This window comes from Chaetodon auriga, chromosome 3, assembly GCF_051107435.1.
Source record: "Chaetodon auriga isolate fChaAug3 chromosome 3, fChaAug3.hap1, whole genome shotgun sequence".
Classification (NCBI taxonomy): domain Eukaryota; kingdom Metazoa; phylum Chordata; class Actinopteri; order Chaetodontiformes; family Chaetodontidae; genus Chaetodon; species Chaetodon auriga.
This window is the reverse complement of record NC_135076.1, coordinates 16,304,549-16,448,727: the sequence shown is the minus strand read 5'-3', so window position 1 is coordinate 16,448,727 and position 144,179 is coordinate 16,304,549. Positions and strand designations below refer to the sequence as shown.

The window sequence follows — 144,179 nt, the reverse complement described above, 5'->3', positions numbered from 1 at the left end:
AACCCTGGTTAGATGCAATTAGAATAAACAAAATAGTAAAGCAATCCGCCATGTAAACTTATTTTTGTGTTGTAGTGTAATTGTGATATTGTGCGAATCAGCTCCATAATGCCAAAATAAAATATCACCATCTACTAGATACATAATGTCCACCGAGCCAGTAAGAACAACACAGTAACAGCAACAACTAGATAAAATAAGCTCAACAATTAAGCCCATAACATTGATAAACCCGCGCATAAAATTCAAATTTCACCACGACAGAAATCAACAGAATGAGAGAATAAAAAGGCACCTGCCAAACAACAACCAAAAGTAAAATAAACTCAGAAATTCCAAGAAAGAAGCAAATATTTAACTAAGCTAGCTAGCTACATAACAGCCAAGTTAGCCACTAGCACAATCCACAGCCAAACTGACAAACTGACAAAACACAGCAGAACAGTACCGAGAAATCCACAGGTGTATTTGCTCGAACAGAAAATAATGTACTCACCTGGGTGAGATGAAGCAGTAGCCAGCAGTACCTCAGTGGTGAGGAAATCCTGAAAATGTCGCCCCCCAACGTGAGGAAAACGCCATCTTCAGTGTCAGGACGACTGTTAGGAAGAACGTTACGCACTGACTGCTGGCAGCAAACGCATCACGGAGCCAAAGACAAAGACAAATATTCCTCTTCAAAGCTTCTCTAACGCTTCATTATCCGACTTTGGGTCCCTAAAGTTGAATTTTAATCCTGATAACGTCCATGGGTACCACGCAGTAAGCGTTTAACACAGCTTTTACGGTAAAGCTAGCAAAGACACCAACCTGAAGAGGAGGCCTACTGTCAACTTAACCCGCATCTCGCTAAGGGTGCGTTTGATATGTGTACCATTGGACTCGAGCGTGTCATGTGTAGGTGCACCTACCTGAGCTGTAGGTCACAAGCCCCAATAATACTGCAAAGAATTGAACTGTCAACAGAAATTATAATTTTAAAGCACAATCTTAGGTATATCTACAACCTGACAACACAGATTATTTACTTTGACACCAAAAGTGCTTGTTGGTCACAGGAGGCTGCGCATAGTGTAAATAGTTCAATAGTGAATATTAGTAAAGTTTTGTTTTTTTGTTTTTTTTCCAGAAATCACTGTTTTGCAGTTTGCTTTGGGATGACTACATTAAAAAAAAAAAAAAAAACAGAAAAAACAGAAAAAAACACCTATCCTAGGAGAAAAGTCATTGTATGATATGCCCTCAATGTATCTTCATATTATTTCTTTTCATTGCTAGTTATTGATTTGCTACTGTGATGAATGAAGACTTCCATTCATCAGTACCTTCACTGTCATCCTTTTTTCTCATTTTACTGCCCAGTATGTGTTGATGTCTCAATGTCTTGAAGGTAAGAATGAAAACCAACCCACGGTGACTGCATACAGAGGACACAGATGAGGTCATGTGACACAATGCCCGTCTCATGTGTGATTCTCATTCTCTGAATGGGGAAGATATGTAGGCCACATGAAGGAGGGGTGAGGGAGGTGAATGGTGGATGAATAGATGGGACGAGGCCTTGAAAGTGCAACTCACAAATACACTTCTATGAGCTTCCACTGTTACTGTGCTGAACAACACCCATAAACACACAGAGATGTTCAAGAGTAATGACTTTTCTCTGCTCCTCTTTAGTTACATGTCTTTGTGTGTTTGTGTGTCCTCCAAGCATATAAGAAGTAATTCAACTACCATTAAAGAGTAGATTACAATGATAAACAAGTGCCACCAACCACCAAATGTTGCAGGTGCAGGTGATGCATTGACAACTATGTGGCAACACTCGTTCAGATTTTCTCACAAGGTATGCATTCTAACTTTGCTTGAGTTAATCTGTAAATCCATGTTTACGTTCATCCTATGAAACATAATTTAAAATAAACGAGTCACAGATGTCATCAGAAGTCCAGTTTTTTATTTTAAATGAAATGATACATCACCCTGCAACTGTTTTGCAGAATTGAACACGTTATGTTGCAGTAAACATCATTCCCGAAAGCCTTTGTCCTGTGCATTGATTTGTGTAGGGTCCACCATAAATCAGATTTCTGGAGAGATACTGCAGAAAGCAAACAATACTTCCATTCTCCAACACTGACCTACATCTGCTGTGCCGCTCATGACATTCATCAACCTGATGGAAAAATGATTGATGAAATGTCTGGTCAAATTATGTGTCACCATTATCATTTATCTTCCTAAATCACCTGAACGGCCGTGATGGCAGGTGCCCACTTGATAACCCTGGTAACATACTTCCTCGTCTTTGTTGACCCACAATAGCAAACAGTGGGATTATTTGTACAGTACATTACCACCTCTAACAAAGGCTATTATGTTGTGGTGTAAAAAGGCAGTGAAGCTGTGACTGTACACCAAACTATACTTTTAATGTTAAATGTGACTCTGCTATTATTTCCTGCACCTACAGCTCTTTGTATTGAGACTGGGATGTTCACCTGATCTAAACCCTCAATAATTTGGTTGGTCCTCTATTTGCTATAAATTCAATAACATTTAACCAGTCGCAGTGACGTTAAAAACACAGTGCTGGCAACTGGGGAAAGCAGACTTTAATTCAGCAGACGTAGTAGTTGACCAAAGGTTGACCTGTCTGTTGACGTCTGTCTTCTGGCTCACACTGGGGGTCACTTCAACACAGTCAAAAAAAAAAAAAAAAAAAGTAATAAGTCTGATGTTTAGTAGCAAAAGACCTCAGCATTGCAGCTTCAATCATGAACAGCTGCTTTGCTGCTACTTTCCCTACTTTTCGACTATTATTTCCCGTGTTGTTAAGGCAAGTGAAACAATAACACACAGCAGTACTTGGATCCAGATAATTGATTAGTGACATTTATTTGTGTCTACTGTGTAGATGCCACTTGAACACATAAAGTAAAGTCCAATGAATGTGTTGTTATTCCTCAGACACCAAGCAGCTTTTCAGTTCTACAGTGCTATCCTGCTGCTTTGTAAAGCTCACTTCTGATTTATGATCAGCATATGAACAAATTTTATCTGTTGGCTGTAAATTACCCATTAAAGCAGCATATCCTCGTTTATCCATGGTTCGAATTTAATTGGCTATTCTGGCGAATCTACACCTTTTTTTTATTAATAAATAAAGTTTGATCAGTATTGTGATATTATGCTTGTGAGGTCAAGTGTTGGGACATTCACTATGAACACAATGTACCAACATTATTTTTAGAAAGCTGTTCAGGGTCAGAATGAATGAATGAACGGCTTCTGAAGGTGTTTGGCGGTCGTCTTAAAGAACATAGAAAAACTGTGTTAAAATATCACTTTTAAGGATTCACTCCACTGGATTTTAACTCTTTAAGTTGGGGAAATAACTGATTTAATGAGTCATCCTGCATGGGCGGAAATTCCACTATGTGCTGCTGACCCTCTCTGCAGATGTTTCCTCTCTCTGTTGTTGTTGTTCTCCCTCAGCACCCTGGGGTCTCTCCCACTCAGCTTGTGGCCAGCTAGCATATTAGTTATCTTCATAAACAAGGTTTTTTTTTTTTGTTTTTTTTTAAAGGAACACAGGTGGTTCTGACTAAGAAAGTGTATTTAAGTTTTTCCCAAATCTGTTGCTATTTTCCCCAAACTGGTACAGGACGTTACTGTCCCAATACTGGCTGGTGGTTTCCTGAAATTTAAGAGGCACTTTTACTGTTTTACCATGCAGGAAGTCACATTTTAGAAACAGAAGGCCACTCACCTGCCAAAGCAGATAAAGCTTAAGGCTGGTTACAGTCCTTTTCTGCTTCTGCTGGGTGTAAGCAGTAGAATGTAACAGAGGTACTTCGAGACAGGAAACCAACAAATCAGTATTTTTCTTAACATGTATTAAGCATTGGTTGTTAACTGCATCTAAAGGTCAAAGTCACTTTTTCACCAGTGTTCATAAGCCTCTTTTGCACTTTGTTAAGCATGAATAGAAACACATTTTAATGCTTCAGGTACGGTATAATCAATCATAGCAGATCAGTTCTTTTCAGTGCTGCCATTATTTGTCAATGATGTTGTTAAATAAAACGCATTATTGTGAGTAATGGCTTTAGTCAATGGGAAAATCTGCAATATTCAGAAAATGCCTGAGCTTCTTCCCTTCATCTCCTTGTCGTCATTCACCTATCACGTGATGTGTGTGCCTGTGCGCACATGTGCAGTATATGAATGTGTGTGTGCGCATGTGTGTGTGCGTGTGCGTGTTCCCATAGAGACAGAGGACATGCTGCCCTTTTCTTGCCTCACCTTTCTCTTACTCTTAAATATCACGTGAATGGAGCACACACAGGGAAGGCGGTCTCGTGACAAACTGGGCTATGGTAACAAGGATATGAATTCAAACCACCAATCCTCACCTGTCTCTGCGGAGGTAAATAGACTAGCTTGTGGTATTTATAGCACTTATAAATGGTTTTCCCATGCAGCTCATGGGAGCATGTATGTCTAATGCTACCATACCCTGACCGCGTTTGACTAACGAGATGCTCTGATTTACATGCAGAATAGAAACGAGGACACGCTAAGTGATTCCACCGCTGTTGAAAGACCGCAATTTCTAAGTGGAGACCGGGGGATGTTCTCCAATCACATTTTCCTGGTTTTCAAATAGGTTTTCTGTTTCACATCAATTACAGGCATTTGAAAACTGGCATTTCATTACTCTCATCTGAAAAAGAAGAGTAGTTTTTATCTTCAAATCTCAAATACCAAGCACAGAAGCCAGCTGTCTCCAAACCAACAGATTCTTCTTCATCTTCTTCATAAAAGGATGTTTTCTGCAGCATAACCCAAGTGCTCCAACATCACATGATTGAACGGTGTGTTCAGAAGTCCAATATTCACCTTTTAACCAACACATTTTGCACTATTCACCATCTATGTGTTGAGTGACCTATCAGAAGGCAGGACGGTAACAATAGAGCCTTCTCTGAATGTAGTTTAAAGAGCAAAAGCTATTCAGACACAATTCATAAGTTCTTCTTCACAACTAAGACTAACTTCTGAGTATCACTGACACTGTATAACATACCGAGGTTGACTTTAATACTTTGAGTCTCTAAAATCCAAATTTAAAAAGCATTATTGTGACAGGTAATTAACTTTAGAGGGTATGGTATTTTTGGTCTTTTTGGTCTTTTTGGTCTTTTTGGCCTTGGTGAGTGTGGCTTATTTTTGACCATCTTCAAGGAGGTGCTGGCCGTGGGCGCAGCAGGGTTTCATTGGATGTGTTTTTGGACACAGCGGGAAATGAACAGATCAATAAAATGTCATCACAAGATTTCTAGGCTGCCTCACACGTGTGCTAACCCACCTCTGCAAGATGAAATATTCCTGGAAAAGCTCTGAAAGAGATTACATCCTGGATTAGACCTTGTTCATGCTCCTACAAATTACGCAGCAGTTTGCATTGGTGAAATATATTTTGGGGAAATATAATTTGGCCGGGTATCAACAAATCAGACTAGTTCAATTAGTATAGAACATATCAGCGAAATGTGTAGTGTTTTTGACTTGGATATTCCCTAAATGTGGAGCCATGGCAACTAAAATATGTTTAGGAAATCAAGTGCACTTGGTTAGGACTGAGGAAAGATCATGGTTAAAAATATCAATGCGGGCTGTTACTGTGAGATGTGATGAGACACAGGAGATTCTAGTCATGTCTGCTTGCAGTGACTGTCAGCCTGTGTGTCCGTCTGTGTGTGCGTGATGTTTGTTTCTGTGTAAAATAACAGCTTCGGCTCGAGGCAATGGGAGATAAAAGTGGTGAAAACTTTATGGATCGTGTCCCTGTTTCTCTAATGTTATGTGCCGAAGCAGATACAAACCAGATCCTCAGACGGACTTCAGCACACACATTTTCCTTTCCTTTTCCTTTCTCTTTGTTTTAAACAGGTTTTAAGCAGATTTGTGTTCCCAATGACTATTTCGTGTCATGTTACTGACGTTTAAGCAAAAGTGAATGGGAGACAGACTATGCTGAACTATACTTGGCATTCTTTTTGGAGTCTTATGATTTATTTAAAACTGTATGAAATGCCAATAAACTGCAGATCTGAAGCTAAGGTGAGACACCTGTCAATGAAATAAACACATCCACATAGCCTTAATATGTCCTCTGTGAAAGAATATGTTTTTAATACACCAGTAGACTAGAAGTCCTGTCAGATATCAAGAAATTAACATTGTCTGAAAAAAGAATTGACTTTTTCTTTCAAGAGAGAAGTTGGGCTATAATGACAGTGCGGTATATGTTCTGACTGAGCATTTACATGTATTCAGCATAGGAGGAACTACAGTTTAAAGTACTTCGCCAGTGGCTTCAGTACTTAGCCCTGGAGGTTGCTGTTTAGAATAAACAGGAAAAATTGGGTATTTAGCATGAAAACCCACCTGCAGAAATCAAAACATCATAATTAAAAAAATGAAATAAAGAAACGGACAGCTAATAATGAACCCTCTGCTACTCATGTAGTAAATGTAGACTAATGTTAGCCGCAGAGACATCAGGCTAGTCAGTTTGTTTTACCATAATGTATACAGGTCAATGCAGCAATGTAACATATGACAGGACGAATGAGCATTAAAAAACATGTGCTGCTTTCATCTCTGCACACACACATGCAGATAAATATGAGTGTTCATGCCAGGCAATATGTTTCTGTATGTATAATCTCAGATTTGTGATAGGATAAACACTCTGTATAAGGCTTTTGGTCTGAGCATCTGTGCATCTGTGTGTGTGTGAGTGTGTGTGTGTGTGTGTGTGTGTGTGTGTGTGTGTGTGTGTATGTGTGTGCTTAGTTATGTATTACTCACTTTGTGGGGCCTTCCCTTTTGCCTTTCCCTTTGGGACAAAAAGCAAATCCCCATAATGTAAAGTGAAGACTTGTGTTAAGATTAGGTTTAGGCCAGTGGTGGTTATGGTTAGGGTAAGTCTCCAGGAACTGAATGTAAATTTAGATAATGTCTCCAAAAGTGATGGAGGCACGTGTGTGTGTGTGTGTGTGTGTGTGTGTGTGTGTGTGTGTGTGTGTGCATTATGTAACTATGATATTTAGCAGAACATGGCTTCAGGCCACATTGTTGCAACCCCAGCTGAAGACACACTGAGAGTAACCAGCACATTGTGCTACTCTCTGAGCTCTCCCAGTGCACAGCTGTGACAGTTTGCATTTGACAGAGACATGTTCATGTCGCGACACTTCCACCAACCTCAACCTAACCTGCCCCCCGGAGGGAGGAAGTAACTGAAAGTTTAGAGAAGTGGCTTGTTTACAATTGAAGTTCCTCAACCAACGGTGAAAAACTGGAAGATGAATGATTTATACTCTCTCTCCTTTCTACGTCTACTCTACAGCAGCTATTCATTCTGACCCACAAAGATAGAAAGAAACCATATATGCAGAGCATAAATCTGTGTGTAAAAAGCATACAGAAATAACTGAACTTAACCTATCTGACCTTTTCACACAGGGCTTTCTGACATGTCACAGTAGGAAAAGCAAAGGTGTAAATAATAAAATGAATGATGGCTGATTTAGCTGCTTCATTTCCAGGGTCCTGGTATTGTTCATGCTGGGCCACTGTCACACTATCGTGACTTACTGGGACACTCAAATAGGATGGAGCTATTGTTAATGTTACTGCTAACACCAGTGTTTTTTCTACTGTAACAAGTCAAAATGACTGCTCTGATAACATCAATTAATTAAGCCAAAAAGCTCGAATTGCCTTATTTAATTGCCATGTCATTTCCAAGCCAAACTCAAGTCAAGTCAAGGCAATTTTTATTTATATAGCCCTAAGTCACATTTTGCCTCAGGGAGCTTTGCAATCTATACAACACTCTCACTCCAATTTGAGGAAGGAAAGCTCCCCCAAAAAACCATTGAAACAGGGGGAAAAATGGAACAAACCTCAGGAAGAGCCACAGAGGAAGGAGACATGCAACAGATGTCCTGTGTACAGAACAGACCAACAAATTCACATCTCATACTGCATTTATTCACATAAATTTCAAGTAGTGCTATTTGATATGTTGCTAGTGCTATAATGTGCACCATATTTTGCATAAGCTACTAAAGCAACATGATAAACTGAAGCGACATTAGTCTTTGGTCATCAGTGTGACCTCATTGAAAGCCTTCACAATTTAATCTCAATTATGTTTTGTACTGTTTTATTCTTCATACTCTCCTCTTCATTTACATTTTTTGATCCTGCCTATGAGCAAGGCATCCACAGCAAATGGAGCTGCTTAGTAGGAAAAGGAAGCGTTTGTGTTGAGTGATTTTTATATATGAATGAATGTGTTATTTTTGGTCTCAATGATGGAAAGATTTCTTTTCAAGCTGCGTCAGCGAGTCTGTTTAGACATATATTGATACTGAGTTTTTGATGTTGAGGTCATACAAAATGTGGTATTGGAAGCTTTAGAGATCAACAAAATCCTGGAAAGGCAAGGCGTCCTAGTGGTTCAGTGGTCTGAGACATCTGCCATTTAAGCATGACGTCTGGTTTGGATCCAAACTCAAGGTCTGCTCATTTACAACGAAGTGGTTTGACACACAACAAGACACGGAGATGATTCTCCATCTTTGTGTTTTGCTGAGTTGTGCACAGTTAGAGTTCTGGCAAGCCGTAAGACTTCCTGCAGAGTCCTCGCTATTCATCCTCTCTTTGTGTTTCCATTGTTTATCTGTGGGTTTGATTTCATACGGCTCCATGTTTGGACGTAAAGTCACCAAACTGCTGAACTCAGAGCAGAGAGGTGACCACACTCGTAATAGCTGAACACACAAACGCCATCGGGGGATTTGAGTGTAGTTAAAGTGCTCAGCAGATGTTTTCATAAGAGATCTTGATCTGAGCTCAGCTTGTAACACAGTATCCCCACACACATGCAGGTTGTGACATTTCCTACTGTACTGAAAGTTAAAATCAAGCTCTGTTGCTTCCCAGTGAACTGTAGCTGTTTGATCTGTGTGTTAAGAAGGACTCACATCGCAGGAGTTTTAAAATCCCTGCTAACTGTGAAATTGGAACAACGATAAAAGTAGTTTAATAGTTTTTTCTTTTCTTTCACTCTTTTTTTTTTTCTGAGATAGGACTTTTAATTTTATCACCAGATCTTTTGTGCCAGTCCAGATCCTTCAATTTGTAGGCACTGCTGGCACAAGTTAGTGATAAATTAACCTGAATCTGTCTGTAAGAGAGGAAAATTGATTTCACAGATTCTGATGTTCTGTCATCAATCATCTTCTGAAACTTGCTGTTCTTTTTTGTTCGTTTTGACTCCGGTTTACATCTTGAATTGTGTGTTTCATGCCTGCAAAAACAGTTACTGGATTCACTTCCTTTTGTATTTTTGTCCTTGTATCATACAATCTATACCTTGCATCTCTTTGTTTTCACATTTTACCTTACTATATTTTATCACAGTCTACACGCTGTAAACTACAAGCACTGCAAAGTTGAATAGTTCAGGAGTGGAGATGCAAAGTCTCCTCACTACAACTTTTGAAACTTTTATGTCCCTCAGCAAAGCAGAACAACTCAATTCTTAATCTGATACTCCAAATAAATATTTCATTAACAATGCGCCCACTTCCTCCAAAATACAGCTGTTCCACCTTTTTGTTCCTGGATCCTGACCTGCTGGGGTTCCTCAGGTGAAATGTGAAGCGAGCTGATTTCAGCAGATTGCATCAGGCAGGCAGTGTGTGAGAGAGTGGATTTGTATGTGCAGAGTGTTGTGTGGATGGCAGATACCGTCCTGGTGGGTTTTCCAGGTCCGCTGCAAAGACACAGTATAATAGTGTGAGACAGTCTGCTAAACGGATCGGGGTGTTTCAGATTTAATTTGAAAATAAGATTTCAGTTAAATACCAGCATGAAAGTATAGTAGTTTTTACATATCATTTATATACGATTATATACTATACACACAGAGAGACAGTCTGGGCAGTGTGTGCAGATTTTACTGTATCACCATGTGCAGCCACTGAGGCTACAAACCGTCTGATAGTAATCTGATTACATGTTATGGATTAATTGCATTGTGAGTTTATTTGAGCTATTTCATTGATGTAGTTGTAACATTTACGTTTTTCACAATGACACAAAGGATTGTGTACCAAGGTGTGCCACAAGGCTCTGTTCTCTGCCCATTATTTTTCTCCATTTACATCATCCTTTATAACCTTTACATGCATTTATTGGCGGGGGTATGGGCAGGAGAAATGAAACTTTGTCTTACTAGTTCTTAATTACCTGCGTTGATGACCCTCACAATCTATTCATGTTGTATTTTTTTCATCTAAGCCGATGTCTCCCTCCCGTGGGCAACATAACAAGGAAATGTCTGCTAACTGTTCATCATGTCAGGGAAATAGGTTGAGCTCTGGCTGTAGGTAGGTGAGATGAACAAAGCCTTGTTACTGCACCTGCTTGGTCCACACCATGTTTACCTGGAATATGAGCTTTCCTCTGAAGGGCTCAGTGGACAGAGCAGCAGAGCAGTCATTAGTGTGAGTAGCCTTTACAATATGACCCCTCTCTCACTATGTGAAAAGCTCATGGTACATTATTCTCCAAACAAAGTCAAATGTAATGTGTGCATGCAGCTCCTTCTTTTGACCATCATTCACTTCACTGTAGACTTGAAAGGGGCTACTTGCTTCTTTGCAGAGGAGAGCAGCTCTGTCCGTTTGGTTTCAGTTACAATGGAGTGACCCTCGTTCATGGAAAAAAGACATCAAAAGAGCTTCTCCTGCACTGCATGTAACCTCTCGAGGTTGCAGTGCTCATGTTGGCTGAATACAAAGCATTCATTTAGATTTTTTTCTGCACTTTGCTGCATATTAGCCTCAGTGCTAAGTGGATTTAAATGTAGTCACAGCCGCTAGTGTTTTATTTCTACAATAATTATCTTATTTTTCATTTCAAATTAGACCTAATAAGGAATTATTTGGTCGATTTTCCATATCTGTTGGTTAGTGCTCATTCCAAACACAGACATCCAACCACACGCTGGTAGACACACATGACAAATCAATCATTGAAAGGTCTTTACTTCCACAGAGAGATGACACCATCTCCTGTTGCGCAATCCTCGTTGTATGCCTCATTTTCACCTGTAAGTGACACCAGTTCTTTGTAAAGCCTAAAGATAAATGGTGGCAAATCATCATTAAATCTCTCCTCAAACAATTACAACATGGGCGCTTCTGTAAAAGTCAATTGAAGAGACTGTCTGTGTTGTTTCCACCTGCTGTTACATAATCCCACTAAACAGATGTAGCGCTGAATGGATGCTGGCAGGGAGACCATGTAATGCCTTGCTTTGCTGATTTCTACATCCAATTTGGACAAAAGAAGATTTTTGTTTCCAGGAAACCATGACACAGTCTCACAGGTGGACTGTTTCAAAAAGCAAAGAAAGTAATTATGTCACATAATTTTGGTACATTATTTGAAATATATTAATCACCTGACGTCAGAGAAATGTGTTCGCATGGACAACTTTCCTCTATGACGAGCATACTGGTTCATGATAAACGCAAGCAGCAATTCAGTGACCCAAGCAAATCACTCCAGAGCACCCTGGCGTCTACCCTCTGACCATGTGAGGTAGTTGGAGAAACCATTGTGGAAATATGGGTCACTTCCTGTTTGTGTCTTTGTTGCATACTTTTTGAAGTCGTCACATTGTTCACAATTCACTCACTGCTGGAACTGAGTCGTTCGGCTGTTTGGAAATGTGAGTCGTGATGAATTCAACTATTATCAATTCATTTGTACACTGATTAAGAGAGCGTGGTTTTAGTTAAAGATTTCATACCTGTTTATGTGAACATGTGATCCACAGATGATAAGGTGGTTAAGTTAAGTGGTTAAGTAAGTGAGAGTTTTGTAAAATGATAATAAATTGGACTGAAAACGTATGTATTACTGGTACGGTATGTTCCCATGTGCAGTGATTTTAACAGTACTCTCATTGTATGGACAGAAATGTGATTACACACAAGTCCCCATAACGTAAGTCATTAAAATTTAAGGGTGAACACTTGGGCTAAGATTAAGGTAAGTGAATGTAATGAATGTAGAAATGAATGTAAGTCTCTGTAATGTCAAAACTTTTCCATAACCTGAGAGTTTTTTGTGTGTCTGCATGACATTTCTGGATGCTGCTGAAGTCTCAACCACCTGTTCTTGCTAGTTTGGTGGTTACAGGGACTGAATGTGTCCTCTTCTTTGATGGGTTTCTCCAAAATAGTGCGTGAATCATAGCATTTTAAAAGACCAAGAAAGGTATATGGCTGTGGACTTAAAACCAATAATGTCACCAACAATGTGACTGCTTCCAACAGTCACATTGTTTAATTATCAACACTCTATGTGGTGTAAAAGCATTTCATAAGTTTTCATCCATCATGCAAATGCTTATTTATTCATGTATGAACTTGCTGAGATCCTTACAACTTTTACAATGTGTCTACAGTCTATAGTCTTCTTATTTTCTTCTATCTGAACATCTCAACTCACAAAAATGAGGCACAACTGCTAATGTGAGAAGAAAAATGATCAAATATTCCAACATAAATAATATTTTGAAATGTAAGTTTTTAAGTATCTAGTAAGAGGATATTGACAAATTGCCAGCTATCCACCAACATGTTATGCTTGAATGTGATTTACCAAGAATATCAGGATGAGTAAATCTGTTGTGTGTTTCATGATTTATGACTCAGGGGCAGGAATCATGTGTCATGAAATTTCACTCACCGCTGCCCTTTGCACAGTTACAGAAACATAGGGAAGCAGAATTAGAGTAAATCAGGCGTGTTGCTGATTCTGTAGAAAGTACGTCAAAACTCCTTCCTCACTTCTTCAAGACTTACAGTACAGAACATTGAGCGGGGCTTTGCACAAGGTCTGAAGAAACAAAGAGAAACAAACAGGCTATGTCAACATCAAAACGCAACAAGAAGTCAACCAAAGATTACAGTCAGTGTGAAGGGAGGAGCACTGATGCAAGGGGGCACCGAGTTACAAGTACAAGGATCAAGCTGTTTCAAGGTTACAGAGAGCAAAGTCCTAAAGACACCATGGTCTACAGATAAACAGGTGAATGTATAGAGTCATGGCTCAGCACTTTCTCTGTGGGGGAGAGATCATCATGAGCGCAGTGCAACAAAAACACATGCTATATGTTAAAATTCTGTTCCCGTGTTTGTCACCTGATGTGTTACCATACTGGGGTTACTGTACATCCTTCAATCATCAGAGACTTGCAGCTGAGCAAAAATGACTCATTAATTTCATCTGAAAGTCACAGCATGTTTTCCAGGAAGTTGCTGAGTGGACCTGCTTATTGCCACAAGGCAGTGACTTATGGATTTACACAGAAGTGAGGAAAAAGATTTCACTATCAATCCGAGAAATCGGTGAGACACACACACTCGCTTCTCTTGTTGTGTTTGTCAGCCTATGTGTCATCCATTTCACTGGGGCCATGCGCTCAAAAACTAGGAATGAGTGTGTGTTGTGAGGAATGCATACAGCTTCCACTGTCATTGTGCTGCCACCAGGGTGTTGCAGTGCAGCAAACACGCGGCGCCCTGCGAGTCAGCTGGCTCACAATCAAGCTGGTCACACTGATTACAGATTCCAAAGGTTTTCTTACAGTCAGCAGAACGTCCTGGTTCCCAGCGGGAGGGCGAACACTGAAAACTAACACACGAAAAGCGTTTGGTTTGGGCCAGAAATTCTATTTCTTAGAACCCTTAGACTAAAACCAACAGTACTAACAAGGTGCTCCGTCACTGAAGCCTGATTTCATTTATTCCTCTGTGCCATAGACCACCATTATTGTACAAAAAGTGTTAAAATCTATGAGCACACTCTTGCACACACGAACACTATAGGTCATTTTGAGTCAATCCAACATTTACTGTCCTGCTGTATATACTCACTAGTGTTCCTGTTGTAGTCATGTTTGTTAAAAGCTGCACTGCCCGGGGGGGTTAATAGGGACCCAGAGGCTTATTCTTTGCAGCCAGGGGCACCCAAGAAGGTTAATCCAGCAATGCTTACACAAACAACAGGCTGTATTGGTGATATTTACCGCGTCATTCATATGTATTCACTGCATTCAGTACAGTATGTGCATGTGACAGCAGGCACGCATGAGTGCAAATGCCTTTCAGCAGCATTGTACTGTATATACAGTATACAGTACTGTACCACTATGTTGTGTACAGCACTGATGTGTTTCTTGCTGTGCTGTTAATTTCACATGTTTAAACTGTTGCACACCTCAGAGGATCAAGAATAAAGAGAAAAAAAAAACATTTGAAGTTATAAAATATGTATTTGTGTAATGAAATAGTGATGCAGCCTGTACTCAGTTGAGGAAAGTGTTTAAATTCGCTCATCTCAGACAATAACACTGTGTCTGCTGCTGCGCTTCTTTCCCAGAAAAATTCAAACTGTCGTGATTTGTGTTTCATCTATTTGGATTAGATGGTAAGTTTGCATGGGTGGGGGCAGACAAAGAACAGAGCTTCACTTACAAAAACTCAAACACTGTGAGCATAAATTCATATGAAAAGTTCTGTCTAGTCAGCCATTAAGTGACACAGTGTCATGCGAGAAGTAGACACATCAGAGGCTCTTATCTCCACCGGTGGTTAGGCTGATAACAGCATCAGTCCCTAAAATATGTTTGTAAAATAGTGAAGTAGAAAAGAGATTATTTCTTTTTCCATGTGGCAGTTTCAGTCATATGTTTCAAAGCATCAGAAAACATTCAGTTCAAATCAGGTCACTGCCTTTCGGGCCTCGACTGCTTCTAACATGTCTAAAGGTTTATTCTTGGAGCTGTGGTTTAGAATAAGTAAAGTCAGGACCCCTGTGATTATCTTTCACTCTTAGTCTTCTACTTAAACCTGGGTGCTGGTAAAAATACCATGTGTACATGCCATACGTGCTACTTAGAGACACACCCCTCACTCACCACATGCACACATTTCCTTGGAATAAGAGCAGGTTCTGATAAACATGTTAGTTACTGTGAATGAGACCAGTAATGACAGCAGCAGAAATATGTCTGAATGACACAGACATAATGTAATCCGCCAAGGGCAGAGCACAGGGAATTAGGGGTTGCTGGTTTGGTTCTTCAGAAAAAATATGATTGGGCACGGTGAGGAAGAAACGGTCCTTGCTGGATTGTCCTTGTGACCTTGTGTGACTGTGAGAAAGTGTGTGAATGCGAAACAGAGCAGATTTACAAAAGACAATAACGCAAGGTCGCACAGTTTCAAATAAAATGGCAAAATACAGGGAGCAAGAGGTTAAATAGACCTCATCACAGCTACAAACTTTTCATTTAAGTTCAGCATAAAAGATGCTGAGTCAGCTGTAGTGCGAGCAGCATCACAATGCCCAGTATCCTGAAACATCAATGGACCTTTGTGTTGAATCTGATCAAAAAGAGCGATCCCTTATTTGTCCCGGTTCAGACAAAGCTCTGGGGTTCACGACCAGGTTGTTGTCTTCAGAGGCCGCACTGATTTAAACACCTCTGGAGGGCCTTTTTCCGGAGTCACTGAGGACACGAGCCAGAACCAGGAAAAGATGGGAGTTAGGGTCCTCTGCTTTCTTTCTTCTTGCTCCGGGCTGCATCCTGAGGCCAGGCGGCGGCTGGAAATAGCCCAGACATGCAGGCCAAGTCGGAGCAGAGCACTGTTGGTGTCGTCTCCTGTAAGACTTCCTCAGCCCTGCTGCTAATCAGCAGAGACAGATGAAGATGCAGGACAGGAGCCAGACACAGATCAGGCTCTGCTGGGTGGGGCAGGCGTCAGGAGTGTGTGTGTGTGTGTGTGTGTGTGTGTGTGTGTGTGTGTGTGTGTGTGTGTGTGTGGAAGAATGTGGGTGTATATCTGGGTGTGTATGCATGCTCACCTGCAGGCAAATGTGCATGAGTAACTTAGTGCTTACATGTACACAGGAGATGAGGGAGTGGCACAACTTCCATTCTCTCATCTTCCACCTTAATTCAGTGGTTTGAAGTAACTTGCATTTACTCAACTATTGTACTCAAGTACAGTTTTGAGGTATTTATTGAGTAATGCTATGCTCTGCTACTTTATACTTTTACTCCATTGCATTTTATATGGAAATATTGTACTTCTTACTGCAGTACAATTATTTCACAGCTGTTATTTTACTGAAAACCATACAGTAATCTTATAATATGCATTGTATTTTTAAAGATTAAATCAGTGATCCCAATCCTTTTGGCTTGTGACTGTACAAAAAACCAGTGTCTAGTTGGCACCTCTTGTCATGCTTCACGTGTCTATGAGTTGTTTGTAGTTCAGCCAAGGAGTGGCACATGGTTTCATTTAAATAATTGTCCGACACCCAAATTATTCAATATTTCAGATTAGAGAAAAGAAAAAATGGAATACAAATATATGTAGGAGAACCAGCGAAAGCCACTTCAGTAATCTACAGTGGTGACGGAAGTACGCAGAGGAAGTAACACATTGGTACATCAGTATTGTCACTCTAATAATGTAATATATGATGATATATCAATTGCAGGGGTCATCATTTCCTCAAAACTTTAAGTGCAACTGATAATAGTACTTTTACTTTATTAGAAATCTGTATGCAGGACATCTAGTTATAACAGAGTATTTTTACACTGTTGTGTTGGTACGTTTACTCAAGTAAAAGATCAGAATACTTTCACTAGTGCCTTAATTACTGCTGAAAAGCTGAAAAGCCATCACAGCACGGTGCAGCCAGAATGAGGTGACTCTGTGGAGTGGGTTCAATCACTCGTCCAATCAGTGTCATCATCAGTGCCACAGACATTACTAACACCTACAGGTACTCTTCCTCTGATATTCATGAACTGAAATGCGTGTTCAGATTAGACATGACTGTGTGTTTCCCCACCCATACAAATACAACAAACATTTCCATCAGCAAAGCAATCAAACTGATTATGGAAGAAAGGGGAGTATTTTATTGAAGTTCACTTCAGTTTCACTTCCTATTTCGACACCTGCAGCCACTAAATAAATCCAAAAAGTTTTAACACACAAACGCATCATGTATCTGCAGCCAGTTACAGTGCAGAGCTCAGATGTTCACACGTGCTTCATCTTTTTAAAGGTGACAGTAATTTTAGGTCTCCTTTCAGTGGGTGACTGAGCTGCGTGCTCGGTATTTTCACTGGTAGTTTTGCTCGAGCAGAAATATTTGCAACTATAAAGGCTCGGTGACAGCTCAATCAACACCTCCCAGAGACATCAGATGCTTTTGTCTTACTTCTCTGGTTTCTGATTTCAGGAGAGATTTGTTCATGCTGATGAATTTCTGGCAAGCTGAAGGTCTAATCCAAGCAGTTTGACACTTTTATGGTGTCCAGATTCCAAACACGTGTTTGCTTTTCAAGGCTTGTCGTAAATGTAAGCATTCACAGCAACGTAGAACAAAGGCTTCTTTCTTTTTTCACTTTTCAAACGGTGAATCATTTCAAAAGATTTTATCAGATTAGATTGTAAAAGACTCACAATATGAGAGTGCTTTGTGTATTTTTTTTTGTACTTGTGTTAATAACAGGATTTAAACACGTATAAAGAAGCACGTTGTGCTAATTGCAATCTGCTATTTTGACTGATGAAGACCATTAAGTTTCCCTGTGGATTTTTTGACTTCTAGTGGCACCAGAGCAGTTCTTTGTGGGTGAGCGGGTGCCTGTTGCAGGTACATGCATGTGCACGCTGGTGACGCTCTGCACATTCCTTCCACTGATGTGCAGGTGGAGGTGATGCAACAAGACACACAGCAATGAATGTGCCAGCAAATTTGTACAAATGTTTTATTACAAAGGAAATCAATTTAGTATGTTTGTTAGGATGCACACAGTTGGTGAGTAAAACTGAATGGACATGTAATTTTGGTTTGTTTACAAGAAAACTCCACAGGGCACCTTTAAGATAAAACGTCTGTGAGGTTTGAGGGATTTTAGGCCCCTTTCCTTCTCTTAGCCAGACCTTACCTCCATCTGATAAACCTAATTTTCCAGTGGCTATTTTCTGAGCGTCTGAGTCAAATGTTATTATCTTTATTACCTCCTACGTATGAAATGTAGTTAACTGGGTGATACAATCGGTCTTCTGTCTTTTTAGTTTGATGGGAGGGCTACAAGGCTTCCTCACTTTGTTTGTTTTAGTTCATGTCTCAGAGAAGATTCAGATTTGGGCTAAATTTGATGGATTACGGCATTTCAGCATTCCATTTTCAGAATATCACTGATTAGCCCAAGCTAGCTCAGAGGTCACACTGCATCATCTTTGCATGTGCCTGCATGTCAGATATGATAACAGAACCGGAGCGTACTCTGCTGCAGCAGTCTTTGTAAATCACTGTGGATAAGACTGTCAGCTAAGTGATTAAAAGTAAACAGGGGAGGCCTTCGCACTCCTTCACACTTCCCTACTGGCTGCTCTCCGGGATTCTCGACTCCTTATTTTTGCATTTGAGTAAATATTTTCAGAGGTGTTCCTTGTAATAATCTTGAAAATCAGTTAATTATCTCCCCAGAGCCATTGTCTCCTCTTGTTGACTGTACAATGTGTGAGCGGAAGTTCACTTTTTAAATTTCCGAAGAGTACGGCGCCACATCTAGCTGACACTGCAGTCCTGAGTGTGCGTGAGGTCAGCTGATCCAGTTGGAGAACGGGAGGTCATATACACACACACACACTGTCTCAGACACAGTCCAAAGGGGCTTCTTTATGTACACTCTGAGTGAGTGCAGCGAGTGTGGAAGACATGATGAAATGAACTGAGACAGAGTGGCAAAGACAGACAGAGGTGGCAGATGACAGGGCGGAGGAAGCTAAACACACACACACGCCGAAACCCCATGTCTTGTTTCCTGTTTACAACGTTGTGATGGCTATTTTTGTCCTCTCGATGGTTGAAGTGAGGCCTTCAGCTTTAACAATAGAGCATGGTGTAAAGTTAAGAGAGCTGCCATTTAGACTGACAACACACTTAACAAGAAAACAGTAATTTCTTATCTATTTCCTGTTTGTTGGTTTAAGTCAGTCTTTGTCCTCAAATGTGTCCCCTTTGTCCCATCATTGCATTTTATTCATCTCAAACAGTTTGTTAGCCTAAAGACTGTTAGCAGGGGAAAGTGCTTGCCCGGCTCTGTCCAAAGGTTTCTGCTCTGTCTGACGGCCGAACTCCAGGAAGTTACTGCAAAAGGCCAAGAAATAGGCTAGCAGTTTCCTCCTGATTCCAGTCGTTGTGCTAAGCTAAGCTAACTAACTGCTAGCTGTAGCTTCATATTTATCATACAAATATAAAAGTGGTTATGTGCCAGGACAGTCAATAATACCTCCCAAATAAATTCCTTTCAACAGACCCCTGTTACTTTTTCTAGACATTAGGGTTTTAGTGTGCAGGGATTGGCTAAGATTGTTTTCCCTCCCCTTTTTTTAGCGTCAGATCTTGAAAACAGCAGAAAGGTAAACGTCCTCAGTCTATATTTGGAGGAGGGTCAAAGGTGCTGTGGGAGGTATGAAGAGTGCAGGTCACTGAATCAAGGAAAACAGTTCAGTGCAACAGTCTGTTCTGGCCCCACTGCCTTCCGCCATGACGCCTGTTAATCTATCACACTTCCTTTGTGTGTGTATGCTGGACAGCTTGCGCATGTGTCTGTATGTGTGCGTGTGTGTGTTTGTGAGTGTGTGTGTGTGTTGTGAGCACATTTTTCTGTGTCTGTGTCCCCCTCTACGTCGATTTTCATGTCCCTGTTTGCCACACACACACACACACACACACACACACACACACACACACACACACAGCAAACACACATCCATTCCAACTGATAAATCACAGCTTTGTGAACGTGTCAGTTCAGACCTGGGAGGCTGCAGTGTGTGAAAATTTCCGTGGCATAAAGAGAAGAACAGAGAGGACAAACAAACATGGATGAGAAATAGAAACACACACACACACACACACACACACACACACACACACACACACAATCATATTAGGTCACAGTGTGCGTTTAAAGACACCTGACAAAAGACAAGAACAAACCCCACTAACCTGCTACCAGCTGAAGTGTAGAATACAAAACCAGGCACTCACATGTATAAATGCATCACTATACACACCCACACGCACGCGCACGCACACACACACCCACACACACACACAGTACACACATGATTGATGTCTGCATATATTCACACACAAAATAATGCAGCTATTAATAAAATTCCAAGTAAGATAATAATAGTTTGATTCATCAATTTACATGAATCTACACACAGATAACCTTTAAAATCCAGCAACTTATGATTATTGTTTCCTTGTGGATGTTCATCTGTGATATTTGTGGTATTTTTCACTGTTTGTATCATACATATATCTATACAGTGGATAATCACACACACAATGCCTAATATGAACATTTCCTCTTACAGTTTTCTACTCCTATTTGCTGCAAACTTGTTAATAAACACATTCAGAGTCTGATTCCATAAATGTGATTCATGGGTCCTGGTGGTACGCATCTCCAGCCGAATTCTGAGTGACAGATCTTTCTCCATCCAGCTTTCACAGAACTCATCCAGAACACGTTTCATCCAGACATTATGCAATATGTGACATGATCTTTATATAGCAAACTAAACCACAATAGCTGGCTGCTTTGCAACATTTTGCATTTTTGGCCTGGAGCCATTATTACATATCTGACCCTTGCTGAGTCTCTTATTAGATTTGTATTAAGCGCCGAATGAAAGCAAAACTTTCTTAATGAAAAAAAAAACAAACCTTTGCAGGTGCAGAATCGTAATCACGTTCATGTTAATGTGAACGCTGGCATTAAGGGTCAAAGTGTTAAACCTCATTCTCCACTGGAGTTCAGTGCTATGAAAGGGAGATGCATTTCTATACACTAACCACTGGATTACTATATATTTACTAAAGAATTATTATAGGATTACCAGAGCCTTATACTGTTGTAGCTCTCTCAACCATAAATCCTAATCTTTTCAATCTCAGAGACATGTGAAAATATGCAGGTGGTTCCTTCTACATAATAATGTCACCACAAAGAGAAAAGTCATTCCATAGACTTGTACTCTACCTCACCCTCCAACTGGCTGTCATTGTAAATCCCTTTTCTAAACAATGCAGCAGCCTCTTGGGGCTGTTGCTGAGGAGGCAGAGCTTTCCATTGATTGCAGGTGGTTTGAATGCCTGTCCTTGAGCAAGATGCTGAGCCTCAAGTTGTTCTTGTGGTTAGTGGTTCCCATGGCTCTCCATCCCAGCTATGTTTGCAATCTATTTGCCGCTGACTGACTGTTGACTGTTCTTTTTAGCAGTACACATTTGTATATTATGCTCTCATGGTTCAGCGGTGAAACCTGGGTCTGGACTGAGTGCAGCCATGAGCAGAGATAATGGGTGAGTCGGTGCATGTTTCCCCCGTGTCAAGCACTGGTGTTTTGGAGAGAAAGTGGAGACACAGACAGAGAAAACACCAAGGGGATCACCCTTACACCCACACAATCTGTATTAAGCTCCTCAAACCACATCCCCCACCCCCTCTTTCTTTTCCCACACAGCAGCCAAAAAGGCAGAGGCTCAGCGACAGCCCGCTTCAGATATCCTGTGCTGGGTACCTATTTTTAACTGCATGCTTGTGTATCAGGCAGAGTCAGCTTCGTGTGTTTCTTAACGCTGAGCTGTGGCTTTCGCAACACAAATGCTGTAAAACCCATGTTTCCCATCCAGCCTGCAGAGATAAGAGAGCTTCTGTTATTTGGGCAGACAGGCAGCCTCTGCACAACAACAATGAGCCCCACTGAAGACACACAGAGTTCAGACACATGCAAAACAAACACACACATTCTTTCTCTCTCTCTTTTAAACGTGTGTGTGTGTGTGTGTGTGTGTGTGTGTGTGTGCATGTGTGCATGTGTACATCTGTTTTTCTCTCCTACACGCACACACACATAAACAAATGAACACTCGTAGCAATGTGCATGCAAAGCTTCGGTTATTATTTTTAGACTGAAACTGCTGATATCAAGTATTTTTGAATATGACCACGTGCAGAAAAATGACTTTGATGATGAATGTCACGGTGGAAAATCACCTCAATTTAACTTTTACACAACCTCCTTCAATAATAATAATCACTGGATTCGTTCAACAACACAAACAGTTTAGGGATCTGTGATATGAGTATAATCAAAGCACAGGCGAGCACACAAGCGCGGATACACACGCGGAGCAGGCAAACACATGCCCACAGACAAACAAAACACACACAAAGCGCACACACACGCACGCTCGCACATGAGCACTCCATCTTTTTTTCACTTCACTCTTCAGATGCAAAAGTGTTTATGAAAGGTGCCAAAAGTGACACCAAACCAGCGACAGCAGCGACAACCTTGGTTCTCAGGAGACAACGCCCCTGTAGCTGAGCTGAGTGTCATCGCACCGGGTTGTTGTTGTTATTGTTGCTGCAGCTGTTTCTAATTGTGTTAATGCATATGCAACACCTGACACGGGAAGACTGCTCTGACCTACTTTCACCTTCAGTATTTTTTCATTTCATTCATCTCCTTCATCTGACTCTCTCTCTTTCAGGTTAGCTGGTGGGAGACAGGCGGCGACAACAGAATGTGAGGAATTTGGCAGGCGACTAAAACTGTGACTAACGATTAAGGACATTCCTTGAAAACTTTATCAAAGCCATGCTGTCTCCTGACAGCTTGTGATCTAATTTGCCAAACCGCTGGAAATGTTCTCATTTGAAAAAGTCACAACAGCATAGCGCTATTGTGGAGGGGATTCCACGGGGAATATCTACAGCACATTCTGCTTCCATTGTTTGATGCACCACAGGCTGTTTCAATTAAATGCCACTGTTGATAATATAGTTTGTCACGCAGGATGTCTTCAAACTTTATTTTCTGACTCACGTGCTGGTTCACCCCTTCACCAATTTGCTCATCAATTATAATTATCAGCCACATCACGGGAAATGGCTTGAGAAAGAGCAAGGATAATTTCTGATGGAATCCTCTTTGCTGTGCAATGTACAGATTATATATGCAGAGGATTATACAAACCCATTTCAATGATTTGATCAGTTTGATTTAAACTTGTCCCACATCTATCTGGTGCGTTTGCAATAATGGCTGCAACTTGCAAACACAGCACGTTAGATGGACTCACGTGGCCCATGCTGAGAGAGTCTCACTTTAACTGAAGGGATATTTTACTTTTCTCTGTTCGGCTCCACAGAAAGGTAAGAAGTCACGGCAGAGCAGCAGCGTCGGGCCTGGGAGGGATTCAGTAAACAGGGATTTATCAGAGAGTAAGTTACTGGCCAAGATATATAGACATACTATATTTGGCTGGTTTTTGGGTCACATGTTTCCATGCTTACAAAACCAATCAGGTCAGTTCATACAAAAGCAACGCAGAGAAGTGACACATTTCACACCATTTATCTTTGTCACATGTTGAAATCAGGCACGAAGCCCATCGTCATCACACTTTGTGAAGTGCTGCACTTGCAACTTTGGCAGTGGTCAATTCATATATTATATCTTATATAATAACCCAATCTTTGCTGTCGACTTGTCACTGCTGCAGAGGGTGACACCATGCAGGAAGCTGCAGCTTAAAGCAAATTAAGAAACCTCACATCTTCTCTGCTCTCTGTTCACTGTATACTGTTTAAACTTCAGGAATATGTTATGAAATATAAATTTATTTGGAAGCTCTACATGATTCTGTGGCTCCTGTTTTCCTCTGTTCATTTTGAAGGATTTCCCTTTGTGACCTGTCAGCATTATTTGTATGAACCCTGGGAATGTTTGCGCCCTTCTGTCATTCACCAACACTGCAACATAATGAGTGTATGGATGAAAGAGTCTGTAAACAGTATTTCATAGCTCCATTACAGTAAACTGTACACTCCACATCTGTATGGATTTCTGTGCCGATGAAGGGTAATTCCTGGACATTTACTGGACAACAGAATTAGAAAAAATAATTAAACCAAGACACACTGGAGAACAGATGAGGTTGCCCGATCCTTTAGCTTCCGGTATCAGCCCCTCTCACCTCCTCCAGTCTCTATCATGCTCCCTCTCTCCTCCCTCCCTTTGAACTCCTTTCCCATTTTTTTTCTTCTTTCATCTCCTTTTCTCTCTAGCTATTGGAGGACTGCCACAGTCTTCAGAGAGGCCAGATATGAGCGGCATTGCATTCCTGTCTGCTCTGCTGTGTCGTGATGGACAGGTTGGAAAGGCAGGCGGAGGCACGTGACTCCTCTGGTGACAGATGGGAACAAGGCAGAGAGGAATCCACCTCTGCCCCCATTCCCTCCACCGCGAGCCGCACCTTGTCTCACTGGAGGATTTCAATTTCTCATGCTCTCAGTTTTTTATGCCCTCTTAATACCTGGTTGCAGCCCGATTTAACCATGTTGTGGTGTCCCGAGCGTTTTAAGCCTTTATCATGCAGAGTAGAAAGATGACAAGAAATGAGGGAGAAAAATATCATATAAGTCCACCAGACTCAGATTTGGGACACTGTGGTTCATAGCCGCCGTCTTGACCCCTAAACCAGTGCTTTTTTGAAAATAGATCACTTTTAAATATTACAGAGAAAACTGATGTGAGACATGTCCATGTGCCTTCAGTTAGCGTTATTTTTAAAGAATATTTGACCAAATCAACAATATTTCTCGAACCTTAACCAAGTGCTTGGTTGATAGATATGACAAATCTCCATCTTTTAAGTGATAGATTTGTTTTGGGGGGGATCTGAGCTTTTGAATTTGTTGGAAAAAAAGTAAAAACATCCAAAAATCTGAACTCCTCTGCGACAGTTTTTTTTTTTTTTTTTTGGTTTCACAGAGTTAACACGTTTTAAGTTTGATTTGCACCAGATTATTTTGACAAAGCGAGATCAGAAACACGCACACACACAGTACACACACACACACACGCACACACCCACGCACACACACACACACGCACACGCACACACACACACACACGCACACACAATCCCTTTCATCCTTGGGTTGTGAAGTATGCACACACAGCACACAAAGTACAATCCCATTTAATCACAAGAATCCTGACTGGGAGCATTCCTGTCGCACAGAGTTGGTACAATTTGCTTATTAGAGCAAACAATGGTATCTGTCAATTTCATTTTCATAAGCTGAAAGATTACAGAGCAATGTGCTTATCCTCTGTATCCAGTCCAGCGCACTGCAATTCCTCTGCTTTCCCACGTCTGATAGGCACCATGTTGTAAGTGAGTTTAGCAAACTGACAATGAATCAGATGGATTCAAACCCTGCGGATCTTTCCCAACAAGCAGAGCTGGACACGTTTTATTGACTGCCTCGTAAACTCTTTCCCTACTCATATCACACGATGGTATGCGCCTGACGTTAGAGTAAAACCACAGAGGAGGGTTTGATAACACTTCACGTGCTTCAGCGTTCACAGTGAATCATCGTGCATTCATAATATTTCATGGCTACATTAATAATACACACATAATGCGTTCTCTTGCACTTAATCAAGAGTCATAAAACATTATAGATGTGATTACAATTTCAAGTGTCTTATGGATGTTCTTGACTAGTTACAGACTACAGGTTGACTGATGGGGCTTACAACACATTATGACTACCTATACTCAACTATATGCACACCTCAATCAGCTGTAATAAGTACTCATAGCATGCTATCATAGTCCATGCTGTGTCAGAGGTTACCACCGTGTGTGTTAAGTAAAGTGAAGTACATATTGATGCATGCTTCATCACAACACTTTGTGCATTGTCATGCATTTAAAAGCGTCTATGCTGCATCATAAGTGATTATTATGCAAGAAGGCAAAACGCAGAGAATCGCAAATAAATGTGTCTGTTTTAGGGATGGAAGTTTAAGGTATAAAACCTATGAAATTGTTACGTGCTGCCATGAAATTATTGCTGCTCACAAACACAGGAAGATAAAATAGCTTTTCTGTAGCAGCCCTCCGGTTGAAAACTACACACTAACATTAACACATGAACGACTAGCAACTCAGATTTTAAGGTTGAGTGGCAATGGGAAACATCAATCTTCTGTGTGTGTGTGTGTGTGTGTGTGTGTGTGTGTGTGTGTGTGTGTGTGTGTGAAGGAGAGACATATTACATTTTTATTTATTTTTATTTTATATTTGTAATTCACTGCATTTTAGCCTCATACATAATCATTATTTATGATGCAGCTGAGGTTCCACTTTCCGACCACCAACAATGAAACATGATGAATAAGCTGCATCAATATGCACTTCACTTTACTTAACACATACAATGATAACTAGTCCTTACAGTTGATTACTGATTACTGAGGGCTTTTTGTTAGCGTTTGAAGGTACCTTGCTGGCGCCATTATTCACATTAAAGAGCAACCTCTCAGATATTATTGATGTAGTATTACAGAGGTCTCTGTTCAGACCTGCTGACTCACAGTTTAATAACCTGCTGCACCTGAAAGTCTGCATTGCTGTGCCGTTCATAACTAAATGCTAATTAAGTGTAATAAACCCAATGACCGCACCTGAGAAATGATTAGTGACACACAAACTAAGCACTGTATAAGCGCTTACATACATAGAAACATGGACACACAAAAACGCTGAAGTGTACACAAGCTCACTGAATATTCTGTCCATGCATCCATCTATGCGCATGTATCGGGTAGAAACATGCATTATTTGCATGTAGAAATATAATCATATTATGTGAATATGAATGAACGTAAACTACGCTTATGAGAGGATGTTTGCAGCAGGGCTGGATTACTGTTGCTTTGTTTTTGTGAAAATCCTGTAGATGCACCTGCGTGGTATTTGCTCGCTTTTGTGTTTTCAAAAGTATGTGCATGAAAAGGATTTTGTGAGCTTGTTTGTTCGATGTGTCAGATTCTTTGTGTGTGTGTGTGTGTGTGTGTGTGTGTGTGTGTGTGTGTGTGTGTGTGTGTGTTTCCAGGTGGAGGAAAGAGGGGGCAGTGCGCAGCAGAGGACCGGAGAATGGAGTGAAGGAAACGGGAAGGAAATGACGAAGGCTTGCTCTCTCAAAACTGCCACTCTCCCTTTGTCGTCCTGTATGGAAACTTGGACACACACACACACACACACACACACACATGCACAACCTGTTGTTGTTGTGACTGTGATGAAAACTCGGGTACACAGGATCTGAGACACAGGATGGAAAACACTGAACTTGGAGAATAGAGCGAGAGAAAGAGAGACGAGGAAGAAAAAGTCAAACAGGAATAAGGAAAGACAAAGAAGGGATAAACATATTTTAAAAAGACAAACCAGTCTTACTTGCATTCACAAGAGTTATACAACTGTCTATTTAAGCAGAATCCTCATAACAGCTGTTAACTTCAGTAACTTTCCCTTCATTCAGCACTCGTTTTGTCAAAGTCAGCGTCCCATTTTTCAAACGCCTGTCATCCCTTTGTGGAATTAAGCTCTGGAGAGAGACACTTTGGAGCGGGAGCGGGTAAATCATGCACAAACAGATGATTATTGCACATTTGTCGGCTGAGCAGTGGCCAAATAAAGCGTTTATGCACACCAACTTGAGAGCGAGGCAGTGTAGGAAGCCAGTTCTTCCACTCTGATAACCCACAGGGCAGCGAGAGTAGGGTGGCGTCACAAACAGCTCTGTCACCGACACAACACGACGGGCCCGGCTCAGACAGGACCTGGGAGATGTTTCCTATTGTTTTAACCAGACAGATCAGCGGCACTGCAAAGTAAAATGTAAATCACAGAAAAAGCTGCACTGATTTGAGAATTTTTCTGTTTGACCTTGACATTCAGGTGCTCAGGAGCAAACATGACTCATCTGCAGAGGCCAACACAAAAACAAGAGAGGACTGTCAAAGGAAGGTCAAATGTCACGGCAAGAATGCCGCTGGTATGTTTGTTATCACATATTTTCACACAAATGTGCAGCGTATATGTGTGAGCGCACGCACACACACACACACACACACACACACACACACACACACACACACACGCACACAGACGGTTTTGATATTCTGAGGAAATGTGCGTTTTTTTGGAAAAATCTCATCTTTCAGTCCAACAATGTTGTTTTGATTTAGTTTGTCTTTTCTATGAAAAACGGCCTCCAGAATGGATTTTCTTCATTCCTGTAACAGAGAAAAACAACGTCCCTCTCTGATCCCATGAGCATTTCATACTTGACACAGAGGTGTTTGAGATTGTAAGTGGGTTAGGGGGAAATATGTGTGTGTGTATTTGTACTTGCTACATAGTGACGTGTTTAACTGACAGAATGGGGATATTTCTAGAAGAAGAAGACATTGTCGGATGGTCTTCACACTTTCACAGGTTTATTTGAAGGTTAAGACTTGGTTTTAGGTTAGAATTAGGATTAGGTTAGGGTTAGGCATTTAGTTGTGATGGTTAAGGTTAGGTTGAGGGGCCAGGGATGCATTATGTCAATGAGGACCCTCACAAGGACAGAAGTACATAAATCTGTTAACAAAGTCAAATTGTGGGGACTCTCCTGCCTGATGGGGACAAAACGCAAGCGCCCATAATGTGACTCATTAAACTTTAGGGTGAGGACTTGGGTAAAGGTAAGGTTATGGTTTGGGTAAGGTAAGTAGTAGTTATGGTTAAGCTAGGGTAAATCTCCAGGAAATGAATGGAAGTCTTGCTTGTACAGTGTGCATCTTTGCTTTCATGTGTCCTTGACTCAGCATATAATTATGCTTTTAATCATCTGGGTGTGACACAAATCAGGTACAGTACACAGCATTCTGTGGTATAATAGCAGTACATCTAGAGTCACTTGAATATTTGGCACCAAAGAAGCCAAGACTGATAGACTAAAGGCGTCTAACGGCATTTTGACTGAGCCCACAGACTGAAAGTGGCACACTGTGAGAGAGATTCCCAATGATAATTGCTGAGTTTGCTTTTTCATACACCAACGTAAGTCTCTTAATCAGTAATGTTTTTATAATGAGAAATCTGCCAGTTAATATAACACAAAGTCTGCCCTTTTCATGAAAACCTGCTGGTGTAAGCACACAGTGTAAGGTAGTTCTTTGATGGGAAAAATGCCCAGATGAACAGGAAGTGATGTGTTTTATGTTCCTGGCAGCAGCGACAGGGGGATAAAATGAAGAAAAACTCTGTAGTTGGCTTGACATACAACAACAAACCAGGCTAAACTCAAACTTCAGCAAAGAAACACAATCATCAGCAAAGAAAAAGCACATCAACACAGATCAAAAGATCACGCTCAGACGCTGCCACTTTAAGGTTTATCTCCAGGTGAGCCGGGCCACAAAGTGGCCATAGCAACAGCCAAGGGCACTGTGCATTTCCTAGACGGTGTGTGGCTCATGAGACCTGATAACATGCTAATTCCATGGAGACAGCATCGTGTGTGTGTGTGTGTGTGAGTGTGTGTGTTGGGCTGGAGGAGGGGGGGGGCAGCAAGGGATTACTGTCTGGCAGTGGAAGTCCAGCAAGGTTGCTCTGTAGTTTCCTGAAGCTCATGGCCTGTGTCTTAAGAGGCTTTAAGAGGCTTGAAGAGATGAACTGCCATCTGGCTAAATCCCCAAGAGCCAAACACACATGTTTGGGAAAATGTTGACACCGCTGATGTGGTGCGATGATGCAGCACCGGAGCTGCTGCTGACTGAAAGCCCGACTTCTCTCACCTGAGAAAAGACTGCGAAGGGACGGTGCAAGAAGATTTAAGGAATGTGGAATGTTTTCTTTTTAATGTTAAACCTTTTTTAATCTTAAATATGTCTGATGTGCAAATAAATGTTTCTTCTCTCTAATAGCTTCAATTTGTTGGCTTTATATTTGCACATTGCAACTAGCTTTTAACTATACTGTAAGTCTTTAAATAACTTACAGTGAGTGATCCTGATTGAAGAAGTAATTCAGTCTTGTCACCACTACAGTATTATTTTTGACCGATGCTGTTGTGCAGCCTCAGCTTGTGCCAATCATAATTCAGGTAACGTCATCTGAACTTCAAAATGTCTTATCCAGTGTGAGAGCCCATCACTCAGTGCTGAAACAGCTGAAAATGTTTACATGATGTAGAATACACTTCCATTCTCAGCCTTGTCTGCTGAGAAGTACATTCATGTCAAACTAATTTACCAAAGATATTATGTTTATATCAGCATAACAACTAAATGCTGTAAATCAATGTGGCTTCTCTGGCAGGTTGATACAAATGTAGTTTAACATGAAAAAAGTCCACAGCATATACATAAATGTAATTCTGGAGACAGGATTGCAGACTTTTCTGTGCTGTGGGATGTTTTGCAAACTGGATTTAAAAAAAAAAAAAAAAAAAAAAAAGCTAGATTGGTACGTATGAAGTGTTAGGTATGAGTAAATAATAAGCAGGAGCAGTTCGCTGGAGATGTTGCATCATCAGTTTTATGTGCCTCAGCAATGATTTGGTTTTGGTTGTGGGTGTTTACAGTTTCACACACCACATCTGTGTCAAGAACCTGCAGGGAAGGAGCAAACTGGCACACAGCCTTCACCCTACCAGTCTGCTCAGGTCTGTCAACGGCCGACGCAGTTCACAAACGCCTTTCTTTTCATCTTCCCTCAGATGTTTAATCTGTTCCAACCATGAAAATTGCACCTCTGTTGTGTTGAAAATGTGTATATGTTTAGGTATAATACCACCGCACCGTCGGATCAAGTAGCCTCTTCCTTGGATTCCCTGAGATTCAGTCTGATTACTTGATATCTTTCAAGTCGGAGCAGGGATGCCACAGTCTGACATCAGTCTTTAACACCAACATCAGAGGCCACACTACGCTTAAGTACAGTGTAAACAGTATCATCTGAGATTTATGCACCTATAGCGAGTTTTTACTCGTTCTTCTTGGTGTGTTTCTAAGGAGCGGTTCTCAGACAAAGCAACAACTGATAAACATTGCTGGGATTTCTGTGAACAAAAGACTCTGTTTTGTTTACATTCCCCTTGCAGAGAGGCACATGGTTTGAAGTGTCTGCCTGCAGCAGAGATGCTCAGCACTCAATGCAGCTTTGCTCTCCTCATGCGGTTTCTTCTGGTGTTCAGTTCTGCAACAGGCATCAAACTGTCAGGGAAAAGACTCTCATCTGGAAAGTGCCCATGAGCAAAGCACGTAGCCCGCAGTGGGGAAACTCTGTTGACCACCAAAACACAAGTGTTGGTGAGATGCTAAAATGACTCGACAGAGTACTGCTGACAAAGAGCAAAGCTCGTCTCAAACTCTGTCTAAATTTCAATAGTCTTAGGTTTTCAGAGGAGAATACGCAGAACCAAACCTAAAATACATTAAAATACAAATACATAACCTCCAGGATGTATTCCAGAACATACATAATACATAATACATAATACATAAGTGACAACTTGCCTAACTGACACAGTGAAAAGCCCTGAAGTGGTGGACTCTATTAATTTTTCTATGAAGATTTTAAAAAAAAAAGCAGAGGAGTTTTTTTGAAATCATTTGTGCTAAGCGTGCTCTGTACTGTAGATATTTTGGTTTAATACTACCTAAGGAAGAGCGGCAAGCTTTACACACGGAAACCCAGTGCAGCTGCCAGTCCAAGCTTTTGTGCGTCCTTTGAGCCATTAGTGCACATGTTTAGTCCTGCGCTGAATATAGAAAATTGAGGAAATGTAGAAATTTTCCTCCCACCTCTGACCCATTATGGGTCATTACTGAGCTGCATGGGGTCAGCCTTTTTTGTTTTTTGTACTTTTGGTGAGAGATTACATGATCTGATGCTTAAACTCTAAAGCTCTTGAAATCTCTACACTCCGAGTTTTCACCTAACGTGGATCACCATACTGTATGCTGTATGATATAAAAATGAAAATATGATGCTTATGAATCATAGCAGCAGTGACGTATTCTTTTCTGACACATTAGCTTTTCATCCAGTTTAACATACGTAAATGGATGGAAAGACTGTATTTTCTGTGAGTTTAAAGTTGACTGCACCCAGCCGACCGTGCCACCTGTTGATTACCTTTCAGCTGGGCTGTCAATAGGACGCCTATTCATGGCTGCTAACTGACGTGCTATTAAAATGCTAATGAATCGAACACCCGCCCAGCAACAGCGGAGACCCTGATCCATTCACAACCCTCCCAACAGTCTGTCAATACCAGGCGGCAGCATGCTTGTGCACAATGCCCTGCACAGAATTGATCTAAATACAGTGGTCGGGACAAATCTACCAGTGACAAGGTCTGACTGTTACAGGTCATGCCACCAATGGAAAATTGAAATTTGATTAATCTAATCAATGGCCCTGAGCTCTAGGAACCTCGCAGTGAATAAGTCATTGTGTTTGAAACTAGAGGACCTTCACTGATGTGTAAGGTAATGACATTTGAGAATAATCTATATTAGTCTCAAAAATGTCAGCACAAAGTGCAGCCTGCTTAGCTTTGGTAATAAAATGTTATGTGTAGAAACCCTTCATAAAAGCACAGCTAGATGCAAAGCAGATAAATACAATTAAGGAATTTTATAGTAGCTAAATCCTTTACCATTTTTGGTTTAAGGTTTTCTCAGGATGAGATATATTTGTATTTTATTCTTCAGGTCTGGCACTGGTGTCCCAAACTTTCCTGTCATCAGCTAAAAGCACCTCCAAACGCTCATTCACACACACAGAAACATGTGCATCCTATGGGACAAGCCTGAGAACTGAGGTGTTGGACATTGCATCTGTTTCCGGCCTGTATTTGAAAGAGGAAAATTACACATGTGGATTTCACTGTAGTTTCCTCATATTTGGACAAATCTGAAAAGTAGGCCACAGTATCTCGGGTACAAAGGTGCTCAAAAACCACTCTGACTTTTCTCTTGCCACCGAACAATAAAAGCAAAGAGAAGTGAGTGTTTTGGGGACATGTAACTCAAGTTTTGTCCTGCACAACGTGCTGACAGGTATCTCGTTAAAAACACTAAAAGGCCTCACAAAACCCATTTTGGATTCTGCTCAGATGGCAAGTCTGTCCGAGGGTCACCCGTGATTTTCTCTCTCCCCTCTGTTATTATTCCATTTCCTCCCCGTGAACGGAAAGACCGAAATAACCCTGCTGAAATCTATGGCTCTCCAGGGGCAAAGCTTTTGTGTTGGAACAAGTGGAAAACAAGAGCAGCAGTGGCTGAATGGGACAGTGCGAGATCTAGAGTTTCACGGCCTCATGGGGCTCAGCCCATAGACACAGACACGGCTCATTACATGAGCAGACTGTATGGAGACCAGCTGAAAAGTGTCGTGTGAGACACTCAGCATGTATGATTCACGGGGGAAAATTGTAGGCTGGACTGAAGCTGAATGATGGCTGAGTGCACAGTGATGAAATATTCTGTAAGTACCTGCAACTGTGTATGTGGTGAACTGAGGGAGGGGAGGTTATGATCCTAGCAGCTGAAGGAAACTAACACCAAATCCCAAAAAACCTATTCTGCCACGTTGTTTTCATTGTTGCTTTCTGCCTGACTTTTAGCCGCGTTGACCGTGTGGCTCTGTGGAGTACGGGGTCGCTTTGTCCATCACTTTGGTCCAGACTTAACTATCACAACAACTTTTGGATGGATTGCCATTAAACTCTGTGCAACACAGTGTCCAGAGGATGAATCCTGATGGTATCTGTGATCACCTGACTTTTGATTCAGTGCAACCAGCAGATCAAAGATTTCACTTGTCCTGTGAAATATCTCAACATCTGCTGAATGAGTTGGCACAAACTTTTGGACCCTCACACTCCCCAAAGGATGAATTCCTAAACTGACTTTGGTGACCCCCTGATCTTTCCTCTTGTGCTGCCATGAGATTCACTACTGCATGGATTGCCATTAAATGTGATACAGACATTCATATCCTCCTTTGTAGAATTAATATCTTTGCTCATTTCCTGACTTTTTGTCAGTGACATCATTGGGTCAAAAGCTTTTATTTGTTCAATACTTTATGACCAAAGGTCTGGAAAACAAATGACACCCGCATCAGCCTCAGCTGTACTTGCAAATGTTAGCATGCTAACACACTAAACCAACCAGGTTAACATGCTATGCTCATTTAACACCAGCGTGTTAGCACTGTCACTGTGAGCATATTAGCATGCTGATATTAGCATTTTGCTCCAAGCACCATTATGCCTTCTAGCATGGCTGTAGTCTGCCCTGGTTTTCCTTTTGAATGTTTTTTTTTCAGCCAGGTTGTTCATTTCAGATCCCATAAAGCAGCGCAACAGCCAGCGGTGCATCAAAACACTGACATCTATCTGAATGTTTTGCAGACACGGTTGCTTTTAATGGAAGCACTTTCTCAATAATTAATTAAAACATGTCTGTCTTTGCCTGTTGATGTATCTGCCCTTCACTTCAGCTGGAGCTGCACCTTAGAGGACGCAGCACATGAAATGTTTGAGAAAAGCTGAGCATGAAAATGACCCGTACCTACACACTTGCATGCATAGACACACAAATTTGCACAATTCCTGGAGGACAGCTGTCAGCTTCAAACTAATGAGAGTTGAGGCTGCTGCCAAAATTGATTTTTTTTTTCTCTCTTTTTGTCTCTTGCTGTCTGTCTGTCTCCATCTCTCTCACATTCACAGCGTCCTGGTAAAGTCAAAGGTGGACTGACACTGTCTGACACTGTCTGCCTGTGACGGGTCAAAATACATCTTCCTTTCCGAAGAAAAAAAGGCCAACAAAGTTCACCACAACTTTGCCTATAAGGACTGCTACACCTCTAATTCTATGTTTTGAATGAAATGACCCTCAACAGTGGTTTCTGAAGTGGAAGAGCATGTTAATTACACACCTTCATGCTGCAAATAGTAGTGTCGCATCCACCTCCTCCTCACCTGTCCCAAGTTCTGACGCACTGTCTATGTAAAGTGTCTAATTATGATTTCAAGGCATGCTGGGACATGTTGCTCTCTGCTGCTATTCCTAGATGATTCACCTATATGTTTCCACAGCCAAGAGAAGGTCACCGGCCCTCTGTGCTCTGATTCAACCCCTCTGACATCTTAGAACTGCTGGTGTAATCAGATCCAGGCACAGTAACTAACGGCTCCGGTGCTTTCCCAGCCATCCTCATGCATTATAAACAAACACATTTTCTAACATGGTTCAAAGTGAGGCTGTGTGTCTGCCCGACGCTGGTGACGATCTGGTACAGTTATGGCCCAGGGCGGCGCTCCACTGGCAGATAATTAGGAAAGTCTTCTGCTTCTGTGTCAGACCAGGCAGTGACCGCCAGATTCATTTAATGTGTGTTTGTGGATGACTAAGTGTACTTCAAATTGTAATCGGAGCAAATTCTCTCATGAATTTTAGTGTGATTCATTTTGAGGATGTTTCAAGGCATCATTGCAGAGAGCAGTAAGTGGCAGGTACCCAGAGAGTCCTCTATGCTTGTTGAACCCTGCAGTATACTTATGTATATACAGTGGTAGAGAGTACATTCACTCAAGTGCATACTCAAGTATGGTACAGTTTCAAGTTACCTGAGTTTAAAGTTAAATTTTACATACAAAACTAATGATCATCTGAAAATATGATACATTTTAATAGATTGAACTTCCCAACAGTTTAGAAAATAGTTACAGTGTCCACATTATCACAACAGTATTGATAAATAAGTGACATGATAGTATACACAACAATATAACATTCTGAAAGGGGCCATGCTGCATGATGAGTACTTTGACTTATGATACTTATGAAGTTGTTACTGTCACAGAGTACCTAAGAGCAGTAGCTCTGAAAAGATCAGTCCTTTAATTGATTAGCTGATTGACTAAATAATGATCTGCAACAATTTTTGATGACGGTTAATCATTCAGCTCCTTTTCAAATAACAAAAAAGTCCAACATTTCCTCATCTCAGTATTGAAGATTTGCTCTTTTTTGCCTTATGTGATAGTTAACTGAAGATCTTTGGGGATGTTCAAGCAAAACAAGCAGATTAAAGACGTCACCACAGACATTAGGAAATTGTGATAGCCATATTTCGCTAAATTCCAATATTTTATAGACCAGCCTGCAGCCTTAGACAGCAGTTTTGTTGTTTTTATTACTTTATATATGTATATATATATATATGTGTGTGTGTGTGTGTGTGTGTGTGTGTGTGTGTGTGTATTGTATTTTTAAAAGGTTAATTCACATGGTTATCATATTGATTACCTTTGAAGACTTGAAACTCTTAAAGGATACATAACATCTTTTGATTAGTGCATAATGACCTGTCACTGACACATATGGATTCTTCCTCTGGATAGCACGTTTAATAAGAGCATGAAAGAAGAGGAAGCATTAAAAGCAACTGCATCACACTTTATTGCTGTGACTGACAGACTATTTTCTTCCTGAATGTGCAGCCTTTTTCTGGGTGACTCACACATGCCAGACAGTGGGTAAAGCAATCACCTGAGCATTTGTTCAAAGCAGGAGTGAACATGACGTGAATATCAACAAGCATCTTTTTTTTATTCTCTCTTATCTGAGAAGAACTCCGCTCTCTCACTTGGCAGCTTGAAACGTGTTCTCCAGCCACTTGTTGTCAGCAAACACTTTGAAAACTTTAATTGTGCGGGGGGACTTGCTGCACGTGTGGCTGATATCCAGGTAACCTCGGAAAATTGCGAGACCATGATTGCTTTTGCAGAGGTGGGACACGAGAGAGGCCGTATGAGAATGTAGGTCAGGAAGAAATATCTGACTGTACATGCAGCTGTAGAAAGCCGCATTTCTACTTTCAAGTTGCTATTTAAACCCACATGCATGGTTACCATTCGACAAGCCACAAATACAGGAACAACAGTGTCAATTTAGAGTGAGTCTATGTGCCTCCTGAAAGCACATCAATTCATAATGAGCCACTGTGAAGCTTTATATAGGACTCACCACCTGCTGGCTGAAATACATTAACCCTGTGTCTCTGGATCTCTAAATCCATGGTGGGAGTGTTTTTGTTTTCAGTGAATACCTCTGCATGGCCAATGGGATTGTGTTAGCTGGTGAAACACTGTCTGTCCAGATAACAATCCCCATATCCACCTCCTCTGGGTAGCAGCAGACCTGCTTTCTCCCTCCTGCATGTCTCATTCAGCCCTGTTAGTGTGCAGCATCAGTGCTGCTGGTGTTAGAGAGAATATGCCTGGCTCTGCAGCAGCATCCCTGCATGCTGTGGGGGCTTTTGGATGAGGTCCTGGCAGACAGACACACAGCACTAATGGCTTACGTACATCAATACATCAGCATCTGCGTGTTCCAGTTGATGCTGTTACATCTGTCTGGGCCAAATAACTGGTGAAAACTGTGCAGCATGTGCGTGGGCCTGTTGCTGTGCGTGGAAAGGAAGTGACAGTGACAGCCCTTCCACATTTAGAGCAGCAAGAGAAGTGGTGTCACCGCTGCTAAGTCACATCCATTTCTGACTGCCGGTCACATGTGCTGTCATGAGAGGTGATTCTGTCTTTTTGCAACTGTAAGTATCAGATGTCAAACCTGATGTACTGACATGTAATAGAGGCAAGTAATCTAATCTTTTATTGGCATCATTTGTTTTTTAACTGCTATTTTGGACAGTACTAATGCAGCTATTCTGATTTCAGGAAGGGCAAATGTGAGTGAAATGTATATGCTGGCCCATGTAATACACACATTATTACAGTATGCAGATTTACAGGACTTGCTTTAACCCTCTAGAGATTCTTTGAAGTGTCTCACCAGAGGCGGACAGACGTAACAGCAAATACAAAACCCACAGCGTTGAAAGGCTTTGGGTGCTTCAGCTGCCTTGTCATTAAAGGACCCATGTGATGTTCTAACTGCTTGTGCTTGTGGTGTTGTCCTCCTGTGTGGCCTGGCTTCCCTGAGGCCGGTCAGAATGAATGAGCCTTCAGTACCTGAACTCAATAACTTGGACAGCTTGTTCCCTGAAAGCAATGCCATCAGAAAGGGTAAAGATCGAGCAAAGACTATACAGACACTCCGGTGGTGACTACATGAAACTATACAGGTGAGAGATGTTTTTCTGTGTCTGCGTGACTTTTAGTCAATGCTGCAAATCTGACCTAATTTGGGACTGTCACTGTAAATCCCCTCTCATCTCAAGATGCACTAAAGGAAATCACGACCTACTTGTTTTCCAACGCAAATATACACATAAATTTCAACAACTTTATATCATTTCCTTTTTTTATTGATAATTCTATGAGGTTCACATAACAAACCATAATTTTTATTCTTTAGAAAATAACAGATTTATACTTAAAACATCTTACTTTACATCTTAATACATAACAGTGTTTTTTCTTTTGCACAGCAAAGATATGACATTTATGTTTCAGACAACATACCGACAAACATTATGTACATGTAGTCAACATAATACTTGAATGAATTCTACAACAGTGCAAAATAAAAGAACATACTGTTACAAAAGCGCCCTGACAGGAAAGTTAAGGGTGTCTGTTTGCACCCACTGAACCACTTATGGGAGAAAAGAACGTGCTTTAAAAGCGTAATGTTTTTTGGATCTTGATGAGCATTTTTCAACAAAAAAAAATGCCATTTTCAAGAGAGGAAAAAAAAAAACTCAAGGTAAACAAGCTTGAGGCTACAACAAAATCCTCTTAAATAAAAGAGATGGAATTAGTGCCGTGCGTTCTAAGGCGCACTGGGATTTTGTCGGTTCAACCAGTCATTTCTCATATAGGCATGCACTTGTTCTTCCCATGTGTTTTCTGTGTTTATGCAATCTTAAAATATCATTCGGCAGCCTAATTTTGTGTCCATGTGCGGCAGCCGGCCCATAACCTGAGAGGATCTTTTCTGGATCATCCCACTCAGTCGTGGAGGCACAGATTAGACAAACAATCTCCAACAACAAGGTTGACGACAGAGGAAATGTTTCTTGTGGAGACAACAAAGCAATGCGTCAGAGGCGCACAGAAATACCTAAAATTATTCAGGCAATTTCCTGCACCTTTACCTCCTCAAACCCATTAGTGAGCAGAGGGGGCTCCTGGTTGCTCTCTATGGAGGACTCGCTCCCCGTGCTCTCTCCTGACAGGAGTCTGGTGACTCTGAGATCAGCTTTCAGTGTCTGCACGTCGTTTCCTATGCTCATCTCTCCCAAGTCATTAATAATCTGAGTCAACTCCTGTTTACCGTTGGCAACACAATCATCGTCCGTGTCCAGAATGTCCTCACACTCAAAGTGCATCGCTTTCTCCTCCTCCTCCTCCCCGACCAAGTCCTCCGTGATCGAGCCCAGCTTGGGCGCGCTCCGGCTGCGCTCCACCGGGGGTTTGTAGTAACACTGTCCGTTCAGAAGCTTCCTGAGAGGGACCAACGGTATGGTCTGTTCCCCTATGAGCTGCTGCTGCTGGTGCCTGGCATCGTCCCTCCGTTTCAGTCTTTTGAACTCAGCCAAGGCCGTGGCCGAGGTCTGGTACAGCAGCAGCGCCATGGCCTTTGCCTTCTCCGGCTTGGACACCAACACTGCGTGACAGCGCAGCATCACGGCTTTGTGCTTCATTTCGTGCCTGTAAATCCAGGCGAAAATCTTGGGTAGCCTCGGGTCCGCGACGCAGTAGGTTATCCGGTGCAGCAAGTACAAGTGTCCCGGCCTTCTGGCCTTGTCGTCCACATGGACCATCCGGATGCCCTGCGAGCTGATGGTCAGCCTCATCTTGGTGCCATTCTTGCCCATTTCGCTTTTGCCCCAGATCTTGCTCACCGCCACGTCCGTGCAGCCGTCCCCTTTGGACTGGATGGTGGTGGCATTCCCCAGGTAGAGCACCGTATATGTGGGGTCCTCGCTGGTGATCTTCACCTTTTTCCTCTTTGACTTGAACATGCTGCCCACCCTGTTGAGTGCGCTCTCTGGGCAGGACTTGGCGAAGGAGGTGAGCGCAGAGTAGTTGAGACTCACCGCATAGCCCTTCTGCTTGGACTGCTTGTCTTCCTCAATCAGGTCGAACTTATTCTTCTTCCAAGGCAGCATTTTCTTGCTGTTTCCAGTCAACAGCAACAAAGTCTACTGAGAGAGAAAGAAAAATAAAAAACGTTGTATTACTACTAAATCCTAGAAGTGTTTTTTGTCCTGTCAGGTCATTTATGAGCTACTCTATAAGAACTGAACGCAAAGACATCGTACTTCATCTGTTCATCCTCTGAAGTCCTCTGGTCCATTGTAATGTCCGCAGTCTTTTCCTAATGTAAGGCTGGATAAAGTCTACTGTAATGAGACGAGCTTCACGGCTTATATTCAGGAAGAAACCATTTGAGTGTGACTATAGGGGGGACTGAACCAAATGATAGGAGCTCTGTACTGGTTTGTATTGACTGCGTTCATTGATACAAAACTCTCACGTTTGCCTGCTTTTTCCAAATGCCTGCAGCACAATTTTGAACGCAGTTAATATTAATGATTTGAAAGTAAGGCATGAATAATAATATATAAACGATAATATTGACTTATTAGTTGAATGCACCAATTACACAATGCCATTTAGTAGCATAACCTTGTATCATTTATATATGCATATTATGTAGTTATATAGTTATATCACATTCATGATACATGTATATATTTACTAACAATCAGTGTAATTTTAATGTCTGTAGTATACCCATACTTAGTCTACCACATTGCCACCCCACCAAAATCAAGGCTTGTTTGTAAATGTGCTGGCATTGTCTCTCTTTTTTGTAAATTAAGCTTAAAATAAGTAATTTTACATTTTGTATATTTATTAAAAAATGAACTTAGAATTTTGAGTGTGTTTCTACTTCTGAGATGAAACCAACACAATCAACATAATATTTTGTGTCGCACTTAAATGCAATTTTAACTATAAAAATAGAAAGTTGTCTGAGTGAAACGCACAGATCTTACGTGAAATTGAGAAATCTAGAAATTCAGTATGAAGTAGGCAAATATTTACTATGTCAGTTGGTCACATTGGAGTATGTGGACGTAAGGTAGGAGAGTCCTGCTGATTTCGGCTCCTGCTGCTTTATGCTGCCATCTTTTGGTTCGCATCAGAAGTGCGTTTATTGTGTTTGTATGGCGATAGAGGAAGAGTTACTGGTTAATTTACGCAATACTAACTTTTAATTTGTGAATTTTAATCTATTTTAGAACTATATGCATTAAGACTTGATTTATGTTTATTTCATTGTCAAGCGCACTGCGGATTGGCATGGGGAACTGTGTTGGTACTGTCCCATTTTCTTCAGAGCCTTTTTGATAGCTGGACAGAAAAGTCGACCGTACCATAGTTGTGTCATTATAAACTGCTCTCGCTGCTTCCAATAAAGTAGATATTAATTCGAGTTTTGTAAAATTTTGAACTCTTTCGACATGATACTGAATCGTAACTACTTACATCGAATATTTTCATTAATGTATCCAAACAGTTGAAATCGTTTCGTCAGGATATGAATCTCTATTGGTTTGTCCCACTTCCTGTTCTTACGACAACAACGTAGTGCACATGGGGCACGGCGGCTAGTGACATATCTTTTTTGAGACGGTTCCGATATATTACACTATAGTGTTTTGTGTGAAGTGACAATATCAGAAGTTAGCATGGGAAAGAAGAAGGCAGGCGGAGGAGGCGGACTGGGCAGAGCTCTGATAAAGGAGAAACTCCAGGCAGGCCGACGAAACAAGAGGGGCGACTCATGGGTAAGACAGGCTAACAAGTGTCTTGCATAAAACATGCTTAAACAAACAGTAGAAGATATTTACTTGGCTGTCCGTAATATGCTATCAAGTTAAAGTTCACCGTTGACCCTGTCCCTCGCCACACATAGGGTTCAGCAGAACTGTGAGTAGGTCTGAGGAGTATGACTGAGTATGAACTCCCTAAAGAAAATGTTATTTTATCGCCGCTTTGCATATCGGGAACGTGACGTACATACATTAGTAACTGTTCCCAATAAACACGTTACTGTGGAAAATTCGGCATGAGGTGAATTATTCGTGAACATTATTTTTGCCATGAAGTCTCAAGATTGCGAGAACTGACTCACAGACCCTTCTTCTACTATTACACACAGTATGTTTTCATGTATGTTTTCATGGGAAAACAAACATACCATCGGTGCTATATGGCAGAACAAAGCAGAGTTATTGTATGTCCTCATGACAGTCAGTGTGTATTGTAGATACACCATTTTTTTTCTGTGGCACTCACTGTAACCTTATGGTTATGTGTAGTTCCTTATTGATGTAGGCCTCGTTTGAGCCGTTTGTCATATTTTCAGCTCCACACCAGTGAGCTGAATGATGGTTATGACTGGGGACGGCTGAACCTGCAGTCAGTGACAGAACAGAGTTCGATGGATGACTTTCTGGCCACTGCTGAATTGGCGGGAACAGAGTTTGTTGCAGGTAAGTAATTCTCAATCCCTGAACTTGTGTATAGTGCTTGAATTTCATGTTTGACATTTTTACTTACCAAGTATGGCAGGTTGCATTCATACTCCAGCACAAGCCATTCTCCGATGTCCTTATTGTATGTAAACACCATATCAAACACATACAGCAGTTAATTGTTGGCTCTTAAATCAAACTCACACTCGTTGCCACACAGCAAATTTGGGGTTAAATATGTTAGAACAGTGTTGGATGCTGCTGCATTGTGTCCATTCTGTTTCCTCTGTATTAAATGGACCGATTGCTGGCAGGGTCACAGCGTGTCTCACCCTCACTGCTTAAGGTGACTCAGAGTGATACTGCTGTGCTAATCAAAGCACCTGTATGTCCTTTGATTACACTGTTGTTTCTGACTGTTTCATGCTTTGTTTTCTCAGAGAAACTGAACATCAGGTTTGTACCAGCGGAATCTAGAGCAGGCTTAATAACAGCTGAGGAGAGAAACAGGCTGATGAAGCTGCATGAAGACAACAAACATTTCCTCAGAATTCCCCGACGGTAAGTAGAACAGATCGAGTGAATTTTATGAAGCTGCCGTACTGTATGTTTTACATTTTTAATTTGTGTTTCATCTCTCTCTCAATTTTAAGCCCCCACTGGGATGAAAGCACCAGTCCAGATGCACTTCAGCAAGCAGAGAAAGACAGTTTCTTAATGTGGAGACGAGAACTTGCACAGTATGTTATATTCTATAAACTCAGTCGCCTTTGTGTTATTGTGGCATGTGCATTACCTAAAAAGTTTTGTTCAAAATCAAGAACGGCATTTGTAATATGTGTTATATGTGTTACCTTCTAAAGGCTAGAAGAGGAACAGAAGTTGATTCTCACCCCATTTGAGAGGAACCTGGAGTTCTGGCGACAACTGTGGAGAGTGATCGAGAGGAGGTAAAACCTGAAGCTGTATGCTGCTCTCAGCTCATACCTGTCTCCAGTGAGGAACGTGTTCTCCTTGTGTAATACTTAAGGGAAAACTGATTTCGTGTTTTTCTGCAGTGACGTCGTCATTCAAATTGTTGATGCCAGAAATCCTTTGCTGTTCAGATGTCCTGACCTGGTACGTACATGATGCAGAGTTTTGGTTTCCTTTCCTCAAAGTTTTCTCAAACATTTCTACTAATTGTGAACAAGTGAACTGCCTATAACCAGGAGAGATGTTGTATTAATTATTCTGTGGGATTTTTCTCATGTGTGCTGCCAGGAGTTGTATGTAAAGGAAGTGTCCGAGCATAAGGTCAACATGCTGTTGGTGAATAAGGCAGACCTGCTGACCCGGGAGCAGCGGCGAGCCTGGGCCAGACACTTCGAGAAAGAGGGGCTCAGGGCAGTTTTCTGGTCTGCCCTGGCTGAGGGCAACAGACTGGATGCAGAGGAGAAGGTGAGGAGGTGGTGCTTTGAGGAGCTGAACTCTGAATGTCACCTGTGAACTTAAATATATTGTAAGAGACATTTCTTGGAGCAGAAAACCATGAGGATCCACATTCCCCAATCATGAGAAGGTGGCTATTATCAGTTTGTAATTTCTGATTATTTTGGTGAAATGCTTGTGAATAGTCTTCAGCGTGTTCAGACTTGACGCTGCCTTTAAACCAAGCATCAAAGTGTAAAACGTCTCTTCACACAGGGCATGGAAGTGGACGATCCAGAGCGAGACGAGAGTGACCCAGAAGACGAAGGACAGCCAGACAATGAAAACTTGGACCGAAAGGGGGCAGAGGGAGAGGAGGAGGTGACGGCGGAAGGTGAGGAGGATAAGGAGAGCGATGAAGAGGATGAGCATGAAGAAAATATACATGTAGAAGAGGAGGACTGGTACACCTGTTCAGAAGATGAGGGTGAAGAAGAGGAAGGGACTGCTGGTTCATCCAGTGAATCCTCCTTCCACAACTCCAGCCGTCTGCTGCATAAGGATGAGCTGCTGGACATGTTCAAGGCTGTTCACAATGGGCCCCGGTGTAAAGACGGACAGCTGACAGTGGGACTGGTGGGTAAAAAGTTAGCCCTGATCATCTACCACAAAAGAGAGTTTTCTGATTTACCTGCTCAACTGCATTTGGCATATACCGTGCAGAGTATTTAAGTTGGGCTGCTCGACAAGCACCACCAAGTGTTTTGAGTGATTGTAAACCAATTCCATTGTTATTGCCTGTGAATTCCACAGGTTGGGTATCCTAATGTGGGAAAGAGTTCCACCATCAACACTATTCTAAGGAACAAGAAGGTGTCTGTTTCAGCCACTCCTGGACACACGAAGCACTTTCAGGTACAGGGTTGTTCTTTAAACCTCTCAATATGAATTCAAGTCATTCGTTCTGTCAGCAGGAAGCTGAAGGGTGTGACGCTTTTTGCTGTCTTTCCTTCACATGTGTCTCAGACTCTGTATGTGGAGCCAGGCCTGTGCCTCTGTGACTGCCCCGGTCTGGTCATGCCTTCCTTTGTTTCCACCAAAGCTGAAATGATCTGCTGTGGGATCCTGCCCATTGATCAGATGAGAGATCACGTGCCTGCAGCCTCCCTTATATCCTTTGTGTGCTTTTTTGTCACAGCACCTGCAAAGATTTCTTTTTTTGAGGAAAGAAGTGTTGATGACCACTGAGTTTGCTATGTGAAGAGATGTGACTTTACCGAGTCATGATAATATGCTTTTTGAGAAGGTGAAAGTAGAATTCCTCACACTGGGATGTAGGACGTTAAAGGCCTGCACCTCCAGCTGTAAGACTTTCCTGACACTGATCTTAGTGCAGTCCTTAACACATTCGTCACGTATGTCAGACGATCCCTCGGCATGTGTTAGAAGGAACCTACGGCATCAACATCATCCGACCGCGAGAGGATGAAGACCCCGACAGGCACCCCACCTCTGAGGAGCTGCTGATGGCTTATGGATGTGAGACTACCAGACAGTTAGAGTGTTTCTCCAGAGAATAACTGTGTTTTAAAGCACTGTGTAATGTGCCTGAGCTTTATAATCTTTACTGTTGTGTTTCCCTCTGTTTCAGACATGAGAGGCTTTATGACAACTCACGGTCAGCCTGATCAGTCCAGATCCGCTCGGTACGTCCTGAAAGATTATGTCAACGTAAGTTATTTTATTTCAGTTTTTTAAGTTAGTTTAATTTACAAGTTGCCACAAGTCAGTTAAAGCTATAATATGTAACATTTCTGTATTAAAATGTCTAAACGCAACCACACTTATGTTACATATTTTGTTGTGGTGTGCCCTAACAATGTTCAAACCAAGAGAAATCCACAATTTTAATCAAGGTAACCTTTCTTTTGGTTGCCTGCCAATGATGTCATATCCTCTTTCCCCCCTCTAGTTGTTATAATATCTGGGGAATCAGAGTGTGTTGCTCACTCTTGATGGAACACAATTATTCATTTTCATTGGCAATGGTGGTTGTTTAACAGTGAAGACAGCAACTTCCATGATCCCATGCTTCATCACAGCGTCATCTAACCCGGTCTTTTATTACTGATTTGAGGGAGAGACCTCTCACCACAGAAATGATATATTCTGCGTGTTTTAGTTCACCTGCAGCATTAGCTCCAATAACTGTGAATCCACTGTGCCTCCGCTTTATATTTAAATGGACAGTGGGGACCTTTGGCCCTATAGCTACACATTATAGTAGCTGTTACAGGAATTGTGTGTGTACCACATAATTATTGACCAAGTATTTATTGGGCCAGTTGTTACTATACCATCCATACATGAACTTATAATCAATGCATCCTAAAGAGAACATCCTTGCCCTAACACACTCACTGCACACTAACAACATTGACTCCTTACAGGGCAAGCTTCTGTACTGCCATCCTCCTCCACATATCAATGCTGAAGACTTCCAGCCGCAGCACAAAAAGTTCCTGAATAGAGACTCAGACTGCTGTGACCTCTCTGCAACAACAAGCAAACAGAAAATCAAGAGAATTGAAAATGTGGTTGACAAGAACTTCTTCCATCAGGTACGACACACCTACGGTGTTCTTATGACAGCCTCGATTCCAAAAGAGTTGAATATATTTAGTGTTTTACCTCATCAGCTCAAGATGTGGAATGCTCCAAAAACACCAGTTTGGAACATTCCACAGGTAAACAGGTTCGTTGGTAACAGGTGATAGTATCATGACTGGGTATGTTGTTTTTGGAATTGTGGCTGTTGTAGCAAAATGCCTGAATAGTAGTTGATAGTTGTCAGAAAATCAAAAATATGGGGGTTTATTGTGAAATTCTGTGAGTATTGATGGGATCTCTGTCTTCAGGAGAATGTGCGGGCGCTCTCCAAGGGCGTTCAGTCCGTCATGGGCTACAAACCAGGCAGCGGACCCGTCGGTCCAGGAAAAGCTGGGTCAGAGGCGGTGGAGGGAAAACCCTGGAAAAAACATGGCAACAGGAACAAGAAGGAGAAAGTGCGGCGTCTTAACAAACATCTGGACGCCTGAGCATGATCAGAAATCAAAGCACTTTTTAATCACAGATCATTTCAGCGTGAAGTGCAGTGCACATGTGATTCTGAAGGACTTAATGCTGAGCAGTATCTGTAGGTAGATTCATCCCCTGAGTATGGAGCCATCAGGCTGTCTTGATATTAACAAATGAGGTGCATAATCTGTCATGTACTGCTCTGGTTAGAAGACTGTATTGGTGCAATGCATTCCTTCAGCTGGATCACCAGTTGTACACCAGGTCTCACCACAGTGTTCGGAAATGGACTCAACATCCAGAGGGTGTGAATTTTATAAGATGTTTAAAAGGACGTTTTCAATTTCTATTTTGAAGCTGCTTCAAAAGACACATTTAAAAGACTTCATTTAGCAGATCATGTATTGTATGTTGGATACTGCTTTTATCCACATACAGCTGTGATTGTTCTAACTCTGATTAGGAAATAAATTGAATGTTTTCATGTTTGGTGTTTCACTTTTGTACTCCATCCCCATGAGGTCAGCTTTGGTCAATGCTCCACAGTACAATTAAAATCACATCACATGGCAGCCCAAAAACATTTAGATTTTTAGTTGACTTTGTTGATTTATTTTCAGAAATATAAACAATTCCTTGAAATGTCTGGTGGTCACAGCTGTGTGTCCCTGAGGGGAGGATACCATCTGATATCCCAAGACACTTCAAGCCAGCTGCACGTCAAAAGAAATAACTAGGGCCACGTCTTAAAAAGGCCACAATAAATCAGTGGATGTCCATAGAACCCAGTCCTACCGGGACTAATGCCCGATCAAAGCATACGTAACCACTAACTGCAAACTCCCATTCAGAGACCTGGGAGCAAGGAGTCTCTTTCTCATCCACGACATGTAAAAACTAGAACAGCTGAGCATCCCTGTATCATCAGCACCACCCCTGAAGGCCTCATCCTTCTCAGGCTTCAGTGCCCGAAGTGACGCACAGCTCCTCGCTTGCAGGTAGGCGGCACCGCGCGTCTGAACATTGGACGCAAATATGACAGACTGATCTGATGATATCAGATGATAAAATATAACCTTTTGACTTAACTTTGCAGGAATAGATGTATTCGTTTCGAATTAGCTTCCAAACGCGAGATCTCTGTAACTTATTATTTCCCACAACGTACAGCGTGTCCTCAGGTGTAGCCTATCACAGGTGAGCTCCTCCCTGAAATATGCACGCCCTTCTAAACGCCTGTTGAGCGTCTGACGCGTGCGTGTGCGCGTCGGCTGCATGGATTCGTTTGTCGTCTGTAAATGTAGACATATGTGCAGTTAATATGGTGGGAAGAGGAAATCCAAACTCTTTTCTCTCCAGTCTCGTGGACTTTTGCGTGGATTCGTTCTATACCTGTTTCTCGTACGACGCAGACAAACTTTGCGTCCCCATCGGTCTCAGCTCTGTATCCGCGCTGCTGTTACTGCTCTCATGCTGTCTGTAAGTGGTTTTTGGATTCCGGCATTTCATCCAGTAATTCACTGAAAAGGTTCTGGCGTTAAACCCGTGTTAACTGTTAAAGGCTCGTGTGTCAGAGGTGCAGATGTCTGAGGGAGAATCCCGGAGAAACCCTGACTTTGTTCTACAGCCTCCTCGGTAACATGTGCAGCACAGTTGGAGCCGTTCTGTCCAGACAGCTCCATATTCAGGTAATTCATGTTAATCGTGGTGCTTTTCATTTTTTTTTTTTTTTGCAGGCAGTAGTAACTTCTTTCTGCGCCCTCCTCTGCAGATTTTAATGGGTGCAGTTGCTGTTGCCATGGATGCTGTTCACTTAATTTCTTCCTGCTTCTCTGAGCTCCTGTGCAGGAACTCAAAGGCAGGTAAGTTTTGAAAGATACCATATCTCAATAATGCAAAGCATGTCGTTCTCAGACAAGGTAAAGGTAAGCACGGGTGATGGCAGCCAACAGGCAAAACAGTAAGGAGACTTATCAGAGACGCTCCACAGATAACCAAACAAATGAAGCAGGGGAAGTGTGCAACTGTTTCCAACTGCAAAAATGTGTGTCTGTGTGTGTTTTCTTCATCAGAAAGGAAGCTGAGGATGATGAGGAAGCGAAGGAGGCAGCACCTCCTTGCAGTGTGTGTACTGATGGTGGTGGCAGGAGGTTTTCTGAATTCCAGGGTTGGCCCAGCAGACAGGCCCGTCAGCGGGAGGAGACTGCTGCATGCTGCCCTCCAAGTAAGCACACACCATCAGTGTGGCTAGTTGTAGTCCTTTAACGACTGAGTGGAGTTCCATAGATCGATATATTTATATTTCATGGACAGTGATAGGTGGAATGCACTAAAATATTCTGCCGGTGTGTTCAATCTGAGCTTGTGCATCTATACTTTACTCACACTGAACAATACTGACTTGCGCTCTTTATATATATTTCAATCAATATCTGCAGTGTGGATTGATATTCACGTTTTTCGCATCTATTTAGACTGACTGTCCTTACTTTGTGTTTTACCTGACTTCATAACAATTTAAAACTGTAAACTTTTCACAGGACAACATTGAAATCCTGGGTTACATACTCGGCCTACTGTCCCTTGTCATCGCCTGTACCTCCAGGCTCCCTGCAGTCCTCAGAGCAGTAAGTGACAAACAGCACATGAGTGTTTTGGGTGTCAGAACTGCTTCTTATTGCTTTAAATCACTCTGAAGGGAATGACATTTCATTTTTCCCTTTAGTACAGAGGACAGATGTTGACCCGGGCCTGCATGTTCTCTGGACTGCTGTGCTCACTGGCTGGTGTCCTCTATGCAGCTGCCATACTCCTCTACGACACTCAGTTTGGGTTCCTTCTGAAAGTCATGCCGTGGCTGCTGTCAGCAGTATGCTGTGTCACCCTGGACGTCCTTGTATCTTTACCTAGCACAGCGTGACTGTATCTTACTCAGTCCATCAGACTAAGGACTTCAAGCCTTTCATCAGTTCATTGGCTGCAGAGCTGGAAATGGTCACTGGTACCATCTGTAACACAATATTGATTCCACCTATGAAAGCTTCTTCATGATCTAAACTCTCTCTGGTAGTACATTTTTACATCTATAGAAGCAGCAGCAGCCATAGATACCACAGCTGAACAGAAAGAAAAAGAGCCAAATGTCAGTACTTTCCTTGGATGTATGTGGATTGTACAGACATTCATCCAGGTGTGTTGATCTGTTGACCTTTAATCCAGCATCGTCAGATTCTTGTCATCCATTGGTGCAAGAGAGGAACCAGACAGCAGCTTACAAGATGTTCTCCCGACACAGAGAGCCTTTTAGGTGGCTCGTGCAGTGAGGATAAAACTGTCATGAAGAGCCAGAGAAAACAACAAGTTCACTCATCAGCACAAACCAAAGCAAGTTCTCATGCTTTATGTTTAAACTGTAGGAATTGTACTTTTTCTGTTGCATGGACAAGATTACCATTTCCATTTCTTCGTGTTAACGAGATCTTGATGTCAGTGAGACTCACTGAGTAAATAAAGTACTAACTGCTTTATGCTTAACACTCAATGTAGGAATTTCGTCACTGTGCAGCTTCATTCAGTGATTAATCTCCATGTGTCTTACATGTGCATGAAAGTAAATAGACAACAGTATTCAGGTTTTCTGTGCAAGATCTTGTAAAATGAATACAAATAATGCATTTTACCAATGTCTTGATTTGAACATTATACTTTTCCACCTTTTCTTTCAAGACAAAGAATGCCCAGAAGATGACTGAGGTGGGCGGTTACATGGATGTCAGTGTCCATCCTGCAAGAAAAGTAAGTGAGGAATCTGTTGGAACAACAACACTCTTAATGTGAAATGAATCAGTGGACATCTTGCAGTGGAATGTGTATGGCTTTTATTTTTTGTTTTGTTTTTTTCTCCTCAGACTTGCCTTCAGGAGGTGATGTTCAGGGAGGAGGTGGAGGACCAGCCGTTCAACGGGAAGGTTCGAGTGATCAGAGTCGACAGTTTCTGCTCCTCGGATACGTCCTATGACTCTTCACTCATGAGTTCAGATCTGGAAGTGAGTTGAACTACTTCAGTAAAATAATTCAAGTAATCTTTGCTCATTACATCACAGGAACAATATTACACAAAATGAATGAGAGCAAGCTAACCAATCACAGTCAGTCACTGATAATGAAGTCAGCAGCTGCATGAGAAGTTATTTAATTTTGGGGTTTCGGCAATCCTATTAACCCCTCTGATTTAATAATCTGGAAGTAAAATTTCACTTTTATTTGATTTCAGTCAGCACTGTAGCAACATTAAATCATCTGAGAACCATAAAATATAGTTGCCATTATCTTGATATTACATAAAGAAGTATCAAATTTACAGTGTTTCAAAGACATTTATTCTACAATTATCACCATATTGTCAGGAATAGCTTTGCCTTTTTGCAGTTGGGAAATATGGAAAAGGTTATTGATCTCGCTCAATCTGAGCAATGAAGTGTACTTCTCATCGTGTGCCACTAGGTGGTGACAGCATGTTGACATAATGGGTCTGCAGGCAGAGGATTACTGTGAATTAATATGACAGTGCGTTGAACCGATGTTACCCTGTGTTACATCAGCTTGACTCTGTCCAGTTTATTGCCTTTTTATAATGGCCTGTGCAGCTGGTTTCCCCATGCACAGCACAGCACTGATGTTCATGAAGTGGTTAAAGTCGAGACTCGTACTGTCTGATGAATGTTTGACTAACTGTTGGGATATGTAGCTTTAACCAGATCACTGTTTCCCTAAGTGTGTGTGTGTAGGGGGGGCTAAGTTTCCCTGCAGTCTCACAGAGCCAGATGTGATTCTGTGCCTTAATGGTAAACTAAGAGTTTGGTTGAAATCATTGTTTTGGATATGTCCACAAACTTACATTTAAGTTACATTGCAGTTTCTTGAATTAATCACCGCCCCCATTTAAAGGGCTGAAACAGGACCATTTGTTCTTCTGTCCATCTTTGAGCCGAACCTACAAGAAGTATCGCTAAATGTTTTTACAACCTTAATTCCCCAAAAGTTGGGGTGCTGAATGTAATCATGTGTAAACTGTCTTTACTGACTCCTTTATACAATCATGTGTTCACAAAGTGGTGAACCTCGCTCCATCCTCGCTTGTGAACCACTGAGCCTTTCCAGGATGCCCCTTTCATACTTGTTGCTGCATCGAATTAAGAATAAGCAGATATTTAGAAAAAACAAAGAAGTTGATGAAGTAAAACATTGAATATATTGTCTTTGAATTTTTGTGTCTAGATGAGATTTTTGAGATTAGATGAGATTAAATGTGCTCAGAAGAACCCATAAGAAGAAGTAAAACTAAGGACAGTGAGTGGCTATAAACCTAGCTTTGTGCTTTTCACATGTGACTCTGAGGGAAGTAAGTCAGACAGCCGTCAGAGGATCGTCTTAGAAGAAAACAGTCAGCATATTCTGGGAGGGTTGATGAGTCAGACTCTGGAGAGACCCCTGTGTGTGCATGCAGTGTTGTGGGTAAATGTGTATGGAAGTGTGAGACAGCAGGGTTTAATTATAAGTAAAGTGGAATGTGCCTTCATTCAGCAGTGTACAATTGTGCCTAGAATTAAATATTGGCTACACAGCAAAGACTAGTCTCATTTTAGAGGACAGTTCACATTTAAAATAACAGTTTGAGTTTGCAGGGAGAATGAAATTACAAGCTTTTTCCTTTTCAGGCCCTGACGCTCACAGCCACAAGGAAAACTCCCTTTCTGTGCTGCTGTCGAACGCCAAGCTGCAGAGGATGTCATTTAATCACAAACAAAGGCAAATGGTGTGCGCACAAACAATTGCAGCTTGATACTGCTCACCTAACAGGAAAAAGCAAATGACGCGAATACCCCGAGCACAGTTGGTGTGTTGGAGAAGTCAGACGGCTTTAACAAAGTATTAAAAATGTACTGTGTGAACATGCTGTATGTGGTTTAGCATACGAGTTTATCTGGCCGTGTGAAAACTCCTCCTCTGCAACTTAATTCAGTCTCGACTCTCATTGGCTGGTGGAGCCCTGAATACTACAGGAGCTTCCAAATATTCAGTGTTTGGGGGGCAGCTCAGATTAGTCTGCGAGTCTGTAAAACCAAATCTCTAAACTCCTGATAATAACAGCTAATCTTTGCTGCTCAGTGCTCGACAAATCTCCAGTCTGTAGCCTTTCTAAACGAAGACAACAGCAGGTAGATAAATTCCTACATCTCTGGCACTTTTCCACTTGCTAGTTAGAATTAACAGAAGCTGTTTACTTAGTGATTTAATGGAAAGATGTTTTCCATACAAGCTGCCACAGTGTCTAATGTTTAATCTCCAGTACACAGAAGTACAGATGACTTTAAGACTGCTCATTTAAAACTGCCACTTTGTATTTGGTTGCAAAACTCTTCCAGTACATTAAACCCAGAGGTCACCCAACTGTAAAATGTTTCAAAGCAAGCTGAACGCAGAAAGGAAAAAAGATCACAGTGCTGGGGAACAATTTTAGATATATTTATACATAAATTTTGTCTCCTTTACATGACACAACCATAATCGCTGATCATGATAAAACCACATAATACTTGTGAGTGTGCTGCCTGCATAAACTGAGCAGGGAGAGTTCACTGCAGCCAGCAGCTTGAATCGTCTATTGTGCTGTGTGTCGCTGGTGCGTTTCTGCTGAGTGCCGGTTCTTTGCTGGGGTGAGACTGAGGTGGAGGTGAGGGGTGGGGGGAGCTGAGGGGTACAGTGAGGGGTGGAATTGTTTGAGATTTGCCTTGTGGCCCAATTGTTCTGCTGTAAAGGATCTTTGATTAAAGACCAGCACTGGGTTGGGCCTGTCTGCCTAGGAAGTAGTGCAAAAGTGGTTGCCTTGTCTATAGGGGGCCAGTGTTACCTTCTGCTATTTTGGGAGATGTTTATGGCCTCTTGTGTAATGCCTGCTGGCCAGGATCTCTAACATTACAAATAGCAGTCTTAAATGGCATGAGGAGGTCGGGGCATTAGAAAAAGTAATAACAAATATTCCTTTGCTATAGAAATTACAAAGAAATAGAACAATGATTTTAAGAGTTGTAGAATATAACATATCATAATCTTTCACCTGTAATTCTCCATTATAATGTCTTGACCTTCTGTATTTTCCAGTGGGATTTTGAAGAGGCACATGCCCAGTGGAGTGAACCAACAGCAAAACAACAGTTTCTGCCACAAGAGTGGCCAACAAACCCCAAACCCTTTATCATCTGCACCTGTGCCTCGCCTGGACTCTCACAGAAAACTCTGTCTGGTACAGAAGTGGATGAGAGCGTCTCTTCAGCAAGCTCAGCAAAATGACAAAGGGATGTCATTCTCAATTTTGTACTGTGATACACATATAGTGCATTTGTTTGAGGGGGAATAAAAAATGTGTTAACACTGACCTGGCATCTGTGTTGTTTTACTGCACTGTTCTACAGGTGAGCTGCTGTGTGTGTAATAATACTGCAAATGATGGTGAATATTGTCGCTCTTTTGGTTGGTAATGGTGGGTGATGCAGTCTAATTGTGCAGATGTGTCTATAACGTATGGCTGTTTGTCAGTGCACAGAACAGCTACAGCTACTGTCAAAACTCTGTCCTGACCGCATTCATCAAGCCAAAGTTTACAGAAAAGACCTCCCCTAATAAAACAATATTGCGCCCCTGCTGCCTTGCAAGGTTATTGGGTCATATCCTGTATTTTGTTAGTCGACCCGGGTTATCAGGGCTGGACTGGGAAAAGGCCCGGTGGAGAAGATAAGCCCCAGACTAGAAGGCCAGGGCTCCTCCGTCCTCTCCATCATCCCGCCGACCTCTGTCCATCTGCCTGCTCCGTGGTTTAGACGATTATGCTGGAGCTATAGACCAAGGCATTTTTAACTGAAGGGACTTCCTAAAACCTGATAACAGAACAATACGCAGATTAGAGGAAAGTTATGAAGCACATTTTACTCCTCCCTGTTACATTTCCCCAATGACATGTCTGTCTGAGACAAATGACTGGGAAACAAGTAATGAAGTGGAACTAAGCAATTTCTGGTATCAGCAGAAGAAATAAATCAAACTTAACAACTTGTTCAGCTTGTAAACAAGATGATTTGATAGTGTTGTTTACTGAATTTTGCCAACATCATATCAAGATGACCTTATATTAATGTTTTGCCTATTTCTGTAATGATTAATGATTGAATTAATATTGTGTAAGCAGAAATTATTAATTATTTTTTTACACACATATGAAGAATTAGGTCTTATGTTTCCATAACACTGAAAAAAATGCTTTCAAAATCTATTTTATTCATTTATATGTAATTTTGTATCATTTCTCATGTCATAAAATCCCTATTAATATCATGATAATGTATTCTACTATACATAGATAATATTGTCCAGCCCTGCTGATAGTGGAAACGTTTTTGACATCTTTAATTAAGTCAGCCCTTCATATATATTTATTTCTTTAACTGTTTTGCATTGAATACATTTGGGATGGGACTTATGAACCAACAATAAAAAGCCATTCAGTGCTTCCTGCTGCCTAAGCCAGTCTAATGTAGTTGATGGATATGAATGTATCCCATGTGTAACTTAGTGAAGAGGCCTGAAATCTGAGTTGCTGATTAAGATCAAATATGTCACGGAGAGCGACAGTTTGACTGGATCATGTAGCAAATATGTTTTCAACTTTGCTGCGGACTTTGTTATTGGAAAAAGTTTATCTGTCTGGTTGCTTTAAACCTGCTGATAACTTCCATCTTGTGGATGCTGAAATGATAATTTTCAGTTTTTCATTACTTCCACATTTGTTAAACAAACGGAAAAATGATGTGTTTACTCTATTAATGCCCCCTGATGTCTTGATGAATGCTCTATCTCTGGGCCTCATCCCTGTCCCTTCTGAGACTGGGCCAAAGGAAAACAAACTGTGCATCCCATAGAAAAAGGTGGAATTCTGTTTGCAGAGGTGATGAAGAGCATGGATTAGCACATCTGAAGCAGCAGTGGGGAACGGGCCTTTCTGTTTTTCTTGGCGCGTACGTCAGTGATCGCTCCACTGCAGACGACATGGAAGATGCTGGATGATTTGAGCCTGCAGGACATTTTGTTCACCTTGTGTACTGGCCAGAAAGGGAAGAGGGAGAGGCTAAACTGCTCAGGAATAACACAAAATCTTGAATAGCAGCAATAGATGATTGAGGAATAAGTCAGGAACTGGACGCTGATTAATGAATACCTGGTTGTTACTGAATAAATGAGTATATAACAGTGAGTTGCTTCAGAAGTTTGTGGAAAGGGGATTCCAATGATTTGACACTTAAAGGTCAGTTTTCTTGTCACAGGTACTAACGATCTGAGAAAAAAACTGAATACTGTGTAATGTAGCACTGTAAAAGCTTTTAAAATCTGAAAACTCTGAGGATGTCGCAACTTGGGCATGAAAGTTTGAATTTCTTAGAGAGTCTGCAATGCAAAAAGTGTTTATGAAGCTTGACTCACTCGAGGGACTAAAAGTTGGCATATTTTGGCCTCTGCTGCTTCAATTTTGACCACGCTGTTTACAGTCTCCCCCACCTTTATGGAAATGCAGTGCTAAATCACTGGAGAGCTTAATGAACTAATGCCCATGGCTTTTCCTACATCTTTGTAAATGTGCTCACTGACCACATCTGGTTTAATCTGTGGGCGCCAGGGTAAAAATTGTTTGGCCCTCTACTGACCTCCCTACCCCCGACTCCTGCTCTCTGTGCATTGCATAAAGACTGCACAGCTGGTTACATGACATTGTCATGTCATTTACTTAAGGTCCAGATTAGCACTTCATGGCCTGCCGAGCCAGGTGAGATACCAGGGCAATGCAGGGTCCCTCTACGCTGTAGAGTCTACAGGACAGGGCCACATAATCAGCTATGCAGGACAAGTTGATATTGTGCTTTAGTGGTGCTAATTTGTGAAAGATTGTCAATTAAAAGAATTACCAAAAAACATACAGTATGAGTGAAGGTGGGCTTTTGGGGCCACTACAAGTCTGGGGCCCTGGAGCTGCTGCCTGCTTCCTCTATTTGGTAGTCCAGCCATGATAATGATGATCGTAAATTTCTTCTGTTATGAATATGGTATAGTTCATCTGCCTGACTGAAGACTTCATGTATTTGTCCTCATTACACATTTGAACATATAGAAACAGTCATGGCTTTTCTTTGATTTTTAATGGTTTAATTCACACTTTTTCCTCCTTCCTTGTTTTCATGCACAAACACACCTGCAAAGCTTTAGCTGTAATTCCGACCCAGACTTGACCTCCTTTCTTTCTTGAGCACCCCCCTCTCATCATGCCACAGGAACAGCAGCTTCCAGACAAAACAATCCAATGTTAGTTAAGTAAAGAGGGGGTGAAATGAGGAAATGCCAGCTCTGGCTGAATCTATGTTTTGTTTTGTTTTGTTTTTTAATAAATGTTCATTGACAAATACAAAATCACAAAGAGTTAGGGTTAGTTTTGAGAAACAGATGTTGATTGCAGCAGCCACCAAATGGGACTATGGTACTAATACTTTTTATTTTTAGATGGTTTCCAAAACAGTCTCCTGATGAAACAGATACCAGTCTGTGGTCATCCTTCAACAGGCCGTGTGCTGATAATTTATGCTTTATGTTTGATTTAGCAACAGCATAAACAGAGTGTCCAATTTTCTGCAGGAACAAACAAGGAAAACACACAATAGGAGACTCAAGTCGGCATCAGGTGCAGATTTGTAATGAACCAATAAAAAACCGCTCTTCCTCTTAATGTCCTATTTTCGTCCCTGCATCACACTGAGCTATTTCAAAGGATCAATCGTTACTTAATTATTAGCTCACCATCATGTGCCATTCTGTGGCCATTCAAAGCTGTGACACATGAGAGTGAATGAGCCTTTTATATCTATAACAATATTTACTTAAGGGTGAGGGGCGCGCGGATCACCTTGCGTAGTCCTCTCGTGACGTCACGGCATGTCACTTCCTGCCGTCAGACAGCCAGTTCAGGCCAGTTCACTACTGCTGTAGTACTCAGTCAGTCCCACGGAGCTGTCAACATACAGCAGCCAGCCACTTTGCCTGTCTGCTGCGGCAACATTTTTCTATTAAACTTAGTCCATTTATCCCTTCAACGACGTTTTCCTTCAGATAACAGCTACTCTCGTCTCACTATGACTCGAAGGTGATCGTCAGAGTGTCCAGGTGGTTCTGGGTGAGTGTGTTATTCTGAAATGTGTTTGCGGTTTGCCTGTATCGCTGTCATCATCACCCATGTGTCAGTTGCTACCTAGCGGGGCTAAAGCTAACGTTAGCTAGCTGATGCGTGTGCGGAAAAACCGGTCAGGGTTGCGACTGAAACGCCGTTTCGCCTCAACAGTGTCTGAAACCGAAATCACGATCACCGGTGGGAGACGCATGGACGTTGTTATTGAGCTAGTCACCAATTAGCTGCCAACAATGAAGCTTTGCTAACATTAGCCGGCTAGCCAACATCCAGCGACGGCTTCTCGTCTTCCCGATTAAGCGCTTCCCTGGCTGCCAGGGGCATGTAGCCATGATTCATGCTCAGCAGTTGGGCATTTATTGCTGGCGAGTGTCGTTAAAGATGTTGTTAAGCACCAGCCAGCCAAAGATATATCTAATCTAAACCAACAAGAACCCATATCATGTTTCAATGTAGACTCGGGACGGTTACACATGATGTATGCTGTATGTGATACGGGTGTTTTTTTTAATTGGCTTAAGACTTGACTAGTTTTTTTTCATTATATGTGGTTGCTGTCAATTATTTGTGTTACTTCTCAGTTATGGTAGGCAGTAGTTTCATTATAATAAAGAATAAAGTGAAGCCGTAAAACCGTTTGGCGAGCGTACTTCCTTTCTCTTCGCCTCATTCCTCTTTAACACCTGTCACTCAGGTCGAGTCTACAGGAGTCAAAGATGCACCTTAATGTACACAAGTCAAGCTGGCCAGCTTAATGAAATCACCATTAGCCTGACAAAGTCTGAATTTAATCATCCATGCACAAAAACTGCTGCCAGGTCAGGGAATGGGAGCATGTGATTTACACACCTGATACAAAACAAATGCTCCTTTACATATAAAGACTATGCCCTTCTTTGTTTTACCGCATGAAGTTACTGTGGATGTTATTAACTGTTTTTATGTCCATTGCATTCATAAGCATGAATTAACGAGATAAACACAAATTACTTAATTTCACATGACATACTTTTAAGGGACATTAAAGAGAAAACAGTAGTTGTGTTCAACAGCTAAAACCCAAAGTAACTTTATGAAGGACAAGCAGCATATTTGCACTGTGCATGACTTTTCACCCTTTATTATGTGCTGCGTTACACAGCTGCATGAATGCATGTAGTCAAACCCAGCCAGCAAAGAGTAATGATACCAAAGTAAGAATTGGTAAAAATGCCAACTGTAGCATCAAAACTGAACTGTATGAGAAAGTTGTTGTGGCTAATTCAGATTGTGCCAGACTGACAGGTCTAGTTGCAGTAAATGAATGAAATAAATTAATTAATTAACTTTAGTTGATTGCATTAACTGAGGATAAGAAAATGTAATTTTAGAGAACCAAATTTTGTAATTTGATGGTACAATTTAATAATTGATAGCACAGGTTTTATTTAGAAAACAAATCTTTACAAGTTGTCTGAAGTAAACATTTATAACACTAATCAATTAAACTAACTGACTGAAGGATTCAGTATTTAGTAGAGCTCCCTTTTTTTGCGCAAGTCCTGCCATGAATTCTCGGTGTGATTGAAGTCTGGACTCTCTCTTTCACACTACATTTTATTTCACAATCTCCCACAAGCTGTCTGGCAAACAGTAGTCAAGATAAGATTAGATAAGATAAGATAAGACTTTATTCATCCCACACCGGGGAAATTAAATTGTTACAGCCACAGTGGCACAAAAGGGTGAAGATCAAAAAAAAGTATGCAGGATACAGAATAGAAAAACAGCTATGTATATGTACATTATGTATAGATTATAAAGGTACTAAATGCCAAGATATCATGTGAGGTATTTTGAACTGTAGCTTTATGTTTGATAATCTATCAATCAAAGACTATCAAAGATGCGTCTGGTGAAACACCAGAATAAAAGCTGTTGTATGTCATTCAAAGTCAAGCAGAGCAACTCAGGACAAATGTATTTTCCCTTTTCTGTTTATACATTAACAGAACCATTTGACTAACTGGCACATGTGCCTAACACAGAGAGGTTCTGCAGATAATTACTCTTTGTGGTGTAATGTGTGACCTTTGAGTTGAGAGAAGTGATATCCACACAGTGTTTTGTTGCATTCTAAGTTTCCCAGTCATAAGCATAAACCTGTGCAGCCTTTGACCACACAGTGTAGGATTCAGTGGCAATATGGAGACTTTTCTATAGTAATTTAACCCTCATGTTACAAAGGATTGGGATGAACTGGGACCATAGCCTGAATGAAATGTCTCTGTGATTATTACAGTATCTCTATGATGAATTCTTGGTCTGTTCGTCATTTATAGAGAAAAGTAAGTCATTTAGGACTTTGAATTAGGATATTTTCTGTTATTTGAATGTGTGCCATTTGGGATCACTCCTCATTAGTCATGCATACGAAGAAAAAAAAGACTGACTTGATCTATAGAAAAGTTTGGGATCTTCACTCGGCCTGAGACAATTGACGTGTTTTTTTTAGAAAAAGGACACAATATCTTGAACTGTAGTGAACTGATTTGTTTTTAATTAGCTGTTTTTTGTTGCAGAGGTTAAACTGCCTTGAGCTTAGAGCAGTACATAAGTAGGGAGATAAACATGCTGCTTATTAGGGCTACAACTAGTGATTATTTTGATTATCGAGTAATCTTCCAGCTATTTCTCCATTAATAGTTTAATCTATTAAATGTAAGACAGTAGTGAAAAATGCCCGTCGGTTTCTCAGAGTCCATGGTACCGTCTTCAAATGCCTTGTTTTGTCCAACCAATGGCCCAAAACTCAAAGATATTAAATTTACAATGAAGCTGGAACAAGACAATATCTAGCATTTTTGCTTTAACAATTATCAGAATAGTTGCTGATTAGTTTTCTGTCCTTTAACTAATGGAATAATCGACGAATCGTAGCAGCTTTACCACTTAGTTTGAGTGGCTCCTTCCTCTGTTGGAATTAAATCTACTAATAAGAGATAAGCTGGACTGCTTTAAGATCTGTCCAAGTACTTTTTATTATGGTTGTTTTGTTCAGTGCTTTGTTCAGTAAGCCCTGTGCCAGGACCAGCTGGCATGGTCCGTATTTATGTTTGGATTTGTTATTATATTTGTCTTACGGTTAAAAATTTGACTGACTGGTGGGCGACTGAGTGAGTTTCTTTATTGTTGAAGGATTCTTGTTATTTTGTCTGGAGTCATGAGAGTATCATTGTTGCATATCCATAATCATCTGGATTCCTGTAGTCAAGGAATTGAACCTGCCCTTTTCACCTTTGAACTTTCTTCCTCTCTGTGAGAGATCTTGAGGTCTTGTCCAAACTGAATTTGGAAGCAGTTTAGTCTCATTTTAAGAGGTGAGGTGCCAATATTCCACAGGCTTTTGAGCCAGTGCCTCAAGATTTTTCACAGGTGAGCTTTAAGACAGCACCCTGTGATGGAAGGCCTGCCAGTGTTGATTCAGAGTGGAGATGAGAAATATCCTTACATGTTAAAAGTCCTCTCAGCAGCCCAGCACTGTTTGGTGTGGGAGCCCCAGAGCAGTGTGATAGAGAAACAGATCTTTCTAGTGCCGGGCTAGCGGTTTGCCTTCAACAAGACCGGGACAAAGCAGCGGCCCGCATCAGTGGAAGTGAAATTGAACACTTCAAATGAAAATAGAAACAACTGTGAAATTTTACACAGTAACTCAAACCTGAGAACACAGTTGTGCCGTTAGATGAATAAATCGCAGATGGAGTTCAGCGCTCATCAAAATTCCCTCTCTTATTTAAATCGTAGTGTAAATCAGGATTATCCAGACGCTCATGTGCTTCTTTGTTTTTAGAATTGATTTTAAGATTTTACTGAGGACTACTGATGGCTTTGCTGGCTTGACCCCCAAAAAACTGAACTTCAGATCTTCTACTTTCCCCCTACTTTCTATGTTCTTTTCGCTGATGTAATGCACTCTTCCTTTTTTAGTCTTTTATTTTCATGTGTTCTTTTAACTGTGTTAATTTTATTTATTTATTTATTTTTTGATTGTGCTCTATGAATAACTTGAGTAACACAAATCTGCATGCAGTCGGCAGTCCTTGTGCAGGAACGCAGGGTTTCAGGCTTACGTTTTACACCACTGTCCCAGAACCATCCTGAAAAACAATTTTAACTGTCTGAAAGTGAATTTAAACATTCCCAAAATCAAAATATTGTTTCTTTACTTTGTTATTATTGTCTGTAGTTTTTATTTGAAGTATTCGCATTAAAAGTACTTTCACCTCCAAACTGTACTCAGCTGAAATACTTCAGTACTGTATTTACTGTTATATTAAACTGCAGCTTATCTCTGTACGTACATACGCACATAAAGCCCTTTCATTGCAGCAAAGGTCTTTGTTCATCCCGATCACATTTTCTGTTGTCCCTGGGACGACAGGACAGTTAGTCTCAAGTCCTGCAAAAACGTCTTGGCTGCATCTCTAAGGACATGAACAGCTGACTATAATTCATAGTTTTTGTGGCGCGACCTGCACTGTTGGCTCTAACTCGCTCTTATCAGCAGCCATTTGGACAATTCTGCATGTTGAATTGCTGTCAGGGGCAGCCTGTGACAGAGAGCTGAGGGTAGAGCTCTGGATAGGTCGCCTCCTTATGATGATACTAACGATGATGATGATGATGGAGCAGCTCAAGAGATTAGATGGCATTAATGGAGTCATTCATCCCTTTCACACACCTGGTAAAAATGCAAAACAGATGACAACACCATAGTTGCCGTTGACACCACTGATCCATCTGGCATTACAGCAGTTATGCAGCCACACACCTGTTGCAGAGACCTACAGGGCCTTGTTTTGCCATTGCAAAACTTTATGGGAAGCTGTGTAGCAAGAAGCAACTGCTGCAAATCTAACTGTTATTCTCTGTGGCCGTATGAATCTGATGAAGAAAACTCAAAAAGAATGCTTTTGCTTTTAAAATAACTACCATTCACCAGGCACTGGCAGTCCAAAGATACAGTAATCCCTGTCTGACTGCATCTCAGCTCTGTGGGACTCTGTGGGAACATAAACTGTCTCAGGGCCATGTTTGATTGAGAACAGGCAGTGAGGACATAGTCTGAATTCTGTTTCTACGCCTCATGATTGTAGCAAATTTTAGCTGCTGTACATCTTTCATCTTGGTTTGCCCCAAGACAAAATAATATTTACAACTTCAATTTGCTCATGAAATAAGGGAACATTGAATAATTTACTAATCTGCTGCATCCATATAGAAATATTATTTCTCACTAAGGGTCATTATGTACCAATAAGCCGCTCCGTGAAGTAAAAATGTGTTTTGATCTCTTGCAGAGTGGCAGTTTTTCAAAGACTGTCAAGCAATGCCACTGTTAATCCAAGAGCATGTGCTCTGACTTAAAACTCAGTACACTTTTGATCTGTAGGATTATTGTTTTTTCCCAGCCCTTTCTCTCCATTTTTCTTGTCATAGATTCTTCACAGGATTGGAGCTCTCACAGACTCACATACAGTCCTGTAGATGTGTTGTTTTATCCTCCTCCACTCCCCGATCTCATCCATGTCGACTCCCCTTTCCCTCTGCATCAACCACAGTAACCTGTAATGTCACTAATTCTTTACTTATTCATCATCTAGACTGTGTATGTCATCTCAAAACATACAGAACACAATATCTATGATGTATTTTGTGACCAATTCTCTGTATTAGAGGTGTGGATGTTCACTGTATCGCTAGGCGAGTTTGAGGTGACTCATATTTAAGTAAACTAAGTTTGAGAAGCAGGAAACTGTTTACAGTTGGGCATCTGCCCTGTTAGCTTTTTCTCTCCTCTGTTTATTAAACTGGAAGTATTCTTTGCTGTAGCGCCTCTGTATGCATGAATATGATATGAAATGCTATAAAATAGATTTATTATGTTATCAGCTGTGGTGGGCTCATAAAACTGGCTGTTTTTAGCTGTGCAGACAGCAGAGGAAAGGCAAGTGGTCATAGTTATTTAGCCAGTGGCCTCAGTGATACAGCTTGATTGGCCCATGATGGGGAGCAAAGCTCAGCTATAATACCCCATGAGTAGGAGGGGAAGTGATAAAGAAAGCACATTGAGCAGAGTGTGATGGCAACAAAACACTTTTTCCTCTAAATGCTTCCATGAATTATGAACTTCTGTCATTAGGTCATGGCTCATTGTTCACTTTTTCCCTTTTTGTCAGGACAGAAAAGGAAAGGGGAATGTGTCTAGAGCATGTCTAGTCTCAGCTATCTTGGAGTTATTTATTTGTATACTTTTGCATTGCTCATGTTCAGGATCTGCTAAGATACATGTAATGTGAGTCAGCCTCACTCCAAAGTGATCTGTACACATGATAAAAAAAAATGTTTGACAAAATTGTCAAACATTTTCTGAAACCAGCTTCTCAAATGAGAGCATTTGCTGCCTTTTTTTGTCTGTGACGGATTTGGATTGTTGGTCGGACAAAATAAAGTAATTTGAAGGCTACTGACCATCTTGCAATGGGATCACACCACACCTGGGATACAGTACAACTCAAAACGAATGTGGGCCAGGGCTGCAAAGTGCTCCCTTCCCTACTTCCTACCTCCTGTACTTCCAGCGCCCTTGCTCTGATCACACCCATCATTGAACTCAGTCTTCATTTTGATCTCAGCTACACCCCTGTGATGTTTTTGACTGCATTTTTCGTGGTTGTGATGCTATTGTGTTGACAAAATTTGTCCACAGACAGACATATAAAAACCTACCAAAGTACTCAAAACCACTTACATAATAGTATCTGCTGTAATAGGTGTCTCCAGGACCACATTTTGCCAACACACACACACACACACACACACACACACACACACACACACACACACACACACACAGAGAGACTGACTCACAAGGTGAACAGAACAGAACACGGTGCTTATGACGTGAATGTTTGTTAAAGTTCCATTTGCTAACGTTTATGAACTTATTTTTGATAGAAGAGTGATGGCTGTTAATGAATTGGAGAGTCAGAGAGCCGATAGCATGGTCAGATAAATGAGCAATTAATTGTGTCTATAGATAATCATCTCATAATACATGTGCCATTTGACTGTACTGCGCTGTGTAAACGCTGTGCTCGATCACAGGACCAGGCTGTGCCACTGTTGTGGTTTGATGTACACATACTTGGTGTTTTATTTTCTGACATGTTACAGTTTCTTTCCAGGAACACTGATGATTGTGATTTTAATAATGAAAAAAGATCAACAGTTGCCTCATTTGTTTTTTTCCCAAGCCAACGTTTCTTATTAGTACAATAGCAGACTAATCAAATGAGAGACAACAATGTGACTTTAGGCTGGGCTGGAGGAGTCTATAAATATCTCTGAAGTCACGCTGACTCTTGGAGGCCTTACCAGGGTCCTCTATTCTTCAGTGAAAACACTGATTTCTCCTGTCATCCTCGTATTCACAACAGGAGACATAACTCTGTTTTTTTTTTTTTAAATTTTGTTTTGGTTAGGGTTTCTTGTGGGAAAAACAGGTGGGAGAGTTATTATATATGTATATATTTTGTCATTGACATGGGGATGGGACTGCTACACCAGGCCGGATCGGGAGGAGTCACCTTCATATACTGCAGCCATTTTGGCATGAGGTCATGATTATTTGCTCAAGGCATCACTTATCATGTTGACACCTACAGCACGCAGGTTCTTTAGTCACTGTGGGAAATAATCACTGGGAATGAAGCGTAAAATGAACAGGGTCGGCATGCGACACGAATATCAGTGATCAGTAGAAGACCACAGGAGCTGGTAGGAACAGGAAGATATAAATCTGAACTTGAGATGACGGGAAAACATTTTACTCAACCAAGATATTTTGTCCTAAAATCTGCTTTAGTGGAGACATGGTCTCAATATTGATACTCTGTTGTGGGGTATTCCATGATGCTGACACTTCATTGTTGGACTTGTTTACTTCAAACTGAACTTCAGACACGTCACCTATTTCCATTTAATTTCTCAACGTTTTTGATAGTACAGACACATGATGAGTACATGTTTTATAAAGTCAACTTATTTGAGGTGAAGTTCTGGAAAGCTGTATTTGTAATCTGCATTTTTTTGTGATTTTCTTTTTTGTTTGTTATTTTTTCCACCCAGGGTTCCAGGTTGGTGTGGTGAGAGAGCAAGCTAATTGCGGGGAGGAGGACCGCCTGGGGCACCGTGTCCCTGGCTCTCAAGGTAGGAGCATGCCAATCAACGAGAAACTGAGCTTGAGCTAATTACATTTTTTTTCTCTCAAATATGTTCATGGTCATTGCGGTGAGCTGACACTTTTTGTAATCGTACGTATGCACGATCACCATCTTCAGCCACACCATCACAAAAATCCACCCTCAAAGGCCAGACATGGTGGCAATCCCCTCAGAGCTGATTGAAATACAAATATATTAACAAACTATGCATAGTAGCTTTGGCAGCAACTGGAATTAGCTAAGCGAGGGTTTGGAGCTTACTGTGCATTATTTTGTAATCAGTTTATCTGTTTATTCTGTCTCTGACATTACTATGTTCACAGTGTTTACTTCTCTATACAAATAATAAGCACTGATTTTGTAATAGTTCATCCCTCCTGTTGCATAAGTTCACCTGAATGAAAGTCTAACTTGTCCCCTAGCCTGAGTTAACATGTAATATATTGATGCTCGAGCCATAAACAGGGTTAACATGTCTGACTTCCCAGCCACCAAGTTTTAACTTTGGCCAGTTGTCTGTTTGGAACCTGTAATTATGGAAGCCTGTATGTTTTCTGAGGTCATAACCCTCTGTTATCTGAACAGATGATTCCAACATGACAGAGTACCTAACAATCCTCGGTTACAGTAACCGCATGAGCTCGATACTTTTAAAATCCCTTTTGGGTGCTGTTTTCATTGGTGTGTTATCTGTGAGTCAGCATGCCAGCACAGCATTCTTGTCAAAAAGTGTATCCATGATGCACTGATGTCGGCATTTCCAGTCATAGCACAGATTTAGGAGGGAATGTTCTTGTTGCACTGCACCCACTGCCTAGCGCCGGCCAGGGGGTTGCTATTGTAAAATACTAGGAAGGGCTTGGTCCAAAGCAAAATATCCCGCTGTATGCCAGAGAAAAAGTCCACCCGGGTGCAGCTGACAGATAAGATCTGCGTGTGGGGAGCAGTGATACAGGATCAGTGAACATTCGAGGGTGGTGGGGGCAGTAGCAGGATGACCATATGGGCACCCTGACACATCAGGCGCCCCTCAGTTATACTTGGGGTCAGAGTATTCTGACTCTCCCTGTGATTGTGTCACTTCATGTTGTTTTTGTGTTCTTTCCTGTTTGCATGTGTTTCTGTTTTGTGTCCCTTACATTTGATGTAAGTCATGTATCTGATTGATTAACTGATTACCAACTCCTGACTGTGAAGCCATTAGCCTCTCTGTCACACTACTTAGTCAGTTTGACTCTACACACAATCAGTTTCACTGTTTCTCTGTCGTACATGTACAACAAGATAGCAGAATAACCTGCAGGAGCTTGCTGGTGCTTTTAGCCACATAGACAGATTGTCTGCAGCCTGACTGGTGTTTCCAAGGGCCTGTTCATCTCTTGGCGTAGATGCCCCTCTCTGTCAGTATCGATGCAGAATTCACACACGCACTCACACAAAGTGACAGCGTGCCTTCCTTGGCAGGTGGCTAGTCCACTGGGACAACTGAGAGGAGGAAATGGGGACGAGCTTGATATTGGGTAACACACATATCTGATGACTCGGTTGATCTGTGTGAGGTTGTGTGACACTCTCACGATACAATCTCAGGTGTTGCGAGGTCAAGCAGCTGTCTGGGAAGTGCTGTGCATTCTTGTAGTTGAAGCGCGTCCCATGCGCTCCAGTATCTTCCTTTGTTATAGCTTTTTTGCCATTGACATTTACAGAGTTCACATTGGGTTAAACAAGCTTTACCAGAGTTAAGACAAAAATTTTGAGCCCTGCTCACCCTGTTCCTCACTGAAGCTTGTTCTTTACATAAACATAGGTGAAACTGAACAAGTTTGATATTTCATGCCTAGGTTCTTCAGAGTGATTGGTTAAATGCATTGCAATCTCATTCACCTCCAGTTTCTGATAATGGCTATATACTTACTGACTAATATTAACTGTAAGGTAGCATTTCAGACATTGAACCAAGGCAGCAATATGTAGAAGTTTCATGTCTTTACAGGACAGGACTCTCATCACTGGACACAATTCAGTTAAGCAATGCATCGTTGTGGTTGTTGAGTGGACCTTGTCACCACATCTGGTTCTAAGTGTTTACTATAAAACCCTTCCTGTGATTTGTTATACTGTGTACTAGGGAAAAAATCCAGACATTTGATTGTGAAAAATAATATTTGATTGTGAAAAAAGCAGCAGAGTTTCTATTATCAAGTAAATACCATTTTTTAAAAACTGTAAAAGTTTGACATTTTTAAATCTATATCTATCTATAGTGTCCAATGAAAATAATTCCTGAGTTGGATGTGAAATATTCTGGCTGCCTCTCTGATATCCGCCCTCTCTTGCTCCTCTCCCAAGTTGGTGAATTAAGAGTTTATTTCAACCAAAGCAGAGTTGACGGTGATTGTTGAGTCAGTGAAAGACAAACTGAGACTTGTGGTGGCTTTTATTTTGTTTCTGTCGTGTTAGAATGAAGGGTGTTTTATGATGATATGTTTTAAGGTTTCTGTAAAGGGAGTCTGGTGGCTTTGGCAAGAGCGATATAGCGGCTGTTTCGGGTGAAACAATGAGGATCTTACTCTTTAACTAAAAGGCCTATCTCAATTTGATGCTGCCAGTGGCAGAAACAAGCACTTTTAGTGGACGTACATTGACAGTGCGCAAACACTCCGGAGGGATTACATTGCAACCTGCCAGCTGCAGTGCTCTCATTCAATATTGGACCAATTTCAAAAACTGTTGTCTCCATTAGTCACTTGAAAACAAAAACATTGGAAAATCAGATTCATAATTACAGGTAATGTTTGTTTGGAATTTCTTGTGTGTTTGTCCAGGACATTGAAATCTTCCAGGACGCACTTAATAGGAAACAAGCAAATAATTCAACACTGGTACAGAAATAAAAAGTCAATCTTGTTGGTTTCTTATTCTGTCATGCTTTTATATAGTCTGTTAAATCAATAGAGCAGTGCAAAGAACTCCCAAGGAGCAATGCAACAATTAGCCTACAGTAAGTCTAGAAGCACCACTGAATTACACAATGTAATCTCTCTCCCCCTCCTCTTGCAGAGGGCAGCCAGTATTAGGACTTTCCACTTCTGTCATAGAAGTTGCTTTTGGTACTTGAAATAATGCAGTCTTACATTTTAGATCGTTGCAGTGTGTTAGTCCAAGTTAAATAATCAGTGGCGCGTTTGGAGTGGGAGCAAGGCTGGCTAATCCAATTTCAAGGGTGACCAGTGCCACACATGTCACCCCTTTGGCTCTACACCACCACTGTGCCACTAGATTATGATACCAGATTTCTATATATGGTAATTGGCTGCACAGTAATGGTTCCCTTCGTTTCAGTTTATAAACCCCAGCTGTGAAGTTGTGCAGTCTATCGGGGTTTTCCCTGGATTTCTTTGAAGACAAAGGTGGCAAAGGCTGGAGAACACGCATGGCATGCACGGTGCACACAGCTAAAATGCCGTGCACTAAAGCGAAAGAAAATCATGATTTCGCTTGTGGGCAGACAAAGGAAAGGGACCGAAAAGGACAAGTGAAGACATGTTTTTCCACATTGTTCACCCTGACATTTTGCCTGTTTGCAGTGACTAAGGGAGGGGCTTGGCAAACTGTTCTGCAGCATGGAGAAGGAAGACCTGAAAGTCCTCAACAAAGGGGAAGAGGAGGAGATGGTATGCCTCTTTTTCATTTTACATCAGTGCCAATGTTGGAATTCATGCTTTCCGACTTATCAGACTGCACCCACTTTTCTCCTTTCACCCTTTAGGAGCTGCAGGGCTACCGTCTGTGTCGTTGGCGGATGGCGCTGGTGGGCCTCGGGGTGCTGTGTACAGGGGGCTTCCTCCTCCTGCTGCTCTACTGGATGCCAGAGTGGTGCGTCAAATCCACCTGCATTCGTACCACAGCCCGTGATGCCGAAGTGGTATTGCTGCGCTCCACGGTAGGTTGCAAGTACAGCTGTTTAGTAAGTTTTTTTTCCATCAACAGTGAATCTGTGAGTGCTTGGGTAATTGATTAATCGTTTCAGCCATTTTCAGCCATAGTGAATGGATGGTAAAGCAGTGAACACAGGTGATGAATTAAGGAGATTAACCATCCACTGTGCCTACTTGAAACGACCAAAATGTTAAGGAATTTAAATTGCAGTTATTTGATATTTGTTATTTTGCAGGCTTGGTTTGTTAATCTATAGACTGATTTCAGGCATGCAGCAAGCATAATTGATACAGCTGCCAGTTTGCCATATAACTCTCAGGGTTCTTTTTTTTTTTTTTTTTTTTTCCAAACCAGTTAACCACAGCAGACTGTATGGAGGAAGATATAGACCTCAGACTCATGTGCTTTTTGAACTGTGTCTGAATACAGCAGATCTATTGTAGTAGCACAGTAAATACATTGAGACTGACTAATTCCTACAGACAGTCACACCAGCAGGAATGTACAGATACTTTAGCATGTGTCCTGCAGTGCATCCATAACATTCGTGTGTGTGTGCGTGCGTGTACATTCCTTTCTCTCTGTGTTGGTCTCATGCTTGTGTCCATGTGCTTGCATACATGCCTGTGAATGAAGCCAAATTTGTAATTGTGGGTGTTGAATGAGAGTTAAAGTATTGGGAGCAACCTTCACGTGGAAAGATTTTGCAACTGCTGCATTTGTAACGAGGCTTTTTCAGAAATAGGAATTTGGTTTTGGGTTATGGTTAGAGTTAGGATTAGGTGGGGTAAGTCAGGATCTCAAAATAACACCTGCCAAGCGCCAAATGTATTTTAAGGTGGATACATGAGGGAAACATGAGGGCACGTGTTATATATATCTGGATGTTAATGTTAGAGGCTGCCTCGGCAGAAATGCACTGAAGGCACGGCACTGCAACTTTGTGCATTTGTTTGACCAGGATGAGTTCCGGCGCTGGTTCTTGGCCAGGGTGCGAGTGATGCTGGCCCCCGGGAGCAACCCCTTCCACAGCCTGGAGACCCAGACCACCTCCCCCTCCTCCTCTTCCTCCCCCACCTGCCCCGTCTCCTCCCCTGCCCCCCCCCCTCTGGCCAATGGACACACCCCCCACCCCTCCGATGGCAGCCCCGATCAGGAGCTCATCAGAAGATTTGCAGACTACCAGCCCACACAGGTAGGCACACGTCTGCCCAATACACTGTATTTACACGCACACTGTGGACACACCGTGGATGGAAACCATAAACCGGCTGCAAGATTGGCAACCACCTGTCAGTGCAAGTGGATTGAATGGTTTCCATGTTTTAATCTAGTGGTATTATACTCCATATTTATGATATTGATATATCTCAAGTTGACCACATTCATTACATGATACGTGATGTGTCAAAAGTCTAAGCCAGCTCTGCTTCTTCCCTCTGCCCCCCCCCCCCCGCTCTGTTTCCCTCAGATTCGCTATTTTACCTTCCACAGCACAAAGTATTATTGGAACGACGAGGTGCAGAACTTTGAAGTTTTAACGTAAGCGTTCTTTGATTATCTACACAAGTTTTATGGGCTATTTTTAAAGCAGTTTGCACTTTCCCTTGGAGTAAGTAAGTAATGATACATCCCTCTGTAAAGTAAAACAAGCAAAGCAAGCCTTTGCATTTACAGCTTTAGTAACTTGTTTTACCCCCACAGCGGCGTGGAGGATCTGCAGGTCAGCTGCTCCACCCTCCACACGGAGCACAGTGTAGGCCTGACCAGGAACCAGCAGGAGTACAGGTAACATCTTACCTGTCTGAAGGATAGGTTGCACAGCCCTCAAGTCTAGACAGTCAGACAGGAGGACGGTAGTCAGGCGGTTAGCCAGACGATTCTGCTGTGTGAGTTACAGGAGCTGCAGGTCTTTAAGCCTTTTGACCTGACAAGATTTTTTCCATCGTCTTTCGTTTTGTCAGTTCGGGTGGTGGCCAGAGGACGTCTCTGTGGACATCTGAAAATGATAGTTTGTGCTCTGCAGAGCCCAGATAATTTAAAACCAGCTTCCTGTTGACCTTTCAATGGTCCATTGTTGTGTGTCTCTCCTATATACTGTGTGCACGTGTCTGTGTGTATGTTTAGGTTCAAACACTGATGAATGTGCCTCTCACCTTTTGTCAGGAGACTGTTCTTCGGAGTGAATGAAATTGCAGTGAAAGTGCCTTCTGTTTTCAAGCTGCTTATCAAAGAGGTAGGGCCCAGTTTGCATTAACAGACACAGCATTTTCTTGAACTCAGAGGCAGAATTTTCCTTTTTTTGCAGGGATATTTGCACAATTAACAGTTTCTTATGCAAGATAATAATGCTGGTTTTGTTAGTCTTCTATAAAACTAAACTGAATATTGTTGAGTTTTTGACTGTTGGGTGGACAAAACAAGCTGTTAGAATACCTCAGTTTGGGTTTTCTGAAAATAATATTGTGAATTTTTCACAGTTTGTTAGCTTATCATTCTAATTTTGACTCTTTCTCAGCTCATAGATATAGCGACATTTTTAGTTATGTGCATACTTGTTAAAGTAAACTATTTGGGATATCTTCTTACGAAATATTTCTATTAGACAAGTGCTGTCAGAGAGTACTGTTCTCTGCACACCAACACAGTAATGTGAGTCACAAATCACATTCAGACAACTGTGGTGACATCACCCAATTGCCATGTGTATCAAATCCCACCCTGCTTCATTAGCGTTTTACTTAACACCTAATTACATGTAATAAATATACGTCGCATCAATGGGAATTATGCTGACATATGGAAACTTGATCATTTATATTGAGCACATTTTTTCACTCCTTACTGTCCTGGTAACAGCTTGGTTATGTCCTTAAGTGGAAGTCTCTGTTTTTAAACGTATTATAGCTGTATCTTCATGCTCTCATGCAACACTAATCTCTCTTTCTGTGTCTTCTCCTGCAGGTCCTCAACCCTTTCTACATCTTCCAGCTCTTCAGTGTGATCCTGTGGAGTGCCGATGAGTATTACTACTATGCTGTGGCCATTGTTTTCATGTCGGTCATATCCATAGCTACCTCTCTGTACACCATCAAAAAGGTGAGCTCCACAAAATGTTCTTTATCAGCCATTTTTCCAGCCACATGTTCACAAACAGACAGCAATTATCCCCTCATATATCACAGTTTGTGTCTGGGTTATGATTTATGTAGTTGTATTTTAAGGCAGCATTACTTGGTGTAATTCTACAATAGATGGAGAAAAATTGTTATATCACAGCAGTCTCAGTCAAGACCATAATTAACCACAACAATTACTACTCCAGTAATAGTCAGACAAGCTCTCTACAGTTTATAGCAGCTGTTTTGATAGCAGCCATGTACAAAATCAAACCATGGACCTGCTCAAGCTTCAAGACAGACGACAACGGATCTGGCAGAAATTAGCCCTGATTCTAAAATTAGCCTCTGGCGACCAGTCTGAAATGTATTACCATGCAAGTTAAAATAGGACTTATCTTACCAGATCATTTGCATCTTATATGTCATATATGTCTTATATCTCATACACATTATATCAGCATATGTTATTGTGTTGTTTTTATCTCAGATTGGCTTTGACAAAAGTGTGATTCTGCTCAATGAAACATGTACTAAACAGTCCAAAAAAAGAACACACATTTAAACACAGCACACACTCACCGCCCTGCTCGTGTCTAATCCCGGATTTTCAGGATAGCATAAAAGCTCATCTGACCACGGTCTGCTGCCCCTGACTTCAAAATTAACGAACTCTGACAAATACAGCCTCACAGTCACACAGGTGCTCATGGGAATTGAGACGCTGTATAAAGTTTTTCATCTGTTTTCTTTGTTCCTTTTTTCCAGCAATACGTCATGCTTCACGATATGGTGGCAGCTCACAGTATTGTCCGTGTGTCTGTATGCCGAGCCAACAATGGTTTGTAGATATTTTTGTTTTTGGTGTTGTTCTTTTTTATTTATTTGTTTTTGCTGATGTGCCTCAGTAGAGTCGTTTTAATAGTAATACACTGCATGTGTTATTCTGTTCTGTTTCCTGCTTTTCTGAAGAGTGCTTTCCCAACCAAGCCTAGTAGACATTTTTCTGTGTCTGTGCTCGGCCAGACACAATTACACAGTCACCCTGCTTTGGCTGTCCTCCAGATGGCTGCAAGGGTGGGACAATGCAGGCTTGGAGAGAGAGTCTGTGTAGGTTAGACAGTGGGTGTAGCATGTGTATATGCATTTAAAAGCACTCTTTAAGGCTTCTACGCATGTTTTTTTTATGTTTGGATGCTTTTTAAAATGGGTAATTGTGTCTGCAGAAGTGATGCATAAGCATTGACAGTCTCATCAGGTGTCTGATTAGCTGTAGCCAATTAATAAAACTCCTGTTCAGAATCAGTTAGAAGTACTGTTGTGGAACATTGCGTACCTCTTATATTTTTTGTTTATGCATTCATCTACTGCACTGGCCCTTGCTTGTGATGCCTCAGCCTTTTTTTCCTGCTAGCTAGAGAGCCGTGAGTAATGAGAGATGTGCTGAGCAAGACTCTGGGGCTCTGACACACAAAATATCTCCTTTCTCACCCACACCCTCTCCACCATCTGCTACTGTTGGCTCATTGACACACTTTTCACCTTTATCCACACTTGTGATTTTGTCTTTTATTTTGTTAACCACGCTGTTCTCCACCTGTCTGTAATTAATGTACATGTTTACCATCTCCACTCCTCCATTGCACCCTCCCTTCCTGGCAGATATCGAAGAGATTTTGTCTACTGATCTGGTGCCCGGTGATGTGATGGTCATCCCCAGCAATGGGACCATCATGCCATGTGACGCCGTGCTGGTCAGCGGCACCTGCATCGTCAATGAAAGCATGCTCACAGGTTAGAGCCGAAATCTAAGTCTGATAACTCTAACAAGGGGGAGAGGCTGTCGGAATATTTGATATCTATAGGTAAACTTAACCAGTGACCGCAGGAGACTCCAAACAGCAAAATACACTTCCTGTAAATCTCAAGTCCTAATATCAGTCTACCCCCCAATCAGGTGAGAGCGTTCCCGTGACAAAGACCAACCTCCCAAACCCAGCTCCAGGGGAGAGCGGGGAGGAGACTGACAGTGCCTACAACACAGAGGAGCACAAGAGACACACACTCTTCTGTGGCACCCACGTCATCCAGACCCGCTTCTACACAGGCGAGCTGGTCAAAGCTGTGGTGGTCCGCACAGGTAGGTGTGTGTGGGTCAGAGGATACTCTATGTATTTAGAATTAATTAACACTTAATTTTATTAATTTAGATGATCTGTAAATTAGTGTAAATTTCCTTGAAGCTTTGAGAAAAATGTGCTTTTACACATTTGAGTTTTACTGAGACACCACTGACTTCATGAAAAGTGCAGCATTGCAGAGGTCAGAAATATACATTTCATTCAGGAAGCCACCACATTATGTGCTCCACTAAATATTAAATTCACATTGGAGACACTCTTAGAAGACTCAAATGTGAGTGTTTCATCAAATACTGAAAAACCTTTTCATCCAAAACAACTTGTTTTCCAGGTTTCAGCACAGCCAAAGGCCAGCTGGTGCGCTCTATCCTTTACCCAAAACCCACCGACTTTAAGCTGTACCGCGATGCCTACCTCTTCCTGTTGTGTCTGGTGGCTGTGGCTGGAATTGGCTTTGTCTACTCCATCGTCCTCAGCATCATGAACAAGGTAATCTAGGAGGTGACGAGCAGATTAATCTCTTATTCTGAGTTACATGGGTTCAGAGTATCAGAAGTAAAGGGGCATGACAATGAATGTGCAACTGGAAGAAAATCAAGTTTTGGAACATTTACTCTCTGTCTCTGTTTGGTTACAATCATAAAAAATACATAATATGTACAAGAACTGCACTGGTTTGTATCTCCAATGAAAATATGACAATGCAAACATTTTTAAAATTATGCAAGGTAGATTTTTTGCCCACTAGGCTGCAGAATCTCTTCAAAACAGATGCTCAGTAACAGATGCCCCATCAGGTTTTTTCTGACATGGTAGCAAAGCGATGCACAGCAGCCCAATTGAGTCCTCTTTTTGTTAAGTCACTGACTGCTGTTTTAGTAATTCAGCCATTTTAGCCATTCCCTTGGTCCAATATTATGCAAATGCTTTTTCTACAACACACAGCATGGTACTACATTTCTGAATCACTGTGTGCTGCTGAATGTGAACTTTTTGAGACATTTAATTTTCCCTTTTCTGTAACATTTGTGTTATTATAGGCTTGTTGTGGGATTAGCATCAGACTTAGAGGATCAGCCATTTTGGATCGTTGCTTTGGATTTGTTGTTAACATGAATAATCAAATGAGAAAACCTGAAGCTTTGCTGTACCACTAAAATGCCACATATTTGACTATCAAACCTGGATTTTATTAGCCCCTTCGACACTTGCGTGTGGGTGAACTGTGAATACAGCAATCAAAGACAAGAAATTATCAAAAAATTCCAAAGTTTTGTTTTTCCTTTCTACCTGCCCCAGGTGCCAGCTAAGACCATCATTATTGAGTCCCTGGACATTATCACCATCACTGTGCCACCGGCCCTGCCGGCCGCCATGACAGCCGGCATTGTGTACGCCCAGCGACGCCTCAAACGCATTGGCATTTTCTGCATCAGCCCACAGAGGATCAATATCTGCGGACAAATAAATCTGGTCTGCTTTGACAAGGTGCGTTCTAGTGGTTGCATGACTGCTGTTTTTCCTCTTTACGTTGTTGCCACTTAACCAAAATTGATGGCACCTATGTCTTACAGCAGTAAATATCTATTTAATTCTATTTGATTTGATTCAATTAAATTCTGTTAAATTCTTCTTTCTGTGTACGTACAGACTGGAACTCTGACAGAAGATGGATTAGACCTATGGGGAGTCCAGAGGGTTGAGAATGGCAGGTAAGCTGGTCTCTACTCTTAATTTCTCGAACATGGAACTACCACTGTTTTAATGCATTGTGGCTGCATCCCAAAGATGCCTCAGAAATCCAAATGGATTGTCTTAGTTTAGGTGTTGCTGTGTTGGTATTGCTTCTGATTAACTGGTGGAAAGGATTTGAAATATATGGAATATCTTTTTCTGTAGGTCTAATTTGCTTAATGTCAAATCTCAGTAAATGCTGAAATCACTGTGCTGTAACAGCTCAAGGGAAACTGTTTAGGTACCAGAAGATATCTATAAAATCAGCCAACCAGTGTCCACTCAGAAAATGTGTCATTCTGTCAGTTTGCCCATTAATTTTTATAATTGTTCGTCAGATATTGTCATGTGCTGGAAAACTGAGTGATATAATGGATTTGTCAGTGAAATCCTCTGGAAGCTTTCCTTGTCCACCTCCCATTTCTCCTGCCTCTCCAGTTTCCACCTGTCAGAGGAAAATGCCTACAAGGAAAATCTTGTCAAGTCCCAGTTTGTGGCTTGTATGGCCACCTGCCACTCTCTGACCAAAATAGAGGGCCAGCTGTCCGGAGACCCGCTGGACCTCAAAATGTTTGAGGCTACAGGCTGGGTGAGTTGTTCTGCATCCATCTGAAAGCATAATGTTGGGAATGTGGAATGTGATTAGTCAGACCACCTTTAAAAATGTGCATGGAGACAAAAAGCCTTGTGGAATCCATTTTACTGTTCGGTATGTGCAAGCCACCAGTGTGTGACAGAAAGAGGGAATCTAAAAGACATCTGTTATGTCACACAATAAATGTGTCAGAAATATTGTTGCTTAGACATTTTTCCTGATCTCCGTCTTCTCTAAATCTTTGTTTACACAGATCCTGGAGGAGGCCACTGAGGAAGAAACATCTCTCCACAACCGAATCATGCCCACGGTGGTTCGACCCCCAAAACAGCTGTTGCCCCCAGAGCCTGCAGCATCACCAGATCAGGACATGGTATGAACAGCAACCCAAGATATATTATGTCAATACAGACACTGAAACTGAAACACACTATATACGGACATATCAGTCTAACGATATTAATGAAATGTTAGAGCTGAGGTGAGGTCTTGGTTGCTTAAATCCACAGACTACTGGCTGCAGTTAAAACCAGCTTCAGTATAACATCAATAGACACTACCATCACAGCATAACAAGAGCAACTTATTACACTGAGTGATTTCTTTATTTGATTCTTGATTCTTTCTTTTTCTCATTCTAGGAACTTTATGAGCTCTCGGTAAGTGGCCTGCTACCTTTGTGAAGCTGTACTTATCTTTTTCCCTCCAAATGGACAGTTCAGATTTTAAAGAGCAGTATAATTGAGCAGAAATAGAAATAATAAGTAATGTAAATTACATTTTGTTCATTGAAATTTATAAAATTGCTAATTAATTTGTTAATTGTTCGGTATCCAAAAAAATAAGGATCTAATCTTAACAGGTGTCACGATTTTGTCAGTCAAACATTAAAGTTAGTAGTAACGTTGTAATTAGTCTTTTATTAGCATTATCTGTGTTTCATTTAATCTTTTCCTTGACATAAATGATAAAGACTGTTATTTGTGTTTGTGTGTGTCATGTGGGTGTGCGTGTGCAGTCAACCTATGAGATTGGTATCGTGCGCCAGTTTCCTTTTTCTTCAGCACTCCAGAGGATGAGTGTGGTGGCTCGTCGGCTGGGGGAGAAACGTATGGACGCCTACATGAAGGGGGCGCCAGAGGTGGTGGCAAGTCTCTGCAAGACCGAGACAGGTGAGATGTCGAGGGTCTCTGTACCTGCTATGGTGGTGAACAGCACTGGAAATACACGATCGGTTCGAGTCCGAAAGAAATGGGAATGAAATGGTCCACAGCGTATGTTTTCACTGGAGTCGATGACAACAATGCTCATTATCCACACAAACTTGCAGAAGTGCAGGAACTTTCTGCCTCCTTGTATGTGTCACATACGAGATCTTGATGCTAACAGCGAGTTGTTATGAACGAGCTAAATCTGAACGCTTGATGTGTGTGTTTGGTGTATCTTCTTTTCCTGCTGTCTGTCTCTAACTTTTCTTTTTTGTCTCTGTGTCTTTATGCAGTGCCAGAAAGCTTTGCCGAGGTTTTGGAGGGCTACACTAAACAGGGTTTCAGGGTCATAGCTCTGGCTCATCGTCGACTTGAATCCAAACTCACCTGGCACAAAGTCCAGAACATCAACAGGTAGTGTACTGTTTATTGTTGATTTGACCTTCATTTTAAACCGACCCAGAAACTTCTAAGGACTGCTGCTGATATTTTACTTTGTTACTTCACACTGCTGATGTTACACTGTCATGCCTGCATTCCTCTTGTCTGTGATATATAAATAAGAAAACTAGGTGAAGGTGTGCTTGTGTTCAAAGTAATTCAGTGGTATTGCAGTGTTATTTTAGGTATTTTGTTCACACAAATGCAAATGTTGTGCGTCTTGTCTTTTGAATTAGGGAACTCATAGAGGCAAACATGGAGTTCCTGGGTCTGATCATCATGCAGAACAAGCTGAAGGCAGAAACCCCAGGGGTGCTACAGGACCTCCACAGAGCACACATCCGAACTGTTATGGTTACAGGTGAGACCATGTGCACATGTCTACACACACACACAGGTCTTAAAAAAAGTCACAGAAGAGAGCAAACACACACAGATATATAAATGAAACTATACAGTGCACATAATAACACACAATCTTCCTTTCATGTTTCTTTCTGCCTGTAGTTGGTTAAAGTTCTTGCATTGCTGTGACACAGGCAGCATAATGAGTTTGGTAATCTGTGTATTGGCAGTGAAAAGATTTAATCCTTCTGTATTTAGTCAGCTGTACCTGTAGTCTCAACTAATAACATTTTCTAGGCTGCTCAGTGTAACTGGCACACACTAACTCCAATGTCCACCAGAGGATTTTACTTCCCTGCTTGGCTTTGACCTGGTCATCTGTCTTCTGAAGGTCACTACACAGACCTTAAAAAGAAAGACAGTCTGTCTTTTTATGATGGGCTCCTGTTTCCATTCACCGTCCACCCCATCAGTCACATCCTCTCCTTCAAACTCATTTAAATATTAATATGGGTTGTCAAGGAATGGACCAGAGAAAATCATAGTTGTGCTGCATGTGTATTTGCCAGAAAATGAGGTGAAGAGAGTGACATAAAACAAAGATGTTTTCAGAGTAAGAACATTTGTGTCTCAGCTAGATACTGTTAACAGCCTGTTCATCTATAATACAATAGCCTCTTTTGGAGATTTTAGATTTTATCTTTTTACTGCATTGTTGGAGGTTCCAATGTTCTAATCTTGAAATGTGTGCTGTATTTCCAATTTAGGTGACAACATGCTGACAGCCATCTCCGTGGCCCGAGACTGTGGAATGATCCCTCCCCAAGACACCGTCATCATTGCCGATGCCCTCCCTCCCCATAATGGACAAGCCGCCAAAATCACCTGGAGATATGCAGACAAGCCGAGCAAGACATCTCGCCTGGAGGTGATGCCATGGCGCTAATGCTAACATGGTTACTCGCTCAAGCACAAAGCACACTCATTGATAAGGAGGAACTGATGAAAAAGCTTGCGCAATCAGACACATGCACACACACACACACACACACATACCCCAAGGGATGGAAAGACAAATTAGAGCCGAGAATGTAATGTTATTTCTGGCTCCGCATCCAGATGTTAGAACTCCATAGTAAATATTGAGGCGAACTCAATATTGGTATCATAAAACGAGTTGGCTCTAATCCATTCTTTCTTTACTGTAGCAGGAAGTGAACATCAGTCTGGAGGATGTGTGTCATGTAGATGAGCACAAAACACAAGAGCTGTACCACTTTGCCATGAATGGAAAATCGTTTGCTGTCATCGAGGAGCATTTCCCCGACATGCTTCAAAAGGTATGAGGTCTCTTGAACCAGAGTGGACATCAATCGATATAGTTATCTCCATGATTCATAATGTTTCTGTTATGATGGTGTGTTGTGTGTTCTTCCCTGTAGTTGGTGCTGCATGGGACAGTGTTTGCCAGAATGGCTCCAGACCAGAAAACCCAGCTCATCGAGGCGCTCCAGGGTGTAGAGTTAGTATTTGAGTCAAATCACTCATTGTAGCTATAAAAATTTACTGATAAGTCCAAATCAGTTTGTGTTACTTCCGCTATATATGCTGCTTGCCAGCAGCAGAAGAATTTGCCATCAACCGGAACTGCAAAGAAGTGCTGATTTTATGGAATTTGTCAAGGTTCATGTGGTCACATCGAGCACAGAGTCACTGTTCTTTGTTATTTGCTCACAGCTATTTTGTGGGGATGTGCGGAGACGGAGCTAACGACTGTGGGGTATGTGCAGCCACTTTAAACGGTTTAAATGAGCATTACTTAATTGCAGTCTGGTTGTACATTCCTTATATTTCTTAATTTCCTCACCCAGGCTCTGAAGAGGGCTCATGGGGGGATCTCTCTGTCGGAGCTCGAGGCCTCTGTAGCCTCTCCCTTCACCTCCAGGACCCCCAACATCTCCTGTGTCCCCAGTCTCATCAGGTTGTCTTTTCGTATTTGTCTTTTCACCTCAGAAGTGCCAGGATGGATAGTGTTATTGTCATTGCATACTACTTTGTAGGTGTTTTAATGAAGGCATAGACTATTAAGTATTAATTGGATAACTGCCCTGATTTAGTGGTTAGTTTCACTTTCATTCTTCATTTTAATTTTTTTAGCAATGAGCAGTAACAGTGTGTCTTGCTTCTACAGGGAGGGCCGTGCTGCTCTCATCACCTCCTTCTGTGTGTTCAAGTTCATGGCCCTCTACAGCATCATCCAGTACATCAGCGTCACTCTCCTCTACTCTGTACGTAATGCTGTTCCCGCACAGTAGAAGCTGAAGAATGAATGAGAAGGTCTCTGACCTGTGCTGTCTGTTGTTTTTGTTTCTTAGATCCTCAGTAACCTCGGAGACTTCCAGTTCCTCTTCATCGATATTGCCATCATCCTCCTCATTGTCTTTACCAGTAAGTATTAGAAACATAAGAACAAGGTGATATATATATATTTTTTTGTTTTTTTTTATCATGGTTATGTGTTTCGCTTGTATTTTTCTTCCTCATAATTTCCCCTGCTCCTGCTCCTCTTCAGTGAGTCTGAACCCAGCGTGGAAAGAACTGGTGTCACGTCGTCCCCCATCAGGTCTGATCTCAGGGCCCCTGCTGTTCTCCGTGCTGACCCAGATCCTCATCTGCTTGGGCTTCCAGACCATTACATTCCTTTGGGTCCAACAGCAGCCCTGGTACTCAGTTTGGACACCACTTACAGAGTGAGTACTGAGATAAGATTTGAGAATCATTTCTTGATATCTTTTAAACAATGTCATGCACACAGTCAGATTTGTGTATTTTGACCCCAGACTAAAAATGTTTCCTGACTGTTTATAAATCAAACTCTCTTCTCACACAGCGTCTGCAACCGGTCATCACACATTAACGTGTCTGACCACAACGACACAGAGGTGGACGACCACAACATCCAAAACTTTGAGAATACCAGCGTCTTCTATGTCTCCTGCTTCCAGTATCTCATTGTTGCCATAGTTTTCTCAAAGGGCAAACCCTTCAGGCAGCCTAGCTACAAGAATTGTAAGAAACTTGCTTCTTAATATGAATGTCCTAAAATAGTGACAAAGTTTTTTGGATGTGTTACAAATGTGTGTTTGTGCTTGCATGTCCTCTCCTCAGGGCCTTTTGTGCTGTCTGCCTTGAGTTTGTATGTTTTCCTGCTGTTCATCATGTTCCACCCTGTCGAAAGCATTGATGAGTTTCTGGAGGTAAGACGACACACCCAAGAACCCTACAACTTTCACTCAGCTCTGCCAAGCTTTATACTTTTAGTATTTTGATATAATATAAAGGCCCAGCCTGTCGTTTGATTGATTAATAACTGAAGAGCTGCTGACACATAAAGCCTTAAAATGAGGCTCTCTAGCTAAGACTCACCAATGATCAGCTTTGGAGTGTCTGTCTCTCTCGCTTTCCGCACAGATTGTTTGTGTCCCGTTTGAGTGGAGAGTTAAACTCTTCCTCATCATTGTCGTCAATGCTGCTGCGTCGGTTTTGGTGGAGGTAAGACGCACACTTCGACACATGGTAACGGTAGACGTTTTTTCCCATGTTCAGTTTTCGTTCATTCATGCAGTGTGCTCATCTTTGTCTCATTTAGCTGAACAGCAGGATCAGTCTTGTGTCGTGAGAAGAAATAATGTTGTAAAGTGAAAATGTTGTTGTCTTTTAAAGAGACAAACTACGGTATCTGCAACAGTTAGCACTTGAAGTATGTGGCTGTCTTCTGTTAAATGTATGCAATTTTTGGGGCTTTTGAAATTCCTATAGCAGCATACGTTTGTCTGGTCTAATTTTTGGACAGACAGCTGCTCTTTAAGAAAATAATGGATTACAGTACAGCTGCATGACAATGTATAGTTTATGCTGGCCTGCCACATTTGGTGGAGCAGTATCACTCTGCCTCTGCCTTCCATTTTAGATTGCTGCCCTTGTATACATACACTTCTTAGCAGACATCCCAGACGATGCTGTTTCCTGAACTACCGGTCCAAATCCCCGTCAGCTTTTTAAGTGAATAAAGAAATTAAATCAGCGAAGATGATTTTGCACATAATCCAGAATTTCCAGTATTTATGAGACTTTAGTATCCATGCACTCTTTTCTTACTAATTTGTTTAGTTAAATTTTAATCTCACATGTATTAACACACAGCTTAATGGAAGCAAACTTGAAGCTTTGACACACTGTGGCTCTGCAAAAACAATTGATGACCTCTTTGCAAGAAACAGTAGCAGACGCTATGTGAAATCAAATTAGCCTTTCTGTAATTCTTTCCCCTGCCCACTGCGCTATTCCATAGACCTTCGTCCTTGACATCATCTTATGGAAGCTTGTGTTCAGCCGAGACAAACAGGGCAGCTTTGGCGTCACTCCTGCCGCCCCGACACCACAGGTTGGGAATATCTGACACCTTCTTCTTAAGCCCTTTCATTTTCCTCTTGTGTGGTGTTCACTCTCTCTGTCCCCACTTCTTCTTCTAATGCTACAGACCGCACCTTTCTATTCTAACCTCTAACCGAGACATGCATGTGCGAGACACCCGTCTCATTCTGATCTGTCCTCTCCTTCTCGTATTCCCCTGATGGGCCTTTTGTGCAGGGGTTTAACAGTTGTACTCTGTTCTGCCGCTCCATTTGAGATAAGCTTCATAACTGCTCTTATGGGCAAGTATTTTATTTAATAACATTATTGCTGAAGCGGAAAGCTGCAGTATTTTCAAATTTAGAGCAACTGGTGGTCAGTGTTTAACACATTTACACTGAGAGAAGTGAGTTTGTGACAGAAGTATTTGCTCTCATCTCCTTTTGAAACCACCATATAACCACGCTCAGCTGTCAATATGTTAAACTTATGAGGCATGAGAGTATTTAAAGCAACTTAAACCCTCAATCTGTGAACTAGGCTCCTAAGGTGGTGACACACATCACAATGCAATATAATGACTGAAAAGCATATTAGAGCAGAGTGATATGTGCCAGACACATTGTTGTGGAAAACATCAGCTTCAAGTACTTTAAAGCGCATCTTAATATATAAACGTGGCATTATTGTTATCATTGCTCAAACACTTGCCTTGGATACCTCCCATTGCTTTTTTTTTTTTGTGTAGAAGTGATGATTGCCACCTCGTCTCCCTCCGTCTACTGCACCTCCAGTTTCAGCCTGCAGGCCCTGCTAAGCTCTACTTGCTGCACTTATCGCTTAGTTCCCTGTGTCCTAGATAGCTATGTCAGTCAACACTGTGACACACATGAACCTTTAAAATAAAAACAGATTACTCTCACTTTTCTTCCATTGTAATTTTAGTGAGAAGCTTTGACTCATTTATTTTTTGACTCTCCAAAGATCTGCTGTGAAATCCTTTTGTTTGTTTGATCTTTGACTCCATGAGCTTGTTTTTAAGGAGTGGGCTCACTCTTTAAGGTATCTCCTGCCAACTCCTTCAAACTATTACCATGCTGAATTTTGTTTTGAATGACTTGCATGCATGCACACTTCTTACACTATACCAGTGTTAAGACATGTGCCTACCTATCACGCTAATGGCTCCTCTGTAGTTTTGGATTTTGCATGCAGACGTTTTATTAGCATGCCACTGTGCCAATATCTATTTGTTCCTGAAAATGTCTTCAAAAACCTGAACAAAATATGACACAAGTTCATGGAACCATTCATCCCTCCCTTTCCTCCTTTCTCTGTTATTTTCCTTTCATTTATTTGTTTGTTGTTGGGGCTGTGGTATTTTCAGGAAGGCATTGACCGGCGGGCGTACAAGTGTCTGTCCTGGCTGTGTTGCCCACGCAAGATGACACCCAAGGCTCGCTACATGCATCTGGCCCAGGAGCTCAGTGTGGACCCCGATTGGCCTCCAAAGCCAGCCACCACCACTGAAGCCAAGCCCCGCCCAGAAAACGGTTCCACCTATCAATTCATGATCAACTCCTAGCACCCGCCCGTAATCTACCCCTTTCATACAGGAGACATGCATACAACACGTGTTCATTGAACACACACTCAACCCATTCAAGCAGAATTGTCATAGGATAATTACCGTCACCATTCAGAAACTTATGTCTAATACTATAGTTCCAGAGGCATTGCTGCAAAAGCATTACACATAAGTACCAAATAAAGTTTCAGTTTTTTTCAACACCCATGGTCTCTCTGGCTCGCCCACTCGCGTGCTCTCAGGTATCTCTTGCTTGTCATTTAAACAACAGTGACATCAAATGTAATTCCCGTACCCTGTTGTGTCCTCTGTTCACCAAAGCTGAGCAACATTCAAACCCAGGCTGACACCGTAGTATTCCCTCAGTTTGCCTGTGTGAAAGGGGTAAAAGAAAGAGCCAAAGTCCCACTCCTCTTCAGTGCTAGCTTCTGAGGTGCTGTCAGAAATGTCATGGAGCATGTTTGAAAATGTTTGCTTTTATACCATTGTTAAGATAAAGGTCTTCAGATTTAATGAGCAACTACAGTTCTCAGTAGTAGTAAAAAAGCCTACTTTCATGTCTGAGCCTTTCAGGATTATCACTGGAAAAGTACGGTATAGCATGATGCAGATGCTAGCCTAGAAGAGGAGTTGTGCTTTGGCCCTTAAAAGTACAACCCACTCTGACTGAAAGACAAGTTAGAGCATTGCTTCATAAACAAGTTTCACTTCAAGATGGAGATATGTAGGTTTCAAGGTGCGTGGAGTAAAGGATTGATTGTGGCCGGTGACTACTGAGCAACTGTGTATGATCTGATCATAATTTTTAAAATCTGCTGCAAATCCACTCCATGTTTATATTGTTGAGCAGCCACCACCTCACTTTTAGGACATTCACACAGTGAGTAACTTGTTTCACAAGTCTAACCTATTGTAGGCGGTGCAGGCTCTGATTGCTACTATGTAGTGGGCTTATACAGCTAGTGCACATAAATATATAGAGAGAGAGAGAGTGAGAGAGAGAGTTGTTTGAATGAGCTAGCATCACTCCCTGGCCCTAAGCACTAATTAGTGAGCATGGAATCATAACCAAAAAGCAATGCTTTAAAGCGTATCATGTACCCACAGGGATGAAAGAAATTACTCCTTTGAGACCAGTGTTCAAATAGTCTTACAAGCACACTGAGTTGTAGAAGATTGGGAATCTTGGAATGGCTACAGTCAACTTGCTCAATTGCACACCCCAGGCAGAAAACACAGTACATTAGAAATCACAGATCGATGATTGAAGCCACAAAACTATATCTGTTTTTGCATTTTTCTCGTAATTTGGCCACAACTTTCACACTCATTCAAAACATTATAGAATGTAAGAAGTTAAGGAGAACAGTGACGCACACACACGTGGTCGCCCTCTCTTAACCACAGGCTGGGACCTGTGGCAGGATCGCCATGTTAATGTCATTGATCCGTTAGTATTCTGGTCCAGACAAAAATATCTCAACACCAACATCTCTTCACTTCATAACAGGATACCTCTAAAACTAATGTCTGAAATCTCATCAACCTCTGCTCTGCTTTCAGATTAACGCTAACATACTAAATGTTAACATGTCACACTCACATGACAAGTGTTAACATACCATGCTAACAAGTATGACAGGGAACAACACGGCCTTTCCACTGGCGCTCCCCTCAGGCCGAACTCTTTGCCCCGTTAGTGGTAACGATGCACCAACAGAAAACTAGTCTCTACGCTGCATCCATCATTGCCTGCAATGAGCATTAACCTCTCATGGGCTGCCAGTATGGCTCTAAACCTTTAGTCTTATGTTTTGCATCTATGAGCCATGTGCTGTCAGCATCTGATGACATCAGACAGGAGACAGAGCCTACCACGTCTAGCATGAAGCCAGCTCCCTATCATCATGTTCTGATGGTTGCAATACTAATATTACTATGAATACAGCAAAACTGTAGAATTAAGAAACATTTCCATCCACATCTCTGTGTTTAAAAAAAAAAAAAAAAAAAAAATCTGCACAAGAAAATCCGGCTGGTTATTGTGGACAGTTAATCACATGCATGAGACCATATAAATCAAAGCGTCTTACATTTGCAAACACGTGTCAGGTTGGCTCCAGAAAGCCAGCTGTACAACTTGTATTTCTTTTTTTTTTCTTTTTCTTTTTTTTTTTTTAAACAAAATTTCTTCCTATGGAAGACTGACGTAATCGTAAATCAAGGCAAGGCATTGTGCGACCCATCAGCTCACTGTCCTTGGCACATTCAGAGCCCTCGTGCAACAACACACACTGCATAAGATGGCTGCTGGTTACCATATACACTTGTATTCATGTATTACACATAGGCTACCTGCATAGAGAGGTAAGGGCTATATTTTATGTTCACTGCTCTTTCTTTGACATTTAAAGTGATACGCCACAAAGTCTGTTCTTGAAGTGTCAGATACTCGCTCCCTCCCTGTGAACTTTAAAGGTGGCTGTAAACCTTTGTAGCGTCTCTCTTAATAAAAACCTGACAGTGAAATTCAGTCGGCCGAGAAGCTCCTTACACTGCACTAGTGTAAGCCGCCATGAAAATTGGTACCATTGGGAAAATGTTATGACAGATTGATTTCAAGATGACTGTAAGAGAAAACTAAACTCTTATTTACAGCCACCTTTAATGCAACCTTAGTGTTTGATGCTCGAAAGGCAGATTTAAGGTGGAGTGTCACTTTAAAGCAAAGACACCAACACACAATGTCAGTATAAGTGTACTCTCCATAGCAGCCTTTAATGAATTGCATGGTTTAATAATAATGATTTCAAGTCTGTCCCAAAGTATTTTCAGACTGCTGATAAGTGGTTATGAGACACCATGTCAAAAGAATGTCAAACTAAATGTAACATTGCATTTCCAAATGAAGCAAGTTATATGTGAGACATCTGGTGACAGCGCTGTATTATCCAGCACTTAATCATGTAGGACACATGACTTTGCATTTAGCTTGTCCATCGATTATTTATTATTTTATTCACATAGAAACAAAATCGCATTTCCTTCATATCTGAAGAATCTGAAGTTGCTTGGTTCCTAAAAGCCATTGTCTATCGAGATACTTGTAATAATATTACAAATGCATATGAAATTTGGGATCCATACTGTTTTTAATGACAAGCTCAGAAGTGGTATGTGACCATAGTTAGGAATGGATTCATTGTTTATTTGATGAGGAAAGTTCTAGTATTTTGTTGTAGTATTTTGTGGGTACATTTTCAGTGTGAGAAGGATATATACATATATATTGTAGATGAAACTGGTGAGAAATGTATAACATGGCTCAAATTGACATTCTTGTGCCAATTTTCAGGAAGATTCTCATATGTTGTAAAAAAACAACAACAACAAAAGTCAAAATGACTTATTTCTGTTGGATTTCATCACTGATGTCCAAACACACGAGCTTCTATGCCTCTGAGTATGCAGTGGTATTTTTTTTCTTTTTAAATTTGTTGTCAGGGTTTAATTTCTTTGTCCTAGATACCTACTGAGGCTAAAATCGAATGTTGTGTAAAGAACAAAATTTAATGCAATACTGTGGTTATTGATTCTATTTCCAAAGACTCTTCATCACGTCTGTATTGGTTCTTTGAAAAACAGAAGAAGAAAAGTTTTATAGTCACCTGCGTTCAGTTCTGTCAAATTTCAGTGGATGGTAATCTTAGAGGTTGGATTCTATCTGTATATATGAGATGTACATTTCTAGTGTGTGCATAAAAGTCAAAAGATTTAGATATAAAAATGGTTTTTGGATTATCAAAGGGCTGGTGTGTTTTTCTACTATTTTGGTACTGTGTTACAATCAGTTGTCTGTCTACTTTTGATTTGTACTGTCTTGGATTTATTTTGTACTTTTTGTGATGGAGTTGCATTAGATTGGATCTTCCTTATTAGGGCATGTATCGTGGGCATTTATCTCACAATCTGAATCAGTCATTGTGAAGTATGATCGGGCACTTGGATCAATATTTGTTCTGTCTTTGGTAAACATAATGCAGCACGTGTCTACTGTAAAGTTTATAGGAAGGTGATGTTAAACCATTTGGAGGGGAAAGATTTGTCTCTGCAGGTTCTACTTCTCAGCTTTTCTTTCGCTTCTCTTTCGTCTCAGTGCTTTGTATGAAACCAAGGATCTGACACAAGAAGGGAATTGGACTGATGTGGTGTATTTGGCGCCTCCTGTTAGCGAACTCAGAATCTGACCAACATCTGACAATCTTGTCGCTTTTCTGTCTCATCATTAAATGTGCATTTTTTACTTTATCTGTCTAGAACTTTTTAAAAAGTTTTAGCATCCATGTCAAATTAAAATGTAATTGGCAAAAGAATGTGTGTTGCTGCTCGATGTCAGCGGTCTATTGTTGAAGTGATTATATTGCTGCTAGGGGCAAAATGATTCAGTCTCACCTGTGTCACAACTGTGCACCTTGACCCAGAAAATTCATCCATTTCATGACATGCAAAGTGTAAATACTACAGTTGCTTTTCTTCTACGCGACAGTTTTGCCTTTTATTCTGACACAGCTATGTCAAAGCAATGGATTTAATGCTGAAACCTCTATGCTCTTATACAGGTACAACATATGCCGACTGACAGTTAGCACTGGCCTCATGTTCATGTCATGTATTTTAAGCAAACCATCGAATGGCATTTAGATTGAGTCAGCCACTGAGTATACGAAGCCTCATGTGGATGTTGTTTCCTCAGGGAAATGTGTCTATTTGTAATCGTAGAGAAAATAATAAAAGTTGATACCCAAACCGAATGAAAATATAATGTTGCTAAAACGTTTTATTACAGTCCATCTGTATGTCAGCTCTTTCAGGTGTGCTTTTTATTTGCAGCTCCCACACCTCAGCAAGAGGCTCATCTGGGATATATGTGTTGTTTATATTGGCAGAGATGTACATTTTTTGGAAAATTTTTGTACTTTATAATTTATTTTTTATTTATTTTCATTTCTTTTTCCCTGAGGATTGTATTTCAGATTTATCTTGATTTCTTTCTTTTCAATAAATGTTCTTGAAACAGTCAACTGCATGTCTCTGACTAACTTGTATCCACTGGGCATGAATGGGATATAACGCTGCAGACGTTTCAGGCAAGTGTGTAGTTATATGTAGAGTGGACCTCAAGTTGCGTAGTATTTCTAGTGTTTACCTGTTTAATTGAAAAGTTTGTCGTGTCTTACATCATTATTCTAGAGATATGGCCTTTGGAGGATTCAGCCCCAGAATTAGGATTTTTACAGCTTGTGCAGTTCACAAGTACACAACTGTAGCTTAAATAAGATCCTGTATATATCAGGAGGAAAATGAACTCTTAAAAACACTTGATCTTGATAATGCTTATGAAAATTAAACTCTAGACTGGACGTTTGACACCCACTAACCTAATGTGTTAACTTGAGGTGCCTCCTGTCTGATACGCAAAAATCTTTCCTGTGCAACAAGTAATTACATCTGCATGGACACTGCCAAGGTCACTCCGCTAACTGCAGACCTTTTTTCCGTATTTTGATAATGTTTCTGTGCAGCTGCCTGTTATTCATCAATTTAATCTCAATTGCACTTTGTCCTTAACTGTAGGCTTCACCTGTTTATTCAAATGACCTCTTTACCAGTCATGTTATCAGCATTGCCAATTTAAATGTCCCAGCTGACAGGTAGCACTCAGGATATTGTCCCAGATAAAATGTTAGAAACTTAAGACAGACAAAGTCATTTTCAGTATATGTGTGCTTTGTAACAAGTACAATGTCCAGTGTCTCTGTTGTATGACGCTGTCAACATGACTTATCATCTGATGATTACAAACCCTTCTGGCCCGGCTAAGTCATTTAACAAAGTGTTGTCCCATACACAGAATTCACGGCTTCAACATATTTTAGATGACCACGCAAAAGTGGTAAAAGACTGTGGGTTCAGTCAGAAAGTGCACTGTTTTGGATGCATAGGAAGTAATTCTTTGGTGCGTTTTCTGTCCGTGCCGATTTTAATGTTGTACCCTTCACCGGAAGTCGACTGTCATTCTGGCTGTGTCCTTGTTAGCTAACGAGCTAGTTAGCTGCCACAACAGGCAAGCAGATGTGTAACATTTGGAAAGATGAATTAAACCGTGCCTAAAGAGTGAATTAGAAAGAAATTTGCGTTTACCCGCTGTTGATTACAGCACCATGTTGCGTGTCGGGAGTAACGTTAAAACTACCTGGTAAGTTAGAATTTAGTAAAGGTAACGGTAACAGAAGCTAGTTGTGTTAGCTGTGGTATGAGGAAAGCACAGATAGCTGGTCATTTTGACAGCTGAGGACAGCGAAGCTAGCTACTTGCTTCGTGTAAATATACCTCGTCCTAGTAAAGAGACTCATTAGAAACATATTTCATAGCTAAATAGATGCATAACCAGTCTCCACTCAGTCACTGATATTTATTATAGGCTGTAAAGCGGTTTGTGTAGCTGTTGTGGATTTTGACGTTTCTTTAGCCAGTTAAGTTAGCTAGCTAACATTAACCAGGGGATGGTTTTAGCTAAGTTACCTGACAGAGGCTGGGCTAACGTTATTTGACAACAAATTACTTTACAGGCTATTGTGATATGAGTGTACATGTGTTTTATTCTCTAATACTGTTTGCGTAGCTAATTATATAATAATGGACAGTAAACTTAATGGATTTATTTACGTGTTGTATTGATTTGATATTATGTTATTCATTGGCCAGTACCTGCATCGTCAGGGACAGCGTTGGTCGGTTGGCTAGAAGCTTCCACTGAGATTATATACATATTCAGGAGTTATGATGTTTATAGGCATAGGAGGAAGGTGAGCTTGTGTAGTTTATTGTCCAGTTTCCCTTTTATCTCAGCATGGCCTGCAGGAACCTGGTTTCCACTAACATGGGGGTGAGATTTCGGATACCGCTGCAGAAGCTGCACCCTCTGTCCCGTGCCATCCATCACCGGTACTCGGGGAACACCAACCCTCAGCGAGCCCCTCACCGCACGGCTGCCCGTTATTTCACTTCCATGTCACGGCTGCCCATGCGGCCTCCCAAGCCTCCCCCAGGGTCAGGGGGCCGTAGCTATCAGCAGCAGCGCAGCTTCTGGGTGGCCCGCCTCGCTGCCCGGTTGCTAAGGCTCCGATACATTCTGCTAGGCTCGGCAGTGGGAGGAGGGTACACAGCGAAAAAGGTCAGTATTTAAAAAAAAAAACGTACAGAATTCACAAAACCTTTCCCTGGACACTTTAAAGAGCTGTCCCCTGCCTTTTCTATCTGTGATGGCATATCATTGAAAACAGTAAAAGGAAAACTTTTTTTCATGTGAACATGACATAAGCCTTTCACTTTATCTCAGACCTATGACGAATGGAAGGACATGCTGCCAGATTTTAGTGAATACAACTGGGTCATTCCTGATTTTGTCTGGGAGCTGAGTGAACAAATTGATCTTGGTAAGTGGTTTCATTTTTAACGTCATTATTCAACTGAATGTGCTTCTGCCTGGCCTTGTAAAGAATTCCTGATTTCATTAAATTGGAGACAGTTATTCTTTGTGTTACAGTTGAAGCATGGCTACACAATTACACGTTATGAGATAAGACTATCAACCTTTCCATCTTCTCCACTTGACATATTATCTCTTATATCTACAGATAAACTGGCCAAAGCTCTACCAGAGATGGAGGAGATAGCCAAGCTACTACCTGACCTGGACAAGATAGGCGAGAACTTCACTTTCCTCAAAAGCCTCCTGTCCTCTGGTGAGTGTGCAAAATCTCAGCTATGTCTTCATAAAGTCACTGCATCAGAACAAAAATAAAATCATCATCATCATCAAAACATTTGCAGACATCATTGTCTAGTCCATTGTCTAGGTTTCATAACAGTAACCGTAATTGTGCCCAAGCAAACCTGTCTTCCACATCTGCATTGGTCTCTGCTTTTATAGGTGATATATCTAACAATCCAGCTGGCTCAGACTCAGAGTAATGAAATAATATGAGGAAATGGCTTGCTTCATGCTCTAAATTACTGCTTTTTCTGCAATACCCCTCTTTATAATTATGGTTGCAAAGGAGCCCTCCCTTACATCACATAACCAATAACCAATATATTCTGGATCAGTAGGTTTGTAGGCTATGATGGACTATGATGTTGCAAACAGCCTTTTATTCAAATGGGACCAGGTGCACATTGCTGAGCACCCTGACTATTCATTTCTGTGTTCATTGCAATATATTTTATAAAGCAGCTACAAGGAGTTTTTTTTTTTTTACTGCAGACTGAATCAGTCTCAATTTAATACTGATGCCTCTATGTGACCTACATAAGCAAATGAGACCATCTGCTACATAGTTAGTCTTAATGCCTGTCACCGGATTCGGTTCCCCGCAAAATCAGATGAAACGATTTACAGCATGCAGATGGAAAGAGCCTATGTTTACATTTTCCCAAAGTGTCTTTGAGTAGTACATTAGCCGGTTAAAAGGAAGCAGCATGAGATTTTTGCATAAGAGAATTTTATTTTTGATGTGATGTTTTGTGGATATGGCTGATGGTAGATCAGGATCAGCAAGGAGAAAAAGAAAAATCACAGAACAACAAAAAATAGGTGAAAGGGACAGTGATGGAGCATGGACAAAAACATGAGTCAGCCTCAGTCAGTCATTCAACAGAAGGAGAAAGTTGTGGGATTTGAAAGGATTCAAAATCAATCCTGAACTGCCCTTCTTCCTCCTTCTATACAGGTGTGCAATACGTCCATATAACATAACATTACTAAGGAATGTTTATAAATTCAGCTTTCCCATCAAAATTGCACACAAATCTGTTAGTTGTAGGTTATGTCTAATCTAGGTGCTTTAAGTGGCACTAAAACAAAGTTTCACCACTGTCATACTGCAGTTATTAATCTTAGTTAGCCAAAAATGTACATTACCTCTTCTTTCTTTCACTGGCTTCAAAAACAAATGGACATCAATCCTTGGAGATGCTTGCATCAGGAGTTTTGATTTCATGTGGTAACAGCACACCATGGCTCACATACACAACTGTATGGAAGAATGTTTGAGGAAAGGGACAACTAAAACAATGTTATCCACTCCCCATTATGTCAGTTGAAACTTTCTTGAGATTATTCAGCTAACATGTTTCTGTCTCTGCTTTTCCAGCTGAACAGTCTGCTTGTTGAGAGTTCAAAAAAGATGTCTAATAACCATGCAAATTTGCCCCTACAGCATGTTTTTAGTCCATTTTTTTTTAATTCAGCTCTTTGAATCCAACAACACTTGACATCATTTAGTCATCAAGTCATGAGGTGGAGGTGATAATATTTTATGTCATAGTGCTACATAAACAAAGAGTTCTGCCTTCATATCTCGAGCCACTGGAGGTAACACCTTTAAATAGGGCAACCTCTGGATTGGCTGGTTTTGACACAATTTGACATTTTGGGCTCCTTGAGGATCAGGCCCAGTTTGGGGTGTGCTTGTCTCTTTTGACAGTTTCTTATCAAGTGGCTACTTGACTTGAAGCTCTGGCACAACAGTGGCTTTGTTTAAATACACATCATTCATGTAGTTGTGTCCCTGCTTTGACCACCATCCCTCTGCTTCTGTCTTTTATGATTTTTATCTTGTGTTGTTCTTCCTTTCTCCTCCACCCCTACCCTCCTGTCCTCCTCAACATTCTTCACAGGTGTGAGTTTGGGTAGTGAAGTCAAAGGAGCTTCTGGTCTGCATCTGTTGTTAGGTGTGTAAACCCCGCACTCAGTAGCGCTGCCCACTCCCCTCCTCTTTTCTCTCCGCCGCTGTTTGATCACTACCTTGCCACGATATTGGTATGGTCGTGGGTCCCTGCTTGCCATGGTTCGGCCCTAAAGGCGGTAGCAGAGCATCTTCCCAGGACGTTGGCTTCCATGTTGCAGACCAGTGCCACTGTCAGTGATGGCAGGGTTCATGGTTAACGCAGGTTCTGTATTCAGTGAAATGCATGACCTGTCACGAGGATGGTGGAAAGGTCTCATCCTGGACTTGGGGTATTCAGAGGAGTATGCTTATTAATGTAGACTTCCAATTTTACCCTGTGGCTGACATCTGGTCACTGGGATAATTGAAAGCCTCAGTCTTAAAGTTTCTCTCCCTCTTTCTGAATTACTTTCTTGGAGAGCTTGAATGGATTCTATTCTCAAGTCCAAATCAAAATGCAGTGAAGGAAAAGTGTTAAATACAGGCAATAACACCAACATGACCGAATGAAGGCTTAAATACGGATCCAGCGTGTTCGCCTTTAGTATGTCCCCTCTTCCCTTTTGACTTTCTTTAACCTGGCTGTCCTTGGCTGTACTTTGTCCTACCTGTGTGGTTTTTGCCTCCTTTGACTTCCACCCTCTCTCTCCCCTGGCCTGTATGGGCTGCTTCCTTTAATCATGCTAACTTTCACTAATTTTTGGGGCGATCTCATTCTGTCTTTAGCTATTTCATCTCAAATGTTTGGAAGATGTGCACAAGAGTAATGATACAAAGAATATCCATTGAAGTTGTAAAAGTCAAGTCAATATGTTGACTAAATGATGCTAAGCAGTGGTGAAATAATACAGAAATAATTATTGTTCTTATTATAATATGAGTAATAATCAACCCTAGATTAAACTCATGTATGTTGGTATAAGGAAAGACCTAATCTTCCAAAGTCAGTTGCCAGGCAAGACAGGACCACACCTCTGTTGTGAGTCATATAATAAGCAAAGGGGTGTTTCTGACTTCACTTCACACCCTTTTGTACCTTAAAGAAAATACTTCTCATTTTACTTTTGTTGTGCTTGTTATATTTGACTATGCAGGTGACATTACAAAGTAGTGCTTCTGTAAACAGCTGCCTCATATATATGGCTAAACAAGCTTTGCTTTGTACACGGCAATAACATTGTGAATTAACATAAAAACACAGAACAGTGTTTCAGCAGTGATTGATGCTTTTCTTTGTGCTTCATGTCATTGTCAAGGTTTTTGTTTCATTCTACAGTGACTGCTTTTTCGGCCTTGATGCCACTAATTGCAGTTTCAGCAAGCAGTGTCCCAACAGGATGCCTGAATAGAGCCTTTGAAATGTTTTTTAAGATGTTTTTCCACTCTGACTGGAACTGTTCCGGAATAAATAGCATAACATTCTATTAAAAGGACCAGTGTGTTGGATTGCAACCAACTGAATATCCGTCCCCTCACCCTGCCTTTGCACGCATCAAGGAGAGCCTTCAATGGCCACCAAATTTTCGAGCCAGTGTTTGGTTTGTCCTTTCTGACCTACTGTAGAAACATGGCCAACTGTATGGAAGAAGACCTGCTCCCTCTGTTGATATAAAGAACTCATTCTAAAGTAACAAAAACACCAAAAACCTTATAATTTTGTTAGATATTTAATTTCTGCCATATTCTGCCAATAGATCTGTCACAGTAAAGTCGCTTCAAATGAAGTGAGTTAAGTCAGTTAATTTTGGTCAATTAAGGAAGACGCAAAATTAAAAACTGCCAAATTTAGATTGCACGGTATATTTTATATATGCGTATGTATACTTATGTACATCTATCAGTGCAGGATTTTCCAAACATTTGAAATTGAATCACTCTGGTCTTTTTCCAATCATGGAAGGCATGCTTTCAATGATGGCTATCTTTTCGCTCTGGACATTATTGTTTCCCTCAACTTGTTTATCTTCAGCACTCAATAGCCAAAGATCCGTTTTTTTTTATAAATAACCTCATTCTGTGTTGTTGTGTCTCCTCTGGTAGAAACCTCAGGCGATCCGGCACTAAAAGCCACAGATTCTTCTGCTGCAGCCACACAAGATGGCAGCGACAAGCAGTACAAAAAGGCAAGTTTCTAAAACCTGCTGACACTTCTCAGCTTTGTCCTCTGTGCTCTGCCACCAGTCTCGCTCAGCTCCTGTCTGCAGCTCGGCAAAAACTGCAGTGGATTGAATGAAAATCTGCTCCAGGAAACATAGATACGAGCGTGTATGGTTGAAGGCACAAAAGCAAGGAGACTTCAATGACCGAGCAGTGATTGATGCGACACCTCATGTTGCCTCACATAAGTTATTAAAAGTTGCATTTAAAATTAATTATATGAACATATGCACTCACAAAGCACTTTGAGTAGAAGTGACCTCTCAATGGCATATGTTTCGTAATGTTTTGAAATGAAATGTCTCAGTGTGTGTTTTGAATCAGTCAACTCTACTGAATGTGCATTGTGAGTTACAGACTGGCTGCCAGCCTACAGTGTAATCAGGATAAGCTTTTGAGGCCATGTGGCAGTGTTATAGTAAGAAAATGGTTCACATTTGACCTTCATACAGTAACAGCATGACTAAAGGTATTCTTAAGTGTGGTATTACATATGTAGACATTTATAACATTTTACCATCAGCATGGGCGAACTGTCTGGCACTCTGACGGAGTATAACCTGAGACTGTATGCACGCTGATCATCCCTTCAAAAGAGCCTCTACTGCTTATTCTTCTCAACTGTTTTTTCCAGAAATCGGATTCATGGAGAACATTGCTTTTTGTAACATTATTTTACACAGCAGTCTCTGGCAGAACACTTCGTGTACACATGTGTTTCATTTCTGTTTTGTCCTCTTTGCTTTGTTCATTTTGTGTTTTGTTCTTTTCCACAAAGTGGCCAGTTTCAGTGTCCCTCTGTTGTTTTTTTATGTTTTTGTGTGTGTTTTTAACACTGTGCAGAGTTAAAGTTTAAACATGTGAAGGTTTGACCATTATTATTAATAAGAAAATTTGAAAAGAAATATATTGTGGCTTTCCTCTCCTGTGCCTTGCTTTTAGTCTGCAGTCATGGTCTCCAACATGAGCACATGCAGTAAAACACAGCTCTTACAAGTTAATGTTTTACTTCAAATTCCATTCAGCGGGTATCGTATGTGCATTGCACAGAGCAGAAAGAAGCAAAAAATGGCACAAAGTCAAATAATGATGTCATGTTGGGGACCCCTGAACTACAGCAAATATCACCTGCTATACGTTCTGCTTTGTGCTTCATCCCTGGTAGAGAAATATCCCAGTGCTGGCTCAGCTTATTTAATCATCATCTTCAGCTTCATCGGGCCGATTATGCATTTGCAGCACATTAAAACCTTGTGTTCTGAACTTGTTTACTATTTTACCTTTACAGTAAAACCTGAATTTCCACTCTCTTACTTTATGTTATTCTGCTGAGTTTAAGTATGAAAATCCTTTATAGTGTTGTCTGAATCATGGACAGCGTGCAGTCATTAATCCACAGTGGTGCGTGACGGTGAGGAAAGGGAACAGAGTCACTGTTGGTGCCACTTGCCGAGAGGTGCTGGTTGTGGTATTAGTCACCTCCTCTGCCTTCAGTCTGGCAAAGTTTGGCATCTCCCCTTTGTGTCTGAGAGAGACTGACTTTGTTGGGTCACACTGATGATGGTGGCAAGATTACCAAAGCCAAAGACCTTGATTGTGTTTAAAAAGAGCTTTGACTGTATCATGATTCTCCAGCAGCAATGCCAGTGACTGAGACACAGGCCAGGTTTCCTCCCTGTGTTTGGGTGCAGCATTTGCCTGTGTGGCTGACCAGCGCAGTGGCTGGGTGTTGTCTTTCTTGCTGCTCCTACCTGTCTCTCACTATGACGTACCCCAGCAGGGTCTGCTTGGCGAGCTCATTCTTATTCAGCAGCAGATCCAGCGGCACGAGGAGGAGGTCCGGCGGGCCGCAGCAGTCCATAATGCGCGTCCCCCACCGCCAGAGCCTGCTCCCAGTCCGCCTCCGAACCCCAGCCCCCCTCAACAGAAACGCAAGGTGAAGGTCCCAACCCACTTAGATCCGCCCTATCCCACCAACGCCTCCTAAAAGATCACAGCTGCAGAAAAGAAGCAGAATATATATTCTTGGAGAATTTCATGTCTGCCAACCGCCTGACATGATAGTAGAGTAATTTAACACCAGGCTGAAAAGCAGTGTTTCACTTCTCTCTCTGGTAAAAAGCTTCAAGTCTGTTGCACCTGTAAGCACATCCAACAATTGTGTTGCAGTGGACTGACATACTTCAACACTACAATAGGTTGTTTGCAGTCATGTGACATTAAATTTAGGCCTGAAGTGAAGTGAACTGCTATGGATGAGATGAATAGTTTAGATGAAATGTTGGATGTGACCCTAACATCATGAAGAGGAGTGATTTTTCAGCTGAACTGAAAGTTACTTTAAATCTATCACCACAGATTTAAAACAACAGCTAATGTTACACCATTTCCACTGTTATCTGACTCGTCTCCTCCCAACCACAGACAGTTAACAAGCCATTTTTTCCGGCATTTTTCAGTCAATTTCTTGCGTTTTTCACGCTTATGAACAACAGCTTTTGGTACTCAATAAAAGCTCCTTGTGGTTTCTTGGTTTGAGCAAAGCAACCATAAACGACGCAAAACATCAGCACTTTGAGTGTGTGTTATAGTGTTTCCTATGCAGAAAATCACTTTCGGCCCTCCATCTTCAGTTCACGTCCCAACAAAAAAGTGACGTAACGTCATGTGCAAACAACCTATTGCAGCAAGTTGACAAGGTAAACCACTTGGTTTTCAGCTGATGTTAAGTTCCTTTTTAATTTAATTGGCGAGAATAAAGCTGGCAATTTGTAAACTATTTTATGCTATTTTAAAAATTGCAGATCCAAATTTAAATGGCAGTCTGTTACTCGCTGTCATACAGGGGATGGATGACACAACAACATGAACAGCTGCAAAATAACTCATTAACACAATGATACCTCGCAGCGCTGTGGCCGTACAATGAATGTAATGTTTGTTATGTCGGCAGTGTTCCATTTCTCTTGAAATTGAATGTTTATTTTGCCCACCACATCGATGGCAACATCTTAAAATAGAATGCAGCACAGTACAGATAGATTAAACTCCTCTATACATTGCTACTGTAGTGGATTGCATTTTATTTTACAGGTGTTTGTGTCTACCCTCTGCTTGAGGCCATGGCGTTAGTGTTTCTAAAATAATTTAAGCTCATTTTACAATATTTGTAGTCCAGATGTGTTGGACTTCCAAACTTTAGTCTGTCCCCGACACTGCCTGACAGTAGCCTCCACGTATCACCCCATAGTCTGTCAGGCTGTATTAAGATGTGCCCTAGTGGTCAGCTGTGGGGAGAAGGCATGCATGGACCTTCATAGCCTGGTTCCAGAAGCACAGTGACGCACTGTAGCTCACTCTCTCATGCATATGGATGGATAATCATCAGCAGCATTCCGTTCAGACATTGCATGGAGTGGAGTGGCAACCCGCTGCATGGTGTGAGCTACACTTTTTGAAAGTACCATGAATGTACCCAGCTATATAAAAAATTGAGAGTTGGCCGTGTTGTCGACAGCAAGGTAGAAGCCTTAAGCTTTTTGTAAGGCCTAAAGAAGTCTCTTCATTAGGGAATTTCAAAATGTTTTAATACATTGTTGGCACATATTGCAAGAAGGTAATTCACAGCACACGTTTTGTCCCTGGTGCGTAGTGTAGTGCAGAAAGAGTTTTTGATAAAGTGAAGTTTGGTGCGTTTGCCTGTTTGATAAATTCCCTTTCTTCTCCTGCCAATCCCTTTTGTTCATGTATGCTGTGTGTCCTGCTTTGTGTCCTGTCTCTCATCCTGACAATCATGTTGCAAGTGTGAAAAAAATCAAGCTGTAATGACGAAATGATTTTGTGATTATATTCAGCTGTATTTTTCGGGGCTTGCTCTGTGATTTGTGCCTGTTTGTGAATCAATAGGTTGGTGATCGAAGCTGAGTAATACCAGAATGAGTAGTGTCTGCCTGAAATCTGATTTTTTTCCTCTCTTTATGCATTAACTTGACTCTCAAAAATGGTTTTCTCTGTAATACAGTGTGCATGTAATAAGCCTTCATGGTGCTGGTGGGATTTCATGCTTGTGAAGTTGCACAGTGAGAGTAACGGGAAGCCCTTATCTTCAAGACCGAAAGCAGGCATTAACTCAGTTTGTTACTGTTTTCTTTTTCTGTTGTTCTACTTCAACCTCTAGTCATCAGACAAAGAAAAGGTAGACCAGCTTCAAGAAGAGCTGCTCCGCACACAGGTACAGTACAGGAGCTTGTGTCGTACCCTTCATGAAATTTAAACTGACTTTCTTCCAACAGAGAACTGTTATGTCATGCAAGTAATCCCCATTTTTAGCACTTTTATTGTCCAGAGTTTTGCAGTAATATAAGTTGGGTTTCACAGTGAAATGAAATTGCCCTTAAAACTCATTAAAATGGCCTTAAAGTCAACTAAAATCTTTGCTGGACCTACATGGATACTTAGTTATACTGAACTGTTCACTACTTAGCTTACAGTTGCGCCACTAGATCACATATCGGCAACAGGTTTCAGCAGAACATTCTCTGAACTGTTGCTGATGCCGACTGTTGATCGTGTTATGCTGTTTGTCCCATAGCTAAAATATCAGCGCATGCTGGAGAGGCTGGAGAAGGAGAACAAAGAGTTAAGGAAAGTGGTGCTGCAAAAAGATGACAAGGGCATTCACCAAAGGAAAGTGAAGGTGGGCCACACATATGAACACATACACACAATACACACAAACAATAAACACACGAAAATGCTAAAAATCATTTTAAAGTTTTCCCTCGAGCCTTGGATGAAGTTATCTAACATGATCATTCTGCAGATGTGTCCTTCCAGTTATTCCTTGCTGTCTTTGTGACTGTGGATAAGAGTGTCAAACTAATTGCAATTTGAAGGTACATTTCACTGATATTCATTACTGTTCTGTGCTGTTGTGTAGAAATCCCTTATTGACTTGTATTCTGAAGTTCTGGACATCTTGTCTGACTACGATGCCAACTACAACACACAGGACCACTTACCCAGGGTAAGGCGCCCTCAGATGTACTTCTGCTGTTCATGGGAAATGGCTTTCTCAAAGAGGGCCTTTATTTGTTTGTTTGCTGTCTGTTGACACTACGTTAGACGGATTTATTTTTTGACCATTTCTTTTTGCTTCTGATAAAGATGGAGCAAGAAATTTGCTAATATCCACTTGTTATTTACTTTTTGTGGTAGTTTCTTATGTTTCATTTAATACTTCTTGTTTCCTTCTCCACTTTGTCTTTATGCCACTGACTTTAGCTGTCCTCCTTTTCTCTTCTCCTCACCCATCTCCTCCTCTTCTGTTTCAGGTGGTTGTGGTTGGGGATCAGAGCGCTGGGAAGACCAGTGTGCTGGAGATGATAGCCCAGGCCAGGATCTTCCCCAGAGGCTCAGGAGAAATGATGACCCGCTCTCCTGTTAAGGTACGTGGGACCAGACTGGCTGATGCTTGTGTAATCTTTCTCTTAAAAGGACGGGAATTAGCAGGAACCCAATTTTGATGAATTTTTCCATTTGAGGCCTTGACAATACTCATCTTCTCTCTGCAGGTGACGCTAAGTGAAGGCCCCCACCATGTTGCCTTGTTTAAGGACAGTGGCCGAGAGTTTGACCTTACCAAGGAGGAGGATGTAAGTCACAAAGTCGTTCACTCAGTCAACCTGATGTGACCTTTAGCAGTAAAGTTTTTACCTGTATACACCATTGTATCTGGCATCTCTGCTTCCTTCCTGCAGCTGGCTGCCCTGAGACATGAGATTGAGCTGAGGATGAGGAAGAGTGTGAAAGAGGGACAGACAGTCAGCTCTGAGGTTGGACATGGTGTTCCCATTCAGATTTCTGATTCACTTCTGAAATGTTTCACAGAATAACATTGTTTATTTTTTGTGTGACAGACAATATCCCTGAGTGTGAAAGGCCCCGGCATCCAGAGGATGGTGCTCGTTGACCTGCCAGGTGTCATCAGTGTGAGTATGCATTCTTAAATTAATAAGGATGGGAATGTTTACAAAAGTTTGTGACTGTATACTGAATACTGTCGATAATTTAGAAGCATTTGCTTTTTTATTTTGTTCTTTCATCATTGCTCTAAGTTTTTATATTATTCTTAACAAGGTATATGTTTGTATGATTTATGATCCTGATTTCATTTTGAACTTTCTCTCGTGTAAAAGCCAATAGACCAAACTTGTCTCTATATGCACAGTAATACAAATACAGCTTTTCAAAGTTTTTTTTTTTAATGCCTCTTTAAGACGGTGACTACAGGCATGGCATCAGACACTAAGGAAACCATCTTCAGCATCAGCAAAGCCTACATGCAGAACCCCAACGCAATCATCCTTTGTATTCAGGGTGAGTAAACTATTAGCAGCTGTAACAATCCTGTATAAATCAGAATCAGAATCAGAATCAGAATGCCTTTATTATTCTCCCGAAGGAGAAATTCCATTTAAGTTACATCCCGTCCAAGAAACACAAAAATGCATCATTTGTCATAGGGAGCGGGGAGTTCTCCCACTTAATGTTGTGTTCTTAAGCAAAACACCAAATCTCAGTATTTTCGTACTCCTCACCATCCTCACTGTGATGATACAGAACATACACCATTATCATATGTACTGTGACCTTCCTTGTCTCCCTCCAGATGGCAGTGTGGATGCAGAGCGGAGCATTGTAACAGACTTGGTCAGTCAAATGGACCCCCAGGGGAAGAGGACCATCTTTGTCCTGACAAAGGTGGACTTGGCTGAAAAGAACCTGGCCAGCCCGAGCAGAGTAAGACAAGTTTCCTGTCCCAAAAATCCAATACAACAAAGATATTACGTTATAGGTAAACAATTATACTGACTTTATACTGAGTATTAATGCAGTAGCACTTATTTCATCAAAAGCATAGATGTGTCTCTTGACAGTCATCAAAAAGGTTTAGCCTGTTGTTAAATTTAATCCGTAAAACAGCTACATTTGCAGGTTTCTTCTAACCTGTGGATAAAGTGTCAGTGTCTGTGAGTGAAGCTATATGCAGCTGCTCCACAAGAGGGAGCTCAGCACTTCTGTTTTAACTTCATCGCCTCTCAATGAGCCAGTGTTGAGGAAGTGTGTACTACAAAGTGGACTGCTGTTAGACTCTTTTGTTTTTCATTTTCTCTTTCAGATCCAACAAATAGTGGAAGGCAAGCTGTTTCCCATGAAGGCTCTGGGTTACTTTGCTGTAGTCACAGGAAAAGGTAAAAAGTACTGCTGAGTAATCCATTGTGCTACATGTACTTTCACATTATTTAATGAGGACTTTCAGGTTGTGATCATGTCCTTATTCATCCATTCATGACACCTCTTGTGGTAACCAGGGATGTAGTTGGAGATTCTTCTTGGTTTTTCCAACTTACTGTAAATCTGCCAGTAAATGAGTTGACATACTTGCTCTGTTGTCTCGGTGCAGGGAGCAGCGGTGAAAGCATAGATTCCATTAAAGACTACGAGGAAGACTTCTTCCAGAACTCCAGATTGCTGAGGCAAGTTACACCTTATTCACCAAACTTTAATGCTTCGTCAAATGAATGAACTTGAAGTTAACAGTGAATGTATGTACTGTATGCAACAAGGGACGGCATGCTGAAGGCCCACCAGGTAACCACAAAGAACTTGAGTCTGGCCGTCTCTGACTGCTTCTGGAAGATGGTTAGGGAGTCTGTTGAGCAGCAGGCTGATGTCTTCAAAGGTATGACTGCACAGTTTTTGTATGCAATACCATTTACAGTCGGACACGGTCGGATTTTATCCATTGACTGTACAGGGAACAGGTGCTACTCCTCTTCCTCTGACTCTCTCACCTCCCTGTATTTACTCAGCCCACCCTGCTACACCTTTTCACAGTCCTGCCTTCCAACTGCAATTAGTCTAGACAATCACAAGCCTATTGCTAACAGCACAGGAGATTTATGGCTGTGAGACTGCAGTTCCCACAGGCCTATTGTGTGGTGTATCGATCCATATCCCATCAAATCACACACAGCCGGCCTCCATCCTCCATGCTTGGCGCCACCGTGGCCCCACAAACCAGCAATTAGCCTAATCTCCACTGTGGATAGGGATCTGTGGAAAGGGACAGCAGGCTTGTTATGTGTGCATGTGTGTGTGCATGCGTGTCCTTGTGTGTGCGTATATGAGAACTAAAACTCTGACTTTTGATAAAGAGAGTGTGTTTGGCTCCTTCCCCTCTCCTCCTGAGGGACCAGTTAAGACAGTGAGTGTGTCCTCACCAACCTTTATTAAAGGATATGCACCATTAGCAGTCTGAAAGCTGCCTTTATATCATACCAAGTTAAAACAAAGCCAGTTGTGTCCATGAATGGTCATTGCCTGTTGATTGTAGAGAATTACTGTTAGATGGAGCATAAGATCAAAGGTGTAAAAGCAATAGACGCAGGCAGGAGATGATTTTCATCCAGGCATGAGAATGAACACTCGACAAATGACACATCAAGCTAGATTTCTTTAGATATTTTAAGGGTTTAACAGAGTAAGTTTCTAATCAGGCTTTATTGTGTAACCTTTGATAGTCAGTTATAATTTGACTTAAAGTTAGAGCTTGCTTATATTGATGTTATAAAGGTTTGTTAAAATCATATATTCATTTTCTCTGTCCCTCCTCACCCAAGCATCGCGCTTCAACCTCGAGACAGAATGGAAGAACAACTACCCTCGTCTGAGAGAGCTGGACAGGGTGAGACACACAAACTTTCACATGATTCTTTATTTGAGGCTCTAGAAAAACCAAAGTATGAAGGAAAAAACTATAGTGGGAGCTCATTGGTGGCTCTGGTGTTATAAATGTTGTTTATAGAACACCACCACAGAAATTGTTACAGATGTTTTTTTTGTCTTTTTGCAGAATGAACTCTTTGAAAAGGCCAAAAATGAAATCTTGGATGAAGTTATTAGTTTGAGTCAAGTGACCCCGCAACACTGGTAAGTTACTAATGAGCTCATATTTAGGGCTCATTGTTTTATGTTGCCATCATAAAAACATCAAAGCTGTTAATGTTCATTTTGAATAGCAATCAGAAAAGTTTTCAGTGATACAGAATTTAAGTCCAATATTGTTTATATGGAATATAAGGAGGAGAATGATTCCTCCTGTTGTTGGACCAGATGTTAGTTCTAGCACAGTATATATAAATTGTCATTTTACTATTCTTAGGAGTAGTGTTTTATCCACTCTATGTAGAATACTGGTTTTATTGACGTGCCATCTAATGAGTAGTGAAATGTGTAAAATCTTCTTCCTAGTCTGTGCCGAAGGCCAGTTAGATCATGCATTTGCACTGCTCCAGCAATCAACCAGACATGAGTGAAAAGTTATTTTTAGAGCAAACTGTAAGTCTGTCTCTGTGTGTATTCATCTGTGCATGAATGTTTAGTTACAGCTCACCCCCAGTGAGTAAAATCTTGCTAAATGAGATGTATCAGAGTTCCCACGTGTCCTGGAAACCTGGAGAAAATGTTGACAATATTTTATCCCGGAACACACATAGAAAAAAAGGGGAAAAGTAAAATGTCCTGGAATGTTTTTAAGCCTCGCTTTGTTGGTTGAAAACCACATCAGAAACTAGTCATCTTTAATGTAATTTGTAAGAAAAAAAAAGGATACAGGTTATACATTGATAATAATGACTATGATAAATTTAATTTACATGGCTCTTGGCAAGCATAGAGCACAAACAGCTTTCCAAAGAAACAAAATGAATTACAATGATGAAATGCTATTAAAAAAAGAATGTAATAACAATATTAAAACAGAGCTTTAAAGAGGAATATATTCATGTATGGCGCGCACCCGGTCTGTCTCAGCAGCTAGATTCATCACTGAAAAAGTCCTGGAAAAGTCCTGGAAAATGATCTCTAGATAGGAGTGGGAACCCTGTGTCGGCATCGTGTTGTGGCCGTCCCCAGTGTGCGTGCCATCAGTTCTCCCAGATCAATACTCTGATGAATGGCCCATGGACGGGAACAGGGGTGGCCCTGTTAGCCAGCCAACGGCCAGCCAGCACTATTGGAGATAGCACTTATTGACAGTGAGGAGTGCTAGCCTGAACAAAAGGGGAGCCTAATGAAATATGAGTGTGCGTTTATGATAAATGAGAGAGGCACAACACTGGTCTGGTCTAATGGGACTTGGGGAGGGTTTTGTTCTTTTGCCACACAGCCATGGAGAGATGGAGTGTGGAGGCTGGAAGCTGCTAACAGGGTCAGACTTGAGCTGTATTGGAATCTACAGTCAAGTGCAATTGCAGCAATTCTGACTATACAAGTGAAGGCGTCTCAGCCAAGAAAGATCCCTCTTCACTCATTGTTTTCTTACTCCACCAGGTCACTGAACTGAGCTGAACACCTGAAAGCAACTGTGTTACAAACATACTCTTGCTTGTTAGATCCACCTGAAATCTAAAAGTAAAAATAATGATTAGAATCCTAAATATATATCTGAGGTATGGTCAACGCACCCTCACCATGTTACAGTACTAAAAGTCAGAACACGGAGAACCAAAATCACATCAGCTAGACGTGCCAATGAAAAGTTATCTATTTCCCTCCACTTATTGGACTATTGGACTTATCTTGTACTCTCCCAGGGAGTCCATTTTGCAGAAGAAGCTGTGGGAACGCGTTTCCACCCATGTGATTGAGAACATCTACCTGCCTGCTGCCCAAACTATTGACTCTGGTACCTTTAACACCACCGTAGACATCAAGCTCAAGCAGTGGACCGACAAGCAGCTTCCACACAAAGCACTGGAGGTAATGCAGACTGTCTGCCTTCATGCAACCGGTCATTACGTAATTCATCTTGTTTAAAGAGAGACGTTGACTATTACATGAAATCACATCAGATTTTCGTTAAATCAGATCCTCTGCACCACTGCTGACATGAGGAAATTTTTAGGTATAAATCTGTCCATGTGGTTCTATTTCTTTCAGAATTAGATTATGATGTTCCAAAAACGAGTTATTACTGTATTTTACCAACATTCAGATTCCATAATTTAGCATTATAATGTTCTTATTGTTTTTTATTACTTATGTTTGGTTCACATACTGTGTCACAAACTGCAGAAATAGAAGAAATATTCAATCAGGCAATGGCTCCATGATGATCCGAGTCTTCTTTTTCCCCACTTTACTTGGCCTCCCTTTAGGTTGCCTGGGAGACACTGCAGGAAGAGTTTGCCCGTTTCATGGCTGAATACAAAGGCAAAGACCAGGACGACATTTTTGACAAGCTGAAGGAGGCCGTGAAGGAGGAGAGCATCAAGAGGCACAAGTGGAATGAGAGGGCCATGGACAGCCTGGTAAACACACAGTAAATCCACTTACCCTGGAGGGATACAGAGAGCACACACACTGTTTGATTTAACACTTCCCGAAGCAGACACAATTTCATGATCATGTGTGATGAATATAAAGAAACTGGTCTTGCTCACATTGATGCAAGTACCCAGCTGGCACATCTGGTACAGAATTTAATATGCAATTTCAATAATGTGATTTTATTCCTGCTCTGTTTGTGTCTCAGAGGGTGATCCAGCACAATGCCCTCGAAGACCGTTCCATCACAGACAAGCCCCAGTGGGATGCAGCCATTCAGTTCATGGAGGAAACCCTGCAGTCTCGCCTCAAAGACAGTACGTCAGCTATGCTGGGCTCATGCTGTGTCACTTAGCTAACTAACCATATGATAACATACCTGTCAAAGTGTTTCAAAGCCCGCAGTAGATGTGTAGATAAGACAGTTCAAGGGAATTTATTGTCATTAAGATGTTAAAAACAAGGTTACACATCTGTGGGCAGAATGGTTGGCATCAGTGTTTGGTGCCTTTTCCACCAGCATTTATGGGTTCTCATTTTTCCCCATCTCCCCATTGGGCTACAAGGTTAGTGTTCAAACATGATCAGGTCAAGGTTAAATCTCTTTGGTGTCTTTGCTCTTCTCTCTTATAGCGGAGTCGGTAATCAGAGATATGGTGGGTCCAGACTGGAAGCAGAGGTGGCTGCAGTGGAAGAATCGCACACCAGATCAGGTTTGGATACAACTGTGCTGTTTTTTTTAGAGGCACCACGGAGAAAGTCAAAGGACTATCAGGCAGTTCTCAGACTTCTGTAATGTGCGTTGTTCCACTTAAGTGCAGATCTCCATGCACTGAGTCTGAGATGCACACAGTGCATTAAATAATCATCTAAATCTAAACATCCATTTTCCACCATGAGAACAGTGCTCACCTCATTTTCTTTGACCTTTTAGCACATTCGTAATGAAACAAAAAATGAGCTGGAGCGCTTGCTGAAGCTACACGATGACCACACAGCCTACTTGGCCAATGACGAGGTCACCACAGTCAGGAAGAATCTGGAGGGACGAGGGGTTGAAGTTGACCCTGTGCTGGTGAGATCAAAATACCTGTTGTGTCTCTGAGCTTCTGAACAAGAGATGGGACAAATATGTTAATGTTACACTGACAATAGTAAAAATCCAGTCCTCCAACATCTTGGTCTTTACTAATTTAAAGCACAAGCTTGCTTTTTTCAATGACAGTCATAACAGCCGTACCTTCAGTGTGCGTGTCCTCTTTCATTACGTCTTACCATCCATTAACTGGTAAATGACTGACTTCCTTACCTGCTCAGATCAAGGACACGTGGCACCAGCTGTATCGCCGACACTTCTTGCAGAATGCGCTGTCCCACTGTAACCTCTGCAAGAGAGGTTTCTACTACTACCAGAGACACTTTGTTGACTCTGAGGTAAGGAGAGAGGATGAGTCATCCTGAGTTGTTCTTCTTTTCCACCTTATTCTCAGTTATATTCAAGGTCAGTATGTGAAACGCTAAACTGTATGACTACGTCTTTTTCCCAGTTGGAGTGCAATGATGTGGTACTGTTTTGGAGGATCCAGAGGATGCTCGTCATCACAGCCAACACTCTCCGACAGCAGCTCACCAACACTGAGGGTAAGGATTGGGCACTTAGTTCATCCATCCATAACCAGTAATGCAGCTGACTGATAGCCATCCAGTCATGAAATTGGTCCAACTACCAGTATTCTCACAAGCGTCTGTTGTGAGAATAGACAATTCCTCTCTCAGCCATTTTAATGTTGATTAAAAAAAATGTGTTGATCATATCGAACATCGAGGGAAAAATTAGATGCATTGTTGTTGGCCTGAATATTGATTGCTATGCTGTGTATGTGTGTGTGTGTGTGTGTGTGTGTGTGTCTGTCTGTCTGTCTGTCTGTCTGTCTGTGTTTCTTCCTCCATTTGTCGTCAAAGTGCGCCGGTTGGAGAAAAATGTGAAGGAGGTGCTGGATGACTTCGGAGAAGACCTGGAAAGGAAGACGCAGCTCATCACTGGCCGCCGAGTCCAGCTGGCCGAGGATCTCAGTAAGACAAACAGACTTACAGCAGAAACATCAGAGCTTTAATAACTTCACAATAAAAACACGAGCATACACTTGAAGGTCAACGTGAAGTTGACGAAGGAGTCATACCTCAACTTGTGGTATGTTGTATTTAGGAAATGGTTCTTTTGTAGGAGCTGTTGAAGTTGTCAGTAGGTGGCAGTAGTGCTTAAGGAAACGGTATTGACAAGTCTGATAAAGCAGCATGTGCTCAGTTAAACCATCCAGCTGATAAAATAACTTGGATGTTAACTGGCAAACTGCCTCTTAAGCCTCTTTTTAAGGTGGATTCACAGCTTTTCTTTCAGACACTTGGTAGCAAGTCTTCATATGAAGACGATGTGCTGTGCGCTGGTTTGCATTAGCCTCACAAGGTGTTGCATTGGTGTAAAAATCTGAAATTAATCATCTTAGGGTCCCCCTCTGCATATGAGCCTAAAGTCTTCCCCATACTGTGTGTGTGTTGCTGGCCCCATGAGAATAAACACTAAACATTGTGTATACTTGACATAACTGTTCCTGATTACATTCCAGATGTATGCAAGTGCTTTTAGATATATTTAGATATTTGGACTCTTAAATTGCTTTAGTGTGTTTGAGACAATCCTTTGAATTGAACACAGTGCTATTGCAGAGTGCCCACATGCCCAAAAGACAAGCCCAGACTTGCTCTCTCTCTCTCTCTCTCTCTCTCTCTCTCTCTCCATCCGTCCATCCATCCATCCGTCCGTCCGTCCGTCCGTCCGTCACACACACACACACACACACACACACACACACACACACACACATCTGAGCATCAGAGTTACTTACTCAGTTACAATGCATACATTAGAATGACACCCACTGCCTTTGCCATTTACCAAATGGCATGTCTCTGAACTTGTTAAAATGTTTTTAGTCACTTCAGATTGGAAAACGCTGCCTAAAATGTGCTATAAGCCTGGAGGTGTTACTGCAAACTTGTGAAAATATCTGGATCCCAAATCAGATATCCACCACTTAAAATGATCGACACCTACTTTCAAAGACACTCGTGAAATTAGTGGGATTATTTGTTTGTTCAGACTTTTTAGGAAAATATTGTTGCACACTTGTTTGAAATAAATGAATCATATTTTGGAAAATCCCTGTGTTTTCAAAGGTCGTGAACAGACCAAAGCACACAACATCCCATATGCCTGGTGTGCTCATTGTTTCTGTGTACGGGTGGGATGAGGCTTCTATGAGTCAGACTCACCAGTATGGTTCTGGTCTTAGTTTGCGTCTGGTGTTAATGGTAACCAGAGACGGATGGAGAAGATTTCTTTGCTTTTGGCACACACGCACCATAGACTACCCCTCTAGTTGCTGCCTATTATTCATGTCCTGGACTGTACCACCAGCGACATGACCAGACCTGTGCATATTGTCTGGTGTTTCCATGGATATCTACGTCATGATTTATCTACAGAGAGGAGATTGAGGCACACAGACTGCTTGTTAGCACCCCCTGACAGCAGGAGTTGGGAGTGTTATACGTGAGAATTTCTTGCCTAAGTTTTCCCTGCTGGTACTGGATTCTAGCCAGAAACCATCTGTGGAGAGGCTGTGATCTGTGGGAAACTTGTTCTTTTGCCCATGTTAAAATTACATAATGGATTCAGAATCAGTGAATGTACAGCTGTTTGTTTGGATGTATGTAGTGTTTGTACAGTGACACTGTGCACATGTACTGTGTCTGCATTGTCAGTAAGTTTTGAAAGACTTTTCTTGGAGGTTGGCCCTATACATACGCTAATTTTTACCTGTCTGTTTGCTGAAGGCTCCTGTTAACAGCTAGTACAATGAGGGTTGAGTCGTCCCCAGCTTTGGCCTTACTCGGCAAAAATCTGCCCGTTAAGCAGTCTGTATTCACCAAGCAGCACGTGAGGCTTGCTGCCATTGTAGAACACTCTGCATGACACACATAATCACAGTTCCTGTCAACATAAAGGCACACATACTGGCAGCCATAATTTACACACACCTACCTCAAAGTTTTAAGTTGCACAGACACAACACTGTTCTCTCATATACACCAGCGAATCCTTACAACCCCTGAAAATGCTTCCATGGTCTAAATTTTAGAGATTAAAGAATAGAAAAATGCTTTCAGTATGTGAAGGTAATTAAAAATGATTCATGTAAATATTCTGTGACCACAAACATTAACCTTAGCAAGTCAGTCAGTCTCAACTGTATCTACAAGACTTCTTTCAGGAAGGAGGCGTTCCATTTTTCCTTGATTTAAAGAATTTTACATGATTGAGTATATTAAAACAAGACAGAAACAGAAACAAGACAGTAGATCTGTGCTGTCCTATAAAAAAAAAATGATTCTAGAGCACTCAACACACAAGTCTGTCTGTATTATTATACCTAAAAGTTTACATTTTCAGGGATTTTCATTTGCTATTCTCAATCAGCAATAGGCACTTTTGAATTGATCTTAAATCCAATGCAACATGACATTTAAGGATCTTAAAAAGTGTTTTTGCGACTGACAGACCTGACCTCACTGACAGATACCCTGACCTCATGACATGTACATTAGCTGTGTTTCCGACTCAGGCCATGTAGTGACAGGATTCATTTGGCAGTGTTTTACCCTCTGGCCCTAAGAAATCTCATCCTGCTGTCTACTTCCTGCTGCCAGATATTCTTGGCTTTTATATACAGAATCTAATTGATGGGTGTTGCTGGGGACTCAGACATTCAAACATTAACCCTGCAAGAGTGTCCTGCATTTATTCAACTCTTACAAGTGCACACAACCCCCATTGTTTTCGATCTTTACATGAGCTTCCTGACTGGTGATAGGGGACTCATGTTAGGATCTGACAAATGAGTGACGCAGTGCTTTGAGTGGTTGGCCTATCTGTGAGTGTGTGTGTGTTCAGTTTGATTGACTAAGACTCACTTTATGCCTTGAGAAAACACACAAGCACTCCTTCAATGCATCTTCCAGATCTTACTACCAGTGTAAACACACACGTACTCAGATGGTATACATATATAGTACATTTAAATAGACAAACATGGGACCATATATCCACAGTCACAGATGCACACATGCAAATCTCAGCAAGCGCACCAGTACGTACAGGCTCAGACAAACATGGAGACATACATAGACACACACACACACACACACACACACACACACACACACCTTGTCTATTTTGCAGGGGACTGTTTTCACTTTCCCTGCAGTGGAGTCAGGTTTTCTGTGACACCAGCCTAGGGGAGAGGAGGGAACACACACACAGTCCTCTCTCCATTCCACACACTGTCAGGAATGCCCAGACCTGCCTGGCCTTGCAAGTCCTATAAGGCAAGGTGATCCCAAACTTTCCCAAACAGGCATGACATTCCCACCTCCCAGCGCCAAAGACTCACTGCTCACTGATAGATGTCGGAATGTAGTTGGAATCTATCATGGGGTCTACGGGCAAGAAACACACCTGTGCATGCACACTCTGTCCTCTCACAGGCTAATGGGGTCCAGCATGAGAACATGTCAACTTTGCTCTCTAGTAAACCTGAGTTTTTCAGTCATTTTCCCTTTCCTAGCGCCATCCTGCGTGCCCAGGTGACTTCGGGGTTTAAGGTGCTGATCGTGGACCATCCCATTCCTGGTTTGCGTCTGGCTTGGGACCTTTGTGGCATTTTATTCCACTTGTCTCTCTGCCTTCATTTCCTGTCTGTCTCTGCCATCTGTTCTCCAGTAGATACATGAAAATGTCCTGATAAATATTTAGAAAGCACCACTCTTTTTTTTTTTCCTTTTAACTGCAGTGTTGCAATATTCTTCAAATATACCTCTCAGCATGCCTATATTACTTAGCCCTGATTTTATGGTGATGTCAGATTTTTCCTTTCCTCCTACCCAGAAAATGTATGTTTCAGAGCTTTCGCTTTGTCAGTCTGTCAGGTTGAGTTAGTGGGTGAGTGGAGGATCTGGGTCATTAGCTTTCTGACACTTTGCGCAGGCCTTTCTGTGTAATGCAGCCGAGACCCGTGTGTGTGGGCGTGGGTATGTGGGTCCATCAGTCTAGACTGAACTGCATGGCTGATGGGCTGGCTTGCTGACACGCCTCAAAGCACAAAGTGAGCGAGCTTCTGAGGGTTCAAAAGTCTTTTGAACCACAAAGTTCATACCAAAAAGTTGTGTCTGCAGAAACTTTGGAGTAAAATTGAAGTCACATGTAGGACAAACATATCATGCAGTCAGTGTGTTATACTGAAACACATTTCAGGGATTGAACCTGTGGCTTGAGAGTCAAAGGAGTGTCTTTGCAACTTCAAAACCTTCAATATTTAGAGCAGTCATTGAAATTTTGATGGGAGCTGCACACACCTCTGTCCAGCCGTGCTGTGCTCCAAATGAAAAGGTTTTTGTTTATGTCTGTCTATGAAGCAACCTTACTTGATGCACTATGAAATCATCATTCCTCAGAGCTGTTGTACCTCCCCCCGCCCCCATTCTTCAGCCTTTTTAAGACAGCAGCTCGGATCGCCTCAGGCCCAAACTATGGCCTGACCCCACAGGTCAACCAGCTAATACCACAGCCTACTTGATCCAGCTAGCTTTTTTTTTCCACCTCTCGCAGGATCTCTGTCACTGTTTCGGTGCCTCTGTCAAATTCTGTCCAGCTGACCCTGTCCCTTTCTCCCTTTACCTGTCCTTCACAGATGGAGAGTTAAAAAAAAAAAAAAAAAAGCGAGACAGACTGGAGACCCCACCTTTACCTTACAACCTCTACTTTAGGAAAAGGGGGGGAAGAGAAGAGGGAAAAGAGGGGCAGATAGGAGGCGGGAGAAAGGAGAAAGACTCTCAACAAAGGCAGAAATGTGCTCCCAGGAGCCACCTGTGGTTAAGCTCAATTTGCCTCTACTCGCAGGCAGGCTCAGAATTGCTCAGGTTACAAATACAGGTCAGGTGTGTGCGTCAATGAGTGAGAGCGTGAAAGCACTGTTAATGAGTGGTACAATGTACATTTTAAAGAGGTGTGTGTGTTTGTCAGCGTGTACCAAACCAGCTGGATGGCACAGTGCCATCTCTGGAGCGAAGCCCAGGCCTAATGTTCAAGCTCAGGCCTCTCAGGAGACCACTGGGATGTCGCTTGGCTGCTTCATTGCCCCTCGTACAAATTGTGTGTGTCTGTATGTGTGTGTGTGTGTTTGTGTGTGTTAGTTACTGAAAGAAAGTACTGTGTTGCCTGATTTGAGAAAGTGCACGACACCAGAGTGTTTGCAGAATTGCTGCTCTATTATGAAGTGTTGGATGTCGTATTTAATGTTGTGGACTTGAAGACACTTCACGTTTGTGAACATAAATCATGACCGCACCATTTTACTAAAAGGTTTGTCAGCAAATTATGGTCACATGGGACAGTTATAACATATGGACCCCCTTTTCAAAGGCACTGGCAGTGGGATATAATGGTTATGTTAACTTGTGGTATTTTTTTAACCATGTTTGTATTCCTCCATGTTTAGTTTGAGTTAAGACCTTATTACCAGGACTGTGTATGTAACTCTTTGTTTCTCTGTCTACCAGTGACCCTTTCACGTTGCTTAGAGTGTTGGCAAGTTCACACACACACACACACACACACACACACACACACTATGGCTCGTATTGATACATTATTTCATCACCTCTTTTCTTCAGTGCACGTTCGACGTTAGTTGTTGACTTCAGAACCGTAGTCATGGGAAAGAGGTTATGCGAGAGGCCGTGATGGAGCATATGCAGTATAGATGTGTGTGCACGTGTGTGAGGCTGTGTCTTCTTCCGCTTGTACCCGTATGAATGCCTGTGTGCTTTTTGCTGTGCTTTTAATATTATGAGAACATTTTTTTTTTTTAGAACATGCGTGAGGACGGTTGTGGCAGGCAGAAAACCTGATGCTGTCTAGTGGTGGTGAGATAATGGTAATCAAACGCTCGAACATCATATGTCTTTTGTCTCTAGTTCCAAAGAATTCTTTATTGTTCGCAAGCAAAAGTCACCCCATACACATATGGGAGAGACTAACTAAACAGGCAGTTTACATTATAATTATACTGAGAAAGAAGAAGTCACAAACAAATCACAAGTTTCTCCTCCTCCCTATTGTTGCCCCACTTATCTAAAGGAGAAACAAGCTCTGCTTTGTATGTCCTAGACGATATGATACATTAAATACAATTGTTGTCTTTGTCTAAAACATGATCGTCATGGATGATATCCTCCATCCTCTGCATCCTGGCGTCAGTAGTCATGTGCTGCTGTACTATACAGCCACAGGAGAGACAGAGTGTTTCTCCAGACTTATACCCTTATATGTTAATCACTTCTGTTACTTAACAATCACTCTTAGATTATATTTCAAGGTATTATACCACATACAAGCATATAAACATTCTAACAACAATTTCCACAACAGGACATTTTTGCAGAGTGATGCCTGTGTGGCAGTTTGTGTGGTGTTGTCTGATTCAGATCTAGCCAGCACACAGCCTTTTTGCTCTAAGTTCACCATCTTCACTGTAGGCTTGTTGCCACAGATGAATACCGACAGGCTGTTTGAGGGTTAAGGAATTAAAGGTGTCAACAGAAGGTGCTCTCAAGAACAGTGATAATGTGTGAAGTGTTTGCATGTTTGCACACGCAGTCACTTTCTCCTTTTCCTTTCTCATGTGGAAGCAGAATACAATAAAGCTCTGGTTGTCTGGGCTTGCACACCGGAATGCCCTCTCAGCCTCACGCTCACTTCGTTTCCTTTCATCTCCTCCCCCTCCTCGTCCTTTGAGAAGCTTCCTCCAGAGTGATTAGCGAGGGCTCAATGAGAAGTGCTCGGCTGTAAGGAATGACGTATCGTCCCAAGGTGTTGTGTGCACATGTGCCAGCTTTGGGGGGTGAGAGAAGCGAAGGCTGTCGGCACTCTGTTGTCGCTCTCGCACAAACCTTCCAGCCGGTTCATGTTTTCTGTGCGACTTCATAAGGACAAGTTCCGTTCCTACGTATTAAGGCTTCTGTTGCTTTAATGGCCGTATTTTACTGTAAGCTGTCTAAACACCCCGAGTGGGAAATGCAACCAAGCACTCAGATGGATTCATCCACACATTAACGCAGTTGTTATTGTATAGAAAAGCAATTTGATCAGTTTACAAATGCTTCACCAAGGCGAGGAACACTAACCTCTGTCCTGCTGCATTTAGACCACAGATGAAATCACTGTTTTATTCCACAGTGTTTGCCAGACAGCGTTGTGACTGTACTGACATGCAAACTGAGTGAATACAGAAAGTTTGCTTCTCAATGTTGCAGCTAGATGCTCATACCTGATCGTGGTTGCGTGTCTGAAAGTTTTCACCATCCTTTAACACACAGTCCAGTGTCTTCTTAATTACCGTTCACTGGGGATAATGTCTTTTGAAAAGTCTCTTTTCCAGGGCTTGAAAATCCAACCTTAGTATGGATGAGAAGCCAAAACAGAAAAAAAAGACATTCACATTTATCCACATCATTGTAGACACTGCCTGAGTCAACTGATCTGCATTTTGGAATGCGGGGGTGGTTTTATGCAGTGAGATAGTGGGCAGACTGTCTGCTCTTTGGCACGTTGGGGACCATTGCCCTTACATGCACTCTTACTTCAATATGACCTTTATGAATTTGAATTACTTCGTCTGTTGTTTTGTTTCTCCATCAACTCTTCCTTCTGTTGTTGCCTTTCCCCACATCGCTCCCTCTAACGCACTGCCATGCTTCTTTGTCTTTCCTTCCTTGGCTCCTGTCTTTTTCTTTCGCCCCTTCTTTTTCTCCACCTCTCTTGCTCTCTCTGCCACAATCTTGTTTTGCCTCTGAATAAAACAGACTCTAGTTAGTGAGCAGTGTTGCTCTGTAAACTAAGCAGGCTTAGTAGTGATAGATTTGTTTTTTCCCACGGTGGAGGAAACCTCAGGCTGCAGAGTTGCTGCCAAATGATCCATTTTCTCCCCGGGAGCATCAAGTACACAAACAGTAGATCCACAGTTGTCATAACACTGGCACAGATGAAGCTGCCTCTCCTGCATTTTATCTAATCTTGTCCTGTTAATGTTCTGTGGAAGCGACTTCCAGAGTTATTACAAGGCACCCTAAAGCATTTGTGTCTTTTTCCTCATCTTATGACAGCTTTCTTTGCACTCTGTCCACTATTGGATTAGTGAGGCTTAAGGAAAACAGTCGGCTTCTTTTACATTGTCTTTCTTCTTGCCCTTGTTCTGAAACTACTCACGCATAATTTCAGAAATATGATGTTTCCTTTATTAATATAGTTTTTTACGACTGTATTCCTCCAGCTGTCTGCTTGCTTCCCTCTCATACTTGCTCCGCTTTCTACTTTTTCATTGCTCCTCACAATCTCTTGTCTAGGTTCATCCCTTTCTCCTCACAAGACAGATCTTAAGAAGCGAAGCTCATGATAACCATGTGGCATTTCTCTCTCTTGTTGTTCCTTTTCTGCATTCACTTCCTCTTTACGTCTGTCTTCTGTCTGTTATACTCTGCGAGACGCTGTCAGTATTCTTTAAATAGCTGTAAAACATCAGTCTCTCTCACCTCTGCTTCCTCTTCCTCCTTCACTTCACTACATCAAAGCTTCAACCAGCTACCTGCCCCCATTTACCAAAGTCCTGACCTGCTTTCCACTTTCCCATCATCCATCTCTTCCCCTCCACTCCATCCCTGTCTCTCTCTTGCATCCTCCCCTTCATTCCCGTACATCTATCCTTCCTCTCATGTCAACAACCAGGAATGTCTCTCTAAGACGTTTGGCACAGACGTGCATTGTACGCTGCTATCCAGCCTCAGATTGACAAGCTCTTGATAACACAGCTGTTGGTCTCTGGCCAGTATGACCAGTTGTTGAACCAGGCTTATATAAAGCGCTAAAGTATCTGTGTTTAGTAGCTATTTTGCAAAAGTTTGGTGCAGTGCTAAAACTGTAAGTCTGACACAGTGTTTGCACTCCACCATTTAAACATCCACCAAATGTCTAACTTAAAAGCTGTGGATAACATGTAGACGTTGATTATCGGATGTTAGCGATGTTGCTCGAACACTAAAGTTTAATTGGATGATAAACAATCTGCAGGTGATGGGACTGTTTCTGGATATCCCCCAGACTCTTAAGGACTGAGGAAACAAGGAAACAGAGCTGTGTGTTTGTGATGACAAGCGATCAAGAGGCGATAATGGAAGTGGTGATAAAGAAATAAAACTACGAAAGCGAATGTGAAGCCATGTTTCATTCTCCTCGGGGAGCGAGAGAGAGAGAAAGTGTGGGAAAATAGGAAAGAGAAGGAGGTGTGTGATGGGAGGGGAACTTCAGCGAGGCTTCTGTTCACATGTTTCCAGCACAGTGTGGCCACCAGGGACCCATTCCCACTGATCCTCCTGTCACTCACACACACACACACACACACACACACACACACACAAAGACCTGACATCGGATGCTGCTTAGGATGAGGTAATAGGAAAACCACATACTCCCTCTCTGTCATAGGTGAAAACATGCAAACTTAAGTTTGAAATTTTCTCATGTCATGACCACACAGCCGTCGGAGGTTAGTCTAACCCTCCTGTTGATTTATTGTCGTCTAGTTGATCGATGGAGATTTTGGATCTTGTTTATAAAACAGTTGTGTGGCGAAGAGAGGGAAAACACTGTGAAGTGTGTTTCCTCTATGCTGTCATGAAAGTAATTTGGAAAGGCCTCTATCAAAATTGTCCGATCATACTAAACAAGCGTGTATCTATTCATCAAGTGCCCAAAATTGCTGTTACAGGTCGCTGGCGTAGAAGAATAACAAATCTGAAGAGAACATCCAGACTGTAATGCCTGAGTTTGTGTGTTTGTGTGTGTAAAGTTTGAGGATGTGCGGATGTATGTTGTGGAATTCATGTATGTAGTTATCAGGTTTGATGTATTCTGTCCGGTTTTATGTATTTGTGTCCTCTGAGGTTGTACGGAAGGTGGAAACAGTTTTCTTTGCAGGAGGACAAATAAATCCAAATCTCTTTATTTAAAATATGATGACAGTTAATGTAGTGTACAAATTTGTTGTATGCTGGCATTCTTGAGTGTTGAGAAGAAGACAAACTGGTTTATGAAATCTCTAGTGTTGTAATGTTACCTTTACCAGGTACTTTTTGAGGCACAGCTACTGCTTTGTCTGTCTTTTAAAGTAAAACGCCTGCTGTCCAGTGACTCCAGCCTGTGGGCCTGAACAGGCCTTTGCTGGAGGAATTCAAAGGAATTCCAGGTGCGTTTGCCGTCTCTTTAGTGTCATACGGACATGATGATGTGTGGGGTCCAGAGCAGCTGGAGACATATATTTACCTTAGGGCAGCAAAAGGAAGAGCAGAGCTGACCCTTCTTATCTCTCTCTGTCATCTTGTTTGATTGGCTGGTTTGGTGTCAGCGCCGTGTCAAGAAGGGACTGTGAGAAGGTGATTAAAAACCGATCCTTTCCATTTAGGACCTGATATCAACAGGGCTGAATGAATGCATGCATTTTCAAACTCGAGTGTGTCTGTGCTGTGTGCTCAGTCTGGAGTTCAGCATTGGTTAACTTGGTCCACACACCTGTGACTGATCCAGTGGAGGGGAGTTTTTCCTGAGGGATTATGACAGGAACATAGCTTAAACCAGACCTGTCAGCCCTCCATCCCCAGGCCCATGTGGCTACTCAGGATTGATTGCCACTTAGCCTCAGCACAGGGCTCCATTTGACTCAAAAAGGTGAGTCTTGGAAAACTTCAGACCCCTGACTTTCTGCGATTTACACCGCACAAGTAAAGTCACTGTGTACTACTAGTCTGTATCTCAGCATCATTTAACAAATACAGTTGTAGTGCTTCCGCAGTTAAACCCATCAGGCCAAGAGCCAAGTCTTCATCTTAATAACCCCCTGCACTAAAATCTTCCAAAATATCTGGCCCTTCAAAGGCATAAGCAATGCTCGTCAATAAACGCTGCACCACATAAGCCAACAAAAGTGGTCACCTGGCTCTTTCAAAGGATTTTCCCCTGCACTTAGCTGTTTTTGTTTAGTCTGCCCTCTGGCTGACCCCAGCGCTGACCTGTTCAGATCTTCGTGTGTCTTTCCACAGGTTGGTCGGCTCTCTCCCAGGCATCTGTTTTCTAGATAAGAGCCGTGAGTGCGAGGGCTGATTCATTGCCCTGTCACAGACATGGCGTTTGGGCCGTCGACATCCCCGCTCTCCCTCGGCCCATGTCTCCCATGGTCCAGTTTTTATAGCATGACAATCCAGATTTAGTGACAAATCAAGCAGCATGCTGAGGAAAACGGCCTCTCTGTTTGTTACATTAAGAGATCGGCTTTCAAAGAAGGAAACGGCAGAGCCTTTAAACGTTCAGTGTCCCCACCTACACTGCGACCCTGGCAGTCATGACATAAAAAAAGTTTCCTCATGAAAGATGACAGGTTGGGACAGGAACCAAACCCTCCGCCCCACTCTCTCCAGTGAGCTGCTGCTCGGTTGTCAGGAGAGCATTTTAAGAGCAGCACGCTGAAGCAGCCTCGGCCTTGGCACCAGACCTCATCTGCTGAAATCTTTCTGTTGCCACTTCTTCATAGCAGCCACCCTTCCTTTACAGAGGAGTGGCCATCTCCCATTGTAAGAGGATTAGTTTTTTTTTTTCTCACTGTAAGTTGCAGGCCTCCCTGTCCTCTCTGTCCTTTCCCTCTCATCTTTTTCTCTCCTCTGTTCTCCCTCTCCTCTGTGTTGGCTACTTGTCCAGCAGGGCCACGCAGTTTCACAGTCTAATTACAGGTCAATTAAAGGCTTTGTGGCTCAGCCCTCCTTCTGCCAGTGCTTTGGCTGTAGCAGGCTTAGGGGACTCTACAGAGTGAGAGTGAATGAGATATCATTTCATGTGGAGATCAGCCGAGAGAAGGCCTTGAAAGAGGGGATTGGGCTCTCCTCTCTTCCTCTCTCTCTCTCCCTCCCTCCCTCCCTCCCTCCCTCCTTCCCTCAATGGGCGAGAGTCCCTCCACCCTCGCCAACCCACACAGCACCCAGCATTTTAAAGAAGGGGCCTCTGGGATAGAGGCCAGAGGATTATGGGAATATTCATGACCAGATAAAGGGGTGAGCAGTTGAATGACTGTGTTTTGGGGCTCATCTCTTAGGTAAACAGGGGCCTAAATGGAGTTTTAGATCGCTACTCCCACTGCTGCTCAGTGAGGAACAGGCAATGGTGACTCTGTCCACTGTTTTTTTTGTTGCATTTCCACAGGACGGTGAAAAGAAAGGCTTGTTGTGGCCTTTTCTTCCTCTTACGGCTGTCTTTTGGTGGCAAACAGATGGTGCTGGGGGGAATAAATATCTGTTTCTCACAGTTTTTATCCACAGAATATTGGCTTTTCTGAAAGGCGCCATTGACAATCACCGGTGGCCTCCTGGGCTCCGAAAAGCTGCTGAGGGCTCATTTTTATGTCATTAGCATCTCGCTGTCAGGGGGCTAGTTGATGGGTTTGCCGCCTTCTCTCCAAAATGTTGCGGTGGAGCTAATTGCGCAGGTAGCCAAGCACAGGTAAAACTCAAATTTATTGGTGGCTGGTCATTTTCTCAGCATTGTGACACACACAGAGGACTTTGTGGTCCACGTCCTGCTGTGTTGCCGTCAGATTGGCCTCATTCAAATGAAGGGAGAAGCGTTTTTTCACACAGTGCCAAAGTGAGCCTGACTGAGGCCCATGGTTGTGCAGAGTGTGATGTTGTGAGGCAAATGTGTGACTGTGTGTGTGTGTGTGTGTGTGTGTGTGTGTGTGTGTGTGTGTGAGTGAGATTTTGGGCTGTAGAAAAATGTCAGTACAACCACATTTCTGTTCAGCGCTTTCTTCCACTGAAGCTCTGGATCAATGATGAGTTTCAGTTACCTCAGCAGCAGGTGTTGGAAGAAAAGTGATTTTCAGCCTCCAAGCTTTGCCCTCCAATCTGAGGAATCAAACCTGTGTCTTTTCTTATCACAAGCCCTCTAATCTAACCGCTAGACCACTGTAGCCCCTGGTGATTTAGCAGAGCCTGTTGTTTCTGCCCGACAGTTGATCTTTAATGGTTGACCCGGTCTGGATCTGAAACACCCGGACTCCATAGAGCACCTTATCATCGGCCACATCTAAACCCAGTTCGATGCTTTGAAGCTTGAGCCAGGGGAATTCCAATGTTTTGATGAGATGACAGTCAGTGCCCTCCTTTCCTCACACCAACCAAAACTCCACCCCCTTGTACCTCACGTCTTTTTTTTTTTCTTCAGGTCAGACAGATGTTGGTAATCCTGCTCTGATTGGCTTGGATTGAGTTATGTTGTCCTGTGGTCAGGGCACACAGCCCACGCGGCTGAGCTCTGTCAGTTGCCTTTGAGCCGTGCCCTGCGGTGCGCTGTGTGTTGGAGTGGCGTACCGCAGGGTTATGTTTCATTCAACCCAACACCTGCTGCAGTCACTTGTCAGCATGCCCCTCGACAGGCCCCCTTAATGCCTCCATTAGGTGTTGTAATCTCCACCTAACGCCCTGCCATTTTGCCTGAGTGTGTTAACAGAGTATCAAAGGCCTTTTTTTTCTCCCCACCTGCCAGCAGTCAGTGTGTAGGAAGGTGAAAAGAGGTGGAGGTGGCATGACTGTACAGCTCTTGCTGGTTTTCAGGACATTAGGGTGGTTGGGTCTGTGTGTCTTTCTGACTGTCAGTTAATTTTTTTTCAGTTCTGTGTGTGTGTGTGTGTGTGTGTGTGTGTGTGTGTGTGTGTTATCCAGCACGTCTCAGCTCTGCTAGTGTTTCAAGACGTGTGTTGGGGTGTGCCTGCGTCTCTCACGACCCTGTGCTTTTCATCCGTCAGGAAAAGGATACCTCAGCAGCCGTGCTCCCATCAAAAGGGGGCTGCACACAAGCCCCTGAGTACGATATTTAGTTTCACTCCAAAGCACGCACATAGTTATCACCTTTGTGTCGACCTGAAATGGACACTTGGGGCACTGGTGCTCCGAGGTCCAAAACCACAATGATTTATCTCCCTGAAAACGCACAAGTCTTTTTAAACCTGTGTTTTCATTGGGCCCCCTCGTTGGAAAACAATCCACAATAGGTCTCCTATGGATCTCGTGTGGCTGATTGATCAAGATGGAGCAGTGCTAGTTTGTCCTCCAGAGCCGGTGTTTGAGTTTGTGCTTGGGGGAGATCCAGACAGATTAGTGAGGGTGACAGGGAAGCTGGAGAGCCAGCCAGGCCTGGAGGTGCAGCTGGCATTGCGAGCCACAGCTTCCTTTTCTCTGTGTTGGCCCACAGACTTCCTTCAGCCACTGTTTAATCAGCGATTAAGACTGCTTTAGATGGCTCGCTCATCTCGTGTGACAGTACATGTTGGGTGGAAGGATTGCTCTTCTTATGCAGTCTCTGGACAATAGGAGTGTAATCATGAAGAGAGGTGACTGACTGTTTTTCCAGTAGATCCCCCCCCCCCCCCCCCCCCCCCCCCCCCCTTTCATGTGAAATGTTGTTGTTATGGTATCTCCTTCTGTCCATTAGCAACGTGCCCGTGAGGTACACGCCATGAAAAGGGGAGGGCGAGGGCTTTGATGTGGTCTGTGCTAACTGGGAAAGGGTACACAAGCCTTCACCATCAGATGTGTGGAGGTCTGCCTTGAGGTTTGGCTGTCACTGTCAGAGGGGACCATCTGGTGTTTTGGTGAAAAATATGAGGGAATTTCCACCTGCACAAATACGCAGTAGGGATGGGAATATTGTTTTATTGTTCCTCTGCTTAAAGAGCAGATTTATGACCTGCTACCCATCCCGCTGTTGTCTGCTGCTGTCATTTAGCACTTACTGTGTTTTAGCAACTTGCTCAACCAGAAATAAATCATTGGAAATGTTTACAGCTACAGCTAATAGTTACTGTGTATAACAGTCACTTGAATCCGACAGTTATTTTCTTGATGTTTGATTAATCATTTGCTCTCTATCACGCCAAAGAAGTGTTTCCACGAGCCTTATTTGTTGTCTTCAGACATCTTGCATTTTCAGACCAACAGCCCAAACCTAAGGACATACACCTGACCAGGGAAAAAAAGCCCATTGCAGTTTCCCAGAGGCCAAGTTGACCAAAAGATAATGGCTTTATTGTGATTTAAAACACAAAAATGAACATATCCTCACATTTGAGAAGCTGGAACCACAACATGTTTGGCTTTTCTGTTTGAAAACTTACTTGAACAGTGACTCATTTACCAAAGTAGTTGCTGATTAATTTTCAGTCCATTAAAGAACTAATTGTTTCACCTCTACAGGTAACTATCAAAGGAGACAAGCAGCAAATCTTCACATTTATAAAGCTGGAATAAGTGTATATCTAATCTTTTTTTTAATGACTTTAACATGTAATGAAGTATCAAAATTGTTGCCAATTTCCTGTTGGTCAACTAATCCATTAATTAACGTTGTTTTCAGTGTTTTTGTGTTTGCTTTGTGTCAGTATTATGTCTATTTATCAACTAACAAATCGACTTTGTGTGCTTTCTGCAGAGAAAGTTCGTGAGATCCAGGAGAAACTTGAAGCCTTCATAGAAGCTCTTCACAAGGAAAAATAAGAGAACAGGTATTTCTCTCTCTGCTCTATATTTAAACTTAACAGTCACCTGCAGTTGGTGTTGGATTGTGACCTGAGCAATTGTTAAATAATCGTAAAATGAACACAGGCAGTGGGAAAATGCTCACAGCACACTGTAAGTTTATCTGATCTGCTCTTCCTTCTTCCCTTTCCTTTACAGAACTATTGACAGTAAATTAATGGATCACAACAGAGAAATGCACTGAACAATGACAACTAAATCTGTAAATGACCGTCATCACCCCCCGGCCCTGCTCCACCACTCATCTGATTTGAATACCCACCGCTTGGCTTCCTGTTCCCCTCTGATGCCGATGGACAGACAGACCTGAACAGAAGAATAAGATGGAGTTTTCAAGCTTTCTCCTCCAGTTTCCTGTTTTTTTTTGTTTGTTTTCTTGCAAACTGTCCTGGGACTTCTGCACAGGAGCCGGAACACCACCACATCAGGAGGAAGTTGAGAAGCTTGCACAGTGTTGTCAGACATCTGACCTCTCATTTTCAATAAATGAGGAGTGTGTACATGTTCATCTCGCCAGTTTTTTTGTTTTTTTTTCTGCTGCTGTGTATATGTGATTATCAGAGTGTGTGTCTTCAGTCATCTCTGTACCAAGAAACACCACTGGCACTATTCCTCATGGGTGAAATAGTCTAGAATTGTATACCTTTATCTCACCTGGTGCCACTAAAATACGTCATGATACCTGCCTGGTAGATAACAAGTTCCTTTTCGTTGCACTTAGGATCCCAAGCACTTAGGTTTTCTGTCCAAGCTGCAGCTGTACTCTACATTTACTCAACATCTAGCCCTAAAAGAGACATTTCAACTTAAGTCCATGAGAATAGAAAGTAACTAACTGGATCAATATGCAGCTTCCCTCCCATCAGCACTCTTCAATGTAACACCACTCATCAACAGGGTACGATCAGCTGAAGGTGTTGGAAACAATATTCTTTATACAGGTATTTCATATTATATTGATAGAATGGGCTTTATTTTACAACAATCTGTTTATATTTCTGCCAAATGCACACGACCTACCTTTTGTTTCTGTCTTGGTGTGTGTGTGATGTTTGCACTTCCATCATTGTACATTAACGTTTCATCTGTTCTCTCCCCATGTTGCAACTGACAGATAATAATACGACGTCCAAAAGAGTAGTAGATTGAAAATGTCACTGAACATAAATTCAGTTTGAAGTGCTGCAGCTTTCTAACTGACTATGTGACCATGTGAATTCATCATCGCTCAGTAGCCACATCGCATCATCAGTTAGAAATGTTTGCCATAATAACGGTTTAAAAAAACGTTATCAACTAGTTTAGAGCGGCTTTTCATTTGAGTTTGAAAATCTATGACGCTATCTGTCACGTCTCATTTGTGAACCTGGATTTTAGTCTTTCCCAGTGTACTATCCACTCCAGCTTGACCAGTTGCTCCAGTAACACATGGGGAGGTGGGTCTTCTTGGTGCATTTCCACTCTGCACCAGGTTTGATGTCCTTTGTCTTTCTGGTAGGTCAGTTATGTTTATGTTTATGCACACAGCACAGGTGTACTCGTCCACTTCTGCCTGCAGCTGAATGGTTGTTAAATCTTATGCCTCTGGCTGCTTCAGGGATGAGATCAAACACTCAAAAGTGTTGCTTTTTGTAAATGGGAACAGGAATTGTCCTCAAAGTTAAGAGAAAAGGAAAATATCAAACATGCTGGGGGATAATTTTAAACAGAAAATTTATGCTTTCGTCAACTCACTGATTCTTCTAGAAGTCTCTGTCCAGGGTTGGATGTTTCCACACTGCTCCCGATCTTGTGCTTCTTCCTCGTTCTCGTCTTTAATCACTGATCTCACATCTACTCTGTTTGCACCTCCATCATTTGAACTCTTTCCATCACCCATGTAGGCATCCACTCACTCTTCCTAGCTAGAAAAACAGTCTGTTTGGCTGAAAGAGGGGTGAGAAACTGTTAGTCCTATGTGTATATGGCTATAAATATATAATATGCCGTGCATTCTGTACAGGTAAAGTTAATGGGATGTCGTGGAGATGCCATCATGTACAGCACGTGTGCAGAGTGAGCCACTTGTGTAACAGAAAATCGGTGAGTTGGTTCATAAAAATGTTTTATGTTGTAGAAAGTAATGTTTGCATGGTGTACCCCATCAGATGTGCTTTATTTATTAAATTTGTGTTTAAGAGAAAAAAAAGTGAAAATAAAATTGACAGAAATAAAAATGACCTTTTCTATGACGTGTGCAGCTTGTCCAGTCGCAGTCAGTGTTAAACCTGTTTGAAGTCACCTTCAGCTGAGTGCGTCATCATCCAGCTGAATATTAGCTTTTTTTGGCTGTTGCATTGAACAAAGTGCATTTACCTAAAGCTTTAGCAAATGAGAAACTCAACTAGAGGGAAGAAGGGCCCATTTAGTAACACTTGGGGAGCTTCAGCAGGTGGAGTTTCAGGACTTCTTATCAATGTCAGTTAAAACGTTAAGGTTCAGAGATCATTCTTGACCTTGAAAGCAGTGGACAAAACAATCATTGTCTCCAACTTTTGTGCCAACATGGACATCAAGTCCTTAACAGGCTGAGGAAAAATTGAAAATTTGAAGATCCACATTTCCATGACAGCTGCTAAATGGACACTGAAAGATGAAGGGTCTTCAGTTATGCTAGCTGCCCCCTGAGGCTGCGCTTTGAGCTAAATGCTAACATCAGCATGCTAACATGTTCTGCTAAGCATGCTGATGTCTGCCATGTTCACCATCTTGTGTCAGCATGCCAACAATTGCTAATTAGCACTAAACAGAAGATGATGAAAGAGCAAAACTTCATTCCAGTCTTTTTAATAGTTGAAATATTTCACTTAAATAAAAACCTGGCACAGTAAAGGTAATCAGCTTTGATGCATGGTTTCACTTTCATCCTTGGGGAGTTGTTTTGCACGTACGTGTGTTTCCATTACATGGGCCGCTGTTATCCTACAGCTGGTTGCTTCGGGATGCAGTGACCTGTGTGCTGATGTGATGAGGCCTCTGCCCCAGGTCTGAGCAAACCCTCAGAGTATTTAACTCTGCAGGCTGTTATCTCAACCCAGAGCAGGCTTAAGACATGTTGCAGCCTGAGGCAGCAGCTAGGGAGAGGCAGGAAGGCAGGCAGCTGAGGGCCTGAATGATTAATAAGTCAGAGTCCAGAGGTCCTCCACTCCTGGGCATCCTCTCTTCTTTCACAAGAGCCTGTTTGTTAACGTCATCTCCACATTGCTCAGAGGGCAGCACAGTGGGGAGGGATGGATGTAGGAGGGGGCAGGCCTCATTCTCACTACCATCACCTGAGGCTTTACACATGGAGATAACTGCCTCATGTCAACTTTCTGTTTTCTGTCTGCTATTATATTCCCCTGTTTTCTGAAAAACAAGGGAAAAGGAGTGAAAAAAGCCTAATGACTTTGTAGCAGCCGTGAAAAGAAAGGGGGAAAAGTCAACCTCCAGCTGAAGGCCTTTGTGCTATCAGATAGCCACGTTCTGGGAGGAGGGAGGCCGGCAGGGACACACTATACACCATTAGCATCTGCAAAGGCCGTCACGTTGACTAATAGCCAGAGCCACAACGGCACAGTGATTCAGTTTGTGTTTTCCCTCAATCCCCTTTATGCTGGTGACACAAAAGCAGCCGGGCCAGACCTTTCAAATATGCCACAGCAGCGGACGTGCACAAAGCTCCATTTCTAGTCTTTCTTAGGAAAAAGAAAGGGCCGATCTTGTTTCTTCTGGGTTTTTTTTAATCCCCCACCTCATCACGCAGACACATTCTGGGTCTTTTGGCAGGGGGTGTGGCGGGTCGGTATATGATGAAAACGCTGAATAAGTCTTAGAAAAGGGCAATAAATTGTGGGGATGGGCGTTTTTTGGCAGTAGCGGCAGTGTTAGCATTTGTTTGCCTTCTTGTTGGCCGTGCCGGCTTTGTTCTCGTCTTTCTGTTCCCTCTGTCATCGAGCTGTCGGCGGAGGTTGTGGGAGAGGCAGAGATTCTGGCAACCAGATTAATGTACACGGCAACTGATGGGATCCTGGCTCAAACTGGCCGTTTGGAACAGCACAGCTGCTTTGAAGCATCCTCAGGTGGACGTTCACCAAAACTCACGGGGCATTAAAAGTCCATTTTAAAGATTGTTGAATCTCTCAAGGGTCTCCTGTCATAAAGCTAACAAGGACATCTACAAGCCCACAAAGGGTGAAGATTTATTCCGTAACATTATATAAAAGGGAAGGTGGAGTGACGTGCTAGTGTTTGGAAAATCTGAATGTACTGAGCTCTAAAAGTAGATCCAATGTAGCCTTCGCTCTGTTTGTGCACAAATTATCTGTAAATTTTGAATTTGATGGAAATTAGTGATTGAAGTCCAAAAAAAATATGTTCTCAATCAGCTGCTTGCTCTGGGCAAGTTCATACTCATTGGGTTACTTCACATGAGAGACTTTTTGTATTTGATGTTTCCTCTGAGCTCCTCGCGCAGATTTGAAGCTGGATGATGTGTTTCTCTGCACCAATCAGTTTAACTGTATTTGAATCAAAAACGTGAGACATGCTGAAGCACACTTGAATCATTTTTGACTGTTTTCGTGCATAACAAATCATCTCTAACTTTCATTTTAAGTGTTGCATATTTAGTCATGAGTGTTGAATGATATAGAAAAATAAACTTAAAGGCTGATTTGGTTGGAACTGTTTTCATTTCTTTAATAACAAAAATAACATTTTGATATTTTGATGACTAGGATTATGTCATGACTTTGATGTCGCTCGCTTTTGCCAAAAGAATGAACCTTATTTGAACAATACTTGTTCCCCTGCTTTCCTTTCTAGTTATTACTTTGCTTGCATGAATACCCATGTTGCCATTTTCTTATTTTTGGTGTGCAACGACCACTGCAGCACCAGTTTCTTTTTATATTTGACAGTGGAAAAAAAAGGAGCACTTGATCCCAGAATGGCCCAGTTTGGAACACTGACCAAATATGGAGGGTACTCTTAGTACACAAGAGACACTGCATGATATCTGAGGAGACACTATAACACATAAGAGACACTGATTTGGCCTCTGAGAGTCACTTATCAGCACTTCAGTCAACAAGTGCAGATAAATACAGTGGATGTAAATCTAACTCTTTGCGCCCCGGGAGACAAACTGCCACTGTTGAGTCATCACTGATGAATCTTATCAGAGGCTTGTTGAAGCAACAGGCTTCCTTCTCCGTTTCAGCCAACAAAACCCTCTACTGTCCCCGGGGCCCGCTGCTTTCTGCCCCGCAGAGAATAGCGTCACAATTGGCCTTTGTGTTCATTATGTCGGAGGCATCTTCCCATTGCGCTGTGGGGTCCATTCCAATGCTGAATTAGGCCCATGGGGATTTTAGCCAAGTCACAAAGGTCAGTGACCCTTCTTGTCACAAACCCAACACACACACACACACACACACACATATATATAGAGAGCCCTGTTCTTATTCTGTGTGAGCTATAAATTATGGCAGCACTCAGTGTTTAAATGTTAGGAATTGAAGGAGGCTCGACCGTGTGAATCCTGTGGTGGTCCTGTATCTATGTGTGTGTGTGTTTTCACGGGGGTGGCCGGGCACAGGACCACTGCATGTTCTCACCATTCAAGTCTGACGTCCTCCCTGAAAGAATCCATAAAATGACTTCATCGTCTCACAGCACGGGACGTCATAAATGAATCAGCCCATTGTGGAGGGGAACGACCTCCATTAATAAATCCCTGATGGTGGATCTATATTTTCCTACTAATCCCCTAAGGTTCAGGGTGTCCCCTCAGACATGGGGTCACACCCCACACAACCCAAAAAAACAAAAACAAGAGCTGGACTGTCATCACTGCACTGCTTAAAATGCACCCTCACATCCCAATCATTGTTTGGCAATCAGTGGGAACGGCTAAAACCTGCATGAAGGAGCTCTTTTTCCCTACCTGCGCCACTAAATTTGACCCCATTATACATTATGTCTTCTAGATATTAGACTTATATTTTTTAATGTATGAAGAAAGAATCCCACACACTATCTGCAGGTTACATTGCATTTTAATGACAAAACAGATGATAGTTCAGTCGGCTGAGGATCTTCCTGAAGTACAAATATTTTCTGCTTCCACCACAGCGAGTGTGCATGATCCTTTCTGTACCATTTGGTCCATTCAGCAGCTAATGCTAGCTGTACAGAAATCACAGTTGGCTAAAGCTAATGTTAGTTAGCCAGCCAACCTGTCTATAATACTACAAGCCTGCTGTACTACTACTGCTACTACTACTGAAAAGTATTTGGAGACAGTAGATGGTGATGCTGGTGAACGGGATGGTGTGTGGGCAAAAACACAACTGGAATAAATGCACTTGATGTTTGGGTGTGAAGCATTCTTAATGAAGTACATTTAATTTAGCATCATGACTGTCATTAATTCAAATGTGCATTTATCATATTTCTTTTCTCTTGTCTTTATTTGCATCAGAAGTAGCAGAAAGTAATCAGGTTACAGTTTAATATTGTGATACTTGATTACTGACTACATATTTTAACAGGTAATAATTGTATTAGCATATATTTTTGAAGTAACCCTCCCAACCCTGATTATGCTTCTGTAAAATACCCTTATGTCATCAAAAATGCTGTTCGAAACAAGCAAGGAAGTTTTACTAAAACATGCATTTTTTCTCATACTGGTTATATCCCACAAACATGAGATATCAAAAAAGAATCGAGTCTGCAGAGTAAATCAGAAAGACTGTGACGCTTACAGGAGTTCACTTTAAGGCCTCCCCAAGATGATAGGTAAAGTGTGGCTGAATCAGTGGGCAAAGAAAAAGAAAGCGTGTGTGTGTGTGTGTGTGTGTGTGTGTGTGTGTGTGTGTGTGTGTGTGTGTGTCTGTCAGTAACAAGAGAGGGGTGGGAACTTTCCTCAGCAGAATGCAGTTATGCAAAGTTGCCATGGAAAAAGTGATCGTCGCACAAACTGTTTCTTAATCGAGTGGAGGTCTTAGTGAGAGGGAGGGACTTGGAGCTTTTAGCACAAGAAGCGGCTCTGGGTTTGCATGGACTTAGTGGGATTATGTGAGCATTCATGGCAGCCAGTGAGGCCAGCAGGTGAGGCCTTGGCTCAGCTGCCTTAGCCTTTAGGTAAACACAGCGAAGGGTTGCCAGATCCTGGCTGTGTTGCCAGGCTGAAATTGTATCTGTCCACACTACTTACGTCAGTCAGGCTGATCTGCCTCATCCTGCAGGGTGGCGCTGACGGGGGGCTGCACTTGTTGCCGTATGGGGGACGCTGAGGACCAGCTTTCATCGTCTAAGTGCCACAGCGAGGCCGGACCAAAAACGGTCTGGTGACATTACTTGACTGGCCATCAATAGTATCTTAGCAGGCGCTAAAACCAAAAGCAAACACAGAGTGAGGCTGAGTGTGAATGTTTGAGCCGACGCTCTGTAGCGTCGTGTGGTAGAGCAGAGCAGAAATGACAACAGGCCTGGTAAAGTGATCAAGTCTGTGAGCTTTTGTCTCTTTTCAGGAAATCCTGATCTGATTTTCACTGAGCTTATACTTTTAATTAGATTTGCATTTTCTAACGAGCCTGTTTTACATGTGTTCTTGGAGTTAAACGGTAAAACAGGCTTATCTGAATGAATAGTTCAGTGTTTTCACAGAATACCTCGATTTCAACCTGCCTGACATCACGTCGGATTAAGACCAGGGAATTGCCACGTTACATTTTCAGTGTTGTCAGGAATTCTTGCGCATTTGCTCGACACACAAAAAAAGGTTCTTTTTCACATGGCCTTCGCACAAATAGGAGTTCAAAAATAAGATTTAAGAAGATGTTGAGCTGAATGAAGAACAGCTCAGAGAGGGTGAAGTCTGGGAAAGTGAAGACAATACACGTTGTCCAGAGAACATCTTGTTTGATTTACTGATGAACATGTAACACACACGGCGGAGTGAGAGCGAACGAGGAGCCCGATGAATGAAACCAAAGCACTGTAGTCATCAGGGTGTGTGACCATTTTGTCCGTTTCAGTCTGCTCATTCCTGACACTGCTCTGCTAACACTGGTCACACAGCTGTGTTTAAAAGAGAAGCTGAGCTCGTAAGCTTTTGTGGGGTTGATTGTTCATTCGTACATATTGTAAAGCAAAATTTTTAAAGTGAAATCCATCTTCTCTCGTGTCATCGTTGTGCTCCTCCTCCGCTGCAGCCTCTCTGTTTGTTCACCTGCAGGTCAGTCGTGTCCGGTCTGAAAGGCCACTGCTTCGCCCCGCTGACCTCCTGACCTCCTGCAGCCTCCACACGCCTCCTCTCTGGACCAGCAAATATTGAACCAGTCAGTCAGTGTTGCTCTGCTGCCCACTGAGTGTTTGACTGTTGCTAGAGAGCAGCTTTACCACCATCGGACAACAGCAACAGCAGGCCACGGCATGCCCGAGTGTGTGTGTGTTTGTGTGTGTGTGTGTGTGTGTGTGTGTGTGTGTGTGTGTGTGTGCGTCTGGGACTTTAAGCATGGGCTGTACCCTCTAAAATTAAATCTGGATAAAATTGTGGTTTATCTGATGGTTCTTCCATCATTACATCATAACTTTAAACTTAGTATTGAAGTAAACAAGGCTCATCTGAAGCCTTTCTTCAGGTCTCAGTTTAGCCTTTAAGATTAACACCAGCCCTGTTGGTCCAAAGCTTAAAATCCGGGTCGCAGTTTCAACTTTAAAGTTTCTCATTTTATTTCATTTCAAACCAGTTTGAAATCTGGATTCTTCATTTTAGGACCAGCTCAACAAAACTATGTTTTATCCTTATTTCACATTTATCCCTTACAGTGAAACCCGCTTCAAGCATGTAGACATGTAAATGCATGCTCATTTAAGCAAAACAAAGGTAAGCGTAGTTGAAAAAGTCACTTAATTTGCCAGTGTGATGTTGATGTTGCAGTGCAGAAAGGAGGATCTACTCAAAGCTGCAAAAACGTGAAATAAATTGTGAATGGTGGCGAGAACAGCGACATCTTATCCATCATATTTTGCTTTGTCTTTGTCAAGTAAGTATGGAGGTGGCACTCTAAAAGTTAGGTTTGATTGGCATCTGTCAGCGCATGCATCAGAGCTTCCTGTCAGTACTAAACAACTATACAATAAATAAATGTCTTGCCTTGTCCTGAAAAACTATGTTTGGTCTGCTACTTCTGCATAGTACAGCACTGAGACACAGTTATTGTCCTCTTTATTAGTTAATATCTTCACTTTCACATGCATCAAAGCTGTGCATGTTTGTGTGTTAATGAGACTATAGATCATTTCTTTCCCAGCTGTATGTGTGTGTCCTTCCTCTGCATTGTATGTGTGATCCTGGGTACTCAGGAATGTTTGCTCTGCCAACACTTAGCGACTGTAGTCGTGGTCGTTTTCTCCAGCCTCGAGTGAAACAGACACTGCAGCCCTTTATCAAATGGACGCGGCCCGTCCCTTTGAGAGGAGGAAGGTAAATAATGGCAGGACTTTAATAGGTGGATAATGTTGTTGCAGGGCACAAGACTGACTGTCCCTGAGCAAACAGGGCCATAGTAGCCCACACACACACAGGCACACACCCATTCACACATAGGTCGATAGCTCTCCTACACAGAAGATATAAAGGACGTAAATAAGAAATGTATACGTTTAGTCTTTTATCTCTCTCTCTCACACACACACACTTTCAACAACCACACATACAAACACTCAGGATGTTGGGATCAGATTTTCTGGTGCAGTTTAAATTCCAAATTAGCAAAGTTTAACCAGCAAAGAGCAACTAATATAATCAACACTACAAAATCTAATTTCTCTGTAAAAAGCAGACAAATTGTACTTTTTTAAAATGCCTTTTCTTTATTTACTTCACACCCGTTTCTTCTTCTTTTTAACTTCCTCCTCTGTCTGTTCTGATTCATCAGGCTCTTGACTTTCAGTCTTTATCGCATCCTCAGCAGTCCCACTAACACCATAACGTACTACAAGAGGACGTTAGTGTGCAGCTCAGGAACCCCCGGACATTAAATGTAGGAAAAAGCACATATTTTTTGTAATAAAGTGGATCAACTAAAGAAGGCTGACTACAAGTGATGCATCTGAAAACCCGTAAAACAGGAGATGGATATGAAATGAGACCTCAAAATTAACATTAGTAAAAACAATACATATGAAAATAAAACTTTAATGTCGAAAGTACAACTCATGTCTCAGTAAACAAACAAGCATCACATCGCAAACATATTTCTGTCATTTCTGTGGGTTTGTCCACCTCCTCCCTCTTAGTGCGATATATGTCCTGGATCAGAGGTTCACCTTTTGGCCGTCTCTGCTGTGCTGTGTGCGTTCCTGCTCACAAACACAAAGCACACACACACACACACACACACACACACACACACACACACACACACACACACACTATCAACATCTTCTCATATCACATCCATAAAGATACTGCAGGTTTACCTTCACACACACACACACACACACATGCACACATCTTAACACCCAGAGCACACACACATGTTCCCCAAGGTCTCCAGAGGCCAATTAAGATAGTCTACTTACCTTGGGGCATGTGCACCACATCAGGCCTCCACCCCCCCTCGCCCAGTCACCACCTCCGACCACCTCCTCCTCCCCACATAGACCCTTTGACCCCTGACACACGACCTCTGTGCTGAATGAGTACACACAGGGGCGTCAGAGCGAGACCCCCGGCCATTCCTGCTCCACCGTAACACACACACACACACACACACACACACACACACACACACACACACACACACACACACATTTATAGTAACATACACACCCACAAGCCCTCTGGCTGTGCACACTGAACGGTAGAAAACGTACGGACCACTGGTCATACACAAGGCACCTCACTTCACACACACACACACGCACACAGCTGGGAAATGAGGGGTTAGTTGTGGGTCGCAGGTTAATACAGTCTAAATGAACAGGACAGCTGCAGGATGCAGGGGGCGCTATAGAGGCAGGGAGCAGCTCAGTTCACGTTTTGGCACCGAGTTTCGTTTTAGTGAAAAGTGTCATTGTGTTGGTGTGATATTGTAGGTGGACACAGAACTGAAATACATATATTTTACATTTTATCATTTATCTTTAGAAGAAATAGTTAAACAAGGTCAGAGGGACTAAAGCAAGCAAGACACAAAATGATACACACCACTGTTTAACCGGACTGAGACGAGCTTTTCTCCACCCAGCAGTGTTTTTGTCACAGACGGTGCAGTTTGTTTCACCTCACACTGATGCTGAATTCCTCGTCTTAGGACTGCAGTCATTTCATCCTCTGTGTTACATATTATCACCAAATCCAACACAATGCCTCCAGTTTTTAGAAGTTACAGAATGTGAATTGTTGCGATGTGGTGGTCAGTGTATGAGGACATCAAAGGGATCAGCTCAGTGGAGGCAGCACTGGGAGGAGGATAAGACCAGACCCAGCCAACAAAAGTAAGCCCAACCTGAAAGGCAGGCAGGCCCAGTAATACGGGATCATCCCTGGTGTAATTCCTCCCTCCTGGCCCCCAACAAAGAAACTTGGGACAAGAGCTGCACATCTGTGGGAGGGGAGGGGGTTTTGGGGAAGGTCCGGTGGTCCAACAGTCACTGACCAGATCGCCATGCCAACAACATACATACAAACACACAGAAACCACCGCTGCAGCAGCCTGGGGTCCTCCTGCCCTCTTTCATCCCCCCATATTCTAATCAGCTGCCTTGGGCCTTGCATTGTGTGTGGACATGTCCAAACATGGCGGGAGATCAGAGGTCAGCCTGGCCGCTGACCTTGGCCCCTAGCGGCCCCTTCGGAGGCCCAGTGAGGGGTTGGAGGGGGTTGCTGTTGGATGTGGGTGGTGTCAGGGCATGGCTCTGTCCCTCTGTGGCAGGTCCGGTTCCTAATCGGCTCAGAGGGCAGTCGGAGGCCGGGGAGCCGTTGGTATTGTGCAGTTGTGTCTGAAAGGCCCGGCGCTGAAAGGCCGGGGCAGGACAGGGTCAGACTGGCCGCAGCGCTCTGTTGCCTTTCAAATGCCATCGATACCCTCCTTCACTCTGTCCAGCTCTGCATGGCGAGCACACAGCCAGGGACGACTTCTGCCGTGACCGTCACCAGAGGATGACATGGCTCTGGATGAGAGCCTCAGCTCATCATTGAGAAATGTCCAAACATATGGGACCAAGCTGAGTTTGAAAACCATTGCCAATCTTGTTTCCAGTCATATTTTGTGGATTTAAAGGTGCATTCCTTTTCTCTGAAAGTGCTTCCTTCTTTCCTTCCCTTGCTCTTTCTTTCATAAACTGAGTTAATGCTGCTGGCTTGCTAGCTGGTTGAAAAGTGTCCGAAATGAATCAAGTGGGGAAAACAAGAGTGCCTTAACAGTTTTTAAGGTATTATTTCTAATACTATTTCATATTCGGATACTGTATAGTGATAAGCTGTTGGGCTGATGTTCATCATAAGGCCTTTTCATGCACAATTCAAGTTCATTCACTTTATCTACTTCCTTTCTTTGCATCCTTTGAGTTCCTGTATTCCCTTGTTAGAGACGAATCATCAGCTAGAGAACATGAACAGCACCAAGGACAAATGTGTTACTGAGCGACTCTTTCCAGTGTGTTCTGGGTTTAAATCAACCAAAATGTTTGGGTTGAAAGAAACTGAGACAGCAGCCCAAAGCAGTGGACTCTTTTGGTAAAATACATCAAACATCTGTGCAGACTGAGCTAAAATCTACATACACTGTGCAACATAATTAGTCATTCATAGTTCAAACGAACCAAAAAAACATTTAAAACCTGATCCAAAAATTCCCTTAGAGAAATAAGCTAATTTCAGCCTTTAAAGATGAAGAACTATGTCAATGAAAACTGTGGGTGGAGATAAAAAGGATTTCAGGTGTATTGCAGGAGCCCAGCATACTCTCCAGGTTAGACGTCTGTCATCCCAACACACCAACACACACACACACACACACACACACACACACACACACACACACACACACACAAACTCTATACAGCCTCCACTTGTTGACTCAGGACTCAATTAGCGGCTGATAAAAAGATGTTGCTAGACTCCTGCTTCACTTCGACTTTCACAGCTGCTGATGTCTTCAGGCCGCCTGTAGAGACTGACCCACACATGTTAATTCTATTACAACCAGACTAATTTCATTAAGTGCCTCTTGCTAACTTAATACGCACTAATCACATTGAATACGGATCAATGAGGTGGGCAGGGAGATGAAGTTGCATGGGCGCACACTGAGGTAACACAAGGACCAGAGAGTGTAGCGTTTTGGATTATTCTAATGTTTTTTTGTATACCGTGGAGAGGTGTGGGACTCTGTTTCCTGTGTTTCCTTATTTGGCAGAGGCTGGGTGTGGTTCTCCAGGTGGTTTGGGAGCTGGCTCCACCACAGCTGGGACTCATCACAATCAAGCACAGCATAAAGACTGTAGACTGCAGAGGCCTCGTCGCCAGGTTGTTTCTGTTGTTTAGTGACGTTGTTGGCTGTTTACTAGTTCTACCTGTGAGTGTAAATGTATATTTAGTTTTGTTTCTCTTGTGTCAGTCAGCAGTGCCTGATCTGTGTCTTTTTCCTTTTCGCTCCGTGACGTCTCCTGCACTGGTCTCCAGTTCCAGCCTCTCTGCCACCACGCCACCCAGCCTCTCTGCCACCACCTGCCTCGAGCCTCCATTTGGGTCATAAACACCTTGAAGTAGTAGTTTGTCTAAACCATCTTAACTCAGTGTTCACTTAATTGCTCTTTCCAGAACTTTCAACACCAAAACCACCTGTTATCATGTGACTGGAGCACCATGAAGACTGTGAGATGAAAGCTCTGTAAAAGCTTGATGACTTTGTCTTCACCAAAGTAAATGCTGGCATCTGGAAACACGCCATTTGTCGGCTTGTGGTCAAGTTTGTCTGTTTTTCTCTTCCAGCCAGTGTGCCCAAAACAGGGTTTGTTTAAAACTTGTGTTATTAATCTGACTGTTTGTTGTTCTTGCCCCATTGGATTTCTTTTTCGCAATGTTGACATATTCCCAGATACTAGCAATTTGCAGACTAAAGTGTTATTATGGCCAATAGAAAAGCTGGCCAAAACTACAAAATAATTTAATAAAGTGCCCCCCGTCACCCTCCCTCTCCACTACTGTACCAGCTCATCGCAGGTTGTCAGGCCTTTGAAACAAGACGGGCCACACTGCAGCGAGTCTAAGGTCTGAAATCCTGCACCTAAGTGGGTATGTTTTAATGAAGTGGGCTACAAGTCCTCTTCAAACACACACTCACAGGACGTGCGACATCCCAGACTCCTCAGCTCTCGTCGCCTCACAGGCTAATGGGACCTGCCAGTGGAGTCGTCTCTTTTTCCTCTCACAGCCAAGAAAAAGGCCGGCAATTAAATCCAACTGGAACCTACAGCAATGCTGGGACCTGGGCCCCAGGAGGCCACGGCGGTCCGGATGTTTAATCATCATGTGACCTAGTTGCTGGTTCTGATAAATGGGCCTGGGGAGGGAAAGCATTGGCCGGTCATTAATCTGCAGTCAGATGGGGACAAGCACACACGGTCGCCGCCAAGTTAATTGGCCACTTATTTTAGCACGAGCAGGAGGCTAAGGCGAGATGGAGATGGATGTTCCTCTGCTGATCCATAATTTGGCTCTCCGGGGTACTAATACAAGCAAAACAAACAGAATAGGAGGAGGAGGTGGAGAGGATGAGAAGACGAGTGAGCGGTAGTGGGAGGGGGTTGTCTCTAAGGACATCTGAAGGCTTTCCACACTTCCACAGGTCATGGAAATCCAGTCCAGGGCAGCTTGAGAAGAGGCCAGTTTTTGACGTGAACTCCAGAGGAGAATTAGCTTCCTGGTGAAATTTGACAGTCTTGACCTCTTGGCTCTTTTTACTATTTCTTTTTTTCAGCAGCTGTTTATTGAATGATATGAAAAAGTTCTTATGTAACATGGAAAACGCATGAGCAGAATAAAATGCTAAATTACAAGAATGTGCTCAGGCTTGTGGTCTATCTTATCTCTTCCACTCCTGTGTATCCTCTCTTCCTTGCTGTCCAATCAGGTTGTAGCGAGGGTCAGCAGTCATCCAGGTGGCTGCCCGTCTGATGGATGATGGGAACAGGAGGGGGCTGACCTGGTGGTGATAAGGACGCTATCTTGACAGGGGCTTCCTCTCCAAGCCTGAGCTCAGCCACACAGCGTCGACAGAGAGAGATGGATGTGCGGTTGGGTGGATGGATGGATAGATGGATGGCTGAGGGGGAGACAGACATGAGGGAGTCTTATGGAACAAGGCACAACCTGTCCTTGTGTGTTATCAGTTCACCTCCTGACCTCTGCACTTTTTTGCCTTTTCTCTCTGCTCAGGCTGAAATCCAGAGATGCTTGAGGAGGGCACGGCCGGCTGGGGCCATTTGTTGTCTGCTAGTGTGTTTTGTTGTGTACTCGAGGGATGTGGGTCCTGTCAGCGGGTCAGTCCAACACGCTGATCCAGATGAAACATCTCAACAGCTTGTGGGAGACATTTATGATCAGGAATGTTTGAATCTGTGTCTCATAAGACTGTTTAATTTGTACGTTCACATGGTTACTTGGCTGGAGACTCTGGAGGTGTAGATAAGATGAGCCATGGAAATATTCCAGACTCCCTTAATAATAATGAGCTAAGAAATGAAACTGACCGAGAGCTCTCCACACTTTGTCTGGTACCCTTGTGCCAAGTGACATGGCACGAGAATCTGCATGACATGAAACACGTTGTATGAAGCTGAGCGACTGTAATGTGCCAAGATCTGCTTTGTGAACAGCTCTGCGTTGCATTAAACTCAAGAGAGGAGAGGAGAGGAGAGGAGGAGAAGAGAGGATTCTTAAATTCATCATAGGGAAGGTTGACTGTTTTTCCTCATAACTGTAGGATGGATTGCAATAATTTTTTTTTCATGGTGACATTCATGGTTCATGGAGTTTTAACCCTAATGACCCTGGGGATCCCCTGACCTTTCATCCAGTGCATTTGTGGTTTTGAGTGAAATGACTTGACAACTATTGGATGGATTGCCATGAAATGTGGTGAGAAATTATGCTGAAATTATGTTGCTAAAATGAATAAACACATACAAGAAGTGTCTTTAGTTTTCGTCCTTGTCAATTTGATCAAATCTGTCTACACAGCAGGCATGAGGAGGCATTAGTGCATATGTTCACCAAGACTAGGACGTCTACATGACTGTGAGCCAACTGCCTTCACAAAGGTTTGTATTGTAACACCTATTCTGGACTCCTTAAATCGCACCCCTGACATATACCCCCCATATTGTGGAACTGAACAAAAAAATAATGAAATAAAAATTATGAAACTGATGATCTGATCTGATGACAGCATACAACCATAAATTCATTTAAAGCAGCAGATATAACTCAGATTTTGGTCAATCAGACTCTGAGATGTTGTTTTAGTGCCAATTTGGCAGAAGTTTTGCAGAAGTGTGATGATGTGAAGCGACAACTTGTGTCACAATTTAGACTGAAACTCACTTTTTCTGAACTGGAAAACCTCCTGCTTTGATGCAGAAAATACCCACATAGCATGCAATACTCTCAATGCAGTATCCTCAGAGAATGAAATCTGTACACACACACACACACACACACACACACACAGTGCGCTGAAAGCTCATGGTATGAGCTGCG

The 144,179-nt window shown here is 42.0% G+C and overlaps 5 protein-coding genes across 11 annotated transcripts; 4 read left to right on the top strand and 1 right to left on the bottom strand.

Annotated features, from left to right (window-relative positions):
- Positions 1–38,474: 38,474 nt before the first annotated feature.
- Positions 38,475–40,538, bottom strand: fam43a (family with sequence similarity 43 member A). Of its 2 annotated transcripts, none has more exons than XM_076727199.1 (2): positions 40,459–40,538; positions 38,475–40,341 (listed from the first exon to the last, which is right to left on the bottom strand). In XM_076727199.1, the coding sequence occupies exon 2, from the start codon at positions 40,303–40,305 to the stop codon at positions 39,265–39,267; it is 1,041 nt and encodes a 346-aa protein (XP_076583314.1). In that variant the 5' UTR covers positions 40,306–40,341; positions 40,459–40,538; the 3' UTR covers positions 38,475–39,264. The 2 variants fall into 2 exon arrangements, with proteins under 2 accessions (XP_076583314.1, XP_076583315.1); XM_076727200.1 differs by having other exon boundaries at positions 38,475–40,338.
- Positions 40,539–41,762: 1,224 nt separating this feature from the next.
- Positions 41,763–47,659, top strand: lsg1 (large 60S subunit nuclear export GTPase 1). Of its 2 annotated transcripts, none has more exons than XM_076721680.1 (14): positions 41,763–41,994; positions 42,576–42,702; positions 43,125–43,245; positions 43,338–43,424; positions 43,548–43,634; positions 43,743–43,803; positions 43,948–44,124; positions 44,371–44,730; positions 44,908–45,009; positions 45,121–45,264; positions 45,510–45,633; positions 45,746–45,825; positions 46,545–46,715; positions 47,013–47,659. In XM_076721680.1, the coding sequence occupies exons 1-14, from the start codon at positions 41,896–41,898 to the stop codon at positions 47,190–47,192; spliced, it is 1,920 nt and encodes a 639-aa protein (XP_076577795.1). In that variant the 5' UTR covers positions 41,763–41,895; the 3' UTR covers positions 47,193–47,659. The 2 variants fall into 2 exon arrangements, with proteins under 2 accessions (XP_076577795.1, XP_076577802.1); XM_076721687.1 differs by having other exon boundaries at positions 41,768–41,994; positions 45,121–45,273; positions 45,519–45,633; positions 47,013–47,657.
- An 834-nt stretch (positions 47,660–48,493) lies between these two features.
- On the top strand, positions 48,494–54,522 carry tmem44 (transmembrane protein 44). The gene is made up of 10 exons (XM_076722976.1): positions 48,494–48,651; positions 48,734–48,860; positions 48,944–49,034; positions 49,245–49,396; positions 49,713–49,799; positions 49,898–50,068; positions 50,401–50,556; positions 50,899–50,967; positions 51,081–51,218; positions 54,334–54,522. The coding sequence occupies exons 1-10, from the start codon at positions 48,494–48,496 to the stop codon at positions 54,520–54,522; spliced, it is 1,338 nt and encodes a 445-aa protein (XP_076579091.1).
- Positions 54,523–58,256: 3,734 nt separating this feature from the next.
- On the top strand, positions 58,257–91,318 carry atp13a3 (ATPase 13A3). 2 transcript variants are annotated; one of them, XM_076725794.1, is made up of 34 exons: positions 58,257–58,438; positions 66,620–66,700; positions 70,302–70,388; positions 70,484–70,657; positions 71,615–71,848; positions 72,125–72,195; positions 72,358–72,441; positions 72,820–72,889; positions 73,618–73,752; positions 74,541–74,613; positions 75,435–75,566; positions 75,730–75,912; positions 76,245–76,402; positions 77,213–77,401; positions 77,564–77,625; positions 78,086–78,236; positions 78,496–78,615; positions 78,884–78,901; positions 79,261–79,414; positions 79,744–79,864; positions 80,128–80,252; positions 81,004–81,164; positions 81,448–81,576; positions 81,679–81,758; positions 81,974–82,016; positions 82,108–82,217; positions 82,428–82,524; positions 82,612–82,684; positions 82,809–82,986; positions 83,127–83,305; positions 83,405–83,493; positions 83,708–83,788; positions 84,588–84,680; positions 86,037–91,318. In XM_076725794.1, exons 3-34 carry the CDS (start codon positions 70,338–70,340, stop codon positions 86,232–86,234), a joined length of 3,816 nt encoding a protein of 1,271 aa, XP_076581909.1. In that variant the 5' UTR covers positions 58,257–58,438; positions 66,620–66,700; positions 70,302–70,337; the 3' UTR covers positions 86,235–91,318. The 2 variants fall into 2 exon arrangements, with proteins under 2 accessions (XP_076581909.1, XP_076581910.1); XM_076725795.1 differs by lacking the exon at positions 84,588–84,680.
- Positions 91,319–92,310: 992 nt separating this feature from the next.
- opa1 (OPA1 mitochondrial dynamin like GTPase) lies at positions 92,311–129,597 on the top strand. Of its 4 annotated transcripts, XM_076725790.1 has the most exons (31): positions 92,312–92,493; positions 93,147–93,471; positions 93,637–93,733; positions 93,935–94,042; positions 95,979–96,032; positions 98,069–98,151; positions 99,966–100,121; positions 102,363–102,416; positions 102,777–102,881; positions 103,125–103,211; positions 103,519–103,632; positions 103,759–103,839; positions 103,945–104,019; positions 104,104–104,175; positions 104,464–104,563; positions 104,856–104,986; positions 105,366–105,438; positions 105,651–105,723; positions 105,814–105,929; positions 106,870–106,934; positions 107,103–107,179; positions 108,844–109,009; positions 109,408–109,560; positions 109,785–109,893; positions 110,210–110,289; positions 110,511–110,651; positions 110,894–111,010; positions 111,124–111,217; positions 111,539–111,649; positions 127,272–127,344; positions 127,517–129,597. In XM_076725790.1, exons 1-30 carry the CDS (start codon positions 92,459–92,461, stop codon positions 127,334–127,336), a joined length of 3,117 nt encoding a protein of 1,038 aa, XP_076581905.1. In that variant the 5' UTR covers positions 92,312–92,458; the 3' UTR covers positions 127,337–127,344; positions 127,517–129,597. The 4 variants fall into 4 exon arrangements, with proteins under 4 accessions (XP_076581908.1, XP_076581905.1, XP_076581906.1 ...); XM_076725791.1 differs by lacking the exon at positions 95,979–96,032; XM_076725792.1 differs by lacking the exon at positions 99,966–100,121.
- Positions 129,598–144,179: the final 14,582 nt, after the last annotated feature.

Bases quoted from the DNA above. Each gene is read 5' to 3' on its own strand.
- tmem44 (XM_076722976.1), top strand. From the start codon at position 48,494: ATGGTGGGAAGAGGAAATCCAAACTCTTTTCTCTCCAGTCTCGTGGAC. The intron at 50,557-50,898 runs GCAAGTTCTCAT...TTTTCTTTCAAG, and splicing joins ACTCATCAGCACAAACCAAA to ACAAAGAATGCCCAGAAGAT. The intron at 50,968-51,080 runs GTAAGTGAGGAA...TTTTCTCCTCAG, and splicing joins GTGTCCATCCTGCAAGAAAA to ACTTGCCTTCAGGAGGTGAT.
- atp13a3 (XM_076725794.1), top strand. From the start codon at position 70,338: ATGGAGAAGGAAGACCTGAAAGTCCTCAACAAAGGGGAAGAGGAGGAG. The intron at 77,626-78,085 runs GTAAGCTGGTCT...CTGCCTCTCCAG, and splicing joins CAGAGGGTTGAGAATGGCAG to TTTCCACCTGTCAGAGGAAA. The intron at 80,253-81,003 runs GTGAGACCATGT...TTTCCAATTTAG, and splicing joins CCGAACTGTTATGGTTACAG to GTGACAACATGCTGACAGCC.
- fam43a (XM_076727199.1), bottom strand. From the start codon at position 40,305: ATGCTGCCTTGGAAGAAGAATAAGTTCGACCTGATTGAGGAAGACAAG.
- lsg1 (XM_076721680.1), top strand. From the start codon at position 41,896: ATGGGAAAGAAGAAGGCAGGCGGAGGAGGCGGACTGGGCAGAGCTCTG. The intron at 44,125-44,370 runs GTGAGGAGGTGG...CTCTTCACACAG, and splicing joins GACTGGATGCAGAGGAGAAG to GGCATGGAAGTGGACGATCC. The intron at 45,634-45,745 runs GTGAGACTACCA...CCTCTGTTTCAG, and splicing joins GCTGCTGATGGCTTATGGAT to ACATGAGAGGCTTTATGACA.
- opa1 (XM_076725790.1), top strand. From the start codon at position 92,459: ATGTTGCGTGTCGGGAGTAACGTTAAAACTACCTG. The intron at 103,633-103,758 runs GTACGTGGGACC...TTCTCTCTGCAG, and splicing joins TGACCCGCTCTCCTGTTAAG to GTGACGCTAAGTGAAGGCCC. The intron at 110,652-110,893 runs GTGAGATCAAAA...TTACCTGCTCAG, and splicing joins TTGAAGTTGACCCTGTGCTG to ATCAAGGACACGTGGCACCA.